The 126,240-nt window shown below is 42.2% G+C and overlaps 5 protein-coding genes across 12 annotated transcripts; 4 read left to right on the top strand and 1 right to left on the bottom strand.

Annotated features, from left to right (window-relative positions):
• The first annotated feature begins 17,440 nt into the window (after nt 1–17,440).
• On the top strand, nt 17,441–19,943 carry LOC107390126 (myeloid-associated differentiation marker homolog). The gene has a single exon (XM_015966679.3). It carries the CDS (start codon nt 18,420–18,422, stop codon nt 19,287–19,289), a length of 870 nt encoding a protein of 289 aa, XP_015822165.1. The 5' UTR covers nt 17,441–18,419; the 3' UTR covers nt 19,290–19,943.
• Nucleotides 19,944–20,293: 350 nt separating this feature from the next.
• On the top strand, nt 20,294–57,156 carry LOC107390134 (testis-expressed protein 2). 3 transcript variants are annotated; one of them, XM_015966706.3, is made up of 13 exons: nt 20,294–20,617; nt 21,087–21,178; nt 47,402–48,886; nt 49,700–49,900; nt 50,133–50,463; nt 50,558–50,784; nt 50,958–51,113; nt 51,350–51,449; nt 54,046–54,172; nt 54,476–54,583; nt 54,723–54,932; nt 55,272–55,392; nt 55,616–57,156. In XM_015966706.3, the coding sequence occupies exons 3-13, from the start codon at nt 47,408–47,410 to the stop codon at nt 55,757–55,759; spliced, it is 3,204 nt and encodes a 1,067-aa protein (XP_015822192.1). In that variant the 5' UTR covers nt 20,294–20,617; nt 21,087–21,178; nt 47,402–47,407; the 3' UTR covers nt 55,760–57,156. The 3 variants fall into 3 exon arrangements, with proteins under 3 accessions (XP_015822192.1, XP_015822185.1, XP_015822177.1); XM_015966699.3 differs by having other exon boundaries at nt 20,298–20,617; nt 21,090–21,178; nt 54,470–54,583; XM_015966691.3 differs by having other exon boundaries at nt 20,298–20,617; nt 54,470–54,583.
• Nucleotides 57,157–57,582: 426 nt separating this feature from the next.
• Nucleotides 57,583–70,205, top strand: ccdc40 (coiled-coil domain 40 molecular ruler complex subunit). 3 transcript variants are annotated; one of them, XM_054743619.2, is made up of 19 exons: nt 57,583–57,739; nt 59,865–59,989; nt 60,252–60,315; nt 60,591–60,715; nt 60,865–60,948; nt 61,154–61,367; nt 61,542–61,699; nt 61,779–61,901; nt 62,514–62,635; nt 64,416–64,659; nt 64,734–64,916; nt 65,875–66,120; nt 66,691–66,904; nt 67,114–67,283; nt 67,366–67,457; nt 67,622–67,742; nt 68,687–68,875; nt 68,943–69,101; nt 69,526–70,205. In XM_054743619.2, exons 1-19 carry the CDS (start codon nt 57,598–57,600, stop codon nt 69,766–69,768), a joined length of 3,018 nt encoding a protein of 1,005 aa, XP_054599594.1. In that variant the 5' UTR covers nt 57,583–57,597; the 3' UTR covers nt 69,769–70,205. The 3 variants fall into 3 exon arrangements, with proteins under 3 accessions (XP_054599594.1, XP_054599595.1, XP_070406726.1); XM_054743620.2 differs by having other exon boundaries at nt 57,680–57,743; nt 59,874–59,989; XM_070550625.1 differs by having other exon boundaries at nt 57,696–57,739; nt 59,870–59,989.
• A 6,648-nt stretch (nt 70,206–76,853) lies between these two features.
• card14 (caspase recruitment domain family, member 14) lies at nt 76,854–123,649 on the top strand. Of its 2 annotated transcripts, none has more exons than XM_070550046.1 (22): nt 76,854–77,186; nt 77,480–77,617; nt 77,697–78,022; nt 79,584–79,742; nt 79,824–79,943; nt 80,326–80,451; nt 81,450–81,599; nt 81,689–81,811; nt 81,922–82,022; nt 82,330–82,385; nt 82,524–82,584; nt 83,354–83,570; nt 83,644–83,770; nt 85,182–85,422; nt 86,141–86,204; nt 86,279–86,402; nt 86,492–86,656; nt 87,017–87,135; nt 87,305–87,420; nt 92,739–93,767; nt 97,636–97,697; nt 120,050–123,649. In XM_070550046.1, exons 1-20 carry the CDS (start codon nt 76,973–76,975, stop codon nt 92,944–92,946), a joined length of 2,955 nt encoding a protein of 984 aa, XP_070406147.1. In that variant the 5' UTR covers nt 76,854–76,972; the 3' UTR covers nt 92,947–93,767; nt 97,636–97,697; nt 120,050–123,649. The 2 variants fall into 2 exon arrangements, with proteins under 2 accessions (XP_070406147.1, XP_070406148.1); XM_070550047.1 differs by having other exon boundaries at nt 76,855–77,186; nt 86,282–86,402.
• LOC139069581 (spectrin alpha chain, non-erythrocytic 1-like) lies at nt 120,489–123,642 on the bottom strand. Of its 3 annotated transcripts, none has more exons than XM_070550050.1 (10): nt 123,526–123,642; nt 123,238–123,455; nt 123,049–123,153; nt 122,860–122,964; nt 122,752–122,784; nt 121,788–122,679; nt 121,584–121,675; nt 121,192–121,503; nt 120,885–121,097; nt 120,489–120,802 (listed from the first exon to the last, which is right to left on the bottom strand). In XM_070550050.1, the coding sequence occupies exons 1-3, from the start codon at nt 123,533–123,535 to the stop codon at nt 123,118–123,120; spliced, it is 264 nt and encodes an 87-aa protein (XP_070406151.1). In that variant the 5' UTR covers nt 123,536–123,642; the 3' UTR covers nt 120,489–120,802; nt 120,885–121,097; nt 121,192–121,503; nt 121,584–121,675; nt 121,788–122,679; nt 122,752–122,784; nt 122,860–122,964; nt 123,049–123,117. The 3 variants fall into 3 exon arrangements, with proteins under 3 accessions (XP_070406151.1, XP_070406149.1, XP_070406150.1); XM_070550048.1 differs by having other exon boundaries at nt 123,049–123,125; XM_070550049.1 differs by having other exon boundaries at nt 121,788–121,835; nt 123,049–123,125.
• Nucleotides 123,650–126,240: the final 2,591 nt, after the last annotated feature.

Raw genomic sequence — 126,240 nt, 5'->3', positions numbered from 1 at the left:
GACAAGCTAAACAAAAGTGTTTGGATGCTTCTCCTCTGACCTCAGCATGACTTTTTCATCCACATCATCTGAATGTTTTCTATGTTTCAGGTGAGTCTCTGTAAACCCCAGAGATGTTTGTGGGTTAAACCCCAATAGATCAGCAATAAGGCACCAAAGACCTCCTTTTTCTCTATTCTGTTGCTGGTTTGAACTTCTTTGTCTTTGCCACGTTATTGGCTGATTAAGTATCTAAATAAAGTGACCATTGACTGTATATCTTTCCACTATGGAAATAATTTATGTAATTTTTTTTCTGTTACATAGTTTTCATCGATGTTTGCCATGCCTCTGCACCAGCGAAGCTACGCTATGAGCGTGTGAAGCTGCAGTTAACTCTCTTTCAAACATGCCGGGGCATCCAAGCTAAACTCTTAGCATTACCGCGTTAACACCTACTGTGGGAGTCGTGACGGAGCACCGCGGCTCTGAATGGTGGGAGCGACCTTGAGTGCAGCACCAGGAATTCTCTCCACTTGACAGCTGGCTCTGGCGCCTGCCCTTGACTTAGCGAGTGATAATGCTGTCAGAGATTTTGGGGAAGAGAACTGCTGGCACGCTAATCTCAAAGAGGCAAGGAGGAGCTGTCCCTGGCATTCTCAGGGAGGCGTTGACAGTAAAGCTACCAGTTGTTCCATCCTGCTGGGATAGTGCTGGGAGATAAAAGGGCCCAAAAGTTTCCCAGGTTGCTGTGGACAACCAGAGCAAATGCTTGATTAGATGAGGAGGTGTGGTGTCCGTGGCAGCTGTGGTTTCATCATGGGGGTCCCTCAGGACAGGACATGCAAACCATAATAAAGTAAGTTGTCACGTTGCCACATGCTCTGCAGATCAGAACATGAGGGTTTGTCACTGAAATCCTTGCTTGTAAAGACAAAGACGTATAATAGTCAACTTACAATGCGTCAATGCTTCAAAGAAGAAAATCAGAAGTTTATTGCATCAGCAGGCCTTTTTCATACTTTTGCATGCTTTTACTGAAAACTACAGGACCCTGTGAGGGACATTTACAGACATTTTCAAGATAAAAGTTTTAACTTTATGCAGGTCTCAGAAATGGTCTCAGTGATGGACAGCACACACCAGCAGGAGGGATTAAGACAGCTGGCAGGCTGCGCTCATGCTCAGATGACAGCAATTCAACTTTATCAAACTTTTTGACACAATACCCCGCCCCATCCAGATCCAGGGCTTTCAGCAGCAAGTGCACCTCCTAGTTCCTCACACGTGCTCTGCGCATTTGTTGGACATCCTTCAGTACTGTGAAGATGACCCGAGTCCTGCAGATGGTTGTTTGTAAATTAAACCCAAACTGCCCCCTTGTGCTCTATGATGTACTGGACCCATGACACAAGTCTTACTTTGCATTATTGTGTTAACATGATATGGTTACACAAAAGATGAAAATATTTGTGCAAAATAAATGATTTAGGAGCTAAAATTATAGAAAATATTCAACTTCCATGAAAAAATACGGTATGAAATGTCTATTTTTTATTGTTTGTTTGTTTTGTTTTTTAATAAAGTTGGACAGATTTGAATTCTGGACAGAAATGTTTGGTTTGACCAGCAGATGGCAGCATTTCTAATTTTGGGGTTGTTAGGAAACTGTGAGCTAGACTCATCCTGTGTTATATTCACTTCAACATTTAAAAAGATACATTTATTATAATAATTTCGTTTACTAGAAAATAATTATTTAATTGTTTCTGGTCGACCTCATCATGAATTTGATTTGTCTACAAAAAGGCCTATCAGTTGTTTGCAGGGATGAACAAATCCATGTGCATGAATTCTGATGCTTTTACTGAACAACAGCCCCCAAAAGGTTTAAATTAACAATTGAATAGGTCAAATTAAAAATATAAAGTGAATTATTTTGAGTAAAGTATAGTTTAATAGCATTTCTAAAGACCTTCATGCAGAAAACTTAAGATTTCCTCCAATTTTTAAGTTTGTCCGCAAATAAAACGCAAATGATAATAATAATAATATAAACTCACTCCTAACCAGCATTTTTCCACACCAAAGGAGACTTCTTATTCTTGTCGTTTTCTACTTATTTTAATTATCTTCCTCTCCAAGCTTCTCCATTTGCTCTTTGTCCTTCTTTGTTCTGTTTGGTTAGAGATGGTGGTTAGAAAAAGCTCGTTGAAGAGAATAACATACATGTATGTTGTTCATGTTGCGTGTTTATGAGTGGAAAAGCCTCTCCGGTTGCATGGGAACCTGAGTCCAGCTAATCCTGCTTTGGGCTGGAGAGGGTTTCTCCAAACAAATCATCCCGTTCTAAGACCTTCAAGTGGACTCCTGGATCTCTTTGCCAAGTATCACCATATAAAACAAAAAGAACCCAGAGAACCCCCCTTTTCACATGAAACAGCTACCTACCGTGCGGCAAATCCCCCGTCTGTGTCTTTTCTTCCAGGAGTAGGAAAAGGAGAAAGGAATGGGGTGTGGATAAGCCGGAGCAGCAGGAGACTGTCAAGTTGAAGGACTGAGATGACCTGTTTTTAGAAGAAGGGATGAGTCTGAATAACGGCTGCTCATGAAGGGGTCATTGTTGGACTGCAGACTCAGACGGAGAGGAGAAAGCAGCAGAGCTGGAATATTTGAAGTGGTTACTTCTGTTGTTCCTAATTATACTCTGTGTGTGTGTGTGTGTGTTTGTGTGTGTGCGTGCGTGCGTGCGTGTGCGCGTGCGTGCGTGTGTGTGTGTGTGTGTGTGTGTGTGTGTGTGTGTGTGTGTGTGATATTCATTGAATATCTATGCGATATCCATTGCATATATTCTAAAAGTCCACTAGAGGGCGTAGTTGCAGATTCATGCAGTATTCAGTGAAAGTTCTCCATTTTTTTTCCTCCTTTATATATTTTCGAGGTGCACCATGAAACAAGATTGACTCTAAATTAAATGCATCATCTTATCAACTCTGGGAATGACTAGCAAGCTTTTAACTGCATTGAAAGGATGACTAAGAACCTTCACCAGCATAATGTCCAAAACACAATTGGTTTGAAGGCATTTTTTTTTACAATGGAAAGATGACTGGGGAGTTCATTGCTAAACAAGTATTAATTTTACCTAAAACTGGTGAATTATTGATTATGTAAAAAAAATGGTCAAGTGGTAGCCTGGCCTGCCAGACTCGTCCTCTGTTTAATTCTGCAACAGAGGACGAGTCTGGCAGGCCAGGCTAGTCAAGTGGACCAAACCAAACAAAATCCTGACAACATTTATTCACTTCATATGAGGCTGAAGGAACCATCGAAACATGATGTCAGAGTTTTTGCAGGGAAGGCAGTTCCTCTGTGGAAAGAGCAGAGCACTCAGAACGAGCTTGTGATGAGTTTTTGTTGCCTGAGCTGTACAGAGCAGCTGGGGAACCATGTATTGATGGGGGGACCTAAACTGATGTAACACTGGTAATTAGAAGGGCGTAGTGGCAAAGAAAATGTCACACGCGCTTCTTTGCCACGCATGAAGTCAGGAGAAACAATATTTTTGAACAGAGTAACTTTTTCTTACAATTCAAGACTTAGACGTGGAATAGAGGACACACTTTAAAATTTTGTTGAGGTTCAAAATAAAATTGCACATGAAATCATCTCACAGCTCATTTAGATGGCGAATTGTTGTCTTTGCTCATTTTATTTATTCTTCAATCTGAATTCCATTTCTGGTGTGAAATAAGAGATTTTCTTAATGCAAAGAAAACAAAATTTGATTAAATGACATCTTGATAAATAAATAAAATCTGAATTCATGAAGTCATCTTACAGTAAGTCTCAACCTGACTTACTGGGAGACTCAGGAAAAAATTTCCTCTGAATCTCCAGCCAGAACGCCGTTTCTGGGGTACTTTAGCCAAAGGCTGATGGGGGTGGAATGGAGTAGATGAACATTATTGAATGAACCTTCATCAAACTGATCACTGTTCCAAGAGGATCTGGCTGACCAGTAAGGATTGTCTTTATCATCTATGAGCACTTCAGTACATTTCATCTAGCTGCCATATTGAGCCACTGCTGTAGCATCTGTCCCCATTCATCTATCACCACACAGACCTTTTGCATATGGAGTGAATACCTACAGGTTTGGAAGACCAGGGGCAGCAAGGCAATAGTTTAATTTAATGTTCTGATGTTGCACATGAGCAGACGGATCTCTTATTTATTCATTTATTTTTGCCCATTTGCCTGAAAGGTGTGCAGGGGCTTCTGCTTGTTTGGGTTTCGGGCTTTTTGTTTGTGCAAGGAAGTTCTTCAGTGGTTGAAGAAGGAACCACTATAACAGGAAGGGAAGCCACTTCTGTTCAGGTGGTTATGTGTTTGGGGTTGTCTGCTTCAAATCTAAATGTTCTCACCAACCTGAGCTCTTCAACACCTTTCACACACAAAATAGCTCTGGAGCTTTCTGCATTCATCTTTGGTACTTTTGTGACTTGTCTTCTTGTCTCGTGCAAACCTCAACCAGTGCTGTAGGTCACAAGTTTCTTTCTTCGCCTTATTTTAGCAGCCTGTTGAGATGTTAGTACCACAGCATAGTCCTTTTATTATTTAATTCACAAACATTTAGACTCACTTGGGTTGTGCGAGTAGTTCTTGTTTAGTTCATTTCAATAAACTCTGATCTTCTGTTGCAGATTTCCTTTCTTCCCAACCATCCATCCATCTGCGGGTATCCCAAGGACTTCCGAGGACATGCACATAAGCTTTCCATTCCTAATCTTTATGTTTTAATAATGAGTTGGCCCACCTTTAGCAGCAATTAGAGTCTTCTGTGAAGGCTTTTCATAAGGTTTAGGAGTGACTATATGTGATTTTTATTTTTTCCCGGACTGCGGTGTTGTTGTCTGTGAAACAAAGAATACTAATGTAGAAGGACTTGTTAAATGTAAAGCTAAGCCATTGTTATTATGTTTGAAAACCTCTTTCTCAGATTGAATTTAATAGACATGTTTGTTGTTTTATATCGTTAAATTAGACACTTCCCACCCGATTCTGTTTAAACCAGTTCACTAAAGTGGTAAACGCTGTAGTGCACTGAAACAGACTACAACTAGCATGTTGCTTCTAGTTAGCATCTGAATCTCTTACCAATTCAGTTCCACTGCAGGGTTCCTGATTGTAAAACCGACAGCCGACCCGGATCACTTTTGTGACCACTTCTGTTGTAAGTTCAAATCGTTGTGAAGCTTTACAGTTAGAGCTGAGCGACAACACTGTCAGTTGACTGGGGGACAGGAATACATCACTTCTTGAGTGATGTAGCACTCACTCAAAATGACAAGTGACAAGCAAAACAAAGCTCGGAGGTCCATTGTTTGTATTTTTGTTAGTTGTCCACAGATATTGAAAAATGCCAACGGTAGCAGCAAGGTTTGGTCAGCTTCAGAGCTCCATAGAGCTCCGGACCCCATGTGACTCTCAGTTAGTAGACGCCATATTGGCAGTCAAAAAAGGTAAACAAACACGGATGTAAACATGAACGTGAACGGGATCGGCTTGGATTTTACTTCGTCTGAGTTTACTTCACACTTTAAAACCGAAGAAATCGTTTTATATAGTCAGAAATTAAATAGACTAAACATCTCCGACCCTTACCGTGCCCCTGGGATACTTTTTAAAAACGCCAGAAGCTGTCGGAGCGGACTTCTTACCGGACCTGGCCGGGGAACCCCTTGGGATTTCCCCCGGGGAGCTGGCCCAAGTGGCTGGGGAGAGGGAAGTGTGGGCCTCTCGACGCTACTGCCCCCGTAACCCGACTCCGGATAAGCGGATGAAAATGGATGGACAAATAACAGATTTACATGTAAGTAGTTTAATAGAGTGCTGTGCTGTTTGAATGTATAAACTGAACGCCAAGAGAAATCACTAGTCTGATTTTTTTCCGTGAATAAAATAAATATGTCAGGCAGGAGCACATGGACGTAATTTTCACTTTAGAAGTGGGGGGGACACGGGGGGGGGGTATCTTTACAGTATGTTCTAATGGGAAACAGGCTTCAACACAAATAGTTGTTTTCCGCTTGTTCCTAGAGCTCAACCACTGTCAATTTAATATAGCGTAATATTGTTTTTGGATGGTAAAAAGTGCAGGGGTCAAAACTTGATTTTGGAAAAAGTGGAGGGGTCATGTCCCCCCTGTCCCCCCCCCCCCCCCCCCCCCCCCCCCCGCCAAATTACATCCATGCAGGAGCATCTCAGGATCTGTCTGAGATCCGTCTCGGTGAGACAGATAATAGCAATCCAAAGTGCTTTTTATGTGTGATCTGACAATTGATCAACCATTGCTTAAAAATTAAATACAGCTTAGCCGGTTAATTGCTGTGATCATAAAACACGTAAATGGTAGCATGCAGAACTCACGAGGCAACGTTTTACGTGATGTTTACTTGAGGTTTGAGGTGTGTAATAAGACAGAAAAAGCCACGCCAAAATAAGTTTAGGAAGCCCACCAAGAATCGTAGTAAAAGCATTTAAAATAAATGCCATATGCAATCAATTTCCCTCTGGGATTAATAAAGTATTTTTGAATTGAATTGAATACACAGTTGAGGAAACGTTTTAAGTACCTGATATGAAGTGGTCGCTGCATAAGTGAAAACCTTTACTCTCGGGATCCCACAGTTTCATTTTAGCCCGGTCATTAACGTGTTTTATAACAATGATCCAACGTTTGCGGCGCTCCGGATCTTGGGGAATCCTGTAGATGGCTCATTCCTTATGTCATCCGCGTCTGTTCTGCATCCTGGGGCACAACAGGAATCTACCATATTTCCCGTTTGATGGAGTTTTCTGACAATAACAAATAGTCCAGCTGCGGGCTTCTGCATGCCAATATGGCGCCATTTCGATTTGAACTGTTGCATGCCGGGAGAAGTGACGTCAACTCCCAGAGCTCTATTCATTCAGCTTAAACTACAATAGAAACGCTCTATTGAAACTGCGGACCCAAACCGATCCATGCCACCTGACGATGATCCCCCGCTTACCCGAACCCCGCCGTGGGTCCGAGACTATGCTCAGGGTTACCTTCACATATGGTTACAAACAAAATATATATTGCTCAAAATACTGCCAATAAAAAGGGATAATAAGTTTCATTAAACATCTTTACAGGTTGATAGAATGCTTAACTGTTCCTTCAGAGTGTGGCAGAGTGGAGTGGAGTCACTGCTCCAGCTGCTGCCACTTTCCCCTTGGGAGTCAGCCAATCAGAGCCCTAGTGGCTTCCTTTAAAAGGCTCACCAGGCCAGGTAACCATGCTGGCTGACTGCTGTCACACCTGTCAGGTATGGTGTGTCCATTCCCCAGAGGTGTGGACTCGAGACACATGACTTGAGTCATTATTTTAATGACTTCTGACTTTACTTGATAAAATCTATAAAGACTTACGACTTGACTCGGACTTAAAGAGCAAGTCACCCCCTACCAGATTCTTACTCAACTCCCACTTCCTGTTTGAAAAATGCAACAAAGGCTGTTGCCTAGCAGACCGAGAGGGTGGAGCCACTAACAAATACACACACTCACGACATTGTGACATCATAATGTACCAGCTAACATCATAGTGTACCTCTTAGCCAATAGCGATGACAGATTTAAATTCAAATGCAGTGCTGAGTTTTTGCCTGACGACGGTGCATCGCTGACAGTTTTAGGCCGAACATTTAAATTTTACCTAAGATGCACTTAAGTGCCGAATTATTGACTACATTTGTCTGCAGCACAATCAGACACTCATTTATATAGTTTATCAGCAAAAAAATGCTGATTTGGGGTGACTTGCTCTTTAAACTATTATTATTATTATTATGAGCTACTACAGCAATCAATTTCCTTCTGAGATTAATAAAGTATTTTTGAATTGAATTGAATTGAAACGCCATTGAATCGACTTGCATCTGTTGACTTGATGATGATTTGAGCACATTTGACATTTTAGCACAAAAGTGGTCACAACATGAATAAAAATCATAAATCATTCTTCGTTCTGGGTTTGATTTACTGCTAAATGCAGCAACAATTTGTTTATAATCAGTTTCAGCTGCACTTTCTCCTTGTTTGAGCAAATAAATGAAGCTTTAAGAAGCTTTATTTCTGGAATTTATTTATTATCATTGTCATTAAATTGAAGTTGGACAGATGACTTGATTATGACTTGGAAATTCAAAGTTAAAGAGCAAGTTACCCCCTACCAGAGTATTACTCCACTCCCAATTCCTGTTTGAAAAATGCAACAAATGCTGTTGCCTAGCAGACCGAGAGGGCGGAACCGCTAACAAATACACACACACACACACACAGGCTCACAACGACATTGTGACATCATATCGTACCAGCTAACGTTCTAGGGCACCTCTTAGCCAATAGCGATGGCAGATTTAAATTCAAACGCAGTGCAGTTTTTACCTGACAACGTCACAAGACTGGCAGTTTTAGGCAGAAAATACAAATTTGAACTAAAATGCACTAAAGTGCAAAACTTTGGACTATACGTGTCTGCAGCACGATTAGACACACATTTATACAGTTTATCAGAAAAGAAGTTGATTTGGGGTGGCTTGCACTTTAAGGACTTCCACACAATTGACTTTGGACTCGACTTGGTTGTCTTTGACTTGGACTTGACTCGAGACTTGACTGGAAAGACTTGTGACTTACTTGTGACTTGCAAAGCAGTGACTTGGTCACACCTCTGCCATTCCATCCCTGACACCAATTAAAGGTGGTGGAAGAGCTTGCATGGGCCCAGGTTCATGGAGCCATCAGTAGAGTCTCATACTGGTCACTGAGTGTGTTTACATGCAGCCAGTAACCCTTTTAAAACCCGAATATTCACTATAACCCGGTTTCGCACGGCCATGTAAACACCGCCAAAAACCCGGATATGCTCATAACCGGGTTTTTAAAAACCCGGTTACTACACCTGGGGTAACCCTTTTCTAACCCGAATGTTTGGTCGTGTAAACGCATACCGGGATATCCCCATCAAAGCGTGTGTTCTGCGCATGCTCTGTTCACAAAGAATCTTGGTCTTTTGAGTAGCGAGACGTCTTGTATGCGCCAGAACACCGGAAGTAAACAACAAGTTGGGAGCAACATGGCGAGTCGCGGCACAGCACCACACTTTTGGAGTGATGAGGAAACCTCTGTCTTCATCGGTTGGTAAATATACCAGCACTAAAGCGCAAACAAACACGGTCGCTATCTCTTCCGAACTGGGAAACATGTTGTTTTCATGGATACTGGAAGAAGAAGAACTGGAAATGACGCATATTGCGTCTTGACGTAGTCCATACGTCCTGACGCTACCCCAACGTCCGCAGTTAAATCGGGTTATGCAAGTTAGGGGTAACTCTTTCTATTTATGCTTGTAAACGGGTTACTCTGATCAACTCAGAAACCCGAATACCGACCTTAACCCGATCATAACCCGGATATTGGCTGCATGTAAACGTAGTCACTGAGTCGACAGAGCCAGAGGGGCAGCGGGCTGGGGCTGTGCTGGACCGCCTGACGGAGGATCCAGTGTGCTGAGTGGATCCTACGTAAATGGACAAAGCTTTCCCACCCAAAGGAATGCCATCGCTGCAGCGAGGACTATGATTGGGTGGAGCCGTTCCCTGAGTTTTATCTTTTAATTTATTTAGTTTTTTTTAATGTGTTTTATTTTTTGTATTTCCAGTAAGACTTCTGGTGGGTGTGGTGTTGTTCTCGTCTCTCCCCCCTGGTGGGATTTTGTTTTTCGTCTTCCATGAGTGTGCAGTGTTTCACAGGCGTCCTGGTGGCGGTGGGATGCCCACTGCTCCTTAGTTAATCCCTGCCCTGTGAACTCTGTTTCAAAATTAGGCCTTTTTTTTTTTTTTTTTTTGCAGTGGGTCAAAGCTGACGCATTAGCGCCACCCACTGGAATAGAGTAACCTCAAAGCGAATCCGGATTGGAACAGATCTGCGTCTGCAAACTGCATGTAGCCTGCCCCCTGAAGAAAGCATGCCACCTGAACAATGAGCTCCACACCCTTTAATTAAACTGGAATATTAAAATAAGTGAGATTTTGTTGACCTTAAGATTCAGGTTTGACACTGTTGAAAGAAAATGCAAAAACAAAACAGAATACAATGTAAAACAACTTCAGAAAACAGTCATCTCAACAGGCCCAGCTGAAACTTCCTGTACTGCACTTTGAAACTGCTGCTGCAAGTCTGCAGATGCATCCTGCGTCCTTAAACTGTACAAGTGATTCTCTGAGCTCCCCAGCAGCAGCGTTAGACAGGATCACACATTTAGTTTTTAATAACTTTTTGCATGTTTATTCATCAATGGAGACGAGTTTAAACCAGCAGCTACAATGTAGGTGGTTTTCCTCATCTGGCAAATGTCTCATGTGATCCAACATCTAGTATCTCCTTTCACATTTGTGTTCAGGGATTATTCTACAAATACAAGAATCAGGTGTTTCAGATGAGTGATAATTGAGAAAATATCAGTCATGTGCCAATGTTAACTCCACGACAATGACATTTTATATAATTGATTCTTTTTCTCTATTGAAGCTGGTCTGAATTTTGTTTAAAGTTTATATTTTATCCCTTTGAACTGCTTTAAATCCATTTAAATCACAAGTTTGTAGAGGTTTTGGGGTCTACAATTTGATTCAGACGGCATCGGTTCAAGCTGCTAAACATCACATTTACTTTGCGGCTCAGCTCTCTCTTCACCACGACAGACCGGCCCCGCATCACTGCAGCTGCAGCACTAATCTGCCCGTCGTTCTTGTGCTCCATCTTTCCCTCACTCGTGAACAAGACCCTGAGATACTTAAACTCCTCCACTTTGAGGCAGGATCTCATCTCTGACCTGGGGAAGACATTCTACCCTATTCCAACTCAAGACCATGGCCTCAAATTTAGAGGAGATGATTGTCATCCAAGCTGATTCACACTCAGCTGTGAACTGCTCCATTGAAAGCTGGAGATCAGAGAATCAGAGAGAATTTTATTGCCAGCGCTCCAGCGAACCAGAGCATAGGAACTTGACTCCACAGAACAGCCTGACCAAGGTTACACACACTCATATAGACAGGACAGATACAGGCAGACCACGAGAGCAGCCATAACGGCGCTCGAGATGTTCTGATAAAGCCAACAGGACCACTGCAAAAGCAGAGATCTGGTCCTTAGGTCAACAAAACAGATCTACAGTGTGTGTGTGTGTGTGTGTGTGTGTGTGTGTGTGTGTGTGTGTGTGTGTGTGTGTGTGTGTGTGTGTGTGTGTGTGTGTGTGTGTACAACACGATGTGAGCTTGAAGATTTGAGGTGTGTGTGTGTGTGTGTGTGTGTGTGTGTGTGTGTGTGTGTGTGTGTGTGTGTGTGTGTGTGTGTGTGTGTGTGTGTGTGTGTAGTGCAATGTGAGAAACTGCACACCAACACATGTAAACATGTTAAAATAAATACTCACTTGTAAGAAAAACTCACAAGCAAGTAAAATAAAATAAAGTTGTGTGTAACATTTTCAACTGCATGTCTATGAACACAAGTCTACAGATCTGGTTCTGGGCGTGCTCCGCTCCTCTTTTTACAGGTGTACAACTCAGCTCTCACACGGGTGACTTTTGAAACACTTCTTGTGCTGGTCCGTAACAAAACCAGAAAACCAGTTATGAGAGCGGGGGGGGGGGGTGGGGGTGGGGTGGGGGGGCACAGACAGAGAACACATCGCGTCTAAACTCAAAGGATTGACGAAGTTTCACTTTTCACAATTTCTTTTTACATGCAATTGCAGCCAGGTAACCTGAACTATAAATTCTATTCAGATGAAGCTGATCAGCTGAAGCCTTTTCAAGAGTCTGACTTGTTTTCAACACCTGAAAAGCAGCTTCATCACAGCTGTCATCAACCTTCTTTTGGAACCTGGACAATCGAAGCCTGCATAGCAGTTAACCTGCAATATTCCCCCAAAATTGTTTGAGTTGCAACACAAAACATTCACAAAAGGCTTGTGCATTTGAAGGTTTATTGTTCTAATAAAACCATAAATAGGGCTTCTGTTGAATCTGGTCAACTGAACTTGCCCACCTAAAATAATTTATGACTGACGTTGTGAAGCCTTCAGATAAGCACACAAGTTGTGAATGCAACATAAGCTATAAAGGCTACAAACATAGTAATAAAAAAATCATGTTGACTGTCATTATATCCTGCATGTAGCCTTAAACTGAAGACACTCTTGTTGAGTAGTCTTGTCTCTGGTTTTTCTCTAGCTGCCTCTTCACCTGACTGCTAGGAAATAAACAGGCAAGAGGGGGAGGTGAGGAGAGCAGAAGTGATTTACAGGACAAAGGTGAACATTCACAAGTGATTAAGAATGAGAGGTGAAAACAACGGTGCCAGATGGCACTGGGTGTTCTAGTTTCATCCCTAAAATGATCAAACTTAAAATCAACATTTTGATGCATTTAAGTTTTTCCCCATAGAATTTAACAGCCTTTATAATCCACATGTTACACTGATGTTCTGATAAATCTCAAAAAATAAGTCTGCTGTAACGATTTGAATGAATTTATGCATTTTAGTGTCAGAACTGTTTTCACTGCACACATTTTTTTCTGGGTAAGAAGAGGGCTGCCCTCTGCTGCTGGTTTTCTACAGCTACAGTTTTTTTTTCTTCAAATAATCCAGTGGTGTTTGATCTTTTCTCTACAGGCCATCTATCCTGCATGTTTTAGATGTTTGTTCTGTTCAAACCTGCTTGATTTAAACCAGCGGGTCACTGAAAGGCTGCTGCACGACTAGAGGATCTGCTGCTACATGACTCAGGTGGTTTGGCACAGAACAACAGCTAGGACGTTCTGGATGGATCAGAACTGGAGACCTGAACTAAACTAATACATCTTAATTTAACTTCTACTGAGTTTCCAGAGAAGTTCCCACACAAAAGGTGGTGAGAATCTATTTATAACATCTGTGATTCAATCCTTCTGAGATGAGATGACTCACTTGAAAAAAGCAAAAGGGAGAGTTCAGATATTTTGAAGTTGCGACTCTGTGGAAATATCTCACCCGATGGAAATAGCCCCTTGAACACAGCCTCTGTTTGGAGAAACTGATTTCTTCTGATCAGATAAGCCAACTTAAAAAATTGTGGGGAAAAAATCTGCCAGAAGGGGTAAGCAAATTTTACTTGGCTTGAATTCTTAAAACTAGCTAATCTTTAAACCAGCTAATTCATCTAGCATTAGATTATTTTGTTAACTTCTGCTTACCACATTGGCAGATGTTTTACTAAAAACAGGATTTTTTTATCATATTTAGGAATATATCTTTTTTAAAGCCCCAGTGTGTAAAAATATTTGACTCCGTAGTGCCACATTCAGAGGTATGATAAATGATAAATGGCCCACACTTGTATAGCGCCTCTCAGAGTAAGGACTCCAAAGCGCTTTACACTACAGTGAATCATTCATCCATTCACACACACATTCACACACTGATGGTGATGAGCTACGATGTAGCCACAGCTGCCTTGGGGCGCACTGACAGAGGCGAGGCTGCCGAGCACTGGCGCCACCGGTCCTTCCGACCACCACCAGCAGGCAAGGTGGGTTAAGGTACTGCAGCTACAGTAGTCCACACACATCAAAAAGGCAATGTGAAAACACCACACACCAGCTTTCAACCATCTGAAATTTTTATTTACAGTTTCTGCTGCTTCCTGCAGTCAGCGTCTCTCTCAGGGGTTATTGAGCCCTCTGTCCGTGTCCTGCGATTATACGTAGAAAGGGTGTGATAAGGCATTTGCTTCGGCTGCTGTCTTCTCGCTCCAGTGCTGCTACTTCTGCCGTGTGTAGCGCGCCTAAAGCCTGAATTTGTATACTTGTGGTTTAACAATGCATACATGTGTTTTAAATGGCTGCCTCACATAACTTGCGTTCATTTGAAGCATCCCCCGAAATTGCTATAGGGAGCCTAAGGCCCTGTCCACACGTAGCCGGGGATCTGCCAAAACGTAGATATTTTTCTACGTTTTGGCCTGTCATCCACACGAAAACGGAATTTTTTCACACGAAAACGGATCTTTTTAAAAACTCCGGCCAAAGTGAAGATCTGCGTTTTCTCCGTTTTGGGTGTCTGCGTGTGGACGGACAAAACCGGAGTTTTAAGGTCCGCAACGTCACTTTCCGCGACAAAAAATGCTGACATCACGTGTGCGACCTGTGTTTACACTAGCCGACAGCATGGATGCCCTCAGAGCTATGCTCGCTTTATCAATTGTCCAAGCGCTTTTTGCTTGTTTGTTTTTGCAAGCGGAATTACTGCTCCTTGCGGAAGACCACAGACGAAGGATGAGGTTAAGAACAGGGGAAGTACTGCCACCTACAGGTCTGGCATGTCCTTAACAACGTATTTATCTGGGTACGTGTGGACAGTTTTTTTTTTTTAAAACGAGGTGGTGTGGATGCAAGTTTTTGGAGGGGCGGATATTTGTTTTAAAAAAAAACCCGGCTACGTGTGGACTAGGCCTCAGTCTCTTCCCATTCCGGTCAGCTCACGGGTCCCCGGTAGAACAAAAAAAAAATTAATGCAAGTCAACTAAAAACTGTTTTCTAGTCTGCTTTGCCTTGCGCCCTGAATCACACATATGTTGCACTGCAATTTAGATGAAAAGTAAATATGTGTGTTTCAACCATGCCAGTCACATACTTTGAGATTTATCAGCTTGTAAAAATTTGTAATTCCTAATCAGACATTGGCACATGGCGATCACATGTAGTTAATGCAGGGCAAGCAACACGAGGGGAAGTAGCAGAATTTCCTCACACCAGCAAGGCTGTCAGGCAGAGAACTGGCGCCATCCTGTTCAATGTTAGAGGACAACTTTAATGTCAAAGTATAAACACGAAATGAGGAGCATCTTATCTTCTATGTCCCTAAACAGCTACAGTATTTCAAGATGGCTCATGACTACGGAGCGTCGACCGCTGTTTGTGTATATAAAAATATTAAATTTCAAGCTAAAAGGAAAATTTTGAATTGATTTTGTTGAGAATGATTAATGAAAAAAGAACATTTTGTGAATGGATACACATAATTTTATATTAAACAAGTAAAAATATTAGTCAAGTCAAGTCAAGTCAACTTTATTTATACAGCACTTTATAACAGCATAAAAGCTGACCAAAGTGCTTAACAAGACAAAATGAACAGAATTTCCTAAAAAATTCTAAAAACAAGATAAAAAGTTAATCACAAGGTAAAAACATGATAAAACAAACATATCAAACTGACATAAAAGCTACTAAAAACAGATGCATTCTCAAACTGAATTAAAAGCAACTGAGAACAGATGAGTCTTTAAGAGGGATTTAAAACCCGACAGTGATGAAACCATCCTAATCTGAATCGGGAGTGCATTCCACAATCTTGGAGCTGCTACTGAGAAAGCTCTATCACCCCTGAGCTTTCTCTTTGTTCTCGGCACCTCCAGGAGAAACTGGTCGGCTGACCTCAGTGACCGAGACGGGGAGAAAGTTACTAAAAGCTCACACAGATACTGCGGAGCAAGGCCATGTACAGCTCTAAAAGCCAATAAAAGAACCTTGTACTGGACCCTATAAACCACAGGCAGCCAGTGCAGCGAAGCTAAAATTGGGGTGATGTGCTCCCTCTTTCTCGAACCCGTCAATAGGCGTGCTGCTGCATTTTGCACCATTTGAAGACGGGAGAGGTGAGACTGAGGAAGACCAAGGTACAGTGCGTTGCAATAGTCTAGACGTGATGTAATAAATGCGTGAATCACCGTCTCAGAGTCATGACTTGAGAGCAGACGCTTAACCTTGGCAATCCTTCTTAACTGATAAAAACTGGCTTTGGTGACTGCACTGATTTGCTTTTCCAGAAGCAGATCACTGTCAAGCCGGACTCCCAGACTGGTCACTACAGGTTTCAAGAAAAGGGCTAGTGGACCAAGGTCAGAACATGTCCCACTGGACACACTAGGACTAAAAAGCATGACCTCAGTCTTGTCATTATTAAAATGTAAAAAATTTGCAGACATCCAGGTTTTAACCTCATCTAGGCAGTTTAGAAGAGGATCCAAAGAATTGGGTAGGCCATGTTTAATGGGAATATAAACCTGGGTGTCGTCTGCATATAGATGAAAAGAACATCCATGTTTTGTAAAAATAGAACCCAGAGGTAGCAAATACAGAGAAAACAAACACAATACAATGTGTGTATTTTCTGGATGATATTTTTTCCCTTTTTAGACTAAAAATAAGAAAAAAAGTCTAAAAAGTTGACTTATTTTACTTTCTTAGAAATCAGATTTTGCAGTTTGGATGCAAGCGCTATGACTGCTGAATGTCAGGTTCACCTTCTTGTTATTAAATTATTAATGATTATTTTGGAATTGAACTCTTTTTGCTATGTAATAGGCACCATTTTACTAGATCATCATCATCATCATCATTATCATCATCATCAAATAGAGCAGTTGTCAAGAGGAATAAGTAAAATGTATAAATGATTAATTATTAACAAAAATGATCTCATCCTTGTCTGATGATCTGTTTCCTGCTGTCTGCAGGGTTAAGGCCTGAACGTTTTATTTGTGCATTGTAGTTTATTGGGTCTCAATTTGACATCAACACATTTCCTGCTTTTAATTTCTGTGAGCTTAGAATCACTCATTATGATACCGTCCCCCAACCTGGGTTTGACGTATCCTAGGAGGTTGATGGTTTTGTGCCAGAGCACTGGCGGTGATTTTTGTTCATTTAACATTAACTAAAAAGTAACCAGTCGTTCTTTTCACTTTCTTTCCTCATCTTTGCTACTTCCATTCTGTTTACCTGGCTAGATTAGCCTGTTCACCTCTCTGACTCACAGCCAATAAGAAGGGGTTTCCCCTTCACTACCTGTGATTTGTTTAGCCCATGATATGGGAAATGTGTGTCTGTTTTTCCCCTCTCAACCATGCTCTCAGCCCAGTGGTTACACCTAGATCCAGGGGCGGATTTAGGACTGAAGAAGATCCGGGGCTTAACACACACACACGCGCGCGCGCGCGCACACACACACACACATGACACGCACTAGTCAACATCATATATTTGTCTTGTACCATATAATTTTTAATCTGAAGCTACACATTAAGCATTTTCAGGGCAGAGTATTGTTCCTGTTAGTGTTTAGTGTGATAGTAAATATTCCCTTTCTTTCTCCATCAACTTTACCTGATAAGCTAACTTTAGGCAAACCAGCAGCACAACAAACATTTTCAAATAAGTCTCACAAACCAGAGTCAGCACCAGTCTCATCAAAGCTGGAGTTCTGTCGTTGTACTTTTTGTCTAAAAAACGTCCTTATGTCCATCTTCACTCATGCGTTTCAGGCAGAGTGTAGAAGAAACCGGCTGCTGAAGGGCTTCTTCTTCAGTGGTGGAGGCTCAGGCAGGCTGTATACAAACTACTGTCAGCTGCTCCCTCTCTGTTGGACTTTGGTACTGCATGTTACTTCCGCGATTTAGATCCGGGGCTTTCCATGAAATATCCGGGGCTTCAGCCCAAGTAGCCGGGCCTAACGCCGCCCCTGCCTAGATCCACCCTTTCAGGTGCACCATTGAGAAATTAGGTTGCATTTGTGACCTAAGTGGTGGCGCTCTAGAGCTCTGCAGCATGCCTCTGCAACAGAACTTTGTTTTCCATGTGTGAATTTGCAAAAGAAGACCAGATGTGCTTCATAAAACCAGTTTCATCTCTTTGGGGCTGTGAGTTGGCACACACCCACAAACTGAACTAACAAAGCAACGTTGATGATCTACCACCATCAACAAATCTCCTGAAACAAGTACAGCACATGCAATTTCAAATATACCACCCAACAACTCTGGTAGGTTTCTAATTTATTGCTTGTGCCTGGGAACAAAGGAAGTGCATGTCACGCGTGTTGAGACTAAGAGGAAGATAGCTTTGTTTGCTTTGTTTCTTTTTTGCGGTCAATTGCACCTACCTCTAGTGAGACTGAAAGTGCTCTGCAAAAGCCTCTGAAAGGAAGTGGAAGAGTAGGCGAGGTTTGGTTGCTGCAACATTGCTTCTTAATTATGTTCTAAGAGACGTTATTTTTTAAGTGTTTCTGATGGAGATGAGAAGGATGACAGGAGAAGAACCTGATGCTACAGAGTTTTTCTGTGGTTTTTGACCTCTTCACGCAGCTCATTTTTATGGACTGGACCAAACTGCATCAGGTGGATTTTACTTGAGAGTTTTGGGATTGAGCTCTGGAATCACACTTTTTTCCAAAAATACATCTAGAAGAAGAGAAACCAAGGCATTGTCGGGCAAACAGAAACATTTGGATTACAAACTGGGACAATGCCTGTGATTGTGCTAGAGGCCCGGGACTTCACCAGTCCGCTCTTCACGGTGCGAACATTGGAAGTTGTCTTCTGTTGCGCTACCTTCAGTCTCGTAGCTTCACAGGATTCTCCAGAGCGTTCTCCTGATCTGAACACGTTCTGGATCCTCGGTATGTTCACCTGGTGTTTCTTCTTCGTGGTGACTCTCTTCATTCACATTCTCAACGTCATCCAGTTTCACAGCCTCATCCCAATATCGTGGAAGAACCTAACGATGACCGTAGCAGTGTTGGGAGCGCTAATGACCTTCAGCTCCTCGGTGGTTTTTGCTTGGAGGGTCATGGATCATAACAAAGTGTCACCACGCTCTGTGGCGGCTGCAGTCATGTCCTGCCTTTCCGTTCTGGCTTATGCTTCGGAGTCCCTTATGCTTCGTACCCAAGCCCACGACCAACGAGGCTACATGGGCAGCACTGCCGGTCTTCTAAAGATCCTTCAACTGTGGGGAGGACTTCAGATGATTCCGCTGGTTGTGCTGGTCTCCAGACAACACAGTGTAATAGAAGACTGGCATCTGTGGGTGTTGAGCATCTCATGTGGTGTTTGTATCCTCATGTCTCTCATCACCCTGGTGGTGATTCTAGGGGACCTTGCTGGGCGATGCATCCTGCCTTTTGACAGATTTTTGGCCTTCTTCAGTCTGGTTGGAGTTCTGCTCTACATGATGGCTACAGTGATTTGTTTAACCAAGCTACTGCAGCTAAGCATCCAAGACAATTCTGTGTTAGTCATCATGGAAACGGTGGTTTCTAGCATCACACTGTTGGCTTACACGGTGGATCTCGCCTTCTCCATCAAACTACTGTGTGACAGGAATTACATGTGAGGACGCGTGCTTTTTAACCCTCTAGAGGCAGGCGTTGCAGATTTGAAACAGTTAAAACCTACCTACCTGGTTACTCCACACACATATTTCATGAGCATTTCTTAACTCAGAAGTACACCTGAAGGACTTAGTTGTCCGTCCTTTTATCAAAACTTATTTTGAGCCTGAGAGGGTTAAAGTCAAACTGAATGACGGCTTTTGCTCCAAACAGTTTCCCGTAATGTCCAACTGTCTTCTTAGACCAGCGGAGTAATTTGTGGTGTTCTTCTAAATGCTACGTTAAATATGACACACCTGCTATACAGCCTGTTGGTTAGGTGACAGTTTTAATTTTATTGAGGCAATAATATTTGTTCCCCTGTGGTGATTCCTTTTCTCATCCTGAACTTCAAACTTTCAACTATGACTCTAGCATATAAATCCCACAGAAAAAAGCAGAACTGATGGGTTAAATCCTGAATGTTTTTTTTTTCCATTATTTACCTTTATCTACGTTTACTTCAGTTTTGCTGCCATTTGTCAACACTAGGGGGCAACATTACATCAAAGTGTTTTCCTACTCCATAGCAGTGATTTTAAATGTAGGATAAGATGAATGTTTCCTATATCATGAATATATTTGAATTTATAATCTAATAAAACAAGTTAATTGTTCTAGAAGTTTGTGATTAATGATCACACAGAACCTAAGGCCTTAACCTGAGTTCCAGAAATTATCTCATTTATTTTTAATAGTTGAAATTTGTTCAGAAATGTGTAAATAGAAAAACATCCATCATGCATATAAAAAAGTTTATTTTGAGCTGCCAGAATTGCTGGTGTGTGTGTGTGTGTGTGTGTGTGTGTGTGTGTGTGTGTGTGTGTGTGTGTGTGTGTGTGTGTGTTCTTCCATAAAGTTCTTTAAATGTTTACAACTCACATAAAGCACTAATACATGACGCAGTTATGCCACAAAACAATGCTCAGATGTGTCCAAACGTATTTATTTAGTTAACAGTTTACAATCACATCTGTCTCCTCTGTTCTAGGCATGCTAAGTTGCAGCGTCGAAAATTCGATCGCTCACCCTCAAGACCTGTTAACATGCCGCCAATTCATTGCTGGGTTTGATTGCTTAAGCCTAACAGCAGCACCCCAGCGTTTTTTTCTCCTATTTCTTTAAGGAACTGAATCCAGTTAGTTGTCAACAGCCAGAGCGAGAAAACGAGAGTCAACTTTGGTACGTGGAACCGATAAACGGTACTAAACGTTTCTACAACTGAATCATCGAACTCGTTTTGGTTTTGTTCGGTTTGCCTCGACCACAATGACGTTTCCTACCACACACGGTGAGCTATATCTTGATTTTGTTCTTTTTAAAGCAGCATGGCATAGTTCGGGAAGACTTTAAAACCAGTTTGTGGTCAAGTTCGACACGGGAACGTTTTTTCTTGCATAAGATGCTCTTATTGTGTGTATTTGAAGTTGTGTCGGAACCAGCAAAACCCAAATGTGTCGTTTATCCCGTTTTAGCGTGTTTTCAAACCTGCTTTACAGGAAAAGCTAGTTTTACTAGTGTTTTAGACTTTAAGCTAAAGAGTTAAAAAAAACAAGCTAACAGGCTATTTGCTCTTTTAATTTTAATTTATATCAACGCTTCTGAAGGTTATGTTGCCATATGTCGCCTTCACACTCCTTTAATACCTTTAAATATATATAAAATAAACACCTCCTTACTTATTTATTTTTTACTTGGCTTTTCACGTTCTTTGCACATTTTTAATACTATGTATTTTCCTCCTGTTTTTCTTTTTTCAGAAGACCCCTGAGCATCACGGACATGTGAAACTTGATTCTGCTGAAGGCAGATGCAAGTCCCAGGCTGGATTGAATGGCACTGAGTATCCAAGGTAAGCACTTAGCCAGTAAATCTGAACTCATTATTGATCCGTTTCCTGAGCTACAAATGACCTGAGAGGGGGCAAAGTCTAGATTGAGAAAGAGAGCTAGAGGAGAAATGTAGCTCTGAATAACGAAAGGTAGGTTGTAGAAAGGCAGTGTCCTCCAGTTCTTCCAAGGGTTAAAGAAATTTATTTACAGCAATTTGTAATTTTTTTTCCTACTTCAAATGCAGACACATGAGAAGGATTTTAATCGCTGAGTAAAGTTGTGTGTTAAAATGTGTCTGTCCACTGAAGAAGCCACCGTCCTGAAAGGGATCCTAGAATTTAAACCTCATTCATCTTTATCTAACATGGGCAACTTGGGATACTTAATGTACTAAAAAGTCTTTGCTGTCTCCGCCCTGCTCCCCTGTCTGAATTAGTAATGTTGTAATGGCAATGAAGAAATGGTTCCTTCTGAGAAAAGCTGGTTTAACACACCATAAGCATTGACATACACCCTTAAATTACCATGCCCCAATCCACTTCAACGTGAGCCGTATCTAAACGTGGTTGCAGTGATGCTAACTCCACAACAACGCTAGCCTGAGCTACTGCTAACTTCCTTGTTGGACAAGAGGAAAATAACAAGGAAGGATGTTGGAGCCACTCGCGTTCCAGGATGTACTGGGAAAATTCAGACTATGAACAAATGCCTTATCATTGTCCCTCGCTTGTCCACACTGCCATGTCCTGACACCCTCACCCCCATCGGACATTGATCATTTGTGCATGTGTCCCCATCTCACCCACCCTGTGGACACTGTCTTCCTCGTATTAGGCCATTTATCAGGGATCCTGAGTCATTGTGAGCTCTAACACAGGGTTAAATGCTTTTAAGAGGCTTAAAGAACGGTTTCCAATTTTAAATAGGGGGAAAAGCCTTTTGCTAGGATAGTTTGGTTTGTTGTGGGTATGAAAATAAAAAGACATAAGCCATTGGTCCTGTTTTGTGAGAAATACACCTACCCTGCTGGGGGAGGGATGTGTTGATGGTTCAAACTGATCATAGTACTGTAAAGGATCTACCCTCTCACAGATTTCTACTTTTTCTAATCACAAATAAATGTTTCAGATCAGTAAATAAATTTCAATGTCAAAGATACCAGAGTAAATGCTACTGCGGGATGTGCATGAAGTGTTTTTGTAAATGTTTAGAACATTTTTAGAATATGCTGCTTTTTGAGATCATTTGGTATGCTTCCTTATGTCAAACTGACTAATCCGTTTGTCAATGGTAGCTTGTTCATTTCAGTTGGGTGCTTTTATGCAGCTTTTGCTGTTATTTAGGGAACCAGCAGTTAGGAGTAGAGTTACCAGTGATTTAGCAACAAGTTCGATCAGCAGATATGTTAACTTTGACCTTCTTTTTTTCTGGGTTATAAAAAAGTTTAATGTCTGGTTTGTTTTTTTCTCTGTGCTTGGATATACTTGGTTCTATCCCTCAGGCGGAGGAGAAATGCTTTGATTCACCAGATAATCTGTTTTTAAAACGTAGGACTTGTGCAGTGTTTAATGGTCATTTTTCTCTTAAATATTTGGAAATCTTATTTAAAAGTTGTTTTCTTATTATGTTCCTGTTTAGTTATCCAAGAGCAAGGTCAGGTGCTGGTCTGGGTTTATGAGGATTTCAGATTTTTAGAAAATGTGTTTGTTCAACTGCTGTGCAGACAACTCTTATGCAGTACAACATGTTTTAGTATGTATGTGGTTATTATGTTTGTGTTGGAGCTGTGAATTATTGTCTCTTTAAGTGATCCCATTAGACGTAATTCACCAGTAGTAAATTTAAGTGGGTTTTTCTTTGCACATTTTAGTTTTTATATGATGAGAAAAAGCTGAAGAACTTACCAGAACATGATACAAACTGAAATACAGTTTTCTGCTTCTCAAAAATGTAAAGAAACAGAAAACAGACCAAAAATATCTAAATACATTAAAGTTCTGAAAATGAAATGAAATGTGTAATTATCAGAAATGCTGTTAAAATCCGGTAGTCCAAAGTCTTTCATCTTTTAGAGAATAGTCTAAAGATTGCCCAATAGGATAATTATGTCAGGGCAGATTGCTAAAGAAAAGGAGGCTTTAAAGAATATTCTTTAGACAATAAATCCGAATTTTAAAGGACCTTAAAATCAACAACAAGTTAGGCCAGTTGTTGCTCGGCAACACACATGAGATGGGAGGGAAGGGGCTTTAATAATCTTTGTTTTTGTTAGGTAAGTAACTTTTGGCATAACAAATGAACCGTATACTTGATAGGAAAAGAAAACAATCGGACACATTCTTTTATATTTCACTATCAAACAAAAGGGAATGTCTGTTTACAACATAAAGAGCATTATTGTTTATATCCACAGAAACGCCATGTTTTAAACTAAGATAAATGGACAAAAACATCAAACGAAAAGCAGAAACAGATTTTATCACTTGTGAGAGATTAGCGGAGGTTTCTGTCTGAAGCAGCAGGTGCAGATAAAGGAAATATCACACTTTAACACGTCACGTCAGCTCCGCCGGTGCATAACGGAAGGATTTGTGGGAGGATCTGCGTTTCCTGTTACTGTCTGTTTTATAAAAATAAATGTGTTGAATAATAATTAACAGTAGCTGATGTCACTCGTTAGTTTTTAAATGTTTGGAGCTTTGTTTAAGAAAATCATAGCAGCTCATTGGAGTGGAGAACTCTTTGCTTTAAAAGCCAAACATTTTATTCTGCTTTTGTTTCCATGCAGATAAACGGGTAAGGGCCGTTTTCTTTTTCTTTAAGAGAGTGGGTCTTTTTCATCTTTCACTGATACATGACAGCATGTGCAGCTTATCTTGGTGAAGTCCTCGACCTACAGCTCTGTTGACCTAGGAGCTCAGACCCAACTCTAAATGTTTTATTTGGTTAAGATTTTATCAGTTTGGCCTCAGAAATTCTAACGTTAAAGGTAAAACACACATGATGCATTACAATGACGTGAGTATAACAACTAGTGTTAAATTGATAATGTCTCATTAAAATTATTTTTACAACACATTGCAGTGGGAAATATAAGATTAAGCTGGACTTTTTGTATCATTAAAGGTATAAATGTCCTCCATCAGGTCAGAGTTTGAAACAAAGATCATTTTTTTTGTGATATAATGGATTTATAGTTGTTTTGGTGACATTTAAAAAATATCATCATGCACATTACCACAAGATTTCACATGATCTGTTTTGATTATGTGTTTTTGATGAGTCTCAGCGTAGAGTTGTTGTTCTTGTTTTCTAAATCGATCAGCGGTGGTGTCCATCTTGAATGGGGTTCCCGCTCACACACAAAAACACTAAAACCATGATCTTCTTGTCATGTGCTAACTCTGTTTGGCGTTTGGCCCTTAAGCGTTTTGTGGTTTTCGGGCTCCAGACTTTTGGCTCATTTGGGCTGAATTCAAGCAACATATAACTCGTCTCTTATTTCCGAGAGGTTTTCCTTTAGTTGTTTTGTGTCTGATGTGTTCAGATTGACTCTACACGTTTAAGAAGACTTGATAACTAAAGTCTACATGTCCACAAGTGTGCAGGTATTCAGAATAAAACTGCACACAATCTTTACAATAAAGCTGTTCACCCATTACCACACGGGTGTAGTCAGCATTTTTTTAATCAGACCAATGTCCAAGGTTTTGTTGGACATGTGGGTGGGTCGGGATTTCCACAAAAGCATTTGTAGGTCGTTATCGATAAAACGATCTAGTATAAGTGAAACACCACAAGGGATCAATATTTTCTGTCAACTCAGATTTGCACTAAGAGTTGTGAAGCTAAGATGTCTGAGACTCTTATTGATGAACATTTCTGAGAGGGTATGAAACTGTGACAGAACACCCGCTTGCAGCATGTTTCCACTGCTGTCTCCTGTAAGCCAGCAGCAGTCGTCACGCTCCCGTCACCTTAATGATCACTTGTTACCAACAGAACGAGATGGATCCAAGGTAGGAGGTGGAGAAATGTGTAAATATAGTAGGTCTATAAATAAATGTCCTGTTTCTCACTTGATTCTGAGACATAAAGCTACAGCGCCTTCAGGGATGGCAGCACGAGAGCAGAATTGCTGAAAACACACACAATGTCTGAAAATCGCTGGATGCTTCTGGGATTTTAATTTGGGCCCTTAGGAATAATGCAGCAGTCTGTTGTTTCACTAAAGCAGCTTCTGTACAGTTTCATGCAGTCGGTCACCATTTCAGGCTTCAATGAGCTGCTCTCACACTCACAACAAAGCCCTCTTTTGTCATTACGGTCTGCCAGAGAAAAGCTTTGGCCAGTTCGTCCAACACAAATGATTATAGCATTCCAAGAATTTAATTAGTTTCACGTTGATTTGTTGTTGACCGGTACAGAACTACTGTTACTTTTTACTCCACATTTAAACTAAATCCAACTTTGGATATAAAATGTTCTAAATGGTTTTCTTATGTGATCTTTGCAGTAGTGTTATTGTTGTATTTCTCTGGTGGCGTTTCATCCTGTTATTGGGTTTTGGTCCATGTGGGCCTCAGAAACTTGCTCTTGTTGAACTGATTGAAGTGGCACAAAATTTAATTACTCCAAAAAGATTATATTGCTGCTTTTTGCAGTCGTGGCAGACGTAATTAGAAACTGGGAGGACAATAAATCCCAGCTCTCTAACAGAACACGAAAATCTCTTGTGGTCAAACCCAGTCTTTCTGTGAAGTATCTGTGTTTAGAGGAAACCGATGAATGCAACATGTTGATCTCTGCCTGTATCTGGAAATCATTTGGTTTAACAGAGGAGTTTTTGTGGAAGGGAAGCAGGAAGTTGGTTTTGGGAATTTCAGAGTTGGACCAAATGGAGCTTAATGTGCAGATGATGTCCTCAAACACACAATTCCTAATTTGTCTTGGTGGTTACAGATCCTTTGGTTTAGTCTTCACGTGCTTTAGGTAAATTTTCTTTCAGATATAGACGTTTTAGTTTAACCAGACCTAAAAGTTTTAATTTTTTCTGCTTGTTTTTGACTCAAATGGTTGAAAGTCTGAGGGCAACTGAACTACAGTTCAATCCTGCACTAAATCAGACTTAAATAATAAAATAAAATAAAATTAATAAGCAGTTTTATTGGTTGTGGTTATCATTAGGGATGCACCGATGGATCGGCATTTGATCGTAATCGGCCGATAGCGCCCCTATCGGTTTTGATCGGAATTTTCAAAATAGATCAAAGCAGACCGATCAGGTAGGGTTGTCACGGTAACCAGTGTAGCGGTAAACCCCGGTAAAAAAAAAGTTGACAATAATAATAACCGTCTTAAAAAAAACTATTATCTCGGTGGATTACCGTGGCTGCGGTGTAGGCGCGGTGACCCTTACCAGCCACCGTATCATCGGCTGAAGTTGCTGGCGGCACATGCGCACTTTGTTGTTTACGACCAAAACTTTCTTGAAGCTAAAGCTGAAATAATGGCCAAAGGAGGAGACGGCAGCACTCAGGAGGACATTTATTATCCCTCAAAGAAGACAAAGTCGGAAGTACGGGCATATTTTAGATATTTGAAGAATGCCGAGGGAGTTAATAGAAGACGGCTATCCTGTTTGCAGCACGTGCAGCAAAGAGTGTGTGAAAGGCAGCAACGCTTCAAATCTCATGACACATCTGCGTGACCATCTCCCACAACTCTGCAGTCAACGCTAGGCAAGTTAACGTTAGCGTTTTAGCTAAAATGTGTGATCCTGCGGATTTGGGTTGAGGGAGAAAGCAACGAGTCACTATATAAAGCAGCCGCAGCGCCGCTACCTGCATATAAACCGTGTTGCGGACACCGCCATGTTGAAATGACGCCATGCATTACGGGGCTCCCAGGGGCAGATAAGAGTTGGTCTCTCCGAGAATAATTATGAATTCAACAATGATTACTGCCTGATGACATTTTCCCACATCTGCAAAGCTCACTGGAAGGACTCAAACCGAGGACAATATTTTCCTGATATAGGGTTTATTACTCAAGTAAGGGTAAAAGTATCTGATTAGAAGGCTACTTGAGTACTGAGTATCATCTGATCTAATATTTTTAAATGATGACATCAGACATAAAATAAGAAATTATGGGCAAATATTGGTATTTTAAAGACTAAAGGGAAAAAATGGAAACAAATAAACAACATAATTACAAAATAACACATTTTAGGCAAAATTTAGACAAACTGTGGACAATATTTCCTGACATACAGGGTTCATTTAATTGTGTGAAAATGTAGCATGTTTAAAAAAAATACCGCGATAATACCGAAAACCGTGATAATTTTGGTCACAATAACCGTGAGGTTAAATTTTCACAGCGTGGCAACCTTAATACAGACCATTTTAGATTAGGTTACATTTCCTTTATTCCCAGATTATGTAGTTTGTACCACTCATTATAATGTTGTAGAAAATTTCTGGCCAATCCACGTGATCGGTGATCAGCATTCCTTGATATCGGTATCGGTGATCGGCAGCAAAAAACCTGATCGGTGCATCCCTAGTTATCATTAGCCAAATTTCCACTATAGGAGTTTCTGGAAATTTCTGGAGGGAGGGTGACAGGAAAAATTTTATGGTTTTGACCCTTTCAGCCATTGTCTCCATACAAAATCAGCCCTTTCAGGACTTTGCTGAGATGTCAGCATATCGCCACCGTTTCTGCAGAGAGTGATGTCACTGATCAGCCATAAAAAGCATCCACGCACATTAATAATATTTTTTTAAATGTTTTTTCTATCAAAGTACGCCATAATTTCATCTGTTCAGGGTACTGGAAAAGTGACTGCATTCAATGACCAGAAGGGGTGCCAGTATTTATGGTGCCCTGCATGTTAAAATACTGTGTTGTGCGGGGGATTTCCACTGCATTCTCAGCTTTGGGAGTTTTAGAATCAGCGTTTTAAAGCAACGTGAATGTTGCTTATTATCTTTTCCTTTCATGCTTTTCCAATTTTACAAACGTCTGGTGACGATATGGTTTCCCACTGAGCTCTAACCAATCAACTGTGAGCTTCTCTCACAGCAGTCTCCCCTCACACTGCTGTGGCTGGAGTGGCAGGTCTGAGCTGCACTTGGATAAGATGCATCCACTACATCCAGATTGGTAATGAATCACGCATTCGTGATGCCGTTGCTGGCTGACTTTACCCGGCAATCAGACTCCCACTAGTAGGTAGGCATGAACTTCATCCAGCCAATCAGTCCATAATGGGTGTGTTGTGTCAACTGAGTACCAAGCTGACCGTTGGAGAGTAGGCCAGAAAAAACGGTCTTTGAGCACAGAAAATGCACAGATTACCCAGATGTGAACACAATTGACCTACTAGGGCAGGACTGGGCCGACCCAGATGTGAATGCCATCAGAGAGCTGTCCTGAGTTCTCTTCCCTGTGAGATGACCATCCTAACGGACGTCTAAACTCCAGGTGACGGCTGAGCCTAGCCGCTCTGCAGAGGAAGCTCATTTCAGTCACTTGTATCCAGGATCCAAATCTCATGACCGTATTTTGGATCAGTAGCTTTGCCTTTTATTTGAGCTCAGTTTCAGATGACAGCAATGCCCTCATTACTGAAGATAAAGTCCCAGTTCGTCGGTCCGTGTCTTGCTCTTTCCTACCATCAGTTGATAACAAGACATCAAGATGCTTAACATGAACCACTCTAGCATGTCTGATTTGAGGGCGCACCTGAACAGGCTGAATGTTTGATTACAGCAGCTTGGATCCCTGCTCAGGTTCAATTTTGTGGTTGCTGCAGCCAAGATGTTCATGCAAAAATAATGAGGACTTGTTAATGTGCTTAAACAGTTGCTAACGAGATCCTTATTTAACAAGGTTCTACTAAACTTGAGTGTAGGGCTGCAACAACGAATCGATAAATTCGATGAAAATCGATTACTAAAAGCGTTGGCAACGAATTGCGTCATCGATTCGTTGTGTCACACAACTCTTCCAAAAGCCCCCCCCCCTCTTCCCGCCCGCCGTTGCGCGCAGACCATGGCGCAGACCGGAGCAAGTCAGATCAGCGCGAGGGAGAGCCGGCAGGTGTTTGGAAGAGGAACATGGCAGAAGCCCAAAAAAGTAAGAACTTCTTAAAGTTTGGGAGCATTTTCAGTTAAATCAGACGAAGACCTTCGTTACCTGCAACGTTTGTAGGTCAGACTTAGCATGGCACGGGAGTACTACGGTGATGATGCAGCATCTTAAATGCAAGCGTGCCGAATCATCAGCGAGGAAGGAGAGAGCTCTGTGTCCGGGTAAGTTAAAAACTTTTCAAAAGTGATTCACCCAAGCCCCGGATTATTACACAGGCTAGACATGCCCTAAGCTCGTAAAAAAAAGTCTATAAAATCGTAAGCGCGACGCTATTAGACAAGGGGGGGGGGGGGGGGGGGACTCGCACTGCTTCGAACCGGTTCCGCCGTCACATTCCCGCAGAAACTGGTTGATCACACCGGGGCCAGACCACTAGCATGTGGCTTTACAACCACAATGTCCTCAGAAGCGAAAACGCTTTTAAAAGGGAGGGAGGAGTCCTAACTGTTGCTGCAGGCGTGTTGTGTGAGAGTGCAGTTATTTACTGGTTAATATATTTTTGGGTTCAGTTGCTTTCATGTGGCCTAATGTGAGTCTATTTGGGATCATTGGAATGATCAGCAGCATTTCTTGATGTGACTTTATGGCAGTTGCCCAGGGCATCATCACAAGGAGGATGGCATTCATTTACTTTTGTTTTATTTGGTATTTTTTCAGTCATTTTTGGAAATGGTGATTAATTTTGATTAATTCACAGCCTATGTTTAATTACATTTAAAAATTAGTTGTTTGACATCCCCAATTATAATAAATGTCTACACATGAGATCAAACAAAACAGATGAGAATTCCCCTTAAAGAGCAAGTCACCCCCAAATACTTTTTTTTGCTTATAAACTAAATGAGTGTCTAATCGTGCTGCAGACACATGTAGTCAATAATTTGGCACTTCAGTGCATCTTAGTTAAAATGTAAATATTCTGCCTAAAACTGGCAGTGTTGTGCCATTGTCAGGTAAAAACTCTGCACTGTATTTTAATTTAAATCTGCCACCGCTATTGGCTAAGAAGTATGCTATGATGTAAACTGGTACATTATGATGTCACAATGCTGTCGTGAGCCTGAGTGTGTGTTTGTTAGCGGCTCCGCCCTCGGTCTGCCAGGCCAGCCTTTCTCAAATGGGGGTACGCGTACCCCTGGGGGTACGTAAAGAAACTCCAGGGGGTACATCAGAGAAGCAGACTGTGTCTAAAAAAGAGCTTGATCACAGCAGTTGCCTCCCTGCCACCAAGGATGAAAAAGATCCTCAGTGAAGCACAAGCCCAAGTGTCTCACTAAAAAGTCTATAAAAACACTCCGATCAGTGCAGTAATGTTAAGATTTCAGTCTTCTTTTTGATTTTTAAAAATATATTTTGAGATTTACATTTGTTTTTAGCAATTGTTATTTAAAATGACGTTGATGATTTCTTTTAGAGAACAGATATACTATGATCCCAAAAGAGAACACTTTATGTTGATATGCTTTTTATGAGCACAAATCTTTAATTATAATTAGCTTAATCATTTCTTTGGCCTGTATTTGATTTTTTTTTAAATATTTCTAGTTATATATATATTTTTTCCAAATAGTTCAAGAGATACTACAAAAAATGTGCAGTGTTTTGCACATTTATGGATTTTTCAATGGGTATTCTTATGGTTTTAAATAGTTTTATGGTGACTATTTTCAATTAATTAATTAGAATCACATTTTAGTGATGAAAAATATTTCCAATACATTTAGTTATGGAGTATTAACATTTAAAATATTCAATAGTTTTTTTTTCCCAAATGGTTGAATTTTGTACTTGTTTATCCGTTTCAAAGTTTAATAAATCAGTCACTGAAGGCACCTATTTAAGGTCTTGATTTTTACAACCAAAAATGTTTTTGCACTGATTAGGGGTACTTGGCTGAAAAAAATATTTCACGGGGGTACATCAGTGAAAAAATGTTGAGTACCACTGTGCCAGGCAACAGCATTTGTTGCATTTTTCAAACATGAAGTGGGAGTGGAGTTAGACTCTGGTAGGGGTTGACTTGCTCTTTAAGCTGTTTAACTTGGACCAAGCATTTTAGGTCACAGATAGGTGTAGCTTAGGGTCTCTGTCTATACACCTTATAAGACAATTTAGCTGATGGCATGTTGTTTTTCTGCTATTGAACTGTTTTCTAATAATGTTGTGTTTAATAAAGTGAAGGAAGGAGAGAAATAACGTTTCCCTAGCAGTTTTTAAAAACGTCCCCATGTAATCCGATTAATCGATTAATCGTGTCGAGACCCCATCCGATTCATCGATTATCCAAATAATCGTTTGTTGCAGCCCTACTTGAGTGTTTTAATCTAATTTTAAGTGTCTCTTTTTGCAGTCACTGTTTTCTGTGCGAAACCTGCTGTTACCTTTTCTTCCCACCTTTCTCTGTTTTCTTCATTCAGGATTGTTTAACTTCCCATTCTCAGTAGAAGCTTTGTCACATGCTCCTCATGAGCTTCCAAGTTCTTGCTGTTGTGATTCACAACAGCTGAGCCATTACAGGCTAATGATTGAGTAATTCAGCTGTCTTCGTGGGCTATTGACCAAAAGTCATATTGCTCTAAATCTGACAGAAGCTAAGACTCTTAACATTCACAGAAAGAGGGAAATGTTTAAGAACTTAAAAGCTGTGTCTGTCTCAGAGGTGGTATCAGGATAAAATCATTCTGATATCGTGTTTATAATCATAAGCCTTATTTTTGGAACGGTGTTCGTTTTGACAAACTGAGCCAGTTAAATCATTCTGTAACTATCTGACCTGAGAGGTTATTGGCGTTTCCTTAACCTAGGATGTGGATGCTTCTCTGCAATTTATAACATATCATTTTATTGTATTTCTACATACTTTTTATCATGTATTTTTACCTACATTTTTGGCATCCAACAATTTAAGAATTTCATAGTAGGAAATGTGTTTCCTTACTGAGCATGTGTCAAAACTTTGGATCTTGATGTGCTTTCTTTAGACAAATGCCTTTAAGGCATACCTTTAATGCACTTTTGATTCTGTGATAGCAAATCTACAGAACAAGCTAGGCTTACAATGCTAACACTCAAACAAGGCAGCAGTAGCTCAGGTAGAGTGGGTTGTGCAGTAATCACAAGCATGTAGGTTCGATCCCGGCTCCCAGCAGAGAATGCTGCTTTTGTGTCCTTACCTAACCTCCCTTGATTACTGGTGGTGGTCAGAGGAACCGTTAGTGCCATTGTTGGGTAGTCTTATTTCCGTCAGTGCACCTCAGGGCAGCTGTGGCCACATTGTAGCTCGTCACCAGTGTGCGGGTGTATGTGTGAATGGGCAGATGACTGACTGTGCCTTGGGGTGTGGTAGAACCCTAGGAAGGTACTATACAAACACAGGCCGTTAAGCATTTACCACAGTCATGGAACACTCACCCCCTCCCATTGGGCCTCTTCTCTGAGACACTTCTGCTAGAATCGGAAACATGCATTGACATAGGAAACGAGATGGTGCTAAGCACTAGTCACCGTTTTTCTCTAATATTATTGAGCGTAGAACCTCTCACACCCGTGGTACACAAGTGCGTAATGAATGGAGGATTCAGAGATGTGCGACGGCTCAGCAAAACCAACAACGGCATGGACCAATAGTCGCTTTTTCGCATTATTGGTGGAGGTGTTTTGGACAAATGTGAGAGAACAACTTTATTAATTTTCTTTTTATCTCCGCGGTATTTTTAAGGCTATAATATATTAGAATGTTGTTACGAAGCATGTAAAAATGTTTTAAGCTAATCTTTCTAATTTGCCATTGTAGTATATGGATTTGAAGACAAACCTTAAATTTGTTTAACTAATTACTATTTGAGGTCCTTCTTGTTGTTAAAGTAGCCATTTGGTAAAATACCGTTGGAAATGATCCTTGAATAAACTAAATGGAGAAATACTGTTCTCTGATCACTGTGTTTGTACCGTCTTTTTCACCTGTTCTAATTTTCAGAAAATACATGCTCATGATGACCTCAACACCATCACTGTTCCTGTCTGTCTCACTAGTTTGTTCACATTCTCGAGAACAGGTTCAGTTTTCTTTTCCTTTCAGAAAGTAAGTTCGGCTGGAATGTGGCAACGACCTACACATAAGAATTATCCACCAATCAAATTTCTATTCTAAACCAAAACCTAAACTTAGCACCAGCTCTTCCTGGTTCCTCCTGAACTCTGGCCCCACCACCATGTGGTGCTATCTCAGCACTGTCCTTTGCTTGGTCAGAAGAGACCAACCATCAGTGAAAATGTTGTGATTGCTATGTTGAAAATCTCCTTTAGTTTCCCTTTTCTCTGCTTGATTTAAGACTAAATACTCCGCTTTGGACTGGATAAGACGTCAGATTAGTTGTGGACAAACATCTTCCCATCATCTCGAATCTTCCTGCAGTTTGTGTTTTAATCAACGGTCACATTGTTAAAGTGGCTTTTAATTTCAATAATAACCACCATTTGAAACATCATGTATATGCTTTTGTCCTCAATATCGTCAGCTGATCTATATGGATCCTGCTTGTGTAGCTCATGTTTACTACTGTGGTCTTGACAAATGTGGATCAGTCAAGTGTGTTTGCAAACGCTGAACCAGTTTGAACCCTCTCCAATCTAGCACTGGAACCTTTGGTGGAAAAACCCTGAAAGGTGGTGAAAAGGGGCCATGAAATGTAACATCTCATCTGAAATGGTTTGATTGGGTTTTTTTCATCCCTTTTGTGGTTGTTTTCTCTGTAACAGAGGACAGATATTTAGTTGTAGGGTAACAGTGATCAAACCAGGATTGTACTGATTTTTGGTGACCCTTGCCTCCAGACATACAACCCTAGGCCCACTGTGGGCTTGGACACAGTCACCTGATCCCATGTAGGGATTGACGGTTCAGGTTTCTTAACGGTGACTCGTCCGACTGGCTTCTTTAGCACCTTTTAGGATGTTTTAAAACAAGAGGAAGTGCTCAGACTGATTGAGGGCATTCTTCTCCAACAGGTAGAGCCATTTCTGTCATCAGCAATTTTTTATGAGTACAGCCTCAGTACAGTGATACTGACAACAGGCAGCCAGTTTATCTGACTGTGTCACGGGACTCTGTTCTTAGCTACACCTGTAGTATAACGGAGAAGAAAACCCTTCAAGATTCAAAGGACCTCCTCTGGTCTCGCCTGAGGCAACTCATTCCCTGCATGTCTTCTGTCTTGTGTTTTACCTTCTGTCCCATTACAAACATCTTAATGTGACCCATGTCTGCAATGGAGATGTTCCCATGAAGCTTAAAGGCTTGATGTTGTGCTGAATTAGCAACACGTTGGATGACTTGCAGAAATATTCTCCATAGTGATGGTCAGGGGTGCAGCTACCTACTTTCAGAGGGGTATGCAGACGCATAATAGTGCTAAACCAACAACAGCCTTCTAGTCGTGAGTCCAGATGTGAGTCCATGAATGTTGAGTAATGGTGTGATGCAGATATGTCAGGATTTTCAATTCCTAGAGCTTCACCATCTATTTTCTATCAGAAGCTAATGCAGGAAATAGGGGTAGAAGACCATTTTCATTGACAAACTCCGTGACCGATCATTTTCAGAAATAAGTAAAAAAAATAGTTCCTCAGTGAACTTGATCTTAAAAAAATAATAATTTATAGCATTTGTGGCCAAATCATCCTTTTGTCTTTTGACATACATGAGCTGTAGTTTACAGGTACCTTGTCCAGCATGAGGTCTTCTGAGCTCTGGCTGTTGCAGATGTTTGGAGTTTCTACATTTGTAGATGCGCCTCACAGTCTGATTCATCATTCAATCAAAAGTTTTCAGTAACGTAAAACCACCATTTGATCAATTATTTTACTCCGAACTAAAACCTTGTTAAATGTTGCTTCTTAATAACTAAATGAAGCTGTTACACTTTTCAGGTTATCGTTGAGAATTATTTAACAATGATAAATGACCCACACTTGTATAGCGCCTTTCGGAGTCAGAGGACTCCAAAGTGCTTTACACTACGGTGTATCATTCATCCATTCAAACACACATTCACACACTGGTGAAGTTTAGCCATGTAGTCACAGCTACCCTGGGGTGAATTGACAGAGGCGAGGCTGCCATACACACGCTCCACCGGTCCCTCTGACCACCGCCAGCAGGCAAGGTGGGTTAAGTGTCTAGCCCAAGGACACAACAGCAGCATTCTCTGTAAATATCAGAGGCCTCTGATTCAGTGACACATGACATCAGGCCTTGTTTCTCATTCTTGCCATACTTCCAGAAAGCCTAATGACATGTGATTTAGAGCTTATGATGAGGTCACACATGAGGTGTTGACACAATATCTTAGTCATGCTACTGTTGCTCTACTTTTGGAAACAAATGCCTACAAAGGTTTATGTTTATTCATTCAATAGGTCTCTTTTATCCAAAGCTGTTTAACCTGACCTGCATGTCTGTGGTCTGTGGGAGGAAACTGGAGTGCCCGTTAAAAGCTCACACATGCAAGGGGCCATCTTCTTGCTGAGAGACAAAAGTTTTACCAACTGCACCACCATGCAGTAGTTGATGGTTTCTGTTCAGCTTTTCTCATCTGACTACACACGAGTGTTTTTCCTGCACTTTGGGATTTCCGTTTACGACAATATGAAATCATTGGACCCACATGTTGTCATGAGCAGAGGTCTCATTTATCAAACATTGCGTAGAATCCTTACTAAAACTGTACTTGAGCACAGCAAAAAAAATGTACTTACGCCAAATAGGTCTGTGATCTATCAAACACGGAGTACGCACAGCTGCACGCAATCTCAGTTTCTGATGTATGAAGTGATCTAGAAAGGTTCTCAGCTGCTTTTTAGTCACATCCCGGGCTCACCACGCCCACTTACTGCCATAAATAGTCAATGCATAGTGCCTTGTGAATCTCATGCATATACATAAGCCGGCTGTTGCAGCGCTCCGCTAATGACAATGGTGACCGTAGATCAAGGCAGATCAAGGAAGCGCAATATCACTGAAGCAGAAATTGAGGTACTTGTGGGTGAGGTGGAGAGATGAAAGGAAGTGCTTTTGCAAAACAAATAAGAGAAAATCCACGGAGTGGCACAGCGTTGCTGAAGCAGTCAATGTTGTGAATTCTTCAGAGAGAGCTGTGGCGGATATAAAAATAATGGTCCAGTCAGGATTCGATCCCCCGACTCCGGGTGAAAGTCACGCGAGCTAACCAGTCACCCGGAGATCTCCCTTGACCAAGTAGCCAGGGCACATGATTAATCGGGTCACAGTGACAGGACACACTGTCACATACATATGACATTCTGTCTCAATCTGTCCCCCTGCTGATTTTCTGCGTTCCGTATTCTGCGCTTCAGGCAGTGCAAGTGTGTGCGTGTGGGGGGTCTTGTTCTGTGTGAAAACCAAGCAGTACAAGTGATATTGCTGCAGGATTTCATAATTTTATCCTTCTCAGCAGCAGCACTGCAGGTGCTCTCCACGTCCAAAATGTGCGTAAGCCAGGTCCTTAGTCAACTAATAACAATAATAATAATAATAATAATAATAATGCATTGAACTTATATAGCGCTTTTCTAGACACCCAAAGACGCTTTTCACACACTCTCACATAGGGCTGTCGCGGTCAGAGCCGGATTAAATAAATGGACTACACTAGGCAGGCTGCATTTTTAGCCCCCCCCCCCCATCGATGTTATTTAATGAATTGAAATCTGAAACTTACCAAATTTACTTATAAAAGTTCATTCACATTTTACGTAGCCTAGTCTTTGGTTACAAATTGGTTGTTTGTATGCCAAAATAAGTCATGTGTTGTATGTAAAACATTCTATCAGACAAATTTTTAATATTAATAATTTATACGTCATTACACAGCTGTATTAAATGCTAATAAATGATCCTCATCTTATCGATTGGAAGTGTCATTGTCAAGGCGGTACCAGTATATAACCACTAGGTGTCATTAAACTATGTAAACAGAGCAAATATGTGTCTCTTATTTGCTCTGTTTATATTTAATCACTACATTTAATTAAAAAGATTTTCTGCTAAATACAATAGCTTACAACATTTATTAATTATGACAAATTAATCACATGATGGTGGAAAGACATTCAAGAATAAATGGATTCATTTGAATGGACTGAAGCATGTTTTAAAGGCTCGAAAACAAACTATAAACACACAGCTTAAATTATTACAGTATAAATTTTATACAATCTATAATCTTAAAAGAAAGTATTTTAATAAAATGAAAACATTATCTTAAGTTTTGATCTTGCTTTATGCTCATTCAGGCTGTTTTTGCCTCTGCTGAATCAGAAATTCTGTGTCAATTTTCTGAGTGTGAACTTATTGTTTTGCTATTTGAACATTAATAAAAAATATTTGACAAATAATTAATAAAACCAGCAACACTTACCAAGGAAACCATTTAGCATGCTCCACTACTGAATAATCTTCAGCCTTCCAGCAACACAGGCCTCAATCACAGCAGAAACACGTCTGAGGAAATGTTCCTTGGTACGTCTGAAGAAATGTTCCTTGGTTAAGCTTCGGTTCATGTCTCCAGATTTCCTCTGTGATGCCGAAGAATATCCAGTATTTTGAGAGGGATGGTTTAGTGCAAAGTACTCATGCATCCTGTCATCAGTTTGGTACCACTTTGCAGGATCAGATGGGTAACTAGTTGTTAATACCCTTTCTGGGTCTTGAGGCTCCTATAAGACTACAGGTGCTGGCCAGTAAATTAGAATATCATCAAAAGGTTGAAAATATTTCAGTAATTCCATTCAAAACGTGAAACTTGTACATTATATTCATGCAATGCACACAGACCAATGTATTTCCGATGTTTATTACGTTTAATTTTGATATTTATAGGTGACAACCAATGAAAACATCAAATCTGGTATCTCAGAAAATTAGAATATTCTAAAGGCCAATGAAAAAATGTTTGTTTCTCTAATGTTGGCCAACTGAAAAGAATGAACATGAAAAGAATGTGCATGTATAGCACTCAATACTTAGTCGGGGCTCCTTTTGCCTCAATAACTGCAGTAATGCGGCGTGGCATGGACTCGATCAGTCTGTGGCACTGCTCAGGTGTTATGAGAGCCCAGGTTGCTCTGATAGTCGTCTTCAGCTCCTCTGCATTGTTGGGTCTAGCGTATTGCATCCTCCGCTTCACAATACCCCATAGATTTTCTATGGGGTTAAGGTCAGGCGAGTTTGCTGGCCAATCAAGGACAGGGATACCATGGTCCTTGAACCAGGTGCTGGTGGTTTTGGCACTGTGTGCAGGTGCCAAGTCCTGTTGAAAGGTGAAGTCTGCATCCCCATAAAGTTGGTCAGCAGCAGGAAGCATGAAGTGCTCTAAAACTTCCTGGTAGACGGCTGCATTGACCCTGGACCTCAGGAAACAGAGTGGGCCAACACCGGCAGATGACATGGCACCCCACACCATCACTGACGGTGGAAACTTTACACTGGACCTCATGCAACGTGGATTCTGTGCTTCTCCGCTCTTCCTCCAGACTCTGGGTCCTTGATTTCCAAAGGAAATGCAGAACTTGCTTTCATCAGAAAACATAACTTTGGACCACTCAGCATCAGTCCAGTCCTTTTTGTCCTTGGCCCAGGCGAGACGCTTCTTGCGCTGTTTCATGTTCAAGAGTGGCTTGACACACGGAATGCGACACCTGAATCCCATGTCTTTCATGAGTCTCCTCGTGGTGGTTCTTGAAGCGCTGACTCCAGCTGCAGTCCACTCTTTGTGGATCTCCCCCACATTTTTGAATGGGTTTGTCGTCACAATTCTCTGCAGGGTGCGGTTATCCCTAGAGCTTGTACACTTTTTTCTACCACATTTTTTCCGTCCCTTCGCCTGTCTGTTAATGTGCTTGGACACAGAGCTCTGCGAACAGCCAGCTTCTTTAGCAATCACCTTTTGTGTCTTGCCCTCCTTGTGCAAGGTGTCAATGATTGTCTTTTGGACAGCTGTTAAGTCAGAAGTCTTCCCCATGATTGTGGTGCCTTCAAAACAAGACTGAGGGACCTTTTAAAGGCCTTTGCAGGTGTTTTGAGTAAATCAGCTGATTAGAGTGGCAGCAGGTGTCTTCTATATTCAGCCTTTTCAGAATATTCTAATTTTTTGAGATACCAAATTTGGAGTTTTCATTAGTTGTCACTTATGAATATCAAATTTAAATGTAATGAACATTGGAAATACATTGGTCTGTGTGCATTGCATGAATATAATGTACAAGTTTCACGTTTTGAATGGAATTACTGAAATATTTTCAACCTTTTGATGATATTCTAATTTACTGGCCAGCACCTGTATATTGGGCTCACTTCTGGCTGGCTGCTGTTCTTCCAGTTTGTCCTTCTGTGAAGGCGTTGATGTTGACGGCGTTGGCTCTACAGCGTCTTCCGCCGCATCTTCCACCACGTCTTTGGGTCGTGTCTCCTCCGGGTCGGACTTGGGCCCGGCCTCTGGCTCTGCTGACTCGAGCAGGTTCACAGCTGTCGGACGGTTTCCCGAGCAGCCCGACAGAAACTTCTGTAAAGCCCCCCGCTGTCTCTTCTTTAGTTCCTCTTCATTTATTTTTTATGTTTTGCCACACCCGAAAGCATCTTGAAAGTTAGCCTACTCAAAAACACCTGCTAGCTTTGTTGTGTCCCGCTCTGACTTTGACGTCCTTCATTGGGTGGCGCCTTAACCCTCTGGGGTCCAGGGTGTAATTTGCCGTGAGTTTTCCTTTGTATTATTTCCAAAATAAAAACCATAACCACTGCCTTATGTGGTATCAATCTTTTCAGCACAACCTGGACTTTATGAATCTATACTTATTTTGTATATTTGGACATAAAGGGGTTGCATATTAGACCTTAAATCACTCAAAAACATAAAATTTGAATTGGAAAAAAGTTGTTTATTTTACTGTGAAACCAACAAACATTTATGACGAATGTTTTTATCATTTAGAATGGTAATCTAGACTGTACATTTATAAAAATTATGACTAAATATAGCAAATAACTAATTTAAAAAAATTATTAGCCCTCTGGGATCCAGAGTGTAAATCACCGTTTTTGACTCATTTTGGTTTTTCTTTTGTATTTTCTAATAAAAACAATAAATATTGCCTTATGGGGTATCATTATTTTCAGGACAACCTGGACTATCTGAATTTATACTTATTTTATTAATTTGGCAATAATATACATGGATTTTGGAGTGGGGAGTGGCTCTGTCTCACGCCGAGATCTGACAGCTGCGCGGCGCCACACTCCTCTTGTTGGATCTCCGAGGAGCTGGATCTCTGCCTTCATCCTCTACCTCATCATGACCCAACTCTTCTATGAGGAAGGATGGATCTGCCACATCGTCATCAACATCCTCGCTGTTTGCCTCAGACTCCGGCTGCGAGTCTCCGTCCACTTCCTCTGCTTCCAGTTCAAAAACAGCTGTACTATCTGAACTGCCTGGTTTACATTTATCCTTCTCATCATCCTTTATTAAAGCCTAGTAAAAGCCTGCTAAACTGCAGCGACAATATATCTGTCCGGATCGCTCCACAATATGAAGTTTACCGTCAATATCTGTCTAACTGTTTGTTGTTACTCCGTTCGCGCCACTACTTTCCCCGCGAAGCGGCTCCTTTTTGCGCACATCTCATTACTCGTGCAGCCTTCCTCTCTCTCTCAGCTACAAAATGATACTTTTTACCAACAGCAAAAGGATCTCATGTTTTTGTGTGGGTTTTTTATGTTCACAAGCACATTCCCGCTCACGGATTACTAAACTGCTGTTTTGACAAGTTATCAGATTGTCTAAAAATAGGTCGTTTTTTAGTTTAGTTTAACTCCGCTTTTACGTTGCCTATTAACAAAATTTAAAAAGTGGGGTGTAGTTTATAATCTCCTTTTTAAAGCCAAATTGAAACCGAAACTCAGGGAGGCGGAGTCTTGCTGCTACAGCGTCCCAAATAAGACCTGTTCAAAAGACGCGTATACTCGTCCCCAGAGGTTTAATGTGACTGTAGCCATTGAAACGGTCTATGGTTAAGATAAACATTGTCACTATTTTTAGTTAATAAATAAATATTGAAACAAATTGTAGATAGGAGTCCTAGCTACAAATTCTATCATAGGACATTTGTACATTTAATTTTTAATTTATTTATTTTTAATTTTGTTCCTCTGTCTGGGCCCCATCCAGCCAATCAGGCCCTAGGCACGTGCCTACTTTGCCTTTGCGTTAATCCGGCTCTGGTCGCGGTTGAGGAATTCCTCCTGCGGTGATTCAGGGTGGCTTAATATTGCGGTGTGCGATATTATTGCAGCCCTTTTTTTATTGCAGTACTGTCTAAACATAATGTTTACACATTTAAAAAAGGTTGAAATTGCCGTGCCTTCTTTAATAACACTTTACTGAATGCAGATCAAAGGGCAGTAACAACACAGATCGCAGCAACATTTGTTTCTCCGACAGTCGGAGTCCGACTGAACTTAAAAACAACAAAATTCAGGAGGTTAAACTTTTAAATGCAAATTTGGCTGCAGCATCTATCAAATAAGAAACAAGTCCCCATTTTGTTTAGTTGTATATATATATGTATAGTTGTATGTATATATGTATATATATATATGTATATATATATATATATATATATATAAATATAATATATATATAATATATTGTATATATATATTTTTTAAAAGCTTCTTTGAGGTGACTGCTTAACCAGCAGCGGACTGATTTTCTCGGCCTTGGGTGGTAAATGAACCAAGCTAACGCCATCGGACAGAAACATGTCACCATCTACAAAAACTTAAACCTTATAGGAACTTGTCAAGGCTTGAGTACAGACTCCTGCTATATTTTCTAATGAATGTATTAATCGGCTTGGAGAACAGATACACAACATTAAGTACTGTATACAGTATTATATGTACTATGAATAAAATATCTTGCCCACTATATCTCTTTATTCCCTGTGTGCTACTTAAGACTTTTGAGTCTGATACAGCTGCTCATTGTGTCGACCAGAAGCTGACTAGCTGGGGACGGAGGTGACTGGCAGACTTCCTGACTAGCTAACAAGCTAACCCATGACCTGTGTGACAGAGAGAAGAGAAGCTGAGTCTGGAAAGCATGATGCCACTTCTGCTGTTCAGATAAAACACAAGGACACAAGTAACAGCAAGGCAGCACCTTTATTCTATTTTTACAACAGAGTCCGAAATGGAGCAAGAAATTTGTTTTGTCACCACATACTACTCTAAATGATTCCAATACAGAATATGTGATGTCCTTTGTTTGGATTTTACAACAGTCCACAAAGCAAATGTCGACCGAGGATAAGCTTACTTTATTTTTCAAAGAAAATTTTAGGGTTGTTTTAGGGTTGTATATAAACACTGCACCGCCATCAGCTGCTTCTCCATAGTAACCTGTTGTGCAGCTTGCAGAATAAACCTGCCGTGGATCCATTTTGAATGTGTGTGTCAACTTGACACTCTGTTAAGGTATGGATGGATTTGTAGACAGTGAGATCAATGGGTTGTTTTTATTGTACGTGCACGCTCATTTTGTGCATCTCATGCATTCAGCTGCCAGGATACTTGACCTTGATATGGAAACGTGATTCTAGACTGATACTGAATGCTTTACAAACTAGTTTATTCTGAAGGAAATACAATTTTTAAACTTATTACGTGTTAAAATACATGCTATTTTAAACCTAAGTATGTTGTTTTTTGCCCCCTACCAAAGGTAGACATAGTACATGACAAAATATTACCATTGGCACTATTAAATGCAAGTTAATTGTCCATGTAAAGCCCTAAACATCAGAACCAGGATCTTGGAATGAACTCTGAAGTTCACTGGCAGCCAGTGAAGCTATATAACGCTTATAAAACGCTTTGTTTCAGTGAAACTCTGCCCACGCCTGCTTTGACTAAACGCGTCTACAACAGCGTCTTAGGCAAGTTGGTTACTGTATCTGCTATGGTAGTCCAGTGGATAAGGCCATCTCAGTTTTGTCATTTGCTGATGTGGCAGTAATTTATTTAGCCAGTTGACGCAGATTTCATTGTTTTATATTTTAGTTTTATTGATTATTTTCTGCAATATGTTTTGTCCCTAAACATCTTTGAATTTGGTCACTTCCAAGCAGCATTTTAGTTGATTTACTCATCTCGTCTCACATGGACTCTCTGGCTAAAAAACCCTAACCCTAGCAAAAAAAATCGATAAATAAAAACATTCCCTATTTTTAACTGTTTACCAATAAAGGGCTAAAAACATCATACTGGCTAGTGTAGCTAGAATAGAAGAAAAACGTTAATGCTCAGACCAGGATGCAAAGCTGCGCAAAACTGCATCCTAGCCCAGCACTCTAACTACCAAGACTACCAAGTCTGCCACATGATGCTAGTCACCTAAGCCACATAACCTTGAGCTGGCCAAGGAAGACCGGGTTCAGACCAGAGACTCGCTTCCAGGAGAGGAGCAGGGCCTGATGACGAGATTAGTTTCCATTAAGGCTTTACAGGATTTTCAAAGTAAAACTCAAAATTAACAACTGAAATTGGAAAATTTGCAGCCCAAAATGTTGTTTTTCCTCATAAGGGAATAACAGTATCACCTGGTAAACGACTCCAAAAAGTGGATTTTCCATAATATGGCCCCTTTAAATACTCAATCTATTTTGTTTGACACTTCATATAAAAGTTATTTTATTTAAGGGTGTATTTCACGTAACCAACCTAAAGAAAATCTTAATTTTTGTTAGTAATACAATCCTAGAGGCACCAACAAGCTTTGCAATTTCAAAAAATCTCAGTTTATAAATATTATCTGGCCTTTGGTTGATGATTTTTCATGTAAATGTAATTACAACACCTGACAACACCTTTATAAGAATAGTGGAAGTCCTTGAATGTGCACACATAAAGGTGCTACAGGTAGTCTGTGATGTGGCCAGAGGATGCAAAAAGGTGCTCTGTCGTCTTTACTACTGACAGTTATGTAAAGTTTGTGGTTTCAGTGGGAAGCCTTAGCATCCGTATAGTTTAGCTCTTGTTCTCAGGTTGAATGTGTTGAGCTTGGGTTTTTAATCTTGCCTATATTTGTATATTTATAGCCTTTTTTTATTTGTGTGAATGCGTTTGTATTCTTACCCTGGAAAGTGCACCTTAGTAAGATGCCTGATTGCTCTGAATAAAACCAAACCAGCTAAGGTTTGGTTTAAAGGTCTTGTTCATTGAGAAACGGTGTAATATTTAGTTCTTTAATACGATGGATTACTCTTGAGTTTCATTTGTATTCTAAACATAAAAATTCTCCTCCACCCCATTAGAGCTCCGGACGTCACGTGACTCTCAGAGAGTAGACGCCATGTTGGCAGGCAACAAAGGTAAACAAAATGAACGGGATCGGCCTGGATTTTACTCCGTCGGAGTTTACTTCACACTTTAAAACCGAAGAAATCGTTTTATATAGTCAGAAATTAAATAGACTAAACATCTCCGGCCCATACCATACCCCTGGGATACATTTTAAAAACGCCAAAAGCTGTCAGAGCGGACTTGGCCAGGGAACGCCTTGGGATTTCCCCGGGGGAGCTGGGAAGAGGGAAGTCCGGGCCTCTCGACTTAGGCTTCTGCCCTCGCGACCCAACTCCGGATAAGCGGATGAAAATGGATGGATGGATGGACAAATAACAGATTTACATGTAAGTAGTTTAAATAGAGTGCTGTGCTGTTTGAATGTATAAACTGAACTCCAAGAGAAATCACTAGTCTAATTTTTTTTTTCCCGTGAATAAAATAAATATGTCAGGCAGGAGCGTCTCAGTATCTGTCTGAGATCTGTCTCGGTGAGACAGATAATAGCAATCCAAAGTGCTTTTTATGTGTGATCTGACAACTGATCAACCATTGCTTAAAAATGAAATACAGCTTAGCCGGTTAATTGCTGTTATCATAAAACACGTAAACGGCAGCACGCAGAACTCACGAGGCAACGTTTTACGTGTGTTTACTTGTTGCTATGAGTAATAAGACAGAAAAAGCCACGCCAAAATAAGTTTAGGAAGCCCACCAAGAATCATAATAAAAGCATTTAAAATAAATACCATACACAGTTGAGGAAACGTTGGTTTAAATACCTGCTGCATAAGCGAAAACCTTTACTCTCGGGATCCCACAGCTTCATTTTAGCCCGGTCACTAGTGCGTTTCTTTGCGATGATCCAACGTTTGTGGCGTTCTGGATCTTGGGGAATCCTGTAGAAGTCTCTTCCCTCATCTCGTCCGCGTCTGTTCTGGCATCCTGGGGCACAACAGGAATCTACCACATTTCCCGTTTGACTGAGTTTTCTGACAATAACAGATAGCCCATCTGCGGCCTTCTGCCTGCCAAGATGGTGCTGCTTCGATTTGAACTGTTGCATGCTGGGAGAAGTGATGTCAACTCCCGGAGCTCTATTGCCTGCATTTACCACAAAAAGTAAATGGATGGGAAGAAGTCAGAAAGAAGTCAGGCCCTTCTACTTCATGTAGAAAATTTGTATTCCTGGCCCCGCCCACCTTGACTTGTGACTGCAAAGGGCTGTTTGGATTATGTGACCAGGACAGAGCAGAGCACCCCGCTAGTAGAAGCTAACCATTAGGGACTCTACAAACAAGACAGCAAAGCGTTGCATTGCTGTTAGCCAATCAGAGGAGAGACATGTGCATATCATAAATATTATATGTATATACAAGTATATGTACATGTAAATGTCTATGTGTATATATGTATACGTGTATATATGTATATATATGTATGTGTATATATGTATATATATATGTAAATATGTGTATGTATGTATATGTCTATATGTATATGTATATATATGTATATGTAAATATATATGAATGTATATGTACATATATATGTGTATATGTACATATATATGTGTATATATACATATGTATATGTGTATATGTATATATAAATATGCATGTGTATATATATATATATATATATATATATATATATATGTATGTGTATGTATGTATGTGTATGTATGTGTATATGTATATGTATGTATATGTGTATATGTATATATGTATATGTATATATGTATTGATCGATGATTGATATATATTGATCGATCGATAATAATAATTATTGCTATTTTTTTTATGTTAGAAAATATATTTTATATTCAGTCCTGGCTATTTTATGTACACACTATGATAATCAAGTTGTTTTTTATCAATTCTCTTCAAATGTAGCAAACGTTTTTTGGCTTAATGGTGAACTACTGTAACATATTTTCGGGACAATATCCTACATCTCTTGCTGCAACATCTTGTTTAAGTCATGAGCTGTTCGTTAGGTCTGAAAGGGAAGGCCTTGCTGATGGAGCGTGACAGAGTCTGTGTTTCGGATTGGTTGGGAGTAAGTAGAGTCTAGTATTAAGCCACCTGATAGGTTATCACAAAAAGAAAAGAAACTTTTTGTTGAAGTTGTTATTGACCCAGCTTTTTCATGTCTATAGATATGTGTAGGTATTGAATTATTGTCCAGCCCTACTGCACAGTATAAAATGTTTTTTTTATCTTAGTTAATCAAATAAATCAATAAACAGACCAAAGCAGGTAAATAAAAAAGGAATCTCAGCTGTTTTAGAGCACTTGGATGTTTTTCAGATATGTAAAAATACATTTAAGAGGAATACAGGAGCAGCACCAGGCTGCCCACGGATGTGCCTGTTTTTAAATCGGCTCCACTAAAGAAGTTTGATGCCGATATACAAGTAAAATAGCCAACTGGTATATCGTTTATCCCTACGTACGACTTGTCTTTTTTACAGTGTATGTATTCTTATTTAAAGTTATTAGGCATTATTGTTTGTGTTGAGGAGCAGAAAAGTCTTACATTTGAAAATCTTGGACCAGAACATTGTCTAATGTCTCAGTAATTGAATCAAACAGGTATTATTTTGTAAGAGATGATGAAGGAATTGCTTGATGTCTAATTCCTGCTCTCTGTTTTTCAGGCTGAAATGACCAGCCAGCATCCGAGCCATGCGGAGAGCTCTCACTCCTCGGATAACCCGCCTCCTGTCGTGGGGTCTAAGCTGCACGCCCAGGGACCACTATCAAAGGAGAACATCACTGTTCACATCTCGCTGGGAAAGAAGGAAGAGGAGGAGGAAGACGAGCTGTACAGTACAAGTGACTTCTCTGCCTCGGCTGCTCTGGGTGACTCAAACATTGTGACAGCTGTAGAGGCAATTGAGGAAATGTTTGATCCTGCTGCTGAGGTTCCCGTCATTCCTGATTCATCCAGATGTTCTCCCAGCTCTAGCAATCACACTAACCGTTCTCCAACACAAGCTTTATCCTCACACATCCCTGAGCAAAAACCTTCCACTATCAGTTCTTCTCCTATCAAGTCTTTGAGCTTTCCCTCCAGTCTGGTGAAGTCTCTATCATCTGATGTAGACGCTCGTGATGGGGTCACTTCTGCTCCAGCTCCCTCAGTCAGACAGAGACCTCTCATGAAAAGTCTAGTCAAATCTTTGTCTTCAGATACATCCCAAGACTCCTCTTCCTCCTCAACAACTCAACGTCTTCTCGATTCTCGCCTTAACCTGCAACTTTTTAGGCAATTTGCACAATCCCGAATGGCTTCTGCCTCCGTGACGTCAGTAAGTGACTCGAAAACTGCCCCCTCTTCGCCGTTAGCCTCGCCAGATAACCGAAGCTTCTTTAAAGTCTCAGAAGTCGAAGCTCGAATCGAAGACACCAAGCGCCGACTCACTGAAGCCATTGCCGAGCCTCTCCAGCTGCTGAGTAAGATCATGGATGAAAAAAGTGGCGGTTTAGTTGGTGGCAGCATTTACCGGCCCAAAGGGCTTTCAACCAGCGCCACAGAGCTGTCCACTCTCTCCTTGGTCAATGGTTCCCTGGAAAACAACAACTGCTGCATCAAAGAGGAAGAAAGACCTGAACTGGAGGTTGAGAGTCCCAACAGCTGGACCTCCGTTTCAGCTGAGTCACTCAGTGATCTGCCTGCCAACACTAAGAGCCCCTCTAAATCATCCTTACTCTCCATGTCTGCTCTCGCAAAACAGGAGGAGGAGGACTTTTGTATACTGACCAGCGAGGACTTTGAGACTTGCACTGATACCGAGGGCGATGGTGTCAATGGACTTTCTCGAACTGGTAGTCAAGCGCCACTAAGTGGCAGTTCTGACCCAAGCTGTGATGATGAATGTGAAGATGCTGAGGCTGCACCAGCTGTCCCATTCTATACCCTTATGGTCCTAACTGCTCTAGTTTATGCATGTTTTGTTTTACCTCTGCCAAGTTACGTCAGAGGGTTGCTGCTCGGACTCGCATTTGGATTCTATTTAGCCATCGGTGTTGTGTGGCTGGCAGGACCAAAACGCTCTGGAAGGGTAGTTGGAAGTTCCAGAAACAAGGGGAAGCTGGAGAATGCTGCCAGGGTGGATATTAAAGAACCAGAAATTTATAAGGTCAGTCAGCCAGCCTATGATTTTTAATTGAACAAATGAGATACTCTGAACACAGTTCTTCATCCATTTTGTTTGGATAAAGTATACTGAAACACTTAGGGAAGCTTCTTAAGGTGAATTTACACTTGGGTCAGCTTGGCCTGGGCTGGGTGGGAAAAGCCAGCCCCCATATTCCAGTTTGTGTTTAACCCTCTCAGGCTCAAAATAAGTTTTTTTTACAAAAGGACTAACAACTAAGTCCTTCAGGGGTACTTCTGAGTTAAAAAATGCTCATGAAATATGTATGTGGAGTAACCAGGTAGGTAGGTTTTAGTGTTGCAAACGCCTGCCTCCAGAGGGTTAACAGCACTCCTCAGTAACCCAGACATAGGCCGGCTTTGCTGAAGTCCGTAGTGTCATTTCTAACCACCACAAGTTAGTAAACAACAGGTCATGAGCAGTGTTGCTTTTGGAGTGTCTGACATGAAGCACATAGCTTCCTACTCTTATTGAGCATACCATTCACATGAAGGGGGACTTAGATTTCAATTAATGCAACATTAAGAAAGAAGTAAACTCTTTTGTCTTTTTTTTTTCATCCAATATCTAAAAACAGTAACATTTTTACTGAATTATGGGTCCGACTTATTGGGTTTTTTTTGTTCACTGAAACAACATCGCAACTAGAACTGTTTAAGTAAAATAAAATCTGAAAATACGCTCCAACGGTTTAAGATTCAAGAAGACTCTAATGAGTTTTTAAACCACTGAATGGTAACACTAAAACCTCTGAGGGAATTGTGCGACCTAACCTCATTAGTGCCGTCCTTCCAGGGCTGGATGAACGAGATCCTGAGCTATGATCCCGAGACGTACCACGCCACTCTCACCCACTCTGTGTACGTTCGTTTGGAGGGCTCTACCATTCGTCTGTCTAAACCCAACCACAACATCACCCGCCGCGCATCGCACAAAGAACCCAAACCTGATGTGACCTTCATCAGTCAGAAGATCTATGACCTCACCAACTGCAAAGTATGTGACACAAAACATCCTTAAAGCTTTATGTGTTTTATTGAAAGTTGTTCTTTAACTCTGAGTCACTTTTAAATGTCAACTTGTTCAACTTTAAGCTTGTAAATCTTTAAGCAGCAGATCATTCTGTGACAGTTTCCACTTGCTTCTTGGAATTATGATGAAAAAATGTCAAATTTAGAGAAGCTTCACAAAAGAATATCAGGTTTGTTTGTTTTTCTACGTGCCTCAGGTATATTTGGCGCCTCAAAATCTGGCCAAGAAACGAGTTTGGAACAAAAAATACCCCATCTGCCTTCAACTCAGCAAACAGGATGACTTTATGTCAAAGGCAGAAGGGGATCAGGTGGAGTTCAGTGAGTCCACAAGCTCTAGAGAAGATGGAGAAAGAACCAGTGGAGTGATGGAGCGACCATCATCATCATCATCCAGCACACACCTGACCCTCTTCCTATTTGGGAGAACTGGGAGGGAGAAGGAAGATTGGTTTCAGAGGTTTCTGTTGGCTTCTCACGTCAGAGTGGAGTCAAAGAAAGCCTCGTGTGTTGGAGGCACTAAAAAAGGTCAACAAATATCATTTACGTAAATTGTATTAGAATTACCTGAGTTATGGGAATATTTAATTCATCTGTATTTTATTTATTTTTTTGACAACAGCAGTCTCCAAGTCGCATAGCCGCAACAGCAGCCGCAGCAGTCTCAATGAGATGCTGTCATCTCTGCCCAAATCAAAGGACTCAGCAGCAGCAGGCAGTGCCAAAAGCAAGCTTCAGTTGGACTTCACCGTTTACATGAGCTCCTTTCTGCCCAAACAGCAGTCAGCCAGCACCGCAGCCAGTAGCTCCGCCTCCAGTCTGCAGGGCAGCCCCGTGGTCGATAAGAAGGTACAGCGGCTTCATTAGAAACGTTTCCCCTTTCAGTTCAGATCATGTGTTAAAGCTACTGGGATTATACGCAAAGTGGCTGATTTCTCGTTACCAATGTGTAAAAACATGAGATAAAATAAAACAGAACAAATGTTTATCTCTCCTGATGTGTGTATTAACTCTGTTTTCAGCTTCAGACTAGCGCTTTGCATCCCCGGGAGGAGGAGGACGGGTCCGTTGCCTGGGTGAACGCAGCTGTTGCTCGACTGCTCTGGGACTTCCTGACCAAGCCCTGCTGGGCTGAAATGGTCTCAAAAAAGATCCAGATGAAGCTCAGCAAGATCCGAGTGAGTGTAACGAGGGTTAGGTAACCAAGGATAGAACTTGGATCAGAGAAAAGCATTATTATCCTTATTCAGATTCAATCGGCTAGTTGTTCAGAGTGTTTGTCAGCATCGGAACCATGTTGTGTTTTACTCAAATAATTATTTGATCCCGTTAAAAGTGCTGTGTGGTATTGGGAAAGACGTGGTAAACCATGTCAGTAGGTCACTTATCTGATCTGGGTTTTTCTATTTTTTAGCTTCCTTACTTCATGAACGAGCTAACCCTGACAGAACTGGACATGGGCTCAGCCTCTCCTAGAATCCTCAGGGCATCCACGCCATCCATGGACTATCGAGGCAAGAGAGAAGAGCAGTAACACACACACACACACACACACACACTGATAGTAGTCAGGCTAGCATTTGAACCGCTAACTAACATGATTAGCTTCCTAACTCTAAATGTTTCCAGTTATTAGTCTGGTTTTAACCACGTTTCAGGTCAAGGATCAGTTAACTTATCTGCATCAGAGGGCAATGACACAGGTGTAGGGATGGATATGAACCAATCAGCCTTCAGGTGCTGCAGCATTCATCCTTAGACTTGTTTTTAAACCTTTCAAGGCAAAGTTTTAGTGGTTAAAGTCTCATCATAGCTAAAAACCTGTTTTTGGTAGGTCGTCTGCTCAGCCTGGTGAAACGAAAGGTGTGTTTTTAAAAGAACTTCTCTTTTGATTGTTGACATTTTACTGCATAGACAAAAGTGACTTTTTCTCACCATGTGACGAAGCTAAAGCCACTGAGTTCATCAGATGTGGTTGATCAGATTTATTTATTAAAAACACAAATATTTCTCTTGTCTACGAATTCTACGGATATGAAAGTGTCCTGAGCTCACTTTATTATTTATAAATAGCATTGTGCTCTTTTTCCGTCATGTCTCTGGAATCGTCCGTCTTTCTCTTGTTTTCTTTTACGTTCCTTTTTTTCTCTCCATCTTTCTCTGTGGGCCCCTTACTTTCTCTCTTCCTCTCTGTGATGAGTCACTACCTCATTTTCTCCCTGCAGTTCTCACATAAGCCTTTATTGAGAGCAGGAAGTGTTCCAGCTCAGAGGAACATCACAAACAGATGTGTTTTATTATTACCTGGCAAAAACACCTGAAGTCCCAACTGGAGCACAGTTCTGTTGATTATGATTTCTGTGTGATCACAGGAAGCAGGATCATTTTTACTCCGTCTGATTAAAGGTGTAGAACACTGAAAATTATTTTGTAATGATTATTCCGGGTTATAATCTGTCACTGAGTTTTTCATGCAGGCTGAACATGAAAATAGTCTCCTACACCTATCTCCTGCATTAGATTCTGATAGAAAATAGATGGTGAAACTCTAGGATTAGAAAAGCCTGACAGATTTACATCACACTGTCACTTAACGTTCATCTTGATTCACAACTGGAAAGGATGTTGTTGGTTTAGCGTCCAGGAAACGGCAGAGAACGTCTCGGCTAATAGAAGCTAACCGTTAGCAATAGCATCTCAACCACATGACAAAACTCCTTCAGGCTTGTGCTATTTGTGGAGATAAACATCAGGGTTACAGAGTCAGTGGCAGAGTTGTGTTGCTGTTACCCAATCAGAGGAGAGTTGTCCAGATATCAGGAAGTAATACTCCACACCTTGCCTTCTGAAGCTAGTGTCTCCTCCGGCTGACTTGTTCCGTGATTCATGCACGTCTGAGATCCCCCCCCCCCCCCTCCCTCCCCAAACATTACTTCCAGCTAGAGACTGCTGCACATGTATGGATTCAATGAGTGTTGCACACCTTAATAAATTCAGCAGCATAAAGAGTCTGTTTAGTCCTCTGCTGCTCTGTCTTTCAGGCATCTCATGTCCTCTTCTATTGTCTCTGCAGTTCTTCCAGGACGAAGAATAGATGAGTGCAGTCGATCATGTAGCCCCCCCCCCCCCCCCCCCCCCAACTGCGTGTGTATATATCTCCTCTACTAGCTGGCCTCTGTCTGCTTGAACATGTGTTTTTGTTGTTTTACTTCTGAAAGTCTGCCTTCATCCTCTTGGGATTAATCCCAGTTAAGAAAATCTTCCCAGATTTGTTCTGGGAACCCATATTCCATCCAACCAGACTGAGAGGAGTCCTTTGTAGGACTACTGGGAAAACAAAACTCACCAGGGCGAGCAGATCCAACCTGCCCGACTGCCTCTTTGTACCTCTGTGTTTACCTGCTGCTCCATCAGACCTCCATATCTTTTGTTTTGTTCTGAAACGCCGATCTAAGATCTACATGCTTTGATTTTCTCTCAGCTTTTTGTTTTTCTTTCACTTGTTGTTTTTCTCTGCCTGCCTTCCTGTGGCTCACTACACTTTAACATATTTGTCTTGCCATTTACCGCTGAAGTTTTTGGTTCAGTTCTGGGTTCGACTGAGCAGGAAGGAGAGGATTAGCCGTTTCTCGCGCCACATCTGTTCATCCCCTCTGTGTGAGAATGATTTCTTGTTATTTAATAAGGTCACTAATAACGTTATTTTAAATGGATTTAGTCAAAATCGTAAATGGTTGCATGAGACATAAATGCTCGCTCATATATTCAAACTTTAGCTGAGTAAATGACCTGTTATGTTGTTTTTTGTGTTAAAGTATAAAAGTGTTATTAGTGGGTCGAGCGGCGTACAGAACGTTTACATTCCTCCATCTTTAATCTCATAAGCAGCTTTTAGACCTTTCTGTCTTCTAGTGGTTCAAAGTGAAAACACCACAGATGAATTTATTTATTTAGGATGTTGTCCTTGTCTTTGAAAATGAAGTAGGTTTGGGTTTTACTCTGAGGCATCTAAAGATGGGATGTCCTAGAAAAGGTTTCTGTTTGTTAAAGATGTAATGAATCTTGTGTAATTATTTCACATCCCATAAACTTTGACTGTTTGTTTATTAGGGCTGTGGTTTGACCTGGAGGTTTCCTACTACGGCTCTTTCCTGATGACCCTGGAAACCAAGATGATCCTCAACCGGCTGGGAAAGGAGGGGGAGAGCCTCCGGTTTGGAGACATTGGCAGAGATGGGTGAGACCTGAGAACGTTCACCTTTCTGAAGCATTTCTGACTCGTCCTCTCACCTGCTTCACTCTGTGATTACCTTTTCCTTCTTCCTGCTGCTCCTCTTGGACTCTACCTGACTGTTTTCTTACTTGGTGAGTGTCTCACTTCCTGATCCAACTAACACTTGGTTTGCTTGTTCTTATCTTTTTTATCTTCTTTTTAGAAGTCTGTTTTTAATTGTACGTGTAGTTTATTTTTATGTAACAGCTACACACAGGAACGGTTCCCAGCATGTTTCGTTTGCTTGATTGTTTTTTCCAGAGTCAGGCCTCGGGCCTACTGCCTGGCTGCTAGTGATGAAGAGTCGTCCAGCGCAGGTTCATCAGACGAAGAAGACTCCTCAGACCTCTCAAATGATTCAGCTGGAGCAGAAGGGTGAGGGTTTTCTGCACCTTCTCCTGGTTGCCAAGATTAGTTGTACAAAAGTACAACGGAGCTTCTGACTCTTATTTTCCTAGAGCTTTGTTGAGGAATTAATTTAGTTTTGATTTGTTTCTTGTTTTATTAACTAAAGTTTGGTTGGAGGACACAAACCGAGCAAGATCATGCGCTTTGTGGACAAGATTGCCAAATCTAAATACTTTCAGAAGGCCACAGAGACAGAGTTCATCAAAAAGAAGATGGAAGAGGTGTCCAACACACCCCTGTTGCTCACTGTGGAGGTTCAGGAGCTCCGAGGAACGCTGGCCGTCAATATTCCCCCTCCTCCGACTGACAGGATATGGTATGTGTCTGTTTATTATAATCAGCTCTGTGGTAAACATGCAGAGTGACTAAAGGTCACATTTTCCTCTGGGAAGGCTCTTTCCCACAAAAACAACACCATCTATTCTGGAGCAAACAATAAGATGATTTTTCATTTGTTCAGCTTACTGGTGTGTGTCAACAGTCATGTGTTTTTATTTCTAAATGACAAATAATTCACTTTAAACAGAGACGGAGTCTGTTCTCAGAGCCATTAAATCCAGTCTACCACGCTAAACCAAGAAACAGACTGTCCTCTAGTGGTGAGGATTATACTCGTCAGGATGTGTTTGATAGGTGCGTTTGTTTTCTGTTGCAGGTACGGCTTCAGGACTCCACCCCACCTGGAATTGAAGGCCCGGCCTAAACTCGGAGAAAGAGAAGTCACTCTGGCTCATGTTACTGACTGGATAGAGAGAAAACTGGAGCAGGAATTCATGGTACAGTTGTTCCTATTCAAGTTTGGTTTTTGGTTAATCAGAGGCGTTTTTAGGAAGCTAGTAGCCTCTGCAACAAAAATGTAATGACTGGATTTGGCAAAAACATATATTCTGCTAGTTTAGATTTTTTTTCTCTGATTGATTCAGACTTATTTGTGTTTGAGGAATCCTAAAACACTGACAGACCGCTCACTACTTTGTGATATTCACTCTTCTGTTCTAGAAAATCCTCGTGATGCCAAACATGGACGACGTGTGGCTGGATATCATGCATCCTGCAATGATCACGCACCCATCTGACGGTCCTTCACCCCCACACACACAGAGCACAGAACCTTCCTGGCAGGAGACGGATGGTCAGCCCTGAAGATCGTTTACAGCATTGCCTAAAGCTACTATAATGGGGGCGGGATCTGAAGTCCAGACTGTTGTTTTCCACACATTCCCACTGTGAGCTGCTTCCTCTCTGATCAGAACAGAAACTCTGAACTTTCCAGTTAGAGTAATGGCAAAGTGCTGCTTGCTGCTATGTTAAATAGAAACTCCCCACATGCAGGCTTAGGTTAATAAGCAAGAATATTCCAATGTTGTCCTTTGAACACAAAGATGTAGAAGCATTCACCTGATACCTTACGGAGGAAGGGGCGCGTGTAGCTTCCCTTTAGAGACTGCACATTTAAATGACACATAAAAACATTGGAAATCTCAGACACTAGATGCTATGTTTATTTATTCGTGCTTTGTTCAATCAGGTATTAATAAACAGTGTTGCTTTGTGCCGTGGCCACACCTGAGCATCCCATTCTACTGCCAACCCCCCCTTTCCCACCTTTTTAATGTCGCTAATACTATTTTTTAGAAAGAAGCAGCTGATTTAGTGAAAGTGTTTACTATTTAAGATCCATTTATTAATAACAAATGCACAAACACAAGTGCAATGTTAGAAATGCTGCGTAGGACTAAATGAAGAGTACGATGCCTCTAACGCTGAATGTATGCACGAATGGTTCCGTTTGTTTGAGTTTGAAAACCGTTTTGACCTGGTTAACAGTTTGACCAGGATATTTAAATTATTGCACAATGTAAGCTTTGTTTTCTTTTGATGAACGCCATCTTGCATATCTTTGTTGCTTCTGGATGTGCTGATAATCTGGGATTCTGCAGTAGCGAACTGTTTGTTGATGCATCAGTCGTATTTGATGTTGAAGATGACGGGAGAGAAGTTTTAAATGTGACCGTGCTTTAAAGAGTCAATCTGCCATGAAGTATGTAGACAGACATCGGTGAGTGAAGGTACACGTCGTTGGAAACATTTGCCAGGAATGTGCATCCTTATTAGCGGGTTCCTGTTTCTGAAATGATTGGTTAAAATGTTCTCTAAACCAAAGTTTTAGTGCCGGATTCCCCTCTGTGCTTATTGTAGACTTGTCTTTATGCTCATACTACAACACATGAACGTTGTTTACATGAGTCTTTCTTTTAGGATCATAAAGCACTGTAACAATGGATTTTTGCTTTTTTTCCTTGATGCCTCGGTTCCTGTTTGAAGTATTTTTGAAGGAATGTGTAAAAGTGGTATTTGGCTCCAGCTTTTGTCTACTTCTTTGGTATTACCAGAACGAAACAAGGTTTCTGGAGGATACTTTAATGTAATGACGTAATTTCTACCTGTGAATTTTTTTTTTGACAATTTTAAGACCAAAACCAGTGATTATGTGTATCTGCCTTATTTATATGATAAAATAAATCTGTTGATGAAGAATACTGTTGTCTTCAATTTGATTTGTATTTATTTGGAGTAAATGAGTATTTTCTGAGGTCTTTTTGTTAAATATGTTGATTAAATCATCATCAATTTACATTATCATTGAAGCAAAGTACGAACTGAACGGGAGGTTTGTGTAGTTGGGCAAAATTTTGTTTGTGTACAACAAACAAAATTATAAAGTATTTTAGTTGAAAACTTGAAGGAAACGCCATTTATTTAAATTGACAAATACAATTAGGAGAAAACTTATGCAAACCAGTAAAAATATAAAGGCTATAACTCGAGTTATTTTAAAACTGAATAAAATCAAGTTCTTGTTGAATTTTAAATTATTTACACACTAGAGATTCATTTAAGCCACAGGTTTTGTTTTGGACTATTATAAGTGATAAAACTGTATAAAGAGTTCCTAAAAAATTAAAGTTTCAAAATAAAAAATGGGTCGTTATCATATTTTTAATTTTCCCCCAAGCACCCGCCTATTTAAACGAGAACTGCGCATCCTCGTACAGCGGAAGTTTGCGGTTGCTAGGCAACGCAGGTCTTTGCATCGTCTTCGTCAGCGCCAGTTCAGCAGAAGTAGGTTTGCTATATTTCATTCAGTCCGCTGTTCTCTACATTCTTATTTTATCACTAAAATACAAAGACGTGTTTAAATCACTGCATAAACGGTCGAAATGAAATTACTTTTGCGCACCAGAAACTGCGCACCTTCAACAAATACTACGGTTTTCCACGGTTGCTTGCTTCTCTGGTTTCTCAGCGGAAGTAGGTGTATGTCAACACAGTTTAATGATAAATGTGCTATTTAGACGTCAGTTTTAAGCCTGATGTTCAAATGTTAATAGTTTAATGTAGTTGATAAATATGGTTTCATTTAAAGGCCGTTTCTGACCAAGAAATCGAGACACCTCGAACTTAAGCTAGTAAACAACTGAATTACAGGTGCTGGCCAGTAAATTAGAATATCATCAAAAGGTTGAAAATATTTCAGTAATTCCATTCAAAACGTGAAACTTGTACATTATATTCATGCAATGCACACAGACCAATGTATTTCCAATGTTCATTACATTTAAATTTGATATTCATAAGTGACAACTAATGAAAACTCCAAATTTGGTATCTCAAAAAATTAGAATATTCTAAAGGCCAATGAAAAAATGTTTGTTTCTCTAATGTTGGCCAACTGAAAAGAATGAACATGAAAAGAATGTGCATGTATAGCACTCAATACTTAGTCGGGGCTCCTTTTGCCTCAATAACTGCAGTAATGCGGCGTGGCATGGACTCGATCAGTCTGTGGCACTGCTCAGGTGTTATGAGAGCCCAGGTTGCTCTGATAGTCGTCTTCAGCTCCTCTGCATTGTTGGGTCTAGCGTATTGCATCCTCCGCTTCACAATACCCCATAGATTTTCTATGGGGTTAAGGTCAGGCGAGTTTGCTGGCCAATCAAGGACAGGGATACCATGGTCCTTGAACCAGGTGCTGGTGGTTTTGGCACTGTGTGCAGGTGCCAAGTCCTGTTGAAAGGTGAAGTCTGCATCCCCATAAAGTTGGTCAGCAGCAGGAAGCATGAAGTGCTCTAAAACTTCCTGGTAGACGGCTGCATTGACCCTGGACCTCAGGAAACAGAGTGGGCCAACACCGGCAGATGACATGGCACCCCACACCATCACTGACGGTGGAAACTTTACACTGGACCTCATGCAACGTGGATTCTGTGCTTCTCCGCTCTTCCTCCAGACTCTGGGTCCTTGATTTCCAAAGGAAATGCAGAACTTGCTTTCATCAGAAAACATAACTTTGGACCACTCAGCATCAGTCCAGTCCTTTTTGTCCTTGGCCCAGGCGAGACGCTTCTTGCGCTGTTTCATGTTCAAGAGTGGCTTGACACACGGAATGCGACACCTGAATCCCATGTCTTTCATGAGTCTCCTCGTGGTGGTTCTTGAAGCGCTGACTCCAGCTGCAGTCCACTCTTTGTGGATCTCCCCCACATTTTTGAATGGGTTTGTCGTCACAATTCTCTGCAGGGTGCGGTTATCCCTAGAGCTTGTACACTTTTTTCTACCACATTTTTTCCGTCCCTTCGCCTGTCTGTTAATGTGCTTGGACACAGAGCTCTGCGAACAGCCAGCTTCTTTAGCAATCACCTTTTGTGTCTTGCCCTCCTTGTGCAAGGTGTCAATGATTGTCTTTTGGACAGCTGTTAAGTCAGAAGTCTTCCCCATGATTGTGGTGCCTTCAAAACAAGACTGAGGGACCTTTTAAAGGCCTTTGCAGGTGTTTTGAGTAAATCAGCTGATTAGAGTGGCAGCAGGTGTCTTCTATATTCAGCCTTTTCAGAATATTCTAATTTTTTGAGATACCAAATTTGGAGTTTTCATTAGTTGTCACTTATGAATATCAAATTTAAATGTAATGAACATTGGAAATACATTGGTCTGTGTGCATTGCATGAATATAATGTACAAGTTTCACGTTTTGAATGGAATTACTGAAATATTTTCAACCTTTTGATGATATTCTAATTTACTGGCCAGCACCTGTAGTTTCTGCTTCGCTAGCTAAATTTTGGAGGATTTCGAGTTTTCTCTACACCAACTGAAACGCTTGTAAATTTCTAATATCATTTTAAATACGTTTTAAATATGTTTGTGGTTATCAGTAGGTGAAACAAGCTAAAGTTTCTATTTTAAGCACAGGTAGCTATGCAGGACGCAAGGAATGTGGAGATAAAAGAGGAGAAACCGCAGGATAAAGATGCCATCCAGAGGGTTGGAGGTGAAGAGGCCACTGGAGCGATTGTCCCGCTGACTCTAGAGGTTTGAAGGCCACAGAAAGAAAACAAAATCCATTGTTTTGAATGTGTGCAGCTGTTATATATTTTATTTGATTTTGAAGGTATTTTAGCCATTTGTCCAGGATATGTAATATACAGCGTATCAGTTTAGAGCTTGAAACTAGCACATATCACATTGATGCTATGAAAGAAGAATGGACATTTAAATTACTCTTACAGTAGATATTGTCCAGCTCATAGCTGCTAAGAGACTTCTGTATTTGCTTTTTGTTGTCAACATACAGGACCTGTTAGCCACACAGCCTGATGACCTCATCCCTCAGCTTGACCCTGACCTCAGTGTGGCAGGTAAAATCAGTCAAACACCGACCTGTCAGTACAGAGCAGGAATACACAGAATAAAAAAAGATCAAATATTTCACAAATGGATTGATCCTGTCTTCAGTTATCTCAGGTTTAATACAATAAACCTATAATTCCCCCAAACACAATGCTTTCTATAATCAAAGATTGCAGCACATTCATTTACTGAAGCAATATTAGTTAAATATCAAAAGTACTAAATTTATGTTCTACCTCCCAAGCTTCTGTTGATTTTCAAAATAATTAATAATTTATTTTAGGTTTTCTGACCCGTTTGGCACAGCCTCCTCCCCTGTCGACCACCAACGCTTCAGAAGACACGATGAACCCAGAACAACAGCAAGAGGACGAGGAGGGGGAGTTACTCATCTTAGACCCTGAACATGTCTGTCTGCTTCACCCTAAACCTGTCACTATAAAACGTTTTGTTAATATTCATAAATGCATCCGCAAGCATAATGGATGGGTTTATGAGCATTAATATAAGAATATAATTCTTGCACAGCTATTGTCACTTGACTGATGTTTTCACAGCCTCTGGTGAAAAGGCTTCAAGATGCCCTCAACAGTCAGTTCAGGAAAAATCTGGAGAGACTCAAACAGGAAATAAATGAAAAGGTTAGTCACTTTTCTATCAATAACAAGAAAATAGTTTAGAAATATTTATATTCACACCACTGACAGAGAAATAAGTAGTTCTTGTTGTGTTTTAGATACAAATAAATCCAGATCCAACTAAAATCAGCTACTGTCTGATGTGTTTTATGTCTAATTAAGTGAGAGCTTTGTAGACTTATGATTTCTCTCCTCCCTGTGATATCAGCAGGCCATTAAAAAGGCAGAGGACACTACGGAATTGGGACGAGAGGTGTTCAAGTTTCAGGAATACCTGGTTAAAATTCAGAAGAAGACAGATGACGTTCATGAGTCCAAAGCAAATGCAGACGCCAGGCATCGGCAGGCACAAGATCGGCTGGAGGCGGCGAAGATCGAATGTTCTGTCACAAGGCAGCAAAACAGCCAGGACAAAGCCAACGGTGGGTGTGACGCGTCACGGCTCATTGCTGAAGCACGATCGTGTTTCACTCCTAATCCTGTCACCTCTTTTAACTAGTTCACAAAATGTGATTATTGTTTATTTCATGGTGAGTTTAGGTATGCTGTATCGCTCCGGCGTGTTCACGCTCCCACTCTGACCTTTGTGTTCCCAGTGTCCAAACTGCAGGCCAAGTTAGACAAAAAGCTGCAGTACCTCAGTCTGACACAAGGAGTCAGTGAAGACCTGGACTCCAAAGTCAACACCATGAAGAACATCAGACAGAGAGCAGGGGCTGAGAAGACTCAGGCAGAAGAGCAGTTATTAAAGCAGGTGCCAGAGCTGACGTCAGACATGCTGAAAATGATGAATCCTTCAGGGTTTCATGGAGTTTCTGATATTTTTACATCAGGATGTGTATGTAGAACGTCTAACTAAAGAGGTGGAGAGGCTGACGCTGCAGGTGTCCACATACGAGGCCCAGAGAGGCGTTCAGGCTGAGCAGACACAGGCAGTCAAAGAGGCTCTTGTTAAGGTAAATATTCCACAGCAGTACAGTTAGAAACGAGCCTTCATCCGTTCAGATGTACAACAAATGTATTTTGTGTCACTTGAGGGCACACTGCTGATAGAGTAGGTTTAACTAAACTGGTATACCCTTTTATTTACTTTTTAGTTTCATAAACATTTTCTAAAATTCGTCTTTTATTTTTTCGATTGAACGTCGGCTGAGTGAGTCGGCGTGACTGATCACAAACAGTGGAGGTTGGTCTAAAGGTTTGGGGGTTTCTGTAGAGAAATGTGACACAGTTGGTGTTAATCAGACACTTTTTCATTATCTCCTACATTCTTTAGCTGCTACACATGGTGGAGTTGTAAATCAACCCGAGAACCACAAAATCGTTGATGAATACTCACGACATGAAGTCATGTCACAAAAAAGATTTTTAAAAGTCTATAATGGTGAAAAAGGTGTTAGTTTATTATTGTAGTAATAAACTAATATAGACTCAAATGGATTGAAAAATATATTTTAATTAAAAGTGATTAAAAGAATGAATTCTTTCTATTTGGCTGAGGGAAGCATCATCATTGTGGGACTCATGCATTGCTGACTTTCATGCCTCTGATTCTTGTTTTCCCCGAGGCTGAGATGGAAATGGAGTCTCTGCTAACGTCACGTAAACATCAGCTGTTGCAGTGGAGCAACAGCTTCATGAGCATCAGGAGAAATGATGAGGAGTTACGTGCAATGCAGGAGGCTGTACGGTAAGACTACTAAAGGTGCTCTCAAGGAACGTGGGTCAAAAATGCTGCATAATCTCAACAACGGAAAAATCAGCACGAGGGCTTAGAGCCTAAATGTTATTATCTAAAAAATACAGCAAGGTAATTGTTTTAGTTCCACAGAAATGCTTAATACTTTCTAAAACGCTTTAAAAATAATAATGTTGTGTGTGTGTGTGTGTGTGTGTGTGTGTGTGTGTGTGTGTGTGTGTGTGAGAGAGAGAGTGAGTGAGTCACTAAGAGGGCAAATACATGGGTACCACATTGAATAGCAGAAGAAACATGAGGAGAAACGCTAACATTGATTTACCTACTGCATTTACACACACACACACACACACACACACATACATTACACACTGCCACCTGCTCGGACTCTAACATTGCAGCAGCTCATTGAAAAAGTGCCACAGAGGATGTATACCCTAATAAATCAGCGAAACTGTGTGACCCTCTTTTTGTTGTTCTTTTGGGCCGAGTTACTGAGGAATACAAGTTAAACACAAATATTTCAAAGCATTCAAACTAACAGTCCAACACATTCTCACTCCCAGCGCGTCAAAAGCAAACGCTTGGTCAGCCACCCTCTGCGTCAGACCCCTGACGCCAAAAGTGCCCTTTTTCGTCGCTTATGTGTGAAAAGGGGTTTTCCCCTTTTCTGACTGCAGATCACAATGCAGCATAAAACTGACGCGATGGGATGTCCGCAGCTAGGGCACCAGACAAGCTCATTGTGCCTCACCCTAACCTTATCCTCTTATTTAACCTTCTCCTCACCCCTATCCTAACCTTAACCATCTTGCTAGCTAGCACGTTAGTGATGTGTCGGTCGCTCTAAAAGCCGGCTCTATGAAGTGAACAGCGGGAGCCGCCTCGTCATTGGTCTGGTTTGGACATTTGGAAAAAGTAGAGGGTATGTGTAACCTCCCTCTCGCCAGATGGTATGTTCTAACGTTCCCCTTGGGTGGCAAATACAAAAATTCACAGTCAGAATGCACGGGAAACAGACGCTTGATCACAGTGACAGTAACGTTTTAGGTAGCAAGAGGGTTAAGGTTAGGAAGAGGGTGAGGGGAAGGTTATAAATAGTGAAACGTTAAGGTTTAGGTGCGGTTAAATGAGCTGGTTCGGTGCCGCATCAGCAGACATCCCATCGCGTCAGTTTTACGCTGCATTGGAATCTGCAGTCAGAAAAAGGGGAAAACCCCTTTTCGCACATAAGTGACGAAAAAGGGCACTTTTGGCGTCAGGGGTCTGACGCAGAGGGTGGCTGACCAGGCGTTTGTTGTTGACGCGCTGGGAGTGAGGGGGCGTTGCAACACTGTTTTCTTATAGATGCAGGAACATCACATGCTGAGTATCGCTCTTGAGGACCAGGACTGGGAGCCGCTGTCTTAATTTGTAAAAAAAAAAAAAAAAAAAATCTAAGATCATCTTAATTTGTTTTGGCTTTTTTGGCCAGATTTTGATCTCCAGCTCTATATCTATAAAATTAGCTGAGTTACGCCTGTCATTGTGTAGCCACACTCCCAACGAACCTGAGGCGCAGTGCCAAACTCAACATCTGTGCCATCAAAACCGACAACACACGAGCGTTCACGTTGGCTCTAACAGAGATGTTTGGTGTCCAACTTTTCATTGAACATAGAACCCACCTGCTTAACACATATTAAGAAAATCAGGTAAAGTTATCTTGTTCATTTATCTGGAAAATAAAATCCCATTGAGACAAACATTTATAATCCTTTCCTTTCCCCCTCAGCTGTGTGGAGGATCAGGGGAATTTGCTTCAAAGAGAAATAGAAATGAATAAGAGAGAAATCGCTGCAGAGCAGGAGAAAAATGACACTCTGGCTATTCAGCTCAACTGGAGTGAGATGGATTGTGCGACTTCTAAACGGCTGATCAGTCAGAAGCAGAACGACCTGGAGGCTCTGCAGACCCAGTACTCCACCTGCCTCCGCTCACTCAGAGAAACACAGCAGACCCTCGCTGAGCTCACAAAGGTATGCAGACGAGGAACTATCCTGCCACGCTGCCTCTTTGACTACCCCAAGTGCTCAATCTTTTTGTTTCTTAGGAAAACGCTACATACCAGACTGAAGTGATGGATCAGAGGAAACAGTTGGAGAAAGAAAGTTCTGTGCGTCTGGAACTGGAGGATAAAATCATGACCCACATTCAGCAGCAGCTCACCCACAGCCAGGCTGCCAAGTACTCCCACCATCTCGTTAGCAAGCTGAACACCCAGGAGAAAGGAAAGGTAAAATGGGATTTATGGGCTCGACACACGGGAGTCGACATCGCCTCTCCTCCATTCATTTTCAATGAGACATGCGCGACAAAGCAATAATCGCGGGTCTTCCTCCTACTGTGGCAAGGTGGAGAAACGAAGGCCCGGGCGGGATTCGATCCCCAGACTCCCGGGTGAGAGTCATACGCTCTAACCAGTCAGCCAAAGGGACATCCCCTTGGCCAAGTAGCCAGGGCGCATGATCAGTCGGGACATCGTGACAGGACACTCACACACTGTCACACTACCAAGGGAAACGCGAAAAACTTGCGTGTGAAATTTTGCGCTCGTGCACGTGTCGTGCACAGGCGACCCAGCGACGCGATCCCAGAAAGTTGAAATATTTTCAACTTTTCATCGCTGTCGCTCGGACGAGGACCAATCAACGGAGGTTTCATTCACTGACCAATGAGCGGACAGGATGCTCCGTACTCCTCCGAGCAAACATGGAGGAGAAATTGATTATTATTATGTTTTATATAATAAAATCAGAAGTAAGATTTCACATAACTCTAGCAGCACCTTGTGAAACATCATATCTACCACTTTATTAACTCTGAACCGCTTAAATAACCTTAATTCCCTCCAACCTGACACAGCCAAACAAAACAACGGACGTTTCGATTTCGCCATGGAACAGAACGCGTAGACGGCTTTGCCGCTGGCCGCTGCCGCGGGTCGCCTCCCGTGTGTCCGGTAATAAAAGCGACGGCGACAAATTTCGCTGATCGCGGTCGTTTGTCGCCTCCCGTGTGTCGAGCCCATAATGGCCTGCTTGTTCCCTTAGACAGGTAGAAAAGTCAGGATATAGTTAAAACCACAAATTTAACCTTGAGTTCGAGGGAATTTTACTGACTTTATATTCTTTTGTCCTTATGTGTTTTTTATTTATAAGAATCTGCCTTTGTTTTGTCTTTCACTCCTGCAGATTTTCCAGTTGGAGAGCATGCACAACGACGTGTTGTCTGTCATGTTGGAGAGCCAAAAAGTCGACGTAAACGTGAACAGCTTGACCCTGATCCAAAAGGCTCTGGATGAGGAAACCAACAGCCACAACAAGTTACTGAAATCACTGGAGAAAGACATCTCTTCAATGGTTCAATTAATCCAGCAGAAACAGACGGTCGCTGGCGACCTCCAAACTAAGATTGCAAACATCGTGGCTAACACCGGGGTGAGGAGAGTGACGCCTCAGGGTATCCGCGGGTCCTTAAAAAGTCTTAAATTTGCTTTTCCAAATTTAAGGCCTTGAAAATCCTTAAAAATTACAAATAATCCTTAAATACAGTTTCCAAAGGTCTTAAATTACCAAAGACCCAATAAACAAGATTCTTTTATTTCTATAAAATTTTCGTGAATTTCTAGTTAGTGTTCAGCATTTCTTGTGTATGATGGTTGGCGTAAGCAAAACCGTACACGTTCAGTTGGTTGTGAAAGGGGGCTATTTTTAGATGAGCACATTAGCTGGTTAAGCTAGTGGGAGCTTGCGCCATGGGGAAGTGCAAGTTTAATGGTAACTGGATGGCTAATCCCACGTTCGCGACGTGGTTAGCACCGGTTCCAGGCAATAGCTGGAAATTATAGCTTAAATTTAATTTTAAAAAATTGCTTGAATTTGGTCAAAGTGGCCTTAAAAAAGGTCTTAAAAAGTGTTACATTTAGCTCCCTTAAACCTGCAGATACCCTGCAGATGGAAATGCTCATTTATAAATTACCTGCATGAAATGTTTTCTTTTGTTCTTAGCATGAAGACCTGAGTCCTCTGCAAATCCAAGTCCAGAAGACACAGGCTCAGATCAAGGAGCTTGCAGACCGCATTAAGAGCGACCAGCAGCTCTGGCTGCGACAACAGGGGGCGCTAGTGGAGCTGAGCAAAGACCTAGAGGTCAACAGCAGGATGGTGCAGAAAATGAAGACAGAGTGCATTGTTTTTCAGCAGAAAAGAATCCGTTTGGAGAGTATGCATCACATACAGACTCTCTTTTATATACCTACACGGAAGTACTTTCAGCTCTTCCACCTGCTTAAAAATCTGAGAATAGTTAGAAAGTTTAACTACTTTTAAAGTATGAAACATCAAATTCTCACGAAAACAGGGTTTGTTGTATTTTTTACACTGTTTAAAACCATCTGCATCCTTAAACATCTGCTCTGGCCTCACATCTAGGTCAGATTCAATACGAAGAGCGAGAGAACGCAGACGTTCAGAAGAACCTGAAGATGCTGAGGAGAGACCTGGAGAAGCTCAACGGCCTGCTGAGCAAGAACAAACAGCTGACCCAGGCTCTGGAGCTGGAGAACTCGATGATGACGACAGACTTTGTTCACAAAGTCAAGGCAGGGCCTGGCTGTGATTTTCATTAGGAACATTTGTTCATCGTGGAAAAGCATTTATGATCTACTCAGTGACTGTTTTCAGGAGGCTGAGAGGGAATCTGTCGACCTTCAGATGAAGCTGGAGGCGATGCAGGAGGAGAAGGAGAGGCTCCTCAAGAGTCTGGTGGAAGCCGAGTCGGTCACTCACTCTCTCATTTCTATGACATGCTAACCTGCTTGTTCTCATTCTGTTATTTAATCGCTTTAATGTATAAAAACAAATAGTAATGCAGTGTTTTAAAGCTCACACCCTGCACACCGCAGCAGGCGATTCTTCTGTTTATTTTGTGTTTCTGCAGACAACAGATTCTGCTGCGGGAAAGAAAAATCCTTATTTTGAAGGAGACTCGCTCAGCTGTGGACTCCGAGTTCGGTCAGGAAGAGATCCAGAAGATGAAGGGTGAAATCCATCGTATGGAGGTGAAGCACTTGGAGCTCAAAGGGATATTTGAGGGTTTCTTTTTAATTGTGCTTCTCTACAAAATGAATGAATCATTATCATTGTACCTGTTGTAGATCGGTGTCCAAACAGCTTTTGTTCATACAGTTCAGGGCAGATCCGGCAGGAATTTCATAATATTTCACAATTATGTGATGTGAAACTGGTGGCAGTATAAAAGTCTATTCCAACACAGGAGCTCTTATTGGTCCAGATGATGCTTATTTTCTTTTGTCTGAATATGCTCAGAATTTTTGTTTGTGAGCTTTTTCACTAAACCGTCTTTATCCTCCAGCAGCTGCGTGAACACCGGGTAGTTATTGCAGCAAAGTGGTGCTCAAAGATTCATCAGATGAAAAAGTGGTGCAGTATTTAGTCAGCATCTACTACAATCACTATGAATTGTTGGGTTTTGAGCTTTAGATGAGAAGAATCTGTTTACTGAGCCTCCAGAAGAGTAAAGCATCGATTAGCTTAGCTTCATCTTCGTCGATCTCCTCACAAACTCTTGACTGTGCAGCAGCTTCCCTTTAAAACACCAAAAATCTCCAAAACGGTTTATTGCCATGGCAACAAGAGCGCAGTTCACCAGGTGTATTGAATCAGGCTCTGGATCGTTGCTGAAATGTATACCAACAAGGATCTGTCTTTGTGACTCAGTGCACATTAAGACAAAAAACAATGAGTTACATGATTCACTTAGACATCAATTATGCTAAAGATTGTACAAAATATGCAAAAAGATTAAAGGAAGCTTGATTGATTATAATTATTCCCGTTCTGGGAGTTTAGCGGGGTGAAGAAATGAAAATCTCCAGTTTATTTGTCCCCAAGCTACCTAACGACCTCTGGAAGAGGTCTGGGTAGGCAGACGTGGAACTGTGAACAAAACCGAAATGGTTGTTTTCATATTGTGTCTGTGCAGTTGCAAGTCAGCCAACTGAAAAAACATCAGGAGAAGCTGATGAGACAAAGCGAGGCCGCTGTGGCGAAGAGGGAACACGTCCTCCAACGTAAAGAAGCCTTGGGCCGGAGCTCGCATAGGGACTTCGCCGAGGCCGAGCTGAGGCGCTCCAACGAGGCTCTTGAGCGCACGATCCAGAAAACACACAAGGTAGGAGTTCTTATCTGCAGCAGAGGAAGGAGCCTGCTGCCTGTTGATCCTGACTGTGTGTCTACAGGAAGCTGCAGACTGTGAACAGCTGATCTGGGATCTGGAAAAGAGTAAAGAGGGTCTGAGTGAAAGGATTGTGCAGCAGAAGCAGCAGCTGGCAGAACTTTGCAGCTCCGGGAGTAAACAAGACTTGGAGCTGGAAAACCTCCAGAGCGACAAATATACGGTAAATCTGATGTTTAATAAAAATGTTTTTCTTTTTTTTTTTTTTTACAACACTGAGTTGTGCCGGTTGAGATTTTTGTTCTGAGCCTGACGCGTCACAATCTCCAAATCTATTTCTGTCTATCTTCTTTCCCTCTAATGAATGGCAGGTATGTGCCAGGTCTCAAGTATGCACCATCAATCATCTGCCTGTATTAGACGTTGCAGCAAAGTTTTTTCTCAAGTCCCCGTAGCTCAACTATTTTAGTTTCCATTCGAAGAATTACTTATACGATTACTCTACGTCTGTTTCATCAGCGGCGTAGCGTACCCAAAGGTCAAGTTTACATCACAAATGGCCGCTACAGCTGCAAACCTTCTAAAACATGTTGATGCAAAAGAACACATCTCAGCACTCACTCTCTACTTATCTTTTTCATCCATAGAAACAAGTCTATTTAGTTGCTCTGCAGAGTCGGAACAAGAGGTTGCAGGAAGTCAGCGAGGGCCACTACAAGGTCTCCTCCACCAGCGAGACGGTGGCAGCTGCTCAGCAGAGGCAGAAGGAGCGTCTGGAGGCCGTCGGCACCATGCTGTCCGCGCTGTCGGAGCAGTTTCCTCAGCACAAGGCGGACCTCCTCGAGGTGTCACAAGCAGTGGAAGCATACAAGCTAACCTCCCAGCAGTAGACCAGTAGGCTCACAGTGAAGGGGGGAGAGAAATGTAACAGTGAGTAGAGCAGAAGCATGAAAGATCACATGCCTGTAAGAGAAATAAACACATTATGTTTGCTTTTTTTGGACTCTGAGTGATGAGGCCTTCTGCTTGGCTTGAAGTATTTTTACTTTATTTCAATTTTTGTATTTTTCTGGTTATTTCTGAAGCCTCGACCTCTATCTGACAAAACACTTGAAACAGAGCTCTGATTAGATAAAAATCTGCAATAAAATATTACCTATAATGTTAAAGCTTCTAGACTTCTATCTGGTTTGAGTTTGTTCGCTCTCTCTGTAAAATGGCCTGTGAGGACATTTATTGTGAGCTGAAACCAAATAAACTCAACTGAATTCAACTACCCCACAGAACATTGCTTTAAATAAGGAAAATAAAAACTCATTCAGAGTGATTTGTTACTCCTTTTTCATAATTCAGAACCCAGTTCTGATGGCTGTGTTTAATACTTTCAGAACAAATGTTTAAAGGTGTGAAACAATGAACAAAATACTTTAATGATTATTTCTGATTATAATGGGTCACTCTGAGATTTTCATGCAGGCTGAACATGTAAATAGTCTCCTACACCTATCTCCTGCATTCACTTCTGATAGAAAATCGACGGTGAAACTCTAGGATTTGAAAATCCTGACAGATCTACATCACACTGTCACACTCATGGACTTATCCATCTTGACTCATGATGGGGAAGGCTGTTGTTGTTTTAGCATCCAGGAAACAGCAGAGAATGTCGCAGCAAGCAGAATTTACCTGTTAGCATTAGCAACTCCACCACACGGCAGAACTCCTTCAGGCTTGTGTTATTTGTGGAGATAAAACACCAACGTTGCAGAGCAAACAGAGTCAGTGTTACCCCGGCTTTCCACGGGAGCCGTCAGCAGCACGTCATAGCTGCTGATAGGAACCTCTGTGGTCAACAGAACCTTTTCCACTGGAGCTGTCGGCAGCACGAGTCGGCCGCGTCTCAGGAGCAGCATGTCGCGGCCTTTACGCACCGGTTCAATTTTCTACGCGCGACGCCTCTGAAACGGGTCAAGTTCGACCTTTTTGGGGAAGGAAAGACAGGAAATCTTTCAGAATAAAGAACGTACTGCCTTCCGGTTGCTTTACTTTTAAAAAAGGTTACTAACTGTGTGGCCCCGTGAGAAGTTATCACGTAGCTAGCGGTCTCCTTTGTTTTTCAGGTCTGTATTGGCGATTATAAAACGGACAGAACATAAAACACAAACCATGTTGTAATTTTCTCCTGCTTGTTGTTGTGTTTACTGATGAAGTCACTCGTGTGACTTCGTGCTCGGTCGGTGACAGCTGCTCCCCTGCTGCTTTGCGTCTCGTGGGGAGGGCCAAGCAGCAGTTTACGCGAGCGAGATGTGCTGCTGCAGTAACGTGCTGCTGACGGCTCTGGTGGAAAGCCGGGGTTAGGGCATTCATTACTACAGACAGCTGCAAATGTACTGATTAAATGAGCGTCCTACACCTTTAAATAAGTGGGTTAGAGATTAGTTCTGATCAAACAGTTGAGCTATCATCTAGCCATAATTAGGCTAGTTACAAAATCAACAATAGCAGTGTATGCTAATGCTATTTTTCACGTTTTATAGGGATTCCAGCAGAGTTATTATGAAATGTTGGCAAGAACAGTGCAAATAACCACAGAACGTTGTACAAATAACAAGATAATATATCTGTTAAGGTGTAAAAGACTTCTGCAAATGTTTTTTTTATATTATTAGAGTTGCTTTAAGATGACAAAAACATTTTGTTACTGTCTTTTTGAGCCCATCCATCCAATCATAACTAATCTCCACTCTTCCAAACGGAGGTTGAGTTATTTACTGTAGGTAAAATATTTGTTTTAAACTTTTACAAAAACTCCTCTTTAAAAGATCTGAGCTTTCATATGAAGTCAACCTAAAAGTTTGACCTCTTAAGTTTCAAAATTAAAAAGTTTAATGAAAAATAAATGAGCTTTTGGAGCTTTTTTTTAACCGAGCCTCGAGTCTGAGTGGAATAACAGAACTGCTGCCTGACACACTTTGGCACGCCGGATGTCCGTGAGCATGACTGTTCCAGGTCACAATGCTGCAGAACGAGCTTCTCATGTGTTCGTTCACAGAACACCTTTTCAAACAACCTAGAGGAAAAGCTCTGTGTGGTGGCGACGGCCTGAGGCAGACTCACACAGTCACACGCCGCCGTCATCACCACTAATGTGTCCGAGCAAGTTCAACGTCATACTCTAATACCTTCTAACCCTATGACACAAAGCTATTCTGTTTACAGGACCAGACTTTACACAGTTTATTTTTCAGTAACAAGACACAGCAGAGTATAAAAGTTTACTCCTTTTCTCTCAGAAATAAAGAAGCAGCTTTCTGTTTCCCCTGAGGAGAGATTTCCCTCTCACCGTATCGGGTTTGGGCTTTATTCATGTTCAGGCCAGCTCTGTTCAATGAGGGATCACATCAGGAACATAAAACATTCAGGTGAACAATAACATTTTAACTTGAGCACGTTTTTGGCACTTCTGTGTCAGCTTTATTGTTTTCTCATCATTTTATGGCTTGTTTTTGGGTTTTGTAAACAAACGGTGCGTCTAGGCGGCTCGAGGACTCGCTGTCCTCAGATCTGTGAGAGACAGATAATGATGTGTTCAACACGAGTCGATGGTTATTGGAGCTCAGCTCTAATTCTGAAGGAAACAGATTTGGGTGAAATTTGTTAAAATTCTTCCACAGGAGAGGCTTATTTTTACAGAGATGTTAAAGGGGGACAAAATAGTATCAGAGCTCTTCATTTCCTAAATAAAAATATAAAGCATCAAAATAAAATCATCCATGATTAGACGAGACCAGCTAGCTTTAGATTGATTCTTTCATGTAAGAAATCTGAAATTACTAATCCAGGTTACCGATGTTTTAGAGAAACTTTTGGACGAGTTTCACCAGCGGAACTTAATCCTCATCTCAAAATTCGACAGTTTTAAAGGGACTTTACGGAGTTTTGAATTTTTATGCTTGCGATTGCCCCCTCAGGCCAAAAGCGTAATGGCAGCTTCAATAGTAGGCTCGTGCACGAGGCGCGCATGCTGTACATGCACACTCCTTAACGAAATAACAGCTGAGACAGTCCCGTGTGTGTGTGTGTGTGTGTGTGTGTGTGTGTGTGTGTGTGTGTGTGTGTGTGTGGCCTGGAGGACAGAGGACAGGAGAACGCGCAGCTAATTAATTAAATAATGTGGTTCTGTACCTTTCTCTTCAGCACAGCCGACAAAGGTTTATGATGGGTCAGTCCTCCTGCATGCTCAGATCATTCCCTTCCCTTGCTTGAAAAATTGTTCCAAAATGAAATTTGAACCCACATCTTTTTTATCTGTGAATTCAATGCCGTTCGGCGAGTCTCAAAAAAAATTTGGGCATCTTACTGTAAAAAATATACCATTATTGTAAAAAATAAACTCTAAATAAACCATGTTCACATCCAGAATCAAACCCAGGTCTTCCGCACAGGGGTCTGCCATCTTACTGGGTGAGCTAAAGCACCAGTGATGACTTTTGTATCTGTAGTATTTATATTCCTGATGGCAGCTAAAACAACGTTCAAAGAACGGTTCGAAGCAAAAATGGCTATTTTGTTGCTAATTTGCAGGAAATATCTAGAATAAAGTAGCTAAGGGTCCTCAGAAATGTAGCTAGGTTCATCACTAGGCGTGAGGAACAGCGACAAAGTCGCTAAGTTGGCACTGCCTCACTCTCTGCTGCTAAAGCTACAGATAGCAAATGCTACGGGCGATGCCTGAGCGTGAACGCGCATGAAGCAGCCTGCTCGACCCGAGCATCTCTCTTTTTCTGTGATTTTACAGAAAAACAGGCAATCACAGTAAAAATGCCAGGGCTCATTCTACAGGACCAGGGCATTGCAGGAGAATGTATGAAGAAGAAATTTATTATTTCTATACATGTTTTGGCTGTCAAACTTCCATAATGCCCCTTTAACTCTAGTTATTTTGTGCAGACAGATTTCAAATTAGGCATTTTTGTTTTATCAGGATTAAATGGATGTAAGAATGGGAATTAAAGCTATTATAAATATTAACTAATTAAATAATATAATGTAATTTTCACTTCTTGAAACAGGATGTGTTCCTTTTTAAATGCATTTAGCCTATTTTATGTTTTAAAACATTAAAAAGTTAATTTTACAGGTCTGGCGCTGATCGGGTCTGGGTGTGACTAGTGGGCCGTTCCCATCTGTACCGGGTCGGCCCGGGCCGGGTAGTGTAGGTTGTTTACATATCTGGGTTTCCTGGTATTTTTCCGGGCCAACCAAGGCTCATTCTCAGCCCTCTTCTCGAGGGGGTCTGCTTCAGGCCTACCAGGGCCAACACACCCACTGCTGACAGCAAATTCACACCTTCCATTAGAGCAAGCCTCTGATTGGTGGGTAGAATCAGCCCACATGGGCTTAAGACAAGGATGTGTGGAATCAACCGGGCCAGGCTGGGGCCGACTGAGGCTACCCGGCCCGGGCCAACCCGGTACAGATGGGAATGGCCCATTACAGAACTGAACTGGATTTTTCAAGTAATCTGGTTAATCCCAGTTAATCCATATAGTAAAAATAGGGCCATTTATTTTTCCACACATGGCTGGGTTTGTTTCATTCATCTCACTAAATCTTAAGTCGTCATTTGGAAACTATATTTAGAAAAACTGAAGGCTTTCTTTGTCTAATAATGAAATTTGACATTTAAAGTTGTGGTATGTACTTTAACATTTTAAAAGTCATTTTAAAATGCTTACATTTGACCCTTTTCTATCATATAAAGTAGATCATCTTTCATAATTTACTTTTCCCTAAGTCCTTTTCCTGGCCTCTACAGCAAAACAAATCATTTACACAAGCCTAGAGTGTTGACCATTGACTGTAAAATAAACTGGACTAACCCTCCATCACGTTACTCATATGTTTTTGGAAGAGCTGAACTGAAGCCTAATGGGCGTATCTCCCACCATCGCCATCCTGGGCGTGTCTTTTCACTCCCAGAAAATACAAAAATGGACAAAGAGGTGGAGCCGAGTGCGGGGCTGTGAAGATCTGAGCACCCATGACACCTATCAAACTCGAATCTGATGTAGCTACAAGCTAACCAAAGCTAATGGACGTTTCTGAGCACTTTTAGCTAGAAAAATGCAGTTGAGTGATTCTAACATGAAGCACACATAAACTCAGCGATCTGCGGTGTTTCTGTGGTCTACCACAGAGAGCTCCACAGGCAGCCAGCATGATTACAGCCTCACCCCACTTCACTGCCTCCACTGCAGCCAGAGATCCTCCAGAAGGAAGTGGAATGGCATTGAAACTCTTCTGCAGCGGCAGCTTCATGGACCTCTGACTGCAGTAGAAGCAGCAGAGCACAAGCGGTGCTCAACCGCCTCTTTCTGGCTAAAAATGCCCACAAACCTCCGTTAGTTTTGGTTAGCTCACGTTTGGCCACACAGCCCATCCATGCCCCTGATGTTCAAATTTTAAAATCTTCTCTCCTTGATGACGTCACACTTTGAACCACAGCTTTAAGTGACAAAAAAGGAGATAAATATTCCATAAATACTCTAAACCTCCCTCCACCTATACTCTACTGCACTCTATTTCTACTCTCTCACCTCTGGCAGAGCCTGACTCATGTTCTTCCTTCCAGTTAGCTTGTGCTAGCTTTGGTCGAAGCCAGATTTTTACTTCCTCCTTTGAAACTCACTCTTGATAAAACATCTGCCAAAAACATATACCCGCAGGACCTTTACGTTTAATCAGTTATTTCATAATTCTTGGTTCTCTCTTATCTCTTATTCTATGAAAACTTTTATTACAGTTATGCATATACAGCACATAAGGGTAACAGGAGCATGCTTGGCTCATAGAGGTGGGTTCACAACATAAACTGGTAAATCAATAATTTAAAAAACATAGGGGGATGATCATGAAGAAGCTGTACGGGTGGAGAAACATTTAGTCAAAACGTGATATTCATGGGTACTATATTCTATTTATTAATTATTTGCCTTTTATATCACCTTTCACACTTTCTGGGAAGTTTCATTTGAATGCTCACTCAACTCCCTTGTGTGCAGCGATATGGGAGTGATAATGAGGGCCTGTATTGTTGACAGAAGCTGGTTCTGTTACAGAAGACTGGATCCAGAGGTAAAGAGTTCATTATCTCTGGTTTATGAACTTTTGAGCTCATTCAAGGAAAGAAAAGTGCTGACACGTAACTCTTCATCAAACTGAACGGTCGACACTGAAGCTCTGGTTTATTCGGTTTAAACAAATGTTCACAAACTGCTTCGTTACATTTTCGACTTATCGTGTGAGCTCACTCGTATAATATGATTAACGATAGGTTGCCTTAGCAGCTTCCATACATCAGACCCTCACATTGAAGCATCGTGTTTAGATAACAAAAGCACGTCTTCCTGAACGTTATTTCCTCCTGTGAGAGAGGACTTTGCTCCTCTGAGCTCAGTGTTTGCTGCCGTCTGCGGAGCTGGATGTGTTGTTTGCTTCATCGCAGTAATGAATTATGAAACCCGGCTCAAATGTTCCCGAACATATTTTTTGTTAGAAGGGAGCTCTAATAAACTCACACTGAAGCTTTTTATTTATACAGATCTGTGTGAGATCATTAAAAAAGCTGAGCAGAAGTTTCTACCTTGTGATGTGCAAGTGAGCAAAGTGTGTGTGTGTGTGTGTGTGTGTGTGTGTGTGTGTGTGTGTGTGTGTGTGTGTGTGTGTGTGTGTGTGTGTGTGTGTGTGTGTGTGTGTGTGTGTGTGTGTGTGTGTTTAAGCACCCAGAACCAGTCCCTCACTGCTCTGTATCCAAAGCTCTGATCCTTCAGGTTTTTTTAAACACACACACACACTCTCTCTCTCTCTCTCTCTCTCTCTCTCTCTCTCTCTCTCTCTCTCTCTCTCTCTCTCTCTCTCTCTCTCTCTCTCTCTCTCGGTGGAACAAACACCCACAGGGCGTGGAAAAAGGAGCGCCTGTTTTTATGCCACCTTTCTTTCCTACTTCCATTCAGTCTGCTGCACAGGGAAGGAAGTGTGTGTGTGTGTGTGTGTTCTCACTCCAGCTGTACTCAACTCTTTCACACACTCGGGATGGAAGGGGCGTGTGTTCCTGAGGGTCCAGACCTGAAGGAGATGGACGAAGAGGTACTCTGGAACCTGATTAATGACAACCGGCACCGGATTTCTTTGGGAGTCCGACCGTGCATCCTGATCCCGTACCTGAGACAGGCCAGGGTGCTCACAGAGGTGGATGAAGATGAGATCCTTTCATGCCACAACCTCACCAACCGCTGCATGAGAACCAGTGAGCATCTAATGGAATTGTTTTTGACCTTTAGGCTGACTGTGGTCTTCTGCCGGTTGGATTATGGATTAGGAATTCTGTGCAGCATCTGTACTAAATATTTGTATCTGAAACTGGCTCATGATGCTGCTTAGAAGAAAGTGATAGTCCATTTTGGTCACTGATGCTGTTCTGTTTTCTGTATCATATTTCATTAGATTTTCACATATATGAGGAAAAATGACTGATCTGTTTTTTTGTTGTTAAGCCAAATCAAAGATTGGAGTTCAGATAAACATTGCTGTTTTTCTTAGGCTACATGTTGGATCTGCTGAGGAGCCAAGGAAGGAATGGAGCTATAGCTCTACTGGAGGGTCTGATGATCCATTATCCATCCCTCTACACCCAAGTTACTGGACACAAGCCCAGTACAGAACCATCAAGATTCAGTGGTTAGTGGCCTCAAGGTTTCCCCACATCATTTTAGGGAACACCTTGCTAATCACCTGACCTGCATTGCTCTCCTCACAGGACTGATTAAGTACTCTGAGCTGACCGAGTACCTAATCAGAGCAGTAACGGGAATGCAGAACGAGCTGCAGGAGGCTCGTGGCGAAGCAGGCAGAATGAGTGCACAGTGCAAGTCCCTGCAGTCGGAGATCGGACAGATGATGAGTCAGGAGGAGACGTCCAGGAAGATTCAGTCTGAAAACGGACGGCTGCAGAGGCACCTGGGTGCGCTACAGAGGGAGGTTGCTAAGCTGAAGGATGAAAAGTGTGACCTGTCGATACGCTACACAGTGGTGATCGAGGAGAAGTCAGCCATGAGTGGGCGACTCCACGACCTGAACCTCCAGGTACAGTCTATCTCCAAATAGTGTTTGTTTTAATGTTAGAGGATGCTGTGCCAGCATGACTGCAGAGTTTCGATGTAAACAAAGACTCTGGATCAGCTGAAAGCCTGAGGAATGGTCTGCTGCAATTGGTTGTTTATTAAATCCGCTCAGTCTGACAGCCCATTATCTTCAGTCAGCTGAAACGACTCATGTGTACACTTATGAGATTTCATAAAGAAACCCACATGGCTCCTGCTGATGTGTTTAATGATTTTAATGTTGGGAATGATGAGTTCTATATTGCCAACTTAAAGCAACACAGAGCTTTTACGTGCTCCTCTGCCCTACTGGTTGAAAGGAAAATTACAGTTGTCATGAACAGCCCTGTTGCAGCCTGCTGCAGCTAGTGCAAACAACAAGCTAACACTAACATGAGCCAAGTGATAATAAAAAAAAATACACAAAGTAAAAAGATCCAAACTGTTGGATGAAAATGTTATCGCTTACAAGTCCAGTAGCAACAAAGCCAGGTCACCATCAGTCTGTGATTTTGTAGCCTCCTTTAGCTCTCTCAAACTATAGGCTGTGCCGATGTTCACTCTGGTTTTAGCTCTTTGCTTCACTTCCAAAGACAGTACTCATACTTTTACTTCCAGGCTCTGCTATGATGCCAATAGAAAAAGGAAACTTCTTTTTCTTCTTCTTGTACTTTTTATTGACGAACTGAAAAAGAGATCTGCTAGCGTAAAAGCTAACAGCCGTAAAGCAAGTAAAGAGCTCCCCCTAGAAGATCTACCCACTCCACAAAACTGTAAAAGTTAGAGGGTGCATATGAAACTGGTCAAGTCTCTAACCCAACTGAGATTGATGTTAAAGAGGGTTGTGTCCTTGGGCAAGACACTCAACCCGCCTTGCCTGCTGGTCGTGTTTTCCTTTCGAAATTCAATGTTGGAATTTCCATATCTAGACGACCCCCCCCCCCCCCCCGACGCAGTTCCACGGTTAGGAAAACCAATCCCACTGTAGTTTTTAACAGTATGCTAATAAAGCGTGTTTTGTGCAAATTGTTTAAGAACCGGAACCAGGAAGGTGAAAAGATCCTGGAGGTTGGATCAGGCCCAACTGGTCCTGGTTAAATGTTAAATTAGGTAAACTGATTTAAGTTGAACCAAAGAAACTTGATTTCATCACACAGCAGAAAATAGATGTTTAATTGTGTTAGAAAAGAGTTTGTCCTTGTGAAGGTCAAAATATGTCACTTAAACTTATTTTGGGCCTCTGAGAATTGGAATCAGTTCGTAAAAATGTAACAGGATTTTTCTGCAGCAACAAAAAGCTATGAAATCTGGAGCAAAGGAGATGCCCTTCTGATCAGTTCCTGATGGAGAAGAATGTTTGTCTACGTCAAAGCAGTGATCGGATCATAAGGAAATGCAAAACCTTTGTTTGAACTTAAAAACTACAGCAGAAAATTCTTATGTCGAGTTATGCTATTGGATTACATAAGTGAAATAAATGTTTTTAACACAGCTGAAACAAACAGCAGAGCATAATGTTGAGATGTTGTTTTGTGTTGAGGCAGGTGTATCAGCTGCAGTCCGAGCTTCAGAGCCTTCAGAAGGAGAGCGAGATCCAGAAGCAGCGTTCGCTCCGGTGTAACTCTGCTCCGGAGATGCCACGGCTGCAGGAGGAAGTCAGGATGCTGCGCTCGCAGCTGGAGAAGGCACAGATGCTCGACCCGGTGAGAAGAAGCTCCTAAATTACTCTGATCGTTCAGCAGCTACTTTTGTTCTCAGTTTGTTTCTTGGCTCGTTCCATCCAGGCTCGTCAGGACATCCTGGCCCAGGATCTGGCCGAGGCCATCGACAGTCAGGTAGAGCTGGCAGAGCAGCTCAAGTGTTACAGGGAGGAGAATGAAAACCTTCTCAAAGACAAAGAAGGGGTGAGTGTGTGTGTGTGTGTGTGTGTGTGTGTGTGTGTGTGTGTGTGTGTGTGTGTGTGTGTGTGTGTGTGTGTGTGTGTGTGTGTGTGTGTGTTTCTGTGGAGGGCATCATTGGTCAGGAAGGCCGATGCAAATTCAGCCAAATGGCTAAAATAGAAACTGACCTCCCACAGCTTGAAATGTGTGTTTATAGATAACGACAAGCACTCTGCACTACATCCGATTGAGTACTGGTGCTTCACAACTAAGATCAACAGTAATTAAAAAAAGAACCCGAGTGCTCCAGTCCCATCCTTCTTTTAATTTGTGTGTTTATCGATGGTTGTCTTCCCGTGGAAAGCTTCGCAACACGTTGACCTGCTAAATGTTGCTTTTCTGTCAGCTTTTAGATCAGAAAGAGAGTCTGAGCCTTCAGGTGCAGCAGCTGTCCCTGGACTGTAAGATGCATCAGCAGAGAAGCACCGTGGTCCAGAACCAGATGAGAGAACTGCAGGCAGAGCGAGACCAGGTATTTAGGATTCTTCGTGCATAACTTCCGCGTTTTATAGTTTACTTGAAGCTGAACCCCTTCACCAACCACTTCTCTTGGTTCTTGCACAACTCCTACCTGGTCGGTTTGCAGATGTTTACCTGATGATAAACTTTATTCACCTCTGCTGAAGAGGAACGTGTTGTTTGTGAGCCGCCCTTCCAAAGTAAAGGTGCTTGCTGCACCTTTTCCTGTTATGAGGCAACACTCTTCATTTCTATTAAGAGAAACCAAACATTGCAAAGTTTTTTTTTTATAAAAGTAATGCAACGAACGAGCGCACCTGTGCAGGTGACACCTGGCTGTTTTCCCTGAGCTGAAACCAAAGACTCAGGCTGTGATTGATGGGATAGTCCCTGGTTAAATAAGCTCTGCATACTTTGTGGCCAGTTGATTGCAACACAGCTGCTGAATCTTGTGCTATTAAAAGATTATTATCACAAAAATGAGATGACGTTCTAACTTATAATTTTACTTTAGTGCAATAATTCAAACATAATTACACTTGAATATATTTTAAACTCCTTCAGCAGTTTTCAGCAACATCATTCAGCATTTTTGTAGAAAATGTGGCCTAGTTTGTTAAATATCTTGAATTTTCTTTAAAACAAATTTCAAAATGATTATTTTTTTATGCATATGTAACTGTTTAAGACGCACATTAACTTTTAGTTTCTATTTTTAGCTTCCATTATCTATTGTTCCTGCAGAAAGCTGACACCACTTCGACAGCGGTCTGCATTCCTCTCCATCTCTATAGCAACAAGAACCTAATCTGATGTTGCTGCATTCGAACGAGCTGATTCAAATATGCACGTTCACATTTGAATGCAGCAGCATCATGTTTTCCATTGCGAAGATGTTTTTTTTTTTCATGAGTCACGATTCTGTTTCTGCGTGAAAGCAGCTCAAAGGTGTGTCTGCATCTATGGAACGGCTCAGTGTTGGACAGAAATGAATTCCGTCTGCGTTTGTAGGCTTACCTGTCCAGAGACGAGGCTCAGGCCATGATCGCTAACATCCTAGCTGAGAAGGACACCCTGAGGACGCAGCTGGTGGAGCTCCAGGAGACCGTCTTCACCATGCAGGCCCACCGCAGACCCAGAGTACAACAGATGAGTCCTGAAGTATGTTTACAACACGCATCCCGTTGTAGACTAAAACAAATAAACAAACAAAAGCATGTGTAATATCTAATGGTGTGTTTGGATTGAAGAAGAAGGGGGTTGGCTGGGACAGCCCCACATCCAGCAGTGAGGAAAGTCCACTTCCACCTCGACGGAGACTCCGCCGCATGGACGCAGTTAACCCCATGTCCCTGAGCTCCTTCAATTCAGAGGTGATGTGTGGGACGTGCTGGGACAGTTCAACACTCCATCATCGTTCAACCCTTCAGGGACCACATAAGGACATTTGGTGTTGTTTGGTTTCATGGTTGTTTGTTTACAGAGCGAAGATGTCGGGGTGAGCAGCGTCCGCTCCAGAAACGCACAGCCGCCCAGTCCAGAGTCTCTCCGGCGAAGAGAGGAGGTGTTGTACGCAGACAGCAGGTGTGTGTGTGTGTGTGTGTGTGTGTTTGTGTAATTTCCAGTAGACATAGTTGTGGGTTGTTTTACAGATTTACAAACTTGCAGCAGGAAAAAGAAAAGTGAGGCATTCATTCTTTCCGGTGTAACCTGAGTTTCAGTTGGGTGATTGATTCACACGAGTGAGCGTGACACGTCAGCTGTCAAGCTATGAATAAACACACGACTTAAAGCATGCAGTGATGCGTGAGATAATATAAAAGTCTGCGCTGAACTAGTCCTGCATGTTTTTACTTAATAAAAGTAAACGTTGTTTGTTTTTCTCTCGTAGTTTGGAGTCGGCCGACACAGATTCTCTACTGGACGATTTTGTGCTCCTTCCTGATGGTACGCATAAAAAACAGAATTTTTATTTTTGGCTATTTGTGCCGTTTGAGATGATCTGCTTCTGTGTGAGGAATCTGATTACTCCTTGTTCAGGTCTGGAGCTTCTATGACTTAACTAAAAGCCTTTTCTGTGTTTAGTAGAGAAAGAAGACAAGAAGGTAGCCTGGCTCTCCTCTTCTGTTGACTCCAACTCTGTCAGGTACGCAGCACCCCGAATCAGTAGTTTATTAAAAAAATGTTTGAATATTACGTTAAACATTAACGTTTCCTGATGCTTCAGAGCTCCACAACTCTTGATAAAACACACATCTCAATCAAAGTGTGTTTCGACCTTTTGGTTGTGATGCGTCATATGTGAAGCAGTGAGTTAGCTCCGCCTCCTAAGGCAGAATTCAGCATTTAAACTTTGGACTTTACATGACTGAAATTGGATTATGTTTTTCCAACAGTTGATGATGTCATTTGCTCTGACATTTGAGTTTTCTAAAACTTCCTAATAACTCTTCACGTCTGCATCAAACACCGTGGAAAGAATTCTCTGCTGTTTTTCTCTGAGGGATTTTCAGTTTTCAGAAGTCAGCTGTTTGAGGATGAGCGCTCTGTGGTCAGAGAGTGAGACGCACAGTTGTGGGGTGACCATGGTGACCCTAATGGGCCACTGGGAGCAGCTCTAACATTTGTTTTAATCTTGGTTCCCTTTGCACCTCCTACTCAGTTTATGCACCAAAACATTTAGCCCCAGCTTGGATTTATTGCTAATTATTTTACATTACATCTGATTAAAAACATGTAAAAAGTGGGAAACATCACTGTTTTTATCTTGGTGTGCTGTTAAACTCAGCATGTCTGTAAACCATCTACTAATGGCTTTAATCATCAGCTGGAGTGGTGCACTCACACTAACTTTGACATGAAACAGTGACTCATTTGAAGGTTAATCCTTTCCTTGTCTCCCCTCTTCCCATCAGCCACTCAAGAGCCTCGGCCCCTCCCTTCCTGGTGCGTTCTCGTCCCAAAGCCATTCGTGTCAACGGACGAGTCCTCAGCATCTCCTTCCAGGGGGAGGCGCTGCTCAGCCAGCTGACTGTTGTGGGGGGAAACAAAACTGGAGTGTTTGTGCATCAGGTGCATCAGGGCAGTGCAGCTCACACTGTCGGCATCACTCCTGGGGCGCAGATAGTGGAGGTGGGTGTGGATTTATGATTACTCATTAATTACGTGTGGTGAGGGTGTTTCTCATCATTTCCTTGTCCTTCAGGTCGGATGTGAACAAAACAAGAGGGCTCTAAAGATGGTGCTGGAGGACTCCACCTTAGAAGAAGCTACGTGGGCTCTTGGCCAGGTCACAGGCATGTGCCACCTCTCACTCCGGCCCAGACAAGCAGGTAGGTCCCACAGACGCTGGATTCTATAGCTAGATGTCCCACAAGTGTCCAATAGGTCACATTCTCTCATTCCTTTTAAAATAAATTCTTAAAGTATTAACAAGAGACATGGTAGTGACTTAACAGATATCCTCTGGCTGAAAATGACAATTTGTTGCCTGCAGCTGATTTGAAATGTTCAGGAAGTAAACTGTCCTGATATTAAAGTGACAGCTGGAGAAACGAGGAAATAACAGCACAACAAGGTGATCAACCAGCTGTATTTAAGACAATGTCTGTGTTTTATGTTCTTTAATGATTGTTTCTGATTATAATCGGTCACTCTGAGTTTCTTATGCAGGCTGAACATGAAAATAGTCTCCTACATCTATCTCCTGCATTCACTTCTGATAGAAAATAGATGGTGAAACTCTAGGATTTTAAAATCCTGACAGATCGACATCACACTGTCACGTAACATTCATGGACTCACCCATTGTGGCTCACGACGGGGAAGGCTATTGTTGGTTTATTGTCCAGGAAACAGGAAAGCATGTCTCGGCTAGTAAAAGCCAACCGTTAGCATTAGCAACTCCACCACACAGCAGAACACCTCCAGACTTGTGTTATTTGTAGAGATAAAACACCAGTGTTACAAGTCAGTGGTAGAGTCATGTTGCTGTTATCCAATCCGAGGCCAGATGTCCAAATATCAGGAAATAAGACTCCAAATCCTGCGGTGTTCTGCCCCTCTCTGCTGCAGCAGACTTGTCCATGCTGATCCAAGCAATCCTGGGCTTTTTTTGCCCTGAGTACGTCTTGCAAGGCATTCATTCCTTCCAGAGACCACTGCAAATGTATTGATTAAACGAGTTTCCTGCACATTGAAAAACACAAAGAGTAAATATGGTTTATAGGTTGTTTTTGGTTTGTTAAATAGCTCTCGATGGGCGCAGTGTTGTTGTCATTAAGAACAGTTACCTTTATTAACCACTTTCTCACGATCAGCCACACTGTGACTGTTTTAACAAAACAAAGGAACAGTTCTCTGTGAGATGGTGACGCCAGCTGCATAGTTTCCACCTCAGTGCACCCTCACCACCTTAACAACATTCAGGTGTATCGAAGCCTCCGAGGCAGGGACACGTCCTCTGTCCACATTCCTTCTGCTCTGGCAGGGCAGCAGCAACACTGGCAAGCACCCATCTGGTTCTGCTTGTTGTTTTTGTTTTTTAACGTTAGATGACTCAAAGAGCCCTTTCGACCTGTTAAATAGAAATGACTCACACGGATGCTTGAGTGCTGAGATTGCTTCAGCAGATGTTTAATTACACACACACACGTTTATTTCCTTTACCAGTCTATGTTAAATATGAGCGTTACATGCAGACACGGTTCTGTAGTGATTCAGTGTCCTGGTCGTTCTGTTCAGACTACGAGGCGCTGCTGCAGCAGCTGCAGACCAGCGAGACGTCGTCAGGAGACTCCTTCTACATCCGAGTCAATTTGTCAATCCCCGCCGGTGCCGGTGGGACCATGGCCGTGTCCTGCAACGACGTCCTGCACGTGACGAACACTCTACCTGCCGGCGCCGATGATCTGTGGCACGCCAGCCGGGTTCATCCACGTCAGCTGCTGGATCTGCAGAGTGGCACAGTGCCCAATTATTACCGGTTAGTGCTCAACGTGCAGGGGGCTGTAAAAACGAACAAGTAACAATGTATTAGACACGCATTATAAAGTAGGAAAACATTTTGTAAAATACATCAAAAACACAAACTATGAAGCGCCACTCAGCAGATGGAGGTTACACCCACTGACTTTAACTCATCTGTTATTCCGAAGTGTGGCCTTAAGATTCCGTTCATAGATCATCTGGAGCAACAGTGATGGCCCCATCTAACCCCCGGCACACAAAACATAAGCAAACCATAGAATTCATCACCTGGAAACAACATCTAAGGTGTATTTTTTTTGTGTTTATTTAAGAATACGGCCCATTTGTTTACAGAGAGGAAGTAGGGCTTAAAACGTGCTCTGCCTCCAGCCACCAGGGGCTCCAACTTCCACATTTATGTGCTTACACCTACATTTATTGTCTATGCCAGGGGTGTCCAATACTGGTCCTCGAGGGCCGGTATCCAGCACGTTTTCGTTTTAACCTGCTTCAACACACCTGATTTCAATCAGCAGGTGATTAACAGGCTTCTGCAGAGCCTGATGAGCTGCTGCACAGGTGATTCAACCAGCTAATCAAGCGTGTTGAAGCAGAAAAACCACAAAACCTGCTGGTTACCGGCCCTCCAGGACCAGAATTGGACACCCCTGGTCAATGCCAGTGGTTACAGCAAGAATAAGAACTCAGCGCTAACTAACTTTTCCACCTCACAGGGCTCAGCAACTTTTGATCCGAGCAATCGAAGATCTGAGTTTTCAGCCAAAGAAGAGTCAAAAGGTCAGAATCATCTGGAAGACTTTGACCAGCCATCAGATCTAAAGCATGAGTGTAAATGTTTCCTCCTCCGTCAGCAGGATGGACGAGTCGTCCATCAGAGCACACACAAGGCCGTGAGGATCGTCAGCACGGGGCGCCAGGGCTGGAACCCGCTTTGGGTCAGCGTGGAAAATGAAAAGTCAAAGGGCACAGAGTCTGGTAGGGTGACCTGAAAACGCAATCTTCTCATTCATTCTGCTGTAGCATCCACGTTTTAAACGCCTGCTTCTACCTGTCCCACCCTGCAGGCCCTCTGTCTCCATCTAAAAGCTGTATGACCCTCATGCCCTATACCCTGGTCACCCCCAACTTCCCACCTGTGTGCAGACCTGTCCTGCTGCTGCCCTCCGTCCTCGGTCGCATCCTGGACAAGAAGCTAGCCAGCTGGCAGGGCTTTGAGCTCTGTGTGCCCGGTAGGAAACAGATTTTTCTGCTCTTACGATACCTCTGCTTCCTGTTTGATGTTCAGCTAGCTAGCCTCACACTGTTTCTCACAAGCGTTACATGTTTGATGGTTTTACTGTAAGACAGGAAGGAAATAAACCACATGTGCAAATATTTATCAGAATCACAACAGAGGCTATAAAGAGTGAGTGTGTGCCGGTGCTTCCTGCACTGAGGTAAAATAAATATTTGTTGATCTTTGTGGGAAAGTTTCATCATTAGAGCAGCGAAGAACAAAAACACTCGTGCACGAAAAAATGAAGTCGCACCTGTTCCAGATAAGCAGTTATCATGTGGAGAATAACGTTTTCCTTCCGTCTCTCGTCCAGAGGTGTTGAGCTCCAGCGAACAGGCAGCCCGGGTGCAAAGATCCGAGATCCTGGAGGAGTGTGAGCAGGGAGAGAACGGCTTCTACACCCTGAGGAGTGTTGACAAAATCATGAAGAAGGTCAGAACAATATGAGTAGTCGGATTACATTAGATCAAAAACAAGAAATTCAATGAAATAAACAAAATACAACAGACGGGTGTTTTTCTCTTGACTTTTAAACCGCAGAATTTTATCTGATCAAGTTAAAGTCTGATGGATCTGATCGGTTCTGTTCTGAATCCTGCAGGGTATCCACTGTGTGCTGCCGTTGGGTATGGACTGCGTTCGCCGGCTGCACCGATTCAACATCTTCCCCATCATCATCTTCATCGGCCAGTCTGCACGCAGTGCTCGTAAACTCCGGTAAATAACCTCTCCTTCTCCCTAAACTTCCAGTTTATTAAAAATACCACTCCACCGTGGTAAATGTGATCAACCACAACATTATGACCACCAACAAGTGAGGTTGTGGTTCTCATCGTGTATCCGCTAAAACCTGCATCCTGTTTTTGGTGTGTGGAGCCATGTTCCAACCACATAAAGATTATTGCAGATCAGTCGCACCACTTTACATATCAACACCCCCTCCTCATCTGGCCAGCTGTAGGAGCCAATGAAACAGCTTCAAATTACTCACAGCAACACAGGAGCTCATCTAAACTCCTGATCTCCAAAATTGAATACTACACTAGTGGGAAGCAAGCCATCTGAAGAGACGCAGCACCATAATCTACAAGGCTCAAATAATCTTTAACTAACATTTATGTAACAGATCAGAGCTTTTAGAGTTCAAAGAGAAACCTGAATTATTTGCAGGTGGTTTTAGACAACAAAGTTATTCCCTGAAAAGTTTTTAGCTCCATCCTTCTGCCACAAGATCCAGAAGTCTACCGGTATAGACTGGCTGCCTTCATGCCGTCGCTTCTCTAAAAAGCTGCACTGTGACCGTTATTAGATCAGGCTTCAGGGATAAAGTTCATCCTGATTGTTGGTCAGATGGAGAGAGAGGTGATCCAACACACCAGAACATTGTTTTAGTAATAAGGAAGTTGCTCTGGTCTGTTGTGGTCAGGACGTCGCCGAGCGAAAATGGTACAGAATCCCAAATATGAGCAGCTGAAAAGAGCTTCCTCTGTTGGAAAGCTGGGCTCAGCATTAGAGGTGAGATAAGGAGCTCCACCTGCTGGGGAGACTTGGAGTAGAGCTGCGTCCATCCATCTTTCCCTCCATCCATCTGTTTTCGGCTGCTTATCCGGGGTCAGGTCATGGGGGCAGTAGCCTAAGAAGAGAGGCCCAGACTTCCCTCTTCCCAGACACTTGGGCAGCTCCTCCGAGGGAAGGTGTTCCCTGACCAGCCGAGAGACATTGTCTCTCCAACGTGTCCTAGGTTATCCTTTGGTTTAGGTTTTCTCCTGGTTGGACGTGCCCAGAAAACCTCACCAGGGAGGCGTCCTAACTAGATGCCTGAGCCACCTAAAATGGCTCCTCTTGATGTGGAGGAGCAGCGGATCTACTCCGAGCCCCTCCCAGATGACCAGGCTTCTCACTCTATCTCTAAAGGAGAGCCCAGCCACCCTGTGGAGAAAACTCATTTTGGCCGCTTGTATCCGTGATCTCATGCATTCTGTCACTACCCAAAGCTCGTGACCATAGGTGACGGTAAGAATATAGATCGACCGGTAAATCGAGAACTTTGCCTTCCAACTCAGCTCTCTATTCACCACGACAGACCGGTACAACGCCCGCATCACCGCAGACGCAGTGCCAATCTGCCTGACGATCTTGTGCTCCATCTTTCCCTCACTCGTGAACAAGACCCCGAGATACTTAAACTCCTCCATTTGAGGCAGGACCTCATCCCTGACCCGGAGAAGGCATGCCAGGGTTTTGCTCAGAAAGATCTTTGCCCACGTAGATTTTAACAGGCCCTACATGGGTTTTCAGAGGGTTTAGAGTCTTTGTGGGCAAACCCCTGGGGGCCATCGTGGAGACTGCAGACAAACCCTCAGTGTTTCCCCGAGGAATTTTTCCAGCTGTGTGTGTGTGTGTGTGTGGGGGGGGGGGGGGGGGGGGGGGGATTATGACACATCTCACCTTTATGTTAATATTGTTTTATTTGATGCACTCCACTTTGAACTGCACCAATCCAGCAACTGCTGCATTTTAATAACTAGTATTAAAGGTGAACACACCAATATTTGCACAAGAATAATTTCTGTTTTAAACTCTCAGTGACACACTTTGCAGGGGGGTTTGGCATTTAATTTTTCTTGGCGTCTGGAAAAACATCTTCTTTTGCCCCCTTTATTTTGGTCCAAGATCATTACTGGAGGGCATTTAGAGGGCAGCAGTAGCTCAACAGGTTGAGCGGGTTGTCCAGTAATCGGAAGGTTGCAGGTTCGATCCCGGCTCCGGACAGAGAATTCTGCTGTTGTGTCCTTGGTCAAGACACTTAACCCACCTTGCCAGCTGACGGTGGTCAGAGGGACCGGTGGCGCCTGTGCTCGGCAGCCTCGCCTCTGTCATTGCGCCCCAGGGCAGCTGTGGCTACATTGTAGCTCATCACCATCAGTGTGTGAATGTGTGTGTGAATGGATGAATGATACACTGTAGTGTAAAGCGCTTTGGAGTCCTTACTCTGAGAGGCGCTATACAATTGCGGGTCATTTACATTATCATTTACTGGGCTGGCCCTGTTAAAAACGCTCTACACCCCTGCTTAGTGGACTTAATGAAGTATTTTTAAGCCAGTATAAAAATGACTGAAACACAAATTTACATATTTGTCATTGTTGACCAATATCTTTGAATTAATTTATTTGTTAAGAACATCAAGATGCATTACAGTGAACATTATAATAAAGTACATTTTTCTAGTGCAGATTGGAGACAACCCATAGAAGCACTGATTTGATCTCATTTCAGAGAAAAATAGAACAGGTCAGATGAACCTAATAAATAAAATTACTAACATAAAGTCAGGAATGTGTGTCTTTGCTTCATCGTTCTGGTGCTGAAAACATCACTAATGTGGATCAAAGGAGATACACAGATGAATGCACCTCTTATTTATTATTTGGAAATTAGTGGGTGTGGTTTACATCAATACATTATTTTAAATCTGAAATTGATCAGAAGTTGATATGTGTATTGTTTATTTGAAAACTATTTACAGAGCAGCCTCAGAATTGAGATTAAATATTTTTGATCACAACAGTAAAGGAACTATTACAGAACAAGTTTTTCAATAAAATCAGAACATTAATATTTAAGTGCATGAATTAATACATCTGAACTCATGCAGTAGGAACTAGGAAATATGAAATACTAGAACCATTTTATTTTAATTTGATTAAACAGATTTTTCCCCACACACAGTTAAAAAAAAACAATGTTGATTAAGGTGTGTGTGACAGAGAGATAGAGAGGGAGAGAGAGGGGGGGGAGAGAGAGTTAAAATAATTTTAAATAAACCCGACAGGAGCGGAGGCAGTGACCGACGCATGCACGAGCCGTTTTCAGCTCTGTCTTGTCAAATGCACCACGTACGTTACGAAAAAAGTAACTTTAAATATTTAACCAAAAAAGAGGCGAGCTGAAGAAAACCTAGGGAGCACCGAAGAAACGTGAGCAACAGTGAAGCAAGCACAGAGAGGTCCGTTACTGTGTGTGTGTGTGTGTGTGTGTGTGTGTGTGTGTGTGTGTGTGTGTGTGTGTGTGTGTGTGTGTGTGTGTGTGTGTGTGTGTGTGTGTGTGTGTGTGTGTGTGTGTGTGTGTGTGTGTGTGTGTGTGTGTGTGTGTGTGTGTGTGTGTGTGTGTGTGTGTGTGTGTGTGTGTGTGTGTGTGTGTGTGTGTGTGTGTGTGCGTGGATCCCTGGGCTGGACTGAGCTGCCGGCTGCAGAGTTTTGTGTGTAGGGAGGGGCGGGCGCTCAATGTGACTGGCCAATCACAGAGCGTGAAGACAGTCAGTTACCCAATGAGGAGTTTCCTTCAGCACGATTACAGATATTTACGAGTTTTACACTCGTTTCATGCTCGTATTCGTCAAAAATGCTTTATCCGTACGCTCATCCCTCGCTGTAACCACCCTGCCCTGCCTCCTCCTCCTTGCTGCCTGCCGGCTGTGATCACAAGCAACAACACAGTAGTTCCCGCTGCTTCTTCGGGAAACGGTGCAAAAATAAATAAATAAAAAATCTATAAAACTTGGGATCTTGTAGGCATGGCGGTGGGATTTCAGCTGTGGCGGGCCGCCACGGCTACGCCTATGTAAGGGAAACACTGAACCCTAGTGGGACCCATACGACTTGCCCATTTATAATCTTTTGGGGCCCACCTATGTGTGCAGGCTAGGAGGGACCTAAGCCCGTTTCAGAGGGCCTCGTTGTACCCCATACTCCCTAAGTAACTCCCCAACGGCCCCCTGAGGGACGCAGTTGAACGCCTTCTCCAAATCCACAAAACACATGTAGATTGGTTGGGCAAACTCCCATGGACTCTCCAGGATCCCCCTAAGGGTATAGAGCTGGTCCAGTGTTCCACGACCAGGACGAAAACCACAGTGTTCCTCCTGAATCTGAGGTTCAACAATCCAATGGACCCTCCTCTCCAGAACCCCTGAATAGACCTTACCAGGGAGGCTCAGGAGTGTGATCCCCCTGTAGTTGAAACACACCCTTTTTTAAATAGGCGAACCACCACCTCAGTCTGCCAATCCAGTCAAACTGTCCCCGATGTCCACGCAATATTGCAGAACCGCATCAGCTAACACAACCCCACAACATCCAGAGCCTTAAGGAACTCTGGGCGGATCTCGTCCACCCCTGGAGCCTTGCCACTGAGGAGTTTTTTGACCACCTCGGTGACCTCTGCACCAGAGATTGGAGACCCCAACTCAAAGTCCCCAAACTCTGCTTCCTGACTGGAAGATGTGCCGGTGGGATTGAGGAGGTCTTCAAAGTATTCCACTCACGGATCCCCCAATGTCCAAAGTAGAGTCAGCAGCACACCGTCCCCACTATAAATAGTTTCTCCTCCTGAGGCACCAGATGGTGGACCAGAATCTCCTCAAAGCCATACGGATGTCTTGCTCCATGTCTCATCAAACTCCTCCCACGCCTGTTTTCCCGGTACGTTTCGTTTGTGGAAACGTACCGGGAAAACAGGTAACAAAACTGTTCTGTGTTTTAAAAAAGAACTACAGCATGGAATCAAAGCCAAATCACTGCCAGGTAGATGTTAGTTGACAGCTCCGCCCCCTCTTCACCTGAGTGTCCAAGACATGCAGCCGCAGATCAGATGAGACGACAACAAAGTCGATCATCAAGCTGTGGCCTAAGGTATCCTGGTGCCGTGAGTGCATATGAACACCTTTATGTCTGAACATGGCGTACATTACGGAGCTGCGCCCCTCCTCATGGTTTGGATGCTTTCTTGTGTCTTCTCAATATTTTCGAGAAATGTTCGTCCTCAGAGGAAACCATGGAAACTCCTGAAGAGTTTATTTGGGAACACCAAACAAGATCTGGCCTGGTTTCCTTTCTAGACCTTTCCTACCTGACCTTAGGCAAGAGGAAGAAAGGGGCTTATTGGACTCACCTGCGTACACCGTCTACCTTTTGTATTCTGCAGTTTGTACAAAGTCTGTGAGGATGTATTATCTGATGTTTGCCTTGTTTCAGGTCCAAGCTGCAGCGCCACAACCAGTCAGAGGAACAGCTGCTGGCGTGTTCGAGGAGCGAAGAACCAATGCTGGACAAGCTGCCATGTTTGTACCACAACATGTCCCCAGACTCTTGGTGTGACCAGACTTCCCTGCTGAATGCCCTGCGCACCGTCATCTGGGAGGAGCAGAGGAGGATCGTCTGGGTGGAGCCGGACCTGTGGTGAAGCAGAAGAGAGAAAAAAAAAAAGATTTACCTTTAAAGTTGGTGGTAATGTCAACAATAAACACTGAGATTACAGATAAGCTTTACAAGAAAGGTTTTTGTAAACATGTGTATGTATCTATGATACTTTAGGTAAACAAATTACTTGTTAGCTGCTATGATGCAGAGATGTTTTGGGAATATTTTCTATGCTGTAATTGTGCTTTTTATTTTAGGCAGTTGTTTATAAAAAACATGTTTAAAGACAACAAATGTATTGGCTCCTATAGGTCATTCCTCACCATAGAGGATGGTGACAGAATTTTCTAACGCTGCCTCAATAAAGCAACTGATGCATAAGTGTAACAGGAGATTTGTATCCTGTAGCAATTCTTCTTCTCTGATCCTGCTTCTTCTTCAGTTTGGTGTTTTCCTTCCGGCTTCCATAAATATTTGGTCTGTTTAAAACCAAAATATAAACTTGTCTTTCAAAATTCACCAGGAAATTTATATAGAATAGAAAATTCCTTTGTCCCTCAGTGTGTACATTTTGATCATTCATGATCTATTAATAATGCATATAAATTCAACGTACACTTCACATTTTCTACATTCTAAAATTGATTCTACAAAAAAATACACGTTAATAACAGTCAAGTCTTACGAAATGAGAATGAGACACGCTTAAAACAAGGTTTTCCGAGTTATATTGAACGCAGCACTATCTTGATTGGTCAGAAATGTTCAGAATCCTAACCAATCAGTGGTAGAGTAGGGCGGGGCTTTTAATGGTAACAAAAATGGTTTCCATTACCCTGGTGTTCGTCAAGTAGCTAAAAATAAGTAAGTAATTTAATTTGTTCATGTTGTTTGCACTTTTACTTTTTAGTGAAACTATACTAGCTTTTGATGCTAATTTTATTACCTAAATTTTTTAACCAACTTTTTTTTCTTTTTTAGATACAAATGAACGCAAACAGTTAGCTTACAGGATAGTTAGCATCCAAGTTATCTATATTGTCGGGTCACTGATTGTTGGAGAAATAAACTCAGTAAGATATGAGTAAAAATAAGAACCATGTCAGAAAAATTTCTGTCCGTTTTATTCACAAATATAAGCTAAACGGATAAATGTTGAAGTTTAAAAGGGTGTTTTACCTTTACTGACCGCTTGTGGGCGCCAGAGAGAAGTGAATGTGGTTCAGAGGGAGCGGCTGAGGATGGACGACGAAGGGAACAAGGTTAAAAACAAGCAGAGCAGGGATGAGAGAGAGAAGAAAGAGGACACTTTATCTTATGGTGTCTCTCTGCTCCTGCAGTCAATCGTTGCTTTCCTTCACCCACGCTCAATCTCTCCTGTTGGTTAAATCTGTTTTATTATTGCCTAGATCTGTGTGATTTATCTAAGGACTTTAAAATCTGTTTCACTCCTGGAAGATATCTTTGTTGCACAAACCCTCCCTCTTGTTGCTGGGAGACCACTCCAGTTACTTGTGTGATCCCAGGCAGTGACAGAAGAGGAAGAAGGAGAGGAAACTTGTCTGTAGAAAGTAGAATTAGGAGATAATAAAGAAAGAAATAGGAATTTATTTAGAAAAAATATGTCATCATCTACCTTATATTTTATTTATTTATTTATTTATTGCTCTGATTGGTTTAATTGAATTATTGGTTAGTTTATGGATTAACTGATCAAATGTTTGATTTTATTTATGAACCGTGCAAAAATAATTGCAATTCAACAGTTGGTTAAATTCAGTGTTCTAGAGTTGATTCAGGTGCAGAAATATTTTTCATCCACTGTTGTTTTTAGTGTTTTTAGTGACATTCTAGCAAGTAAACAAGGTAGGAAACATCTAGATATCGGCAAGGAAAATCTGCCCTTAAAATTGGCTGACCATGACCTCTACATATAGGTATCATCATCAGAAAAACCCATCTGTCCATCTCTACCTGGGTGGGTTAGGAGTTAAACCTTAAATAAATAGGACTCAGCTATGACTTTTATTGTGTTTTACACACATACACACACGTATATAAATATACGTGTGTGTACTATGTATATATGTATATAGTCACAAAAGGATTATCAGAAATGTCCTGGCAAAAGCTCATCAGGACATGTTTCATTTAGGGTTGCACAATAGGTATCGTCCAATATTAGTCATTTTTTAACATATTGGTAAATAAAACTGGGCTGATATTAATAAACAATTTTTTTATTTCAATTTGTTTCCATTTGTATCTCAGAGGGTGAGGGGTGACAATGCACAATAATTTGGTCATGGGAGAGATAGCTAGATAGACAGACGGACAGATGATTTCATTCAATGTGGAGGCAGATCTTTTTTCAAGTGCCATACACTTGCTTCTGTACTGCCACCTTTATGCTGAATTTCTTTTTAAAACAACATCAAAAATGTGCATGAGTTTGGTCTTTGGAAGGGGTTGTGTGTCACCATTTGGATGGAAAGTGTAGTAGTACTGTTTATTTATTTATTTATGTTTTAATCAAATATTATTTATGGAGCTGAACTAAAAAAATCAAATTCAGCTAGAAGAATCTGATTTGTCTGCAGAAATGCTGTTTGAATGCTGAGGAGGATAATTGAGCTGAATGACAGATAGGGATGGGTACCGAATTCTGTACTTTTTAAGGTACCGACCGAATTCCATAGTACCGACCGAGCACCGATTCACGTCATTTCAAACGGTGCCTCGTTTCGGTACCCGTCCTTCATAACGAGAACTTGCCAAGACAGCTGCGCATGCGCAAGAGCGTTATGTCGTCGCTCGCTGCGAGCCAGTTGTAAACAGAGCAGCATGGGTAGAAAGAACGAACGCTAAAGCTTGGGTCCACTTCACTAAATGTGATGGGTAACTGGGTGATGATGAAACCATCGACAACGATCTAAGTGAGACATCCTCATCTTAATCTGCTCCGGTAGGTAAATAAAATTAGCTTGATATGTTAGCTTCCGTTTCGCTAATGGTGCGTTCGCTTTCTCCTCGGAACTCCAAATTCCCGACTAGAAGAACATGAACGCGCTCTAAAGTTTGGCTTCACTTTACTAAATGCGGCAGGTGATTGGGTGAAGACGAAACCAGTGACAACGATCTAAGTGTGAGGCATCATCGTTTTAATCTGCTCCAGCAGCTAAATAAACTTTAAGATAACGTTAGCTTGGTATGTTAGCTTCCATTGCTACCATTGTTGTCAGTTAATGGTGCGTTCGCTTTCTCCTCAGAAATTCTAACTTCCCAGTAGGAAAAATCAAATGAAAAAAGACAGCAAAAGGAATGAAAATACACAGTAAATTTAGTTCACAGTAAAGTTGTTTGCTTCAGTTTAATTATCAGCTTATAAAACTACAAGGATGATGTTAAAATTCAAACAGTTGTATGTTATTTATCGTGATATTTATCAAATATTGTTATATATTGAGAAAAATATATATTTCATTATAAAAGAGAATTAAAAGAATAAACACTCAAAAGTATCGAAAATTGGTACCGTTAAGCACCGGTATCGATTCGTAGGTACCGGGAATTAGTACCGGTGTCGGTACAGTATCTGCTCGGGTGCAAGATCGGCTCGGGGTCCTTCGACTGCCGATGACGTCAAAGTACGGCAAACCCACTCGGACAAAATACACTACACATCTATACTGTTGGAAAGAATTTAGCAGTTTCGTTATTAAAATAATGTTTCTTAAGACGTAAGTTTGTGTTTATAATAGTATTTGTAAAATAAAACACTATATTTGATTCATGTTGAACTCCTCTTTGAGCACATCCCTTGAAGGATCATAGGTATTAGCAACACCTGTGAAATTGTATTTGCAGGAAAGAAGTGTGTCCCGTTTATTGAAGTATTTGTGTTGAGTTTTTGACGTCTTCTCCATGCGTAGTTCAGTTACGCTCATAGCTGCTAGGCAAAGCTCTGGAGTTAAAAGTTTTCTGGCTTTACTAAAATACCTGTCTGTACTTATTTGATTGATGGTAGTTTTACTTTCTATTAGACTCCAAATGTAATCATTTGGCACGTTTCTAATTCATAATTTGTAATAATGTAATCGGCGATATTAGCATTAGCATTCCTATGGGTTTTTCCATGTATATTAGCATTGCGCTAACCACTCGCTGCCAAATTGCAGCCTTTGCCATTAGAAAATCTCCTTTTGTCACATTGCAATTTAATTGCACATGCAGTTAATCGTTCAGCCCTAATATACATGCAGCTCTATGCTAAAAGTGTATTTTCAAAGAGGTAATGATGGATTTCTTTGTAAAAGTTGTCCATCTTTCCAATAGAAAAAATTTGCCTGGACCGTCACGTGATAACAACGTTACGTGATTATGTAATTCCATAAGGTTCATGTTCAGCCAATCAACTACTTTGACGTCATCGGCAGTCGACGGACCCGAGCCGATCTTGCACCCGAGCAGATCTTGTACCGACACCGGATCGATTCAAATGTCAAAGGTACCCATCCATAATGACAGAAACAGCTCTGTAGTTTGGTTTGCGTCATTTTTCACAAAAGAAAATTTGATCTGTGCTCACTTCACACCAGATATAACAGCAAGGAAGACCATTTAAACTGGTCCACAGGAGGAAACAAGATTATTTCCTGTTTAGTGGATTATTAACTCACATGTTGTATATCGTGGATTATAAAAATGAAACAGTGTGCTTCTTCCTGCACAGAGCGCTGACCTTCTGATGACCTCACAGTGTGAAACATGTCAGAGGTGTGGCTGCAGCCTCCTGTGAGTGTCTTCAGGCTAACACACACACACACACACACACACACACACACACACACACACACACACACACACACACACACACACACACACACACACACACACACACACACACACACACACACACACAAAGCTCACCTGCGTGGATTAAACCCTCACAGGAACTCTGTCAACGGTTCTTAGGAGAAACAAACCTGTATCCACTTCAAATCCGGTGTCTTTCATCTGAACTCTAAAACATGCATGATGCGGCTCGGCTCAGCTCAGAGTTCAACAAGTTCTGTTCTAACATGTTTGTCTTTAAGGATTAACGTCAGAATAAGTTTCTGTCTGACAAAAGTGGCCAAATATTAATTTATTATATGAAACATTCTTTCTATTCTTTCTAAAACTCATCCTCTGATCATCTCCCTGTTATCTGTCGTTCCGACTTACTTTTTTTTTTTACTTCAGAAGAGAAAGTATAGAAAATAAAATAAACACCAGTCTTATCTGTTCATCATCTCCATTGTTCCTTTGACGTTAGAGATCCAATCTCACACCTTTTCACACCTTTAGCGTCATTTTAATCCTATCAGTAATCCATAAAATACATCTGTTTTTCTTCTTAACCCATTCTCTCACATAAGCGTGCAGCACTTTATTTCATAGATTTATCACCTTTTGCATTACACCCACTGGAGATCTAATTATGGGGGAGTTAAGGTTGAAAAGGAACACCTTTATAATATGATGCGTTCAACCTTTTTACTTAATTTTCTACTTTTGGGGGTTCGAGATTATTTCCCTCTGGGCTGTGACTATTCTAGAATTGCAAATTTAGAGCTCATGACACTTTAACCCGAAATACAAAAAAACTGCAACATATATTTCTTATTTTTAACTTTTTTTCTTATTATTTAGAATTTTTTGTGCTTTTAAAGATACTTTACAAAAAAAACTTTAAATGGTTTAACCAAAGGGCTGCGATGGGGTGAAAAGGCTGGCATTTAGCTTAAAGCTGCTTGGTCAAAATGGGCAGAAATATGACGTGTTGGCAGGGCTGGGTATCGAGGCTCTGTATCGTCTTCCTGGGTCGTGGCTGCAGCGGGCCGGCAGCCGAATCCCGCGGTCAAAGCTCCACCACGGCAAGCTGATCTCCGCTGCTGTGGAGCAGCAAAGACTGGGCTGAGGCTGTGCTTTTCACTCTTGGAGCTCTCTGAGCCAATGAAACTCCGGTGAGTTGATGCGTGTTTCACGTTAGTATCACACAACTGCATTTTTCTGGCTAAGCTCCAGTAAAACTTTGTTAGCTTCAGTTAGCGCTGTTAGCTTGTAGCTGCAAGCAGTGGCGGAATGAGTTCCTTTAAATTCCGCTCTCAGCTCCACCTCTTTGCCCATTTTTGTATTGTCCAAAGGTGTGGAGATGTGTGACACAAGATGGCTGTGATCAGAACCGCCCACTAAGCTTCAAGTTGAAGCCTCAGAAACCTACAGGTGATGTAATTTACAGTCACTGGATGTTACGTACATTTTAAGTATATTTTTGATAAAAGTACACGTGTGACTTTTGAGACATGAAGGTTTGACTTTTAATTAATAGTTTTATCTAAATACTTCAGCTAATTCAGCTAAAAAAATTGTTGGCCAGCCCTATTTTTAATTGACTAAATCTATCAGGAGCCGAGACTACACAAACATTCATTTAAGTCAAACTCAAACAAACTATAAAGTGCATCGGACTTTGTTTGCAGATAGGTTTATAGATTAAACTTGTCTAACTGGATTTTATCAAATCCTGTCCTCAGTCTGGTTTGCCCAGATCATCCGTCATCCGCCAGAGCAATAATTAAGAGTTTTAAAATAAAACGTAGTAAAAGGATCAAGAGAAGCAGCTGTCATAACAAGTTTTGGCGTTGTTTTGTCATCCGAACTTGAGCGAACACATTCTTCCCCACACCCACGCTGGCTTTGGTCTCAGAGACAATCCCAGAAAGGTCTAAAGAGAAACAAATCATCTGTTTTTCTGTAAAATTAGCCGGCATGAATCCATGAAAAGTTCTGACTGGTGGGAATAAACACGTTTTATATTTTCAGTTAAACTGTTAAGATATTTCAAGAGAATTAAAAAAAAACGTTACCTTAACTTCCACAGAAGATTCACCTCCCTTATTCCCGCCCTCCCCATCCATCCCCCTTCCCCATCTCACCCGTTTTTCTCCGGCTGATGGCTGTGACTGCGGTTTTGTTTGTGGAGGTCAAGAAGAGTCAGAAGCACTCACTGATCAGGGTCAGAGTTGCTGCACGGATGAAATAATTTAACACCATCGTGTGACTGAGCAAGACAAAACACATCCAGGGATCAAATACATTTATCAGTATTAATATAATAAAACAAAAACTATTTGGTGTTTTTGGAAAACCGAGGGTTGAATGTTAGCTTTTGTAGGTCTGTTCTTATATAATTCATGTGAATAGATTTAAAGGTTTTACTGGTTGCAAATGTCCCCAGACATCATTTATGTTTAGAAAACCAAAGAGATATTTACCTTTGCAGATGCTGCTGATTGTGTCAGTCTTAATCTAAATATGAAACCCTGTGAGGTCGATAATCATCAGAGTTTACAGCCCGTCTTCTCCGGACCACTGATCCGTCCGTATAAAGCACCTCATAGTCTATAAACGCAGCTTCAGCTGAAATAACCACCATCTATTAACCGACCTGCTGTCGCCCCGCCACCAGACGATCAATACCTCCTGATAATGAAGTCATTGACTCACAGTAAATGATAGATAAAAACAAGGTCTCCCGTAGTTTCCTTGTTCTGTGGTTTTAGCTCTGTGATGTAAATGAACTTCTGCTCTTCTGGGGGTCTGACAACAGGAATATCTAATCAGCCAATCACTTAGAAGCCACCCAACACTTTCTATACGACCTGCCGAAGTTTATCGCGTCAGACCCGTGTCACAACCCGTGCACGCGCATTGGGTCCACAGCGCGCGTGTGAACGGGACTCGCGAGCGAAAATATACATGGCAGCGCGCGCGTGAACGGGACTCGCGAGCGAAAATATACATGGCGAGAGGTCATTTGTGCACTGAGAGGGAGCAAACTGTGTCTGTGAGCGCACAAGGATGTGCACAAGTGACAAACCTGCATGCGCGCGTTGCCAACGAGCACACGGCAGAGGAAAACGTGCGCGCGCGGCAGCCTCTCTGCGCGCTCGGCAGCCTCTGCGCGCTCGGTTTCTAATTCCGCTCGCTCGGCTGTGAGGAGTTTTGGCACTCTGGAGGCGTGGCCTGTGGCAGATCTTCCCTGTCCTCTGATTGGTTAGTTCACCCCGCACTTTACTCTCTAGCTATCTATATAAAAAAATCTGAGATACAGCAGTTGCTGGCATAGCTCAGCTGGGAGAGCGGGTGACTCTCACTCTGGAGGATCCAGGTTCGAGTCCGGCCAAGTAACATAGAGTTGATGTCATATTATTCTTTCCTAATTCCTGTGATATTATTTTACAGTTGTGACCGTTCAACTGTCATTAAACGTCCGAATGTTTGCTGGGCAGTGTTTTAAAAAGTGCACATAAGCTAGATGGTTTTAACCAGGTAAAAATAGACTTGTGGGTGTAGGTATGTTCAAGTTTAAAAAGTTCTTGCCTCATTAATGTATTGTTTATTTTTCTCAGCATTTAATTGACAAATTATCCTTTCAAATAATTAATTGATGAGTTACATAATTGTCCATTTAGAATTGTTGAATGGACTGAGTCAAGTTTGGTGCACTTTATATATTTCAAAACATGTTTTTTTTTATTTTGCATATAAATAATTTTAATGTTAATTTATTGAAATATTTCTATTTTTTCATTACCTCACCCTTGTTTTGACAAAAACAAGACCTTGCTGGATAATATCACTGAGAAACTATTTGTTCACAGTACTTGGCTCAGTGAGGATCTGTGTACCAAATGAGGAGATGCTCAGAAATCTGTCTGCAGATTGTTACAACCCAGACTGGAAGTGGTGGGCTGTAATAAGAAAGGAGACCAAACAGAGGAGTGGGGGTTCAACAACTGATTTATTTAACCAAAGTAAGGATTTACTAAAGCAGATCAGTGCAGTCAAGAATTACTGGTGTTTGGGTAGTCCTGAACGTGTTGTGATGCCCCCACCGTCTCGTTGGGTTTTCATTTGTGTTTAATTGTGTTTTTCTTCTGTTGTAGGCAGCTGGTTAAGCAGCCTTGGAGGCACCTGGGCTCAGGGTGTGGTGCTGCCTACAAAGCCTACTGTTTTTCTGCTTTCACTGGGTCTCTCCTGTGTGGTGGAGAGTCCTCACTGGCCATTTTCTGTTCACTAACTTGCTTTAGTAAATCCTTACTTTTGTTAAATAAATCAGTTGTTGAACCCCCCACTCCTCTGTTTGGTCTCCTTTCTTATTACAGCCCACCACTTCCAGTCTGGGTTGTAACAATCTGCAGACAGATTTTTGAGTATCTCCTCATTTGGTACACAGATCCTCACTGAGCCAAGTACTGTGAACAAATAGTTTCTCCATGATATTATCCAGCAAGGTCTTGTTTTTGTCAAAACAAGGGTGAGGTAATGAAAAAATAGAAATATTTCATTAAATTAACATTTAAATTATTTATATGCATCATTAAAAAAAACATGTTTTGAAATATATAAAGTGCACCAAACTTGACTCAGTCCATTCAACAATTCTAAATGGACAATTATGTAACTCATCAATTAATTATTTGAAAGGATAATTTGTCAATTAAATACTGAAAAAAATAAACAATTCATTAATGAGGCAAGAACTTTTCTTTCTTTCTCTCTCTCTCTCTCTCTCTCTCTCTCTCTCTCTCTCTCTCTCTCTCTCTCTCTCTCTCTCTCTCTCTCTCTCTCTCTCTCTCTCTCTCTCTCTCTCTCTCTCTCTTTCCTCTGCCGTGTGCTCGTTGACAACGCGCGCATGCAGGTTTGTCACTTGTGCACATCCTTGTGCGCTCACAGACACAGTTTGCTCCCTCTCAGTGCACAAATGACCTCTCGCCATGTATGTTTGCGCTCGCGAGTCCCGTTCACACGCGCGCTGTGGACCCAATGCGCGTGCACGGGTTGTGGCACGCTTTAAACGCCATAGAAGTTCCAACTGAGCATTGGCATGGAGGAGGACGGAGATTTAAGGGACTTTGGTTGTTGGGGCCAGACTGGCAACTCTAGAGTTTACAAGATGTCCAGCGAGCTTCAGTCATGTGGACAAAAATGTCTTGTTGAGGTCAGAAGAGAATGGTCAGTCTGGTTCTAGATGATACAAATACAACAGCAGCTCAGATTACCACTGGTTTTAGAATTGGATAACATTGTTTAGATCCATCCTCACTCAATGCTTAGCTGATGATGATGTAATCGGTCTTTGTCAGACATGTGACCTTCATTTCAACCACACCCCCTTAGTGCCATTTTGGGTGTATGACTCATGTTGCTAGGGTAAGCCGCAGCTGAAGTTGAAGCAGCACACAAGAGTGAAATGTCTTTGTCTGACTTTGAACCCCTTAATACCACCTGAGCCTGGTTTAAACACCACAGCCTTCCTGAGAATTGTTGCTGACCGTGTCCATCCCTTTATGGCCACATGGACCCATCTTTTACTACTATGATAATGCACCATCTCACAAAGCTCAGATCATCTTTGACTGGCTTCTAGAACATGACCATGAGTTCACTGGACCCCAGTGGCCCCTAAAGTCACCAGATCTCAGTCAAGAACCTTTGAGATGTGGTGGAACAGGAAGTTCCCATCATGGATGGAGCTGATGCTGTCATGTCCGCATGGATCAGAACTTCTGAAGAAGGTTTCCTCAACACCTGGTTGAATACTCAAAATTTAAGGCAGTTCTGATGACTAAAGGGAGTCCAACTTGGTATTGGTAATGTCTACCTGATGATGTTTACATCAGTTTGGTACTTTTCATACAGCTGTTCATCAGAATTTAAAACATCGCTCCTCCAAAAGGATGATTCCTGAGCCAACCCTTCTGTAAGAAAAGCTGGAGATCTTGGTTTGTTGCTTCCACACACTACTGCTGTTGTTGAGTTGATCTCCAACAATGATGAAGATGATGACCTGTAGGAATGGTGTGCTGCATAAGCTAACTGTAGCTGATTCTCCTTCTGCTTAGTTATCAGTTAATCATGCACAGGCTCAGCCAACAGATGATTTTTTTTTACAATATTTGAATTCAAATATAATATCCGATATTATCGATGTCTGATTTTATTCTTTTAACGACAAAACATTTTTGCCACGCAAACTCTTGACGGAGCTGAATTATTGTTTTAGAATAATTTAGTTTGTTTGGGACAACTTGTGAAGAAGTAGGTTTTTACCCCTTGAAACATTTGTCAGGATTATCTCAAGAGGATGTGGTTCAGCTGCAGGTGGACACAAAACAAATTTGGTTCTTTTTTAGCTTAAAGTAAAGTAGTTTTAATATTTTTCACAGATAATATTTAAAATCTAAGAATGCATGGTAGGAGATATATGATGATAGTTCTCTAAAGGATTCAGCTTTTATTTATTTATGAGGTGGGTGTTGGTTTCTATCTCTATCTGACATTAAGAGGTAGACTATATCATTACTATATTGGATATTGGTTAAATACAAGGCAATATTGAACATCCACACTGGAAACAGATCTGATGTCCTATTTATGATTTGGTAAAAATCACCTGTGTTTCTACTTGTCTTGTGCCCCCCAAGACCTTCTGTTAGTCATCTATAGGTCAGGGTTAGTGAGCTCTAGTGATTATAACAGTTATGGATGAGGTGGTTGTTCACATCTGCTTGTGATGAGCAGTGTGCATGCGTGTGTGCGTGCGTGTGTGCATGTGTGTGTGTATGTGTGTGTGCATGTGTGTGTGTGTGTGTGTGTGTGTGTGTGTGTGTGTGTGTGTGTGTGTGTGTGGTCTGAGCCTCAGGTTGATCCATGTTGATCTGACAGGAAACACAGAGAATCAGAATTTGCCTGCAGCCAACAACTCCCCACACCCCCGATGCACTTTCTCATCACCACACACGGGTTCAGTCCTCCTTCCTTTTTACTTCCTCCATCTCTCTTGCTTTCCCCTCCCCTGCGCTCCTCTTCTCCACTCTCCTCCCTCCAGGACGTGAGGAGAGACAACCAGCCTGAAGTGGATGTCGAGGGGAATTAGACACCAGCAGACAATGTGATTTTGTCGTCTTCAAGGGTTTCTGTTCTTTCACAGATGGCAAGGAAGGTTTGCACCGTAGCCTTAAAAACAGCTTGGGTTATAGGAGGGAATGCAGAGGCAGAAGAGAAGGTCAGAGCGATGAGATCGAAAAGGCGAAGGAGGTGCTAGAAAGACGTAAAAGCATTTTGAAGGAGAATAGGAATCGCTAGCAGATAATTATGTCAGATAATGAAAATCTTATACAAAAACCCTGAGAGGAGAAAGCTGAGCTTTCAGAAGGTTGTGTGAGTCAGAAACAATGGAAGACAATACCCAGCCACTTAGTAGTCCTCCCACTCTCTGCTATCCAAATGGGCAGATTGACGCCTCTTAGCTCCTTTAATAGCTGGAATAATGGACCATGTAAAGGTGGGTAGCGGGGATGGGAGTCATCGTGTCCAGAGTAACTCGATTCTTTCTCGCTGGGCTCCTGTTTCAGCCCATCAGGGTGAGCAGAGCCGCTGTTCTCACCTCCATCACACATTTAACCCACAGAAGATGATGGCCGACACTGTGGTAACTGATTAGTTTTGGGTGGTTTTCCAATCGAGTCACACACTCCTCGTTCTTTGGGTTGTGTGTCTCCTCTCCCACCCTACATCTGTCTGAAGTTCATCGTTTGTGTTTCCATGTGCTGCTGGAGAATCTGCGGCTTTTGGAAATCATGATAAACTTATAAAATGGTAAGCGGCTTGTATTCGTACGGCGCCATTTTAGGGTTCTAAAATCCCCGAAGGCACTTGACAACAATTCATCCACCCATTTACACACACATTCAGACGCTGGTGGGGATGAGCTATGAGCTGCCCTGGGGTGCACAGACAGGGGCGAGGCCTGCCGAACACTGGCGCTACCGGTTCCTCCGACCACCACCAGCAAGGTGGGTTAACACAACAGCAGCATTCTCCGGTCAAAGCCGGGATCGAACCTTCAACCTTCCGATTACTGGACAACCCGCTCACAATTTATTATATCAGATATGTCTGTGCAGTCCTGTCTTGTCAGCCTTCTATTTATCTGGGGTCACTGAGCAACATCACCAGCTTCTCTGGTGGAAACCCAACGTGCTCCTAGCCCAGCCTGTAGATTTAATCCCTCCAGCGTGTCCTGAGTTGACCTGTCCCCTCCATATGGAGGAGCAGCTCTCCTCTGAGTTCTCCTCCCCATCTCTAAGGCCCATCCACCCAGTTCAGGACTCTCATTGTGGTCACTTCTATCTGATTTTCTGGTCAATTCATTTATTACCTAAAGCACATGACCATCACTGATGGTCGGAATACAGTTCCTCTGATAATTCTTAACTTAGCTCCCATCTTCACCACAAAATATCAGTTTCGTGTTGCCATCACTGCAGACTGCCCCGCTCCGCTTGTCGATCTCCTGCTCCCTACTTTCCTCACACGTGAACAAGCGATGCTAAGTAGCTGAGTAGGCTGAGTAGGACTTCTCCGAGTTGGCTATCCAGCTTCAAATCTACCCAGATCTGAAGGTTGGAAGTTGATGAAGCTAAGAGGAGCATATCATCTGCAAAGATTTCTGTAATTTTTATGTAAATTTAAACGAAATACCGATATACTTCATAGTTTGTAAATTTACAACAACCTGGTTGGGATGATTTTTAACAACAATTCTTAAGTAAATGCAAATATTAACAACATTTACTTTGTGGATTATTGGGAAGTGTATCCAAAACTAATTATAAACCTTTATTATAAAGTTGAGTTGAGTTTTATTAACATAAATGTCTAAAGCAATATTTACCATTGTTCAAATGGCTATGCTATATTGATTTTGGGAGTGAGTCTTCTTGGTAAATGAGTTCGCCCAGGCAACATTTATTTTAAAAACATGTAATCACAAATTTTTGACGTGAAAATGCAGAAAAAGTAGACGACTTTCAGCCCACCAACGCTGCAGCGCCTCACTTAGAGCGGTTCAGTGGAAGCCCTCAGGCCAAAGCCGAGTTCGTTTCAGGGTCTTGTCTGTTTGTAAACATCTGCCTCTCAGCTACACGAGGTTCTGCTTCCACAGCTGTATGGTGCCGTAGATACTGTACTGGGGGGTGGGGACTGAACATCTAGTTCAGTTGTCTGCTGCCAGACCCTAAACACATCCAGAGTAACTCATCAGCTGTTCTCTGCACCCCAATATCACCTCCCCCTTCATCTTCCCACCCTCCCAGACCTCAGCATCTGAGGGTTTCCAGGTCATCTCCCCCCAGATGTACTGTAGGTTGCCAAATCATAGTGAGCCCATGCAGCGTAGCATGGAGGGGGTCTGAGGCGCTGGCTGTGGCTTGGTGCCACGCCGGGCCTGGTTATTATCTCCAGTTGACTTCAGCATGTGCAGCAGATGCCTTTCTGGCCACAGGGGTCGAACAGAGCTGCAGCGAGGAACCAGTGTGTGTGTGTGTGTGTGTGTGTGTGTGTGTGTGCATGCTGTTCACGGCTGCATGATGCAATTTATTACCACCCCACTTATCAGACCATCTCCTCACACTGCTTAGACGGGAGTCTCGGTTTCATTACAAAATAAGGATCTTTTCTCAGATTGATCATCTTACAAACGCGAAGATGAAACCAGCTGATAACAGCAAGAGTTACCGAAGCAATAACGCTAACAAACAGATGAGAAATAAATGAATTACCAACTGGAGGCTCACATACACGTTTTTGTGCGTCTGCCTTTGCCGGTTAGCCCGTCTATCACCCCAGTTATCCTACAGGCCTTCTTCCCTGCAGCTTATTATATACAGTCAATCCCAGCACCAATTTAATGGAAGGGAAAAGACGCGTCAGGAAATGATATTTCTAATCAGACCACAGCAAATGTCTCCTTTTATTAAAGTGGGGGTGCGTTCCCTTCCTGCCTCCTCGCCTGTGTTTGGAGAAGTCGGCACATCTTATAATGGCCTCGGCCGACCCGGCGTCATCATATTAAAGCACTGAGTGCCCTTCCCCCCTCATCATCTTCTTCCTTCTTTGCTCCATTCTGGTGAAAATGGACACTTTTGTTGTTGGTCCCTTTATTGCTGGATGCCAGTGTGAATTACCGCCTTTTGAAAGAGTATTGAATTCATCTGAGTTCTCAGGGCCAGGCGGTCGTCCCTTTCTGTAACGCAAATACCTCCGCCTTACTCTTTTTATCAGCTCTTCTTTATGTGGTTTCAAGAGCGATGAGAAAATCAATGAGATTTATTTGCTTCATTCTGTAACTCATCTGTAAACACAGCAGAAAGAGTCGGTCTGGAGACTTTTTTATGCTTACTGAAATCACTTTGTTTTGTTTTTTTTAAAGAACCTTATTGTCACTTCAGAGATTTGCAGATAATTAAGGTTTAATTTAGACTGCCGTGGGGCAATATGGCTAAAAATGAATATTTTTATGATATGTGTCATAATTGAAATTTCATGTTTAGTTACTGAATTTATGTTTAAATGAACTCTAACTTAATGAAGTGATGAGATAACTGGCATTCTAACCTTAAATAGACAGATATTTCAGCCTTTATTTTTTACAACTGTGATGATTATGACTTGCAGCTTATGAAAACCCCAAATTCAAATTCTCAGACTATTAGAATATTGTGAAAAGGTTGAATAAGTGTCACGCTCTAATTAGCTAATGAATCCAGAACACCTGCAAAGGGTTCCTGAGCCTTTAGATTGTCTCTCAGTCTGAGATGAATTACTAAATTAAATGCACTTTTGCATCAAATTCTAATTATTCCAGTTTCACCTGTTTAGCTTTCCTCTCAAGTTCATGTTCAAGTTTATTTGTAAAGCCCCTTCCTACCCCCAGTCAAGGGGGCACAAGGTGCTAAACACAATGTAAAAACAAATAAAACACAATCAAGCAGCTTTATAATGCAATACAGAAATAAAACATTCAAAGATAAACAGTAAAACAACAATGATGATCAAAACATTAAAACATGAGTAGAAAAACTAAGAAATAGATCTCAGTTAATTGGCCCGGGCTTTGATGCAGTTCGTTATATTAAAGCATCATTTATTTGACACGGGTTACTAAACCAGAACAGAGAGGGAAAAAATACTCTCCAATTCAATCCTGCGAACCCTTTATTCCATAATCCATGAGGTAACTGTTAGTTGGTTACACCGCGGTAACAGGTGTTAGTCTGAGCCTCGCAGCATCTGTTCCCTCTCGGCCTAAATAATGAACGTTTTTATTTATTTATTTTTTTTTGCTTTTTGTGATAGCACTAGATGGTAATAATCAACTTTTCTCAGAAACCAGAACTGCTTGTTACTGTTAATTACAGATGCAGTTTAGACCGGTCGATACAACATTAAAGGTATAGCGGAGGACATTTTTCTTCCGGGTGGATCGTCTGAACCATTTGTCCGCTTAACTGTCAACCATTCTGGTGAACCATTCACGCAAGGCTGTCGTCAAACATGCTAGTTGCTGGTTAGTTTTCACTTCCTGTGCAAAGCAAATGTCGCCAGTTTTCTGCTCGACAGGTAAGCTAAAGTTCTGCGTGCTATTTGAAATTAATTTCAGATAACTTCTAGAAGGAGTTAGCTGCAAGGCCGGTAGCTACGTTTAAACAGAGTGTCCACGAGGATAACCGTGTATTCTCTCTCATGCGTACTTATTTCAAAACGTGTAGAGGGCAGTTCTTTCCTGAAATTCAGAAACATCCTCTGCCATACCTGTAAGATCGCCCGGTGAGAAGAGATTCTTTCATAACCAATACATTTATTAAATCAAAATTTTGTAATTTGAAGAAGAGAAATTGGCTGAAATTTTTGAAAAATGGGATAAAGACCTAAAAGGGAAACCTGAAGAGTGTGAAGGACCTGGAAATGTTTTTATTTTATTTATTTTTATTTTTTAACCGTGTCCTGTCTGGCTGTGAAGCAAACAGAATTGATGTCTGAATGCTGGTGACAAGCCTTACACATTTACTCTCAGGTGGAACATTCCAGGACCTGGAAATGTTCGAAAACACAAGACAGGAAAAATGTCAAGGAGACCGGATGAGACTGGTGCAGACAGGCTGAAAATGCATCTGAATCTTCTGAACAATCTAAAAAGGCGAGAGACTAAACAGTGGTGTTTGTTTTATGGAGAGCCGTATCATCAAACTAAGGTTGTAATTAGAGGCGGCTGTCAGGCAGTTGTCCCTGAGGTTTGTGTTGAAACAGAGCAGAAACAAAGTCAGGTAACGGTTAGGTCAGGTTATTGTTATTTTTTATATTTTCAGTCGCGACACACCTTCCCTTGTCTCACGAGGTGATTTACTAACCAGAGCTGTGTGCAATGACTCTGTTTCACCTCTGAAGTAGAGCGATGACCACAGGTGACGCTCTGGAAAACCACCGGCATGTTGTCACGCAGACACATACATCATGTCCGAGCTCCTGCTCTAGGTAAACACAAGTTTCTCTGATGACAAACACTCTCAGTTCCTACACAAATACACAAGTGTACACTGTCAGCTCCTTAATCAGGGTTTCTAATTTACACGCGGTCACCTGACACAAAACAAACATGTCATCTACACGCCCTGACCTCTGACACACATGACAGCATGTGCAACAGTTTATTGCTGAACGCTCGGCACACCTCTTGGCTGTGTGTCCCCAAACCTAATCCCTGTGGTATTTACAGCATGTGACAAACGCCTGGGGCAGCGGTTCACAGAACCACAGAGGTTCACAGGTCTGGTCAAGAATCTTCTCTCTTATATTTTAAGCCCTCCTCTCAAAAAAATGCATCCTTCTTGTGTGTTTTGTAGACAGGTTGTCAGTAAATCTGTCAACCTTCTGATTAGCAGATCTTATAGCAAACTGATGCTAACTTAAAGAGGTCCTTCACTGAAAAAACATGTTTTTGAGAATGATCAGTCACTGACATCTGGTTAGAATGTCTCCTGCACGCCTCCCTGGTGAGGTTTTTGAGGCATGTCCCACTGGGGGAATACCCAAGGGAAAAACCAGGACATGCTGGAGAGACTATGTTTCTCGGCTGGCCAGAAAACACCTTGGGATTCCCCTGAAGGAGCTGGCCCAAGTGGCTGGGGAGAGGGAAGTGGACCTTTCTGCTTAGGCTGCTGCCCTCGCGACCCGATCCCGGATAGGCGAATGAAAATGAATGTATGATAGATGAACGTAACAATATTATTTTACACCTGTCTCCTGCATTAGCTCCTGATGGAAAATAGACGGTGAAACTCTAGTATTTGAAAAGCCTGACAGATCTATGTCACACTGTCACTTAACATTCATTGACTCACAAGTCTTGAGTCGATGGGGAAGGCTGTTTTTCTGCTAATAGAAGCTAGCTGTTAGCATTAGCAGCTCAACAACATGGAAGAACTACATCAGGCTTGTGTTATTTGTGGAGGAGTCAGTGATAGAAATGTGTTACTGTTATCCAATCAGAGGTGAGATGTCCAAATATCAGGAAATAAGACTCCAAATCCTGCCGTGTTAATCTCTCCTCTGATCTGGGAATCTTATAATTCCTGAAACTGGCACACTGGAGCTTTTTTCCCACAGAGTATGACTTACAAGGCATTCAGAGACCATTGCAAATTAGGGATTGGCCTTGAAATGTAATATTGGAAAATATAGGTATTGGTTTTTACTCCTTATTGACCCAACTTTTACTTACCATGCACATATTTCACATCTAACTCTTCAGCTTCGTCTCCTCTCCCTCAAAATGTCACAATATGACATGTCTGATGTTTAGCGTTTGAGTGTTTTTAGTTTAATTTGGCACAACCTTTTAATTAGGAATTTACCTTGTGTAGTGAGGGTTAGGTAACTAGCCAGCGAACAACCAACTAAAATAAGTACAAGAATCTTTACCCAAGGCGTGCCTTTCCTAAATGAAATCTTTATAAATGTTTAATCGCTGTAACTACAATATACAGAAGCAGGAAAAAACATTACTGACTATTGCACACGTCTTAGCATTGCTCTTAGCAATTATCCTCACTTAGCATGTGTACACTCACGCTGCTTACATTTCATCAACTATAACACACAAACATCCCCAGAACAAATTGATACGTACAAAGACAAACGTTCTCCAAGGCACAAACGTATAAAGCCAAATCGGTGTGTTCGTGATCCGCTTATTCTTTCGTTTTTTGCCTAAATGTAAGATGTAAACACCGGAAACTACTATCGAGCATCCCTACTGCAAATGTCTTAAAAATGTGAATGAAGGACCTCTTTTAAAAAAGTGTGAGCGGACATGTGAGAACCAAATGTTTCGATATGAAAAATTTCTCATTTCTTAGGTGCGTTTTTATCGGCCGTAACAAGCCGGGACTAATTCATCTTTTTTGGTGACACGTCCATGAACAGATATCTTTTTTTGCACCTCGTTTCATTTCAGCTCAGAGGAGAGCCATAAATAGCAGCCTCTCCGAGTCAATGGCGGCCGCATTTTAAGGCAACCCTTTTAATGGGTATTGACGCTGGTTTTAGCTACGTTCTCCCTCCATGCTTAAAAGCCCATGTTCCACTGATTAGCTAATTAAAACCTGGAGCGAGGGCTATCGATCCAGGGGAAGGGCAGCGAGGAGGCACCGGTCCTCTCACATGTTCTCACAACCCTGACACACAAACACAGACCCTTCAGTTAGGGCCTGAAAGCTTCACCAAGGCCTTGTGCACACCACTACGTCTATTTATTGACTCTGAGTGGAAGTTATTACTCCTATTTTGAGAATGTTTGCTTGTGATTGCCGGTTGAAGAAGAGATATTTTCTGCATCATGTGCACTTAAGAGGCTCACAGCCTCTTCCACGGTTCAATTTGTCCACTGGCAGCCTCTTGGTAATGCTGGTATTTATATCCAAAGTGTTCAGACACCTGATGGAGGCAGATTACAGGCTTGTGCCTTAGCAGGTAGCTATGGAGGTGACAGCCCTCACTTTCAGAAAATCAAGGGTCTTTTTCTCCATCTGCAACTTAATGCTGCAAGAAATCAGACTTCTGTGAGAATGGATTTATGTTTGGAATAAAGGTCATAGTGGTAAGTGTCGTTTATGGTTAAATAATTTAAGCATTAGATAAAAAAGTATAAAGATGTAAATATTCTGGTTTTAAAACAGAGCTATTGTCTTGTAAATTTCTCAACTAGTGTTTGTGAAAACATTTGAGCTAAACCTGCCAGACAGGCAGATGTGGGAGTGTAGATGTCAAACGTGATTCATCAGTTGTGTCCGGGTCCTCAAGCACTGGGCCAGGGGCTGATACGGGTCCACACATTTCAATTCAAACTTCTTTTATCAACCACATTTAAAATAAATTTATGAACAAAAGTATATCAAACAAATACAATAAAATGACAATAAGATAAAATGGTAAAAGTTTCAAACTGAATCAAAAATGTCTACGTTTCATTACGTTGTTGTGCGGGACATTTTATTTTGAAGAATCTGTTTTATGACAGCAATATAAATAATATTTGCAATATCTATGTAATAATTAGACTTTATGTTATTGTTAAACATGTGATTTCTTCACTGGTCTGTAATGCAAAAAATGTCGGGGACCACAGTTTTAGTCAACAAAAAGTTCCATATTTTCAGAATAAGAGCTTGAAACTCTGTGGGACTGAATAAAAAAAATCATCCAAGCAGGTAAATGTGTATAGGGAGCCTAAAGGTTGGTTTATGCTTGACGCGTCCGCATGGCTCCGCACGGTGAAATTGCTTCATTTTAACAACCACACCCCTCCACCGCGCCTCCGCACCGCCCAAACTTTCCGCACCGCGCACCTAGGAAATTTTCTAACCACGCGGATGGTCGGACGCGGAAAAACTTGGCGGACCGGCAAGAACTAGTATGGCAGAGGTTCGTAAATACAGACATTTGTATGATTCAGCTCTCAGAGAGAAATAGCTCGCACTCGGAAAAGACGAGGACGCTGTTAAAAATGTTGCATTGCCATGTTATAAACAACAGTCATTTTACTTCTACTATGGTGTAGTGTTGGATGCATGCCATAGAGCTCTATGCTGCCCCCTACAGTTTGGGAGAATGTTGGCTCACCGCAGAGACAAGCCGCATGAACCATAAACGCTGCACGTTCCATCCGCGAGCCGCATCACCAAGCGGAAAGTGAATGTGTCAAGCATAAACGAAGCTTTAAGTTCCTCCCTTTCTGATGCTAATCAGGGGTAAAAGAGCTATTTTCTAATCTGCATTGCCGTAGGCCCTGAATCACACATATGCTACTTCAGTTTAAATGAAAAGTAATGATGTGTGTTTTGACCACAACATTCACTTACTTAATTTATCAGCTTGTAAAAGTTTGTAATTACTATGACTACAAATCAGATGACGGCATGATGAAGTTGCATATGACATCACCACAGAATCTCCTCCTCCCTAGCGCTGCTGCTATCTACCACATGGTGAGATTCATGGGGGTTCTTTCCTCCTGAAGAAAAAAAATTCAAAGTTTGCCAAAGTTACAGCCATTTTTTGTCTGCTCTTCTCCGTGTCTGCTCTGGCTTGACGACATCAATTTGGTGATGTGCAGTTGTAGTCCTGGATGTATTTTCACACAAAACCTAAAATAACTTTTGCCCCCATTCGAAAGTAAGCGCTTTCATGGTATCAAAGTGTGTCTTTAAAATTCACGGACATCAAATGCACGGCACATGAGAAACAGGGTTAGAAAATAGCTTTTATAGCCCCATCAACTAGCATTACTTTTGTTGTTTTTTCGGGGACCCATGGTCCAGAAGTAGATGGGCGTGACTTAGGCTCCCTATAGAGCTCCTGACTGAAGAAGATCGGAAAATATTTAATGTTTCTGTCATGCTCTGTGTCCCTCTGTCCCCAGCCTCCTCCTGTTCTCCTCCAGGTTCTCTTGCTTAGTTCCTTCCCCATTTAGTTTATTGAATGCACCTGCCTTTAGGGCTGCAACAAACGATTATTTGGATAATCGATTAATCGGATGGGGTCTCGACACGATTAATCGATTAATCGGATTACATGGGGAATTTTTTAAAAACTGCTAGGGAAACGTTATTTCTCTCATTCCTTCACTCTATTTAACACAACATTATTAGAAAACAGTTCATTAGCAGAAAAACAACATGCCATCACCTAAATTGTCTTATAAGGTGTATAGACAGAGACCCTAAGCTACATCTATCTGTGACCTAAAATGCTTGGTCCAAGTTAAACAGCTTAAGGGCAATTCTCATCTGTTTTGTTTGATCTCATCTGTTGACATTTATTTTAAATGTAATTAAACATAGGCTGTGAATTAATCAAAATTGATCACTATTTCCAAAAATGACTGAAAAAATACCAAATAAAACAAAAGTAAATGAATGCCATCCTCCTTGCGATGATGCCCTGGGCAACTGCCATAAAGTCACATCAAGAAATGCTGCTGATCATTCCAATGATCCCAAATAGACTCACATTAGGCCACATGAAAGCAACTGAACCCAAAAATATATTAACCAGTATATAACTGCACTCTCACACAACACGCCTGCAGCAACAGTTAGGACTCCTCCCTCCCTTTTAAAAGCGTTTTTGCTTCTGAGGACATTGTGGTTGTAAAACCACATGCTAGTAGTCTGGCCCCGGTGTGATCAACCAGTTTCTGCGGGAATGTGACGGCGGAACCAGGGCCAGATTAACACTTTGTTGTACCCTGGGCAACAACATTCAAGGGCTCCATCATCACGACCCAAGGATCACCATAATGTGGTCACATACAGAATATTTTACTGTAATATGCAGTAAATATACTCAATACTTGAATGCCTGACAACACGTAACCCGCCCAGAGTAACCTTTGACCCACCTCGTGTGGACTGACCAATGAGGAGAGGGTCTTAACTTGAGGCCCTCTCTTCATTGGTCAGTCTGCATGAGACTGACTCTCAACTGACGTTCAAAGTCATAGGCAGCGAAGCGTCTCTGTGCAGCGCAAAAGCCCGGGTGGACAGTTTGTTTAATGTAGGGTGATCATATTTCCATTTCCAAACAAGAGGACAGGGATCTGTGCCTATGACGTCACTCTATGGCAACGCCACACAAACCATGTTGGGACCCATTTTTTGTAAGAACTAAATTAATATCAGATTCTGCCAATAAAAGGGCTCTAAAACAATTCATATGTAAATATTTTGCATATTTAATGCAAAATCTCATTTTTATGCTTTAGTGCTGCAACAAGGTTTTATTAATAATAAATTATTATACCTTTTGTTTTACTACAGCATCGGTAAGCTTCCTGTGCACAGATTATTAAGGATGCTTGTTTCAGCTGTGAGATTAGACGATAGGATCAATGAAAAAATAAGTTGTCACACACTCCATGGAAACTTTCAGAGAATCCACAAATAGTGGCTTTCAAATAGTTTTGTTACTTTTTGCAAGTTTAGAAAAGAAGCAGATGAGACAGCGTGTCTGATAATTTAGTTTTTCATCTGATAATATTAGAACATGTCAGTAATGTCTGAGGGGCTTTTATAAACACAGTATAACTAACACTACTGGAGAGGGTATGAATTACACAGAGGCTTCTGGGGAGCCCAGTTATTGGGGGGGCATTTTGCCTTGGCCCCCAAAATGTCTTGAAACGGCCCTGGGTGTGTGACTGAGTTTTGAAGGTGATCTGAATTGTATCAGATGTATAAATATGACATGTGTGTAACTTATTGTTTTTTACTGGTAAAAACGTGTAGTGGAGATAAATCTACCTACATTTTACTTTTCAACACTTTGTTTTGTTTTATTGTTTTTATTGAACTATTTTCCTGTCCTGTCTGTCTCTCATCTTCATGCATCTCCTCATAATTCTCCAGAAAATCTGTTGCCTGGATTCTTACCTTTTCACCTCATCAGTTACTTTTGAGCAGATCAAAGGGATCTCCTGACCGCAAAGCGCAGAGCGCGTTTTCGATGCTGCGTGAGGTGACATCACCACAGCACAGGTGATGAGCTCCGCAGTAGCGCGCTGCAGGCACAAATAAGACAGAAAATAGAGAACATGTGCAGACAAGAACGATCGTGTGCTAATTATAGTTTTTTGGTTGCGCCACTTTGAGAATGGACCGTGCGCTGGAAGCAGCTGCCTGGATCGCTGCGCAACAATGCGGAACCGGTTCGCAGCAGCGCAAGTCTGCAGGCTCTCCCTCGCGCTGATCTGCCGGTACCGGCTCTCCCTCGCGCTGATCTGCGGCTCTCCCTCGCGCTGATCTGACTTGCTCTGGTCTGCGCGCAACGGCGGGCGGGAGGGGGGGGGGGGGGGGGGCGCTTTTGGAAGAGTTGTGCGACACAACGAATCGATGACGCAATTCGTTGCCAACGCTTTTAGTAATCGATTTTCATCGAATTTATCGATTCGTTGTTGCAGCCCTACCTGCCTTCCCTCCAGACCTCACTCACACCTGTCACCTTTTCCTCTGATCACCTCCCTCTGTGTTTAAAAGCCCTGTCTTGTCCCTCAGTGTTTGTCGGTCCATTGTTGTGAGTCAGCGTTGTTTTGTTCCCTCGTCATGTTCTAGTCTTTGTGCTCATTAATGAGCTTTTGTTTTTTGGCTTCCTGATTTTCAGTTTTCTGGATTTGACTCCTGCATCTCTAAGTTATTTTTGTTGTCACCGTAATAAAAGGATTTTACCTTTTTCAACTGCTCTTGCCTCGAGTCATTCTGGGCTTCTGCGTTTTGGATCCTACCTGCTCCTGCTCAGCGTGACAGTTTCAGTTATGCAGCTTTAAGGAAACTGGGTCATTTGAGTTTCATAATCAGTTTTTATAATGATGTTTATCTTCCTGCTGATTCGATCTGAGGCAGGTTTCACACTGAACTTTGGTTCGTTAGCCTAAACATCTGTCACTGCTTGGTGAAAGGAAATGGCATTTGGTTGTGAACTGCATGTGTCGGGATGTTTTGATGCATCATCGTGTCAACCCAAGCGGTGTTTGTACAAGTCGTGATGCGGGTTTGACGGACTGGAGCGTGCACGCTCAGATTACCTCCTCTGTATTCATTAGACACCCGCTCATCTCTCCTGGGATGGAGGATTAGCTCCAGAGGGGAAATGAATGCTTTCTAGGTAGACGGCGTTCCTCCAGGCTGCGGCAGGAGGTGTATTGTCTGGTTTGATATCCACACAGGACACGGACATCTGATCCGGCAGCCCTGGCACACTCCACTCCGTCGTTAGCGCAGAGGGAGGAAGCTGAACGCTGTTGACAGGAAGTCAAAGAAACTCCTTCCTTTCTGGTTTGATGGTGGTCAGAAATGAAGACTTAATAAGATAGTGGTGAGAATCGCTGAACTGTGGTGGTATTGGCTGTGGAGAACACGCGTTTCATCTTCAGGAGTAAGAATATAGCTGGACTCACAGAACACAGACATTAAAAGTCGTTCCAAAGAAAAGCAGCCCTGCTCCGAAGCACTCGGGCAGCATCGGGGAGGGGAGGATGAGATTCTGATGGTAATCAGTGGCAGCAGCATAAATGCAAAGAGGCTTTCATAATGCATTCGTGTCCTCCTGTATTATTCTACGTCATTACTGAATAAAGCCACACCAAGACGGTGTTTTTTTATTCCAACCAATGTCAGAAATTCTGCAGGACAAAATAACTCGCTGCAAATGGTGACATTAAGCTTCAGAGGATAGAGCCCAACCATAGACTGTACATATACTGGACAAACGGATTCCATTGGCTTCAATAACACGTTTGTTGTCTATAATGGGAGGTGGCCACCACCGCCATTTTGACCGTGTCACAGGTTCCGTCCAGCCCAGACAATTCCATAAAAGGGAAGAGAGGAGGCGCTGAGGGTGTGGCTGTAAGGCTGGGCTCGAGTGACGACACCCAGGCGAACTAGCTACGAGCTAACCTGAAGCTAACCCTGGCTAACCCAAAGCTAAAGCGGAGGTGGGAGCCGAGCTAACGGATGTAGCCACCTAGCTTCAACCCAACCGGAGCTAACTGGAACACCCATCGACCTGAACCTTACACGGAGTTTAGGTGGAGGTTTTCTGCGCCTGTTCGTGAGAAGTACCTGTATTAAAAAAGTTTTAAATCGGTAAGTTTATAATTTATTTCCGTAATGAAAACATTTTGCTTTGAGCAAGTTTTCAGTACAGTTTTTTTCGGCGCTATCACTCCTGAGTCGCACCAGCCATTAAATGTATCATGAATAAGAGAAAATATATTTAAGTCGTATTTTGGGGGGGACATTTTATTATCTTTCTTACAAAATCTGAGACCAAGCGTTTCACATTGCAACACAAGCACCGGTAACCATAACAGAATGAACAACAGCCAGCAGAGGAGAGGATGGCGGTGTTTCAAACCCTCCCGGCCGGCGAGGACAGCTCATTCCTGGGCTGGAGCCGGCCCTCAGCACCCCGCCACAGGCTCTAACAGATGCTGGCGGTGTTTGAAACCCTCCCAGCGGGACAGGGGGACTCATTCTTGTGTGGGTCGGAGTCGGCCCGCAGCAGCGCGGTGTAGCCTACATATTTTGTTATATAAGTCGCTCCGGAGTATAAGTAGCAGGACCAGCCAGAATATGTAAAAAAGTGCGAGTTATAGTCCGGAAAATATTGCAGTTATTAGTATTCGAGCTAAATTAGCAGCGTAAATACATTTCATATATTTCCAAAATGTTATACTTGTTTGTATCTTGTACAGCCAACTAGTCTTTATTCTGGACTCAGTACAATTTACCAAAAGTAAAGAGACATTCTACAGATGAAGTAAGCACAAGATAACTTACTGGAAGACACGGAATTATCATCAGAACCAGAACAAGAGAGCCTGATAACAGTCGTGAAAATAACAGTTAAAAAGTATGTATGTATAATAGAAATAAAAATATATTAGAATTAGTGTAACTCACTGTGATCCAAACAATAAATCAGCCATAGCTGATTAGTAAATATGACATGAGGTCTGGGAGTTTTTAATTTTAATTTTTTTTGTTAGATCTGTTTAAATGTCACCATGGCAGCCTGTGTGTCTCCAACATCAGCTACACAAAGCAGCAAGTGTTAAGTTCCACATACCTGTCTCACCACTTCATGTGTGGTTTTGTACTTTAAACAATTATGACAAACCTGTTATTTTTTCTCCATAGCCATTTGGATCATTGGAGACAGCTGAGTGAGGCGTGGTGCCCAGAGAGCTGCAGAGACAACCTTGGCCTCCCTGACGTCTGTGTCTCCTGGTTCGGTTGGGGCGGACCATCGACATACATACATACATGTGCCGACACTTTGCGCCCTGTTTTATAAACTGTAGTGTTAAAAATAAATGTTTTTGCTCAATTACTGGAATTTCTTTGGTTAAGACAAAAGTGAGGAATAATCATTTACAAGTTATTTGTACAACAGGCCCATTTTAAATCCCAACAGTTTCTTAGCAGACAATAGAAATGTGTTCTTTACTAACTTTACTTGGTTTAAAAATCTTACTAAAATAGTGCCGTATTGCAAAACCCAATCATACTTGTTATGTATACATTAGCTTTGAAGATATTTTTTACCGATATATATTTGTGTGCAACAAATCCAAACTTAAATAATTTGTCATTCTTTATTGAAAAACAACAAAATACAGTTATACAGAAGTGTGGGAAAATGATAATGTGAAAGTATTGCTATTTAAATGTAATCCTATTTATCTTTAAAAAGAAAAACTCTAAAAATGTCCTGTACAGCATCATGACAGAAGAATGGTGGTCTGTCTGTCAGAATGTGCTGAACAGATTTGCTCTTTGAAGAGGAGTGTCATGTTTGGAGGAAGGTACTTAAAAAATGATTTCTTTATAAGGAGGAACTTAAGGTGCACAGATAAGTCTGTGGTTGGAAATGCAACAACAGCTCAGCGTCTGGAGGAGGGAGAACACAGGTGAGCTTAGGTTCTGGTTTCAAAATCCATTGTAGGCAGGCAGAGGTGTTCAGCAGACTTACTGTGGTGGGTGTATGGGTTGGCTGGAGGAGGGAGAGGTAGAGAGCCGGGGGAAGCGCAGGAGAGGGAGCAGAGGTGGAGAGAAGCGGGGCGTCCTGGTGGATGGGGCAACGGGTGAGATGAGAGGTGGGTTATGGAGGGTGGTGATAAGGTCCGTGTGTTGAATATCCAAATCCTGGAGTAGAGGTCAGTATCCAATGAGGTCGACAGGAATCCTGAAGAATGGTAAATCCAATATAAGAGCAAAAACACTACGAAATAACATTAATCCTAGGAACACTAGAGGTAACACGAGTGGCTGGTTACTACCAAAACTGAGGCAATCTTCTGGCGTCAAATTGTGTCCTCCATCCACCTTAAATAGGAAAGCACCCCGCTGATCGCTGATCAGGAACGGCTGGGGTGGAGTCACCAGAACCATGAAGAACGTGTCTCCAGAGACAACTCGGGTCCTGGTACCGATCAGGAAAGCGGACCTTATCACCCAGAGCTGCCAGGTCATGCTCAAAGCCTTCATGTTCACGCTGCAGAGCCTGAACGCTGGCCAGGTGGTGGCCGTAGTTGTCTGTGTTCAGGGCCTGGTTCTTCTCCTCGATCCACTCTTTGGTCTCATCAGCGTCTCTGAGAAGACATCAGAACTCCGTCTGAGTGTGGGTCCAAACTCTACTGACCCGTAAGCGGCGCATAAGTGTGCGGGGTACCTGTGGAAGCGCTACACCTCATGGGCGCTGCCCAGCATGTTGCTCCGGTCTTCAGCCAGCTGTTGCAGCGAGCGCCAGCAGTTGTTCAGCTCCTGGAGAGAAACCAAACCCAGTGAGATGAAGGTGGACGCCAGCGGGCTGGACGCCGGACGAGGAAACCTGGAGACGGATCGCTCAGACAGGAAGGGAAGAGCTTCCTCTTACCTTGATGGAATTAAAGTTAGCCGTCGTCTGAACGCCCAACCGTACGGTCTGAGGTCAAAGGTCACAGGAAACACACACCAGTCAGCAGTCATACAGATGCATAAAGATAACTGTAGCCATGGCAACCAGCTGACATGTCCCCACTTTCACCAGCACCTGGTGCCTGCCGGGTCACCTGAATTCCTGTGTGATTTCAGCACGGTCGGCCGTGACTGCGGCCATCAGAGGTGACCTCTGATCAGCTGAATGAACTCACCTTCTAGGGTGACGCCGTGTTACCCCGGGTTTCCACAGGAGCCGTCAGCAGCACGTTACTGCAGCAGCACGTCTTGCTCGCGTAAGCTGCTGCTTGGCCCTTCCCACGAGACGCGAAGCAGCAGGGGAGCAGCTGTCACCGACCGAGCACGAAGTCACTCGAGTGACTTCGTCAGTAAACACAACAACAAGCAGGAGAAAATTACAACATGGTTTGTGTTTTATGTTCTGTCCGTTTTATAATCGCCAATACGGACCTGAAAAACAAAGGAGACCGCTAGCTAGGTGATAACTTCTCACGGGGACGCACAGTTAGTAACCTTTTTTAAAAGTAAAGCAACCGGAAGGCAGTACGTTCTTTATTCTGAAAATCTCGGTAGCTTCTCTCAATTTCCGCGTCCGATTTCCTGTCTTTCCTTCCCCAAAAATGTCGAACTTGACCCGTTTCAGAGGCGTCGCGCGTAGAAAATAGAACCGGCGCGTAAAGGCCGCGACATGCTGCTCCTGAGACGTGGCCGACTCGCGCTGCTGACGGCTCCGGTGGAAAAGGTTCTGTTGACCACAGCGGTTCCTATCAGCAGCTATGACGTGCTGCTGACGACTCCTGTGGAAAGCCGGGGTTAGAGTCGGCTTCATCCTGTAAACAAACAAATGAGTGGTAACAAAAACACCACGTCTGGTTCTGGTGGAGGCGGAGGACAACACGCACCTTTCCAGGAGCAGAACCCAGATGTTCTTGTTGCTACAAACAGAGACGAGCAGAGTTAACAAACCAGGAAGTGAGAGGGACCAGCTGCTGCAGACAGGTGACGCTCACCTGAGCCTGAACCATAGGAGCCTCCTCAGCCATCAGACCTTCTGACTCCAGTTCACATGCCACCTTGTTGATGTCCCTCAGGCGGGACTCGTTGGCCTTCAGGTCCTGCAGGACAAAAGCACCTGCTGATTATCACCTGAGCTGATCTGACAGCTGCTGCTGGAAGACGGAGAGGAGGAAAAGTCCGACCTTCTGGAAGTCGTCAAACTTCTTCTGCAAGACCTCGACCTGCTCCAGGTCCGACCCGTCTCTCCATCCTCATTCAGCTAAAGACGCGAGTTCAAGTAAAACAACCTAAAGTCACACAAACACAAAGCAGGTGTGGAGATGTTCGCTCTGAGCTGGAGGTCGTTCCTCGGCTGTGAAGGGCACACGAACCTTGTTGGTGCTGTTGAGCAGCGTGAGGATGTCGCCCTTCTTCATGGTGACCTCTCGAGGACTCTTCTCCTGGTAGTCGTACAGAGCCAGAACCAGCTCCTTCCCGGTCTCATCGTCAGTTGGAGCCACTTGTTGCTGTTGGGTTAACAGGTCTGGTGTTAGAACGTGGTGGATAAGAATGTTCTGACGGGCCGAGGGTTCTGAACCAGCGAAGTGACCTGGACCCAAACAAAGTGAGCCAGAACCTGCAGACACCTCAGAAACATGTCAGGACCAGACCTGCTCTACCTTCCTCCATTATGGTCTCTCCTTTCTGGGTGACAGCCTTGATGCAAGGTTCATGACCTGTGATCTCAGCCTGCAGAGCCTCGTGCTTCTTCAGCAGGTTCTGGACACCAATCAGGTCCTTCCCTGAGGACACATGTTAGAGTTCAGCATTATGCAGTAGACAGACCAGTTTAACCTAGGGGTTTCTTTCTTCTACAATCTGCTCTTTAACTGTATTATTTCCTGCTATTTCAGCTGTTAACTTTATTTTTTCTGTAAGTGTTTTTCTCCCCAGAAGAAGCTACAATGATGTTCTGCTGAGCTGTGGTGGCCTCATGGAGGGGGCCCATCGTCTAGCACACTGCTGCTAACCACTTAATCATTCTCCCTCTCCTGATAATAACATTTTACTTTCTTTGATGTTGGATGTACTACTGCTAGTTTACCCGTTTAATTATAGATTCACTAGGATAAATACAATAAAGTTTATCTCTCGCCAAATAGAATATTTACTAAGAAATCACAATGTAACGTGTGTGTGTGTGTGTGTGTGTGTAAAAGCCATGTGTAGTGTTTATTTATAAAGCATATGTTGTTGGATTTTATCCAGAATCAAGACTTTGAAAATATATAGTTTAATTACAGTTTGATTTATTTGACATCTGTATAATGTTTATTATTTTGTTTTTTCCCCCTAAATACCTAACGTTTTAGTTAACATGAATATTAGTCATTCATCACAATACATGAAGTTACACATTTTAAATTTTAATAGGGGAAGACTGCAGGAGGGAGCAGTAAAATACAGGGGGTCCCCTGCAAAAACTAACTTTACGAGTCTGATGAAAGTTGCTGGTATTCCCGCTGCTTCTTCGGTAAACAGCGCCAACAAAAACAAAGAAACTTGGGATCTTGTCGGCGTGGCAGTGGGATTTAAGGGAAACGCTGTATGCCCTATAGACTTCTCAACGAGCTGCAGTATTTCTCCGGTCAGATCTGTCTCCGAGTTCCACGAGCGGTCAGCCCGCAGCAGCGAGGCGCCGCATCGATCAGCCTGCCCGGCCTGACCGCTGGGGATTACCGGATGAAAGAATAGAGCACAGAAGTGTCCCCCCAAGCGGCGCGCCCCGTCATATTTCAACCCATTTTTATCTTAAATGCACTGGGTTTTACCCTATTACCCATTTAAATATGCCCTATTAATTATTTTACCGTATTTTACATTTAAATTTCATGGTTAAACAGTACATGCTACATGTTAAACTGATAGTTAGCTAGCTACTTCGGTAAACTCAGCTAGTTTAAAGGCAGCAGTGACATAAAATACAAATATAGATTTTAACTTACCGAAAAAAATGAAGTGGAGACTCCTTGGACGCTCTATTAGTGCAATTAATACCACAGCAAGTCATTTTGTCCAACAATTGCACCAATATTATCCAAAACAGAATTCACAAGCACAGAGACTCAAAATCCCGACACAGTTTCCAGGAGAGACCGAGGCTGTACTGAGGCCTTTCCACGGAGCTAGCTCTGTGGTCACGTGGGTCTGAGGCGGCGGTCACGTGTGTCGGATGCTCATTAATTATACAGAATTTTAGGCTTTCAATACACTTAAACAGAAGAGTGAGAAAAAAATTCACCCCCCTCAGAGTTGTCATGAGTATAAACTAGATAATTTAGACAAAAAAACATTTTTTGAACCAGGCTGTAAACATGTTTATTTCTGCTGTGAAAATGGCATTTTTAACATGGGAGTCAATGAGGATTTGCTCGCTTCTGGTACCAGCCCCCAGCGGATGAGGGTGGAACTGCAATTTTTCTTACTTCCGGGTTGGGACCATTTTCTGAGCGGCATTGTGGGGGCTTGAGCCCAACTCTCACCACTCTGCCCCCGTCCCCTTTCTCTGTAGTCCATAAATCCTTCCAGGGAATTTAAGTAGCTGTTAATTACTTCCCTCTCCCCGCTGAAAAGAGGAGCAAAGTGGAGAGAAATCTAGAGAGAGAGAGCTTTTTAAAGAGCTAACGCTTTGCTGCGGTGCAAATCCTCTCTGCCTAACAAAACCAAATCAATCTCTACCCCTCAGCCATCACCGAACCGCGCTGCGCTCACACACACACACACACGCAGAGAGAGAGAGGAAGATGATCCTGTAAATCTGTGGTCTCCAGGGGCTGTTTGAGTGCTGCTCCAGGGGTTTTTGGTGAGGTGGGGGGTTACCATGGGGGTTCAGGGATTGAAGGAAGAGCGTAAATATCCTCAAATTGCAGCTAAAAATATAACATTAGGATTGGTAAGCTCCACTTTCACCCATAATGTTCAGCAGCACTAAAGCGTCGTGCTAAATGACCTCTATTACAGCGTCTGAACCCATTAAGTCAATACAGGAGAGATTACCTGTGAAACAGAAGCAACTGTCTGCCTCTTCTGACTGACACGACCCCCAAATTATTAAAAAAGAAGAAGCCAGGGGCGATATTAGATTTGGGGTCGGGCGTGGCTGGTGCCTGCAGGCTAGAATTAGAGGATGTAGTATCGACCTTGTTAGGTAGGAATGTGTTTACAGCTGATCATAGAGCAAACGGTGGGGTGGCGGCACTTTAAAAGCATCTCTAATGAGGTCATAGAGGATGAGTGGAGACGTGTAACTGGTCTGGTGGTCTTCTGGTCGGGTTATGACTGCTCGTGTTCAGAGTTTCACTAGAACCACATCTGGCTGTGATTCAGGAATAAGG

This window comes from Nothobranchius furzeri, chromosome 4 (genome assembly GCF_043380555.1).
Source record: "Nothobranchius furzeri strain GRZ-AD chromosome 4, NfurGRZ-RIMD1, whole genome shotgun sequence".
Lineage (NCBI taxonomy): Eukaryota > Metazoa > Chordata > Actinopteri > Cyprinodontiformes > Nothobranchiidae > Nothobranchius > Nothobranchius furzeri.
Note: the sequence above shows the minus strand (reverse complement) of the source record. Positions and strands in the feature narration are given on the sequence as shown.

Bases quoted from the DNA above. Each gene is read 5' to 3' on its own strand.
- LOC107390126 (XM_015966679.3), top strand. From the start codon at position 18,420: ATGCCTGTGATTGTGCTAGAGGCCCGGGACTTCACCAGTCCGCTCTTC.
- LOC107390134 (XM_015966699.3), top strand. From the start codon at position 47,408: ATGACCAGCCAGCATCCGAGCCATGCGGAGAGCTCTCACTCCTCGGAT. The intron at 49,901-50,132 runs GTATGTGACACA...TACGTGCCTCAG, and splicing joins ATGACCTCACCAACTGCAAA to GTATATTTGGCGCCTCAAAA. The intron at 51,114-51,349 runs GTGAGTGTAACG...TCTATTTTTTAG, and splicing joins TGAAGCTCAGCAAGATCCGA to CTTCCTTACTTCATGAACGA.
- ccdc40 (XM_054743619.2), top strand. From the start codon at position 57,598: ATGGGTCGTTATCATATTTTTAATTTTCCCCCAAGCACCCGCCTATTT. The intron at 61,700-61,778 runs GTGCCAGAGCTG...TTTTTACATCAG, and splicing joins AAGAGCAGTTATTAAAGCAG to GATGTGTATGTAGAACGTCT. The intron at 66,905-67,113 runs GTATGCATCACA...CCTCACATCTAG, and splicing joins GAAAAGAATCCGTTTGGAGA to GTCAGATTCAATACGAAGAG.
- card14 (XM_070550046.1), top strand. From the start codon at position 76,973: ATGGAAGGGGCGTGTGTTCCTGAGGGTCCAGACCTGAAGGAGATGGAC. The intron at 83,571-83,643 runs GTGGGTGTGGAT...CTTGTCCTTCAG, and splicing joins CTGGGGCGCAGATAGTGGAG to GTCGGATGTGAACAAAACAA. The intron at 86,657-87,016 runs GTAGGAAACAGA...TCTCTCGTCCAG, and splicing joins CTTTGAGCTCTGTGTGCCCG to AGGTGTTGAGCTCCAGCGAA.
- LOC139069581 (XM_070550048.1), bottom strand. The intron at 123,126-123,237 runs GTTCGTGTGCCC...TCGCGTCTTTAG, and splicing joins TGCTCAACAGCACCAACAAG to CTGAATGAGGATGGAGAGAC.